The sequence below is a fragment of the Nicotiana tomentosiformis genome, chromosome 7 (genome assembly GCF_000390325.3).
Source record: "Nicotiana tomentosiformis chromosome 7, ASM39032v3, whole genome shotgun sequence".
Classification (NCBI taxonomy): Eukaryota; Viridiplantae; Streptophyta; class Magnoliopsida; order Solanales; family Solanaceae; genus Nicotiana; species Nicotiana tomentosiformis.
In genome coordinates, this window is record NC_090818.1 from 45,692,263 (window position 1) to 45,836,441 (window position 144,179).

The 144,179-nt window shown below is 39.0% G+C and overlaps 4 protein-coding genes and 2 pseudogenes across 6 annotated transcripts; 1 reads left to right on the forward strand and 5 right to left on the reverse strand.

Annotated features, from left to right (window-relative positions):
* Nucleotides 1-29,470: 29,470 nt before the first annotated feature.
* LOC104103868 (G-type lectin S-receptor-like serine/threonine-protein kinase At4g27290) lies at nucleotides 29,471-33,073 on the reverse strand. 3 transcript variants are annotated; one of them, XM_070181494.1, is made up of 7 exons: nucleotides 31,638-33,073; nucleotides 31,357-31,476; nucleotides 31,043-31,164; nucleotides 30,744-30,954; nucleotides 30,346-30,583; nucleotides 30,116-30,266; nucleotides 29,471-30,015 (listed from the first exon to the last, which is right to left on the reverse strand). In XM_070181494.1, exons 1-7 carry the CDS (start codon nucleotides 32,914-32,916, stop codon nucleotides 29,710-29,712), a joined length of 2,427 nt encoding a protein of 808 aa, XP_070037595.1. In that variant the 5' UTR covers nucleotides 32,917-33,073; the 3' UTR covers nucleotides 29,471-29,709. The 3 variants fall into 3 exon arrangements, with proteins under 3 accessions (XP_070037595.1, XP_009610105.1, XP_070037596.1); XM_009611810.4 differs by having other exon boundaries at nucleotides 31,043-31,167; nucleotides 31,638-33,071; XM_070181495.1 differs by lacking the exons at nucleotides 31,043-31,164; nucleotides 31,357-31,476; nucleotides 31,638-33,073 and having other exon boundaries at nucleotides 30,346-30,654; nucleotides 30,744-30,874.
* Nucleotides 33,074-57,827: 24,754 nt separating this feature from the next.
* On the reverse strand, nucleotides 57,828-58,220 carry LOC108946435 (secreted RxLR effector protein 161-like). The gene has a single exon (XM_018773322.1). The coding sequence runs from the start codon at nucleotides 58,218-58,220 to the stop codon at nucleotides 57,828-57,830; it is 393 nt and encodes a 130-aa protein (XP_018628838.1).
* Nucleotides 58,221-60,565: 2,345 nt separating this feature from the next.
* LOC138895553 (uncharacterized) lies at nucleotides 60,566-62,611 on the reverse strand. The gene is made up of 4 exons (XM_070180256.1): nucleotides 62,176-62,611; nucleotides 61,582-61,820; nucleotides 61,180-61,336; nucleotides 60,566-60,747 (listed from the first exon to the last, which is right to left on the reverse strand). The coding sequence occupies exons 1-4, from the start codon at nucleotides 62,609-62,611 to the stop codon at nucleotides 60,566-60,568; spliced, it is 1,014 nt and encodes a 337-aa protein (XP_070036357.1).
* Nucleotides 62,612-64,274: 1,663 nt separating this feature from the next.
* LOC104103869 (G-type lectin S-receptor-like serine/threonine-protein kinase At4g27290) lies at nucleotides 64,275-66,617 on the reverse strand. Its single transcript, XM_033658110.2, has 5 exons — nucleotides 66,458-66,617; nucleotides 66,158-66,365; nucleotides 65,631-65,868; nucleotides 65,364-65,514; nucleotides 64,275-64,552 (listed from the first exon to the last, which is right to left on the reverse strand). Exons 1-5 carry the CDS (start codon nucleotides 66,590-66,592, stop codon nucleotides 64,343-64,345), a joined length of 942 nt encoding a protein of 313 aa, XP_033514001.1. The 5' UTR covers nucleotides 66,593-66,617; the 3' UTR covers nucleotides 64,275-64,342.
* Nucleotides 66,618-69,465: 2,848 nt separating this feature from the next.
* LOC138895554 (uncharacterized) lies at nucleotides 69,466-89,185 on the forward strand (annotated as a pseudogene).
* On the reverse strand, nucleotides 89,168-90,774 carry LOC104109449 (G-type lectin S-receptor-like serine/threonine-protein kinase At4g27290; annotated as a pseudogene).
* Nucleotides 90,775-144,179: the final 53,405 nt, after the last annotated feature.

The following is a 144,179-nucleotide window of genomic DNA, read 5'->3' on the forward strand; positions in this document are numbered from 1 at the left end:
CTAAATGACGCAGGGGGTTCAATTGTATCTCTTTTGTTGATCGAAGAATTATATTGCACAAATAGGGTAAAAATAAGTTATTTTGTACGTATACAAATTTGAATCCTCTTAGCATAAGCAAAGTTTTCTTGCGTTGTGATAAAGATGGTTCAGAAATAGCTCCAGGTCACATATATAAGGCAAAATACATACTTTACTCATTGACCTTGTTCCCAAATTTCTCTTACACACATGTTAAATACGGGAATAATATTACACACCAAAACTTTTAAAATTGTGTCTATTAGATACTACTTCAGTGTTTGACCACATTTGCTTAAAGATTGCAATTACACGCCCCAATCAGCATGTAGACACGTGTCATAATTCGAGAAAAAAATAAAAGAAAAACTGGAAAAAAAAACCTTTGTTCCTCCCCCTTCCTCCCCAACCCCTTCTCCTCATCTTCCCAAAGAAAAAAATATACATACAATAAAAAATCCTGCCTCCTCTTCATTTTCCCGACCACATCATCTTCTCCACCACCATACTACCACCAACCCTTCCATTATAAGCACTTTCTTCCCTAACTATAGATTCAACTCTTTGTTGATTTTTAACAAGTTTCAACAACATCCATCACAAATCCTTATAACAAATTTCAGATTCAAGCTCAACCCCAGAGCTTCAAACTTATTAATGGTATTTTTTGAATTTTATCAAAATTATTCGTTAAATTTTCAGCATGTTTTAAGTAAATTGTAACTCAACAATATTCACGAATTCAAACTAATTTTCTTGGTCATGGAACACCAAAATCAACAAGATCCGATTAAATTTTAAAGCTTTTCCAAAAGGTTAGTAATGGTATTTTTACAAGGCCCAATAACTCATGTGTTCTTCTTTTTATTCTTTTTCCTCTTAGTCATGGGGTTGGGGAAGAAGATGAAATGGGGGAGGGGGAGAACGTTGGGGTTTGGGGTACATTGAAGAAGAATACATGAGTAATATTTTTTTCTTTAGTTTGAAAAGGAAATAGTTAAAAAGGGGGGGGGGGAGGGGGAGGGGGGACTTAATTTCAGATGAATTTTTAGATTTACGCGCCTCTTTTAAGTGGAATACACGTGTGACACATAGCATAAGAGGTGTGTAATAAACACACTTTTAAAAGTTTTGACGTGTAATAATATTTCGGTGTTTAACCGGTGTAAGAGGAATTTGGGGACAAGATCGATGGGTAAAGTATGTATTTTGCGCCCATAAATAAAGTGCCTAGTGCAACAACAACAACGACCCAGTGAAATCCCACTAATAGGGTCTGGGGAGGGTAATGTATACGCAGACCTTACCTCTACCCCGAGTGAGTAGAGAGGCTGTTTCCGAAAGACACTCGGCTCAAAAAGATAAAAAGAGACAATTTCAGTATCACCAATAGAAACCATAGGAAAAATAACATCATGTAAATGAGAAAGTAGATGCAAAGCAAAAGTGATAGAGAGTACATAGACGCGACACTATGGAAAACAAAAAAGTAGTAAGATACAACATTGCCACTAGCTGACATCGGCAAAACCCCTACCATACTGGCCTCACAAAGGTAGGGAGTAAGGTAGACTTAACTACCTCCTAACCTACAACCCTAATACTCGACCTCCACACCTTCCTATCAAGAGTCATGTCCTCTAATATCTGAAGCCTCACCATGTCATTCCTGATCACCTCTCCCCAATACTTCTTAGGTCGTCCTCTACCTCTTCTCGTACCCTCCAAAGACAACCGCTCACACCTCCTTACAGGAGCATCTGGGCTTCTCCTTTGTACGTGTCCGAACCATCTGAGCCTCACTTCCCGCATCTTGTCATCAATGGGAGCCACGCCCACCTTCTCTCGAATATCTTCATTCCTGATCTTATCCATCCTAGTGTGTCCGCACATTCACCTCAACATCCTCATTTCTGCTACTTTCATCTTCTGGATATGTGAGTTCTTAACATGCCAATACTCAACCCCATACATCATAGCCGGTCTAACCACCGCTTTGTAAAACTTACCTTAGTATCGGTGCCACTCTCTTATCACACAAGACTCCAGATGCTAACCTCCACTTCATCCACCCTACCCTAATACGGTGTGTGGCATCCTCGTCGATCTCCCCTCCCCTCTGAATAACCGACCCAAGGTACTTGAAATTGCCACTGCTTGGTATGACCTGTGATTCAAGTGCCTAGCGCATCTGTTTAAATAAATGAGAGTGATGTGCTAGAAGTATCTAGTATTGTTATTCTTATTACAACGTTCAATGTATCTACTTGATTTTTTGCACTCACAATTCAAAAGAGAAGAAAAGAACAAGTAATTATATAAAAGGTTAGTTGTGGAAAACAGTCATTCAAATGTTCAACATAAAACAATATGATGAGGACCCCGAAACCAAAAGATATATCTCAGAAATATTTCATCTCATTTGGTTTGATTCTTCAGAGTTTCAGAAACCCAAGGATCACCTGTTTGAAACCAACAGAGCAACCGATTTCCATTAATTATAGTTTCATTGCTCTTCAATGGCCAGACTTTTCATCATGATCCTTCTCATTCATAATCTCCCTTAGCTTGACTCAGCAATCAAACAGAAACTCATATCTTTTTCTCCTGAATTGCAGTTGAAGTCTTTCCTCAAATTTGTGGCAGCTTACTGAACTATACTCCAACTTTTGGCGAGCTGTGCAATTCATTATAAACATAAATAAATTTAAGGATTTCAGAAGCGGCTTGCACTACATCCTAGGGAATTTCGACGCCGTAAAACAAGTATAATTCTAAGCTCTTCCAACTGTCTTCGTACGGGTCAAGGCCAATATAATGGCATCGATCCGCAGCAGCTGGCAGGGCATGCATGCTAGGCTATTCCATTATCACAATAATACAATTCCAAGATTATATTGCATCAAAGAAAGACCATTCAACGATCTTTGCACTGTCATTGTTCAAGGTCTGTGTTAATGGCAGCTTTGTTTGTACTTTGTAGTGCTTAACAAATTCAAATTCAAACTCCAACCAGGGAATTAACTCTCACCCCTGTACGTTGACATAAATAAAAAATCAGGAAAAGAGCCTAAACTACTCCTATTGTTTGGTAAATGGTTTACATTTATTTACTCTTTGTCCATCTATCGGTCCAAAAACACACACCACGTTATTTTTATTAATAAAACTACCCTTACGTGAAATATTGATACTGGGAGATTGGGGATCGGCTGAAACACTCGAAGATGCACATTTGGGGATTCGACGATAAAGATCGGACAACGATCTCACTTTCCTCCTCATATTCGGTTTGACTTATGTTCATTCGCTCTGCGAGCGGAGCAGTATACCGAAAAAAAGAAGCGACTACCTTACTTAAGCAATTCTTCTTATTCTTATTCTTTCTTAGTTGAAGTTCCCCTTCTCCGGATTTACCCGGTGAGCACAACTCTTGCTCGGGTAGGTGGTGCCGTTTTCCGGCAACTTGCTAAATTCCACCATGCAGCGGCCATCGCCTACCCTAATGCTCCTGCTCCGGACCTTACTGCTGGCTTTGAGCTTTCAGTTTCACTTTATACATATGGGTATAATATATCCACCCTATTTACTTGACTCGCCCCATAATTATATTTTCTACCCAGCCATAGACCTCATCTCTATCCATAAAGCTTTAGCCATCTGACCCCTAATTTATTGTTTCAGTATATTCTTATAAATAATTCTCATATACAAAGGAATTTTCTAATACCTCGTGTCCCTCAATTATTGCAATAAACTCTCCTTTACTTACCAAAATGTAATATTTTCCATCAGCCTGGCCGTTATTCAAGATTCTTGGTGCTGAGCGAAATTAAGGATAAGGGTCGAAAATAGAAAAAGGGTTTTTGAGATTTCGATAGACGAAAAAATTAAGTTTGGTTAGAATTAGCTAAAGAGGTGAAAAGAGCCTATGAAATTGGATCGAGTTTGAGAGGGAAAAAGATTGTGGGCGTGACCCGTCATAAAAAATCGGTGAACCGTTGAATTGGGTATATGGTTTATTGAAATTTGAAGATCAGTAGCTTAGCTACTAATATAAAGTGAGCTGGAAAGAGAGTGCCGCGGAGGTGTTTAAGAGGGATTGCAGCGGCGGCGATGGTGGTTGTGGGGCAGTGGTTTGTGAAGTGAAAAATGAAAGAAGTGAACTGAAAATAATGAAAAAAAGAGAGTGGATTGAAGGAAGCTGCAATTGTTGTTTGATTTTCAAGGCCGGGAGAAGAAGAAAGAGGGGGGTGTTAGGTGAGAGAAAGAAAAAAAAGGAAAATTATAAGGCGAGTCAAATAAATAGGGTTGGATTCGGTTAATGAGACGGATATTAGACCCATGTTTGGTTTATGGACGAAAGAGCCACGCGGCCTAGTGAAAATATGCCAACACATTAATTTGAAGGCCCATATTTGTTGTCGTTAAACATAGGGGTATTTTTATTAATAAAAATAATGTGGTATGTATTTTTGAACCAATAGATGGGCGTGCTGTATGTTTTTGGACAGATAGGTGGACGGAGAGTAAATATAAATTATTTACCAAACAATAGGGATAGTTATGACCATTTTCTGTAAAAAAAAATCCAAATCCAATAATTTGACGTCAATCCCTAAAAGTACACCGGATTAAAACTAATGAAACTCTTACAAACCCAGATAAAATGGCATACCCTACATGATCTACCTAAATCCATATCCCCAATTTGTAGTATTTCATTATTTTTTGAAGTGAAAAAGTAGATAAATTAGATAATTCTTTCGTTCATAATTATGTGCCGCTGAAGGACAAGCCACTGAAACAAAGGCTTTAGCTAAACTACAAGATCTCTATAAATAATTGAAAGAGAACTATTTAGTCATGTGATTGATTGGTTATATTGGAAGATTATTTAAAAAAATATTACATCTTTAAAAAAGCTGGAAAAAGTGACTTTAAAATAAGAATATATATATATAAGTCTCTTTTTTTTAAGGGAAAAGCCACCAATAAAATTTAATTTTATGCCACTAAATCGCCACCCCTGTCAATGTGAGATTAACTAAGTCAAGTCAAGATTCAAGAGCAGTGGAGACCACTATGTCAAGTTGTGAGAGAGAGATTTCATTATCAGAACATTGATTAAATGGTCATATAAGAAGTTACTGATGGCCCAAGTGAAGTTTTGTTTTGATGATTGACAAAAGAACTTGTGTATGAACCATGTCCATACACAGTGTACACAGATACGGGCAGATTCGAGCATAAGGAATGCACGTGAAAGAGATAAGTTTAAGTTGTTATATCTGATATCTCCTGATCGAAAAGATTGCATAAATGATAAGGAGAAATTCCTTACTCTAAAAGAACTTTATCCAAGATAAGGGAGAAGTTAGAAGTTGAAGATAACTAGAACTATTCCACCAAGGAAGAGTAGCATTAGAACTTCAGTTATTTCTTATTCTACTAACTCTATATATTGCAGGATGTTCTTATTCTACAGGCACGCACAAACGCTGAAGTTAAACGTGAGTTGAGAGTAAAATAGCAAGGCATTTTGCAAACAATTCTTGTGTGAATCAAGTGTGCGAACCTGAAGCTACATGAACCAGATAGAAGAACCAGTTCCAAGCGTCTGTCTTTAATTCTAGTTCAATTGTAGTAGGTGGTTTCAATTTGTACTTTTCCGCTTTATCTAGAAGCAATTGTATTGGGTACTTTGAGTGTTCAAATTAGAGTTAACTTGAAGTTGTCACAACAGTTAGAGGCTACTACCACAACGGGATTAGAGTTAATCCTTAGGTTTACAAAGAGTTTTGTAAATGTTGTTTTAGCTGAGTGATTTAGTGAAGTGTTGGGAAAAATCTTACTGAGTAGTAGGTCGTAATATTTTTACCTTTTGTGCCGGGTGTTTTTCACGTAAAAATACTTGTGTTCTTTACTTTTCGCATTTACTATTTCTGCAACAGTAGTATAAGGAACACTTAGAAGAACCAGGTTCTTCTATAATTAGTACATGCGAAAATTGGACACCACATAAATCACCCCCCTCTTGTGTGGCATTGAAGTGTAAAACATCAATTGGTATCAGAGCAGGTTATCCTTGAAGAGGCTAACACCTTAGGAAAAGATCAAGATGAGTGCACTACCTAAAAACTGTAAAGAGCAATCCACCACTAGGCCACCACTATTCAATGATCGCTACTATTCTTGGTAAGAAACTCAAATGAAACCACAACCCAGACTGAAGCTGCACCAGAGGAAGGAACATGTGATGGAACATGTCCTTCCACCCAGGGCAACTTGACAGGGGGAATTAAACAAAGAGGAACGGATCCTCAAACCTTGAGGGAACCTGTCCATGAACCTGTTCCTCAACAACAAAACATTGAAGGAACATCTAAGGAAAATCAGCTGGATACAGACTGGGTGAATGCAATGCAAGATGAACTCAAGTCAAGTTTGGCATCTGGTACCCAGACCCAAGGACAGATGAGTAATTGGGACAAAATGGGTCTTCAGAAACAAACTTGACGAAGATGGAACGGTTACAAGGAACAAGGCAAGATTGGTGGTTCAATGATATAATCAAGAGGATGGCATAGACTATGATGAAACCTTTGCTCCAGTTGCGAGATTGGAGGCAATTAGACTCCTCATAGCCTTTGCTGCTTATATGGAATTCACTCTTCATAAGATGGATGTCAAGAGTGCCTTCCTCAATGGCTATCCAAAGGAAGAAGTGTTTGTCAAGCAGCCTCCGGGCTTTGAAAGCAAGGAATGTCCTAATCATGTGTACAAGCTTGACAAGGCACTTTATGAAAGCATGGTATGAAAGATTAACAAAATTTTTGCTTGAGCATGGCTACAAAAGAGGTAAAATTGACAATACTTTATTCCTGAAAGAAAAAGGTAAAGATCTCTTGGTAGCTCAGATATATGTTGATGCTATAATCTTTGGAGCAACTACTGATAAGTTAAGTAAAGAATTTGCTAAACTAATTGGGAGTAAATTTGAAATGAGTATGATGGGCGAGCTTAATTTCTTTTTAGGCTTACAAATTAAATAAAATTCAAATAGAACTATGATCCATCAACATAAGTATATAAAAGAGTTGCTTAAAAGGTTCAAAATGGAAGATTCCAAAGAAATTGACATTCCTATTGCAACGGCCACAAAATTGGATGTAGATGAACCTGGTTCATATGTTGATCAGAAGTTGTATAGGGGAATGATTGGCTCTTTGTTGTATCTCACTGCTAGCAGACCTGACATTATATTTAGTGTAGGTCTTTGTGCTAGATTTCAGGCAAATCCAAAGGAGTCTTACTTGACTACTGTCAAGAGGATCTTAGGATACCTAAAAGGCACCACTGACCTTTGTCTATAGTATTCAAAAGGTAGTAATTTCAATCTAGTGGGATATGCTGATACTGATTATGCAGGTTTTCTTGTGGATAGAAAGAGCACCTCAGGTATGGCACACTTTCTTGGCTCATGTCTTGTGTTTTGGGCCACCAAAAAGCAAAATTATGTGGCATTATCTACTGCTAAAGATGAGTATGTTGTTGCTACCTCATGTTGTGCTCAATTATTGTGGATCAAACAGAAATTACTGGACTTTGAAATTGATGTAGGTTGTATCCCCATCTTTTTTGATAACACCAATGCAATTAGTTTGACTAAGAACCCGGTTCATCACAAAAGAACGAAGCACATAGATATTAGGAATCACTTTTTATGGGACAACTATAAAAAAAGTTTGATCACTGTGGAATTTTGTGATATTGACAAGCAAATAACTGACATCTTCACAAAAGCTCTAAGTAGAGATCACTTTGAAAGGAACAGGTTAGAATTAGGGATGATTAAGATCACCTAAAAAGAACCAGCTCTAAGTCAAAAATTGGTTAGAAAAATTGTGAACTTCTGTAAATAATTAGATTAGATCTTGCTCAGTCTCATACTTTCATCAGTATACTATTGTGCCATGTGCTAAAATGACTCATTAATCTCTAATGATATTATTTCTATTTTCTTGGAAAATTCAGACTTACACAAGAGATTTCTCAGTGAAGAACCTGGTTCATCAAGATTACTTGGTACGTACACTCCACTTTGCATATTTTGAAATAATTATAATTAGATTATGATCAAGAGGAGAGTCCTATTCAATCCTAAACTCCTCGATCTTATCAGTTACGAAATGAACTGGTTTCATTCAAACAAAGTCCAAACCACATTAAGTGCCTAGATTCTAGGGACACTCTTCAACGTCTTTTCAAACTGAATTCCAGTTTGATTGGACTCCTGAAAAGGCTATTGTTACCCAATTAAACATTTCCACTTTAAATTGATTAGGCCTTAGTTGCTTCTTCACTTCTCAATTTTCAAGCCATCAAAAATTTCTCTCTTCTCTCATTTTCCAAACACACACAAACTCATTTTCTCAAATTCCCAAACACAGAAATGGTAAACCCTTCCGAGAATCCCTCATCACTACCCAAGGAAATCACACCCACACCATCTATCAAACCTTCAACCACGCTAGCTCGCAAGGTTGTTGCGGGAAGAGAACAAATCAAGAAAATTAATGAAAAATTGAAAGCAAGTCGAGAGGAAGAACCCCCAAAATCTGATGAATCATTCAAATCTGCTACTGAGGGGGAAGAAACTATTTCTTCTTAAAAAGAACAGGTAAAATCTGACCCAAATACTACTATTGAAATCATCTCTGAGGTTACTGCTAATTTGGAGAATAGATTCATTTTGGTGGGAACTGTGGCTGGGGTTGAGACTACTGAGTCTGGGAGAATAGGTGGTAAAGATAAAAAGATAAAAGAAAAAGAGAGTGAAGGTGTTCAAGATGTTGTGAGGGGTATGTGAAAAGGAGTGGATGAAGGTTCACCCACCCTTACTAGTCTGATTGAAGAAACATGAGCAATGATAGTGTGGAGTGAGGAATCCGGTGGAGAAAGTGTAAAAGAAAATGGGGGAAGTGGGTCTGGAGAAACTTCTCAAGGGTTGGTTCGATTAGGAAAGGATGTTCAAGAACTTGTTCCATCTGACCGGGAAACCCTTGCAGACCTACTGAAAAAGGTGACTGGTAATTACAATCCCAAAAGGAAAAGGAGTACAGGAGTCAAAGTTCTTGGCACTGTGTCACGACCCAAAATCCGCATGTCGTGATGGTGCCTATCTCAATACTAGGCAAGCAGACAATCTCAATAAACCACAATTTCTTTTAAGTTTTAAAACATAATATTTGAATTCAATAATAAAACTCACAATTACATATACATAACACTCCCAAAACCCGGTGTCACTCAGTACATGAGCATCTAAGTGATAACAAAGTCTGACCGGTAAAAATACTGTCTGAAAATATAGAACAGTACAATAACTAAAAGGAAGAGAGTCAAGGTCAGCGGACACCAGACAACTACCTTGATAGTCTCCAACTGATAACACTTTGAGATCTAATAGCCGACGTGTCCGGAAGCACCTCGATCTGCACACAAGGTGCAGAGTGTAGTATGAGTACAACCAACTCAATAAGTAACAAGACTAACCTTTAGGCTGAAAGTAGTGACAAGCTCAGCTGGTACAGTCCAGTATAAAAATAACTGTACAGAAAGGTAGGCATGCTTTCAAGTTCAACAGTTAACCTCAGTACAAGAAAAATAGATCAATACTGATTGATATGAGGAATATGACATCTAAGTGGGAAAAACCTCGTGTACTCACAATCATAAATTACTCGGTCACTCAGTACTGCATATGGCCAATCCAGCCCAGGGAAGTTCCATCCCGCATATATATATATATATATATATATATATATATATATATATACACACACACACACACACACACACACACATACATTACCTACCACTCAGTGACTCAGTACCGTATAAGGCCAAATCCAGCCCAGGGGTAAATTTATTCACAAATTATAATGATTCGGACAAGTTCCATGATTAGAGAAATTCATCACAAATATAAATAAGTAAGGCAAGTCCATGACCTGGGAAGTCCATCCCGAATATAAATCATCTACGCTCACTGTGGGGGGTGCAGACTCCGGAGGGGCTCCTTCAGCCCAAGCGTGATATAAAGCCGATATGGCCTGCTGCAGGCGGGTAACCCCAATCCATATAATCATAAAGCCTATAAGGCCTGCTGCAGGCAGGCAACCCCGATCCATAGAATAATAATATATATAAAGCCGATATGACCTACTGCAGGCGGGCAGCCCCGATCCCATAAATATCCTCGCAATGGACGAACATGGCTAAGTATGAAATGTATAAACAATTATATTCAATAGCAACACGACCTTATGGGTCCCAAAATATTGGCACATAGCTTAAACATCATTAATATGAGTCTCAGCTCAATTTCCCTAACACGTGGAGAATATTCGGATAATAACATGATTCTTTAATTTTTACAACTCCACAAAATTTATTTAAATTACAATTTCTATGGTGCACGCCCACACGCTCGTCACCTAGCATGTGCGTCACCTCCAACAATTGATATAACACAAAATTCAAAGATTCATACCCTTAGAACTAAGTTTAGAAATGTTACTTACCTCAAACCGTGTAATTCTTTACTCCTCTATACCCTTGCCTCGCGAATCAGTCTATGAACGCCTCGAATCTAGTCACAATTAATTTGATTTAGTCAATACAAATTATTGGAATTAATTCCATATGAAAATACTAATTTTCTAACAAAATCCAAAATTTAACTCAAATATCGCCTGTGGCTCCCACATCTCGGAACCCGACAAAAGTTATAAAATATGAACGCCCATTCAACCACGAGTCCAACCATACCAAATTTACCAAATTCTGACATCAACTCGACCTTCAAATCCTCAAATCTTATTTTAAAATCCCTAGGCTCAAATCCTCTAATTTCACCTAAAAACATATAATCTAGTCGAAATACTCAATGATAATCCAATATTATTGACTAACAATGATCATAAGTGACTTACCTCAAGATTTCCCGTGAATTCATTATGAAAAATCGCCCAAAATTGTGTTGAAAATGTCCAAAAAGACAAAAATATCGGAACCCTCTGTTTTTGTTCACTGTCCAGAGGTTCCGGTTCTGCAGAATTTTTAACCGCTTCTGTGGTTCTTTCCTCCCACTTCTATACCATTATTGCTTCTGCGGTCCAGTGCACTCCTCGCCCAGGCCGCATCTGCGACCATGTGGTCATTTCTGCGACATTTCGTCCGCTTCTGCGGACCACATGCTTCTGCTATTCTAGGCTCGCACCTGCAAGCCAATTTCCGCAGGTGCGATTGCATCAGTAGGCAGCAACAAGTTTCAATTGTTCTAAGTCCAAATTTGATCTGTTAACCATCCGACCCCGATATCAAATATTTAACTCCCCGGTCAAACTTCCAAACTTAAATTTCTAATTTCGCCATTTCAAGCCTAATTTAGCTACAGGCTTCCAAATAATTTTTCGGACACGCTCCTAACTCCAAAATAACCATACAGATCTATTGAAATTATCAAAACTATATTCCGGGGTCGTTTATACATAGGTCGACATCCAGCCAACCTTTTCAACTTAAGTTTTAAACTTTGGAACTAAGTGTTCCAATTCATTCCAAGACCTCACCAGACCCGGACCAATTACCCCGACAAGTCATATAATAACCGTAAAGAACAAATTGAGCAGTAAATAGGGGAACAGGGCTGTAATACTCAAAATGACCGGCCGTGTCGTTACATTCTCCCATTCTTAAACAAACGTTCATCCTCGAACGAATTTAGAATTATACCTGAAATCTTAAACATGTGTGGATATTTGCTCTACATCTCCCACTTAGTATCCCAAATAGCTTCTCCGACTGGCTGGCCTCACCATTGTACTTTCACTGAAGTTATGTTCTTTGATCTCAACTTTCGAACCTGCCGGTCTAAAATGGCCACCGGCTCTACATCATAAGTCAAATTACCATCCAACTGCACTGTACTGAAATCCAAAACATAAGACGGGTCTCCGACATACTTCTGGAGCATAGATACATGAAACACTGGTGAATATCCAATAGACTAGGTGGCAAGGCAAGTTCATAAGCCACCTTTCCAATCTTCTTAAGTATCTCAAAAGGCCAAATATACCTAGGACTCAACTTGCCCTTCTTCCCAAGCCTCATAACACCCTTCATAGGCGAAACTCGGAGTAGTACCTTCTCTCATACTATGTAAGCAACATCGCAAATCTTCTGGTCGGCTTAACTCTTCTGTCTAGAATGCACCGTGTGAAGTCGTTCTTGAATCAATTTAACCTTTTTCCAAAGTATCCTGAACTAAATCAATACCTAATAGCCTAGCCTCACCCGGCTCAAACCAACCCACCGGAGACCTGCACCGTCTGTCATATAAAACCTCATACGGAGCCATCTGAATGCTCGATTGGTAGATGTTATTGTAAGCAAACTCTGCAAGTGGCAGAAACTGATTCCAAGAACCTCTAAAATCTATAACACAAGCGCGTACCATATCTTCCAATATCTGAATATTGCACTCGGACTGGCCGTCTATTTGAGGGTGAAATGTTGTACTCAGCTGAACTTGTGTACCTAATTCTCGTTGTGCTGCTATCCAAAACTGTGATGTAAACTGCATGCCCCGATCTGAAATGATGGACACTGGCACACTGTGTATGCGAATAATCTCAGGGATATAAATCTCAGCCAACCGCTCCGAAGAATAAGTAGTACCGACTGGAATAAAATGCGCAGACTTCGTCAACCGATATACAATCACCCAAACAACATCAAACTTCCTCAAAGTCCGTGGGAGCCCAACTATGAAATCCATGGTAATATGCTCCTACTTCCATTCCAGAATTTTAAGTCTCTGATGCTCGTACTTCACCTGCTAATAATTTAAACACCAAGCTACAAACCCCACTATATCTTTCTTCATTTTTCTCCACCAGTAGTATTGTCTCAAGTCCCGATACATCTTTTCGGTACCCGGATAAATGGAATACAGCGAATTGTGGGCTTCCTCAAGAACTAATTCACGCAGCCCATCTACATTTGGCACACAAATCTGACCCTGCATACTCAATACCCTATCATCCATAATAGTAACATCTCTGGCATCACAGTGTTGAACGGTGTCCTTAAGGACAAGCAAATGGGGATCATCATACTGGCGCTCTCTGACACCAACTTGTCACGACCCAAAATCCATATGTCGTGATGGTGCCTATCTCAATATTAGGAAAGCCGACAATCTCAACAAACCACAATTTTTTTTAAGTTTGTTAATATAATATTTGAATTCAATAGAAAACCTCACAATTACATATACATAAGACTCCCAAAACTCAGTGTCACTGAGTACTTGAGCATCCAAATGATAACAAAGATTGACTGATAAAAACATTGTCTGAAAATATAGAACAGTATAATAACTGAAATGAAAAGAGTCAAGGTCAGCGGACGCGAGGCAGCTACCTTGATAGTCTCCAACTGATAACACTCTAAGATCTAACAGTCACCGAATCCGGAAGCACCTGGATCTACACACGAGGTGCAGAGTGTAGTATGAGTACAACAAACTCAATAAGTAACAAGACTAACCTTTGGGCTGATAGTAGTGACGAGCTCAGCAAGTACAGTCCGGTATAGAAATAACAGTACAGAAAGATAGGCATGCTTTCAAGTTTAACAGTTAACCTCAGTACAAGAAAAATAGATCAATACTACATGATATGAGGAATATGACATATCAGTGGGAAAAATCTTGTGTACTCATGATCACAAATTACATTACTGTATATGGCCAATCCAGCCCAGGAAAGTTCCATCCCGTATATATATATACACATCAACTAACAATCAGTGACTCAGTACTGTATAAGTCCAAATGCAGCCTAGGGGTAAATTTATCCCCATATTATAATGATTCGGACAAGATCCATATCCAGGGAAATTCATCACAAATATAAATAAGTAAGGCAAGTACATGCCCTGGGAAGTCCATCCCGAATATAAATCATCTAAGCTCAATGTGAGGGGTACAGACTCCAGAGAGGCTCCTTTAGCCCAAGCGTGATATAAAGCCGATATGGCCTGCTGCAAACGGGCAACCCCGATTCATATAATAATAAAGCATATAAGGCCTGCTGCAGGCGGGCAGTCCCGATCCATAGAATAATATATATATATATATATATATATATATATATATATATATATATATATATATATATATATATATATAATAATAATAATAATAAAGCATATAAGGCCTGCTGCAGGCGGGCAGTCCCGATCCATAGAATAATATATATATATATATATATATATATATATATATATATATATATATAAAGCCGATATGGCAAGCTGCAGGCGGACAGCTCCGATCCCATAAATATCCTCACAATGGATGAACATGGCTGAGCATGAAATGTATGTTTTTAAACAATTAAATCCAACAGCAACGCGACCTTATGGGTCCCAAAATATTGGCATGTAGCCTAAATATGATCTTTAATACGAGTCTCAACTCAGTTTCCCTAACACGAGGAGAATATTCAGATAATAACATGATTCTTTAGTTTTTACAACTCCACAGAATTTATTTAAGTCACAATTTCTATGGTGCACGCCCACACGCTCGTCACCTAGAATGTGCGTCACCTCCAATAATTGATATAACACAAAATTCAAATACTTATACGCTCATAACCAAGTTTAGAAATATTACTTACCTTAAACCATATAATTCTTTACTCCGCTATACCCTTGTCTCGTGAATCGGTCTCTGAATGCCTCGAATCTAGTCACAATCAATTCGGTTTAGTCAATACAAATTATTGGAATTAATTCCATATGAAAATACTAATTTTTCAACAAAATATAAAATTTAACTCAAAAATCGCCTGTGGGGCCCACATCTTGGAACCCTATAAACGTTACAAAATATGAATGCCTATTCAACCACGAGTCCAACCATACCAAATTCAGACATCAACTCGACCTTCAAATTCTCAAATTTTGTTTTAAAATCCCTAGGCCCAAATCCTCTAATTTCACCTAAAAACACGTAATCTAGTCGAAATACTCAATGATAATCCAATATTATTGACTAATAATGTACACAAGTGACTTACCTCAAGATTTCCCATGAATTCTCTCTGAAAAGTTGTCATGACCCAAAATCCTAATCTGTCGTGATGGCGCCTATAATTTCAATAAACCATAATTTCTTTTTAGTCTGAAAATATAATATTTAAAAATAATATATAATCTCACAAATACAGATATGAACACTCCCCAAAACCTGGTGTCACTGAGTACATGAGCATCTAATATGGATACAAGTCTGGAACATAAGGTCTATAATAGTCTAAGACCAAAATACAGTAAACATGGAGATAGGGAAAGAGAGACAAGGTTTGGGAAACACGACAGCTACCTCTGAATCTCCGGAAAACCAACTGTGTGAGAGAATTAGCACCCGCTATGTCGAGAAGCACCTGGATCTACAAAGGAAGTGCAGGGTGTAGTATGAGTATAACCAACTCAGCAAGTAACAATAATAAATAAGGAACTGAAAATAGTGACGAGCTATTCAATTATAATTCATTTTCAGTAATTCCAGCAGAGAATAGACATGTTTTCAAATCCAGCAGTTTAATTCAAATAAATTTTATACAATTCAACTTCATGTAATCCGGGTATAGAATCCTTCAGAAATTACACCACAACAATAGATAGCAACTAAGTGCATCAACCAATGAAAAACAAGTACAATCTCTCACGACAACAATCACTCACTAGGCTCCCAGCCCTCATCAGTCACACTCAATGGGTACCCGTGCTCACTAGGGGTGTACAGACTCCTGGGGGGCTCCTATAGCCCAAGCGCTATAATCTGCACGGACAACTCACGTGCCATAATATAAATATTTGAATCTGCACGGTCAACTCACGTACTATAGTATAATATAAGGATCCGCACGGACGGCTCACGTGCTGCACAGACAATTCACGTGCTATGGTATAATATCTCACAATCAGGCCTTCGGCCTCACTCAGTCATAAAGCTCTCCAGTCTCTCGGGCTCTCAACAATCATAAAATCAGCCCAAACAACAATGATATGATACATCAATAATGAACAATAGAGACTGAGATAAAATAATCAAGTAAGTTGTGACTAAGTACAAAATAGCAGTTTAAGCAGATAATTCAACATGTACACGACCTCTGTGGGTCCCAACAATAACAACATATAGCCTAAACATGGTTTCTAGCATGACTTATAGTCAAGTTTCCACAACACATAGAGAGGACATAACTATCAACAAGTTATTCAGTTTTATAGTTTCCACGGGATGGACCAAGACACAATCCCCTCAGTGCATGCCCACACGCCCGTCACCTAGCATCTGCGTCACCTCCAAAATAATCACATGACACAAAATCCGGGGTTTCATACTCTCAAGACCAGATTTAAAACTGTTACTTACCTCAGAGCGTGAAATTCTTTACTCTACTATGCCTTTGCCTCGCAAATCGGCCTCCGAATGCCTCGAATCTAGTCATAAATAATTCGTTTAAGTCAAAAATATTCATTGGAATTAATTCCATATGAAAATACAATTTTTCCATAAAAATCCAAATTTTTAACTCCAAAAATTGTCAGTGGGGACCACGTCTCGAAACCTGACAAAAGTTACAAAATCCAAAATTCCATTCAACCACGAGTCTACCCATACCAATTTTACCAAAATCCGACCTCAACTCGACCCTCAAATCTACAAATCTTATTTCCAAATTTCTAAGTTCAAATCTCCGATTTCCACTTCAAAATCATGTAATCTAGTCGGATTATTCCGTGATAAATCAATATTATGGAGTAGAAATGATCACAAGGGACTTACCTCAAGTTTTCCTTGAAAATATATCAAAACATCGCCTCTCCTCAAGCTCCAATTTGTCAAAAATGGCGAAGGGGACAAAGTCCCTGCTTTATAATTCTGCCTAGACAACCCTCGATCCTGAGCCTTCAATCGTGTTCCTCGATCACGGGCCTCGATCCTAGCCCTCGATCATGGCTCTCGATCATGGCCCTCAACCCTGGCCTTCGATCTTGGGCCCTCGATCCTTGCCCTCGATCATGGCCCTCGACCCTCGATCGTGGCTTAGATCCTGGGATCGATCATGGCCCTATTCTGGGCATGATTCAGGGCTCGATTCTAGGCTTGATTTTTGGGATCGATTCTGGGTGAAGGAATTTGCAGCAGAAGAAAATTCCATCAGCTATTTTAGTCCACTTTTTGATCCGTTAACCATTCGAAACTCACCCGAGGCCCTCAAGACCTCAACCAAATATACCAACAAGTCCTAAAACATCATACGAGCTTAGTCTAACCCTCAAATCACATCAAACAACGCTAACACCATGAATTACACCCCAATTCAAGCCTAATGAACTTTGAAATTTCAAGTTTCTACAAACAACTCCGGAACCTATCAAATCACGTCCGATTGACCTCAAATTTTGCACACAAGTCATAAATGACATAACAGAGGTATTCAAATTTTTAGAATCAGATTTCGACCCTGATATCAAAAAGTCAACCCCTCGGTCAAACTTCCCAAAATTTCAACTTTCGGCATTTCAAGCCTAATTCCACCACAGACCTCCAAATAATTTTTCGAATACGCTCCTAAGTCCAAAATCACCATACAGAGCTATTGGAATCATCCAAATTCAAATCCAAGGTCGTTTACACATAGGTCCATATCCGGTCGACTTTTCTAACTTAAATTTTCAATTATGAGATTAAATGTCTCATTTCACTCCAAATTCCTTCCGTACCCGAACCAACTAACCCGATAAGTCATAAATCAATTGTAAGGCATAAATTGAGCAGTAAATGGGGGAACAGGGCTACAATATTCAAAATGACCGGTCGGGTCATTACATTCTCCCCCACTTAAACATACGTTCGTCATCGAACGTGCCAAGAGTTGTTTCCAGGCCACCAAATCACTATTCCATGTTACCAAGCACGTACCCGGGGTAATCTCACGTTACCTTATTCTATATAGGCCTAACCACACAACATAACTGAAAATCATTAATTTAGCCTTAGCCCAAAAACCTTGGAGCCAAATTTCTAACATCCAGAATTCTTCTCAAAACCCGAATCTCATATCTACACACTGTATAAGCCTGAACAAGCTGTATCCAGCCATAACCATAATCCCAGATATAATCGCATAACATACTACACAACTCACATACTCGTAACACCATTTCTGATCACAATAACTACTCAAAACCTACCAAGTACTAGTATAAAACCTCATATCAAGCCAAACTTCGTTCCAAAAACCTTCGTACACTGTTGATAATAAAAGAAAGATTCAGAAATCTCATGACTCCTTATCAGAGAAACAAGTCATGGAGCTCTCTCGTCCCAACTAGAACCATAATCACTTTCTAAGCCGACTTTCAATATTATCCTCCCGAATATTCCGTAATCAAACTTGATAGTACCCATTCTAGGTCCAATGATCTTATACTATTAAGCACAACTATCCCACAGACACGCCATATCAATATAACTCTAGCTACAACTGCGCAATCCGTGTACCCAATTATGGGAGATGTCTCAAGGAAGAGAACCATATTGCAAGCTCAACAAGCACCACCACAACCACAATGTTACAACCAACTCCTCAAATTTTGTGAAAAGGATAACCGTAAGTGCATGTGCATATTTGTAGAAGAAGGAAATTAATAGATTAGATAAATCATTATAGAAATAGAATTCCCACACATGGCATGGATAACTCACGTGCCAATAATATGAATCGCCTGGCATGGTCACATGCCTCCAGTCCCAGCAAATCATACAGGAGCAACTAAACAAGTACACTTGTATATGATAATGAAATAATATTCTCATGCTCCTGGACTGGTATAAATAGCACGCCATAGTGTAAGCATATGCAAAGTCTGCTATCACACTTCAAATCGTCAATTTTACCCAGAATTAGTAACTACCCCATTTATTTAGGGAAACATCTTCTTTGTAACCTCAAGTATAGCCCGGATAGTTCTCAACAAAGGTACGAATATGGGAAACGTTATAACTTTACACTTAACAGTCAACTCTAGGCATATTATAGCCTAAGCGTTCTTTCGAGTATGAATACTTGCTCTAATGCCCGTATATGGGCTTAATTCTCACATATATGCGCACTGATAGCACATAGCTATTACGAATAATTAACGCAATTGGTGCCTCCACCGAGTTTTAAATAAAATAGTCACCTCAAATAGGTCGCAACCCCGAAATAATATACTTCTAAGAACTCCCAGTTTCCAAATTCATCAAACACATGAATCACCGTAACTGATCCCAACTCCAGCACTAGAATGACTAACACATCTTCCATTCAAGATCTTCCCATGAGGAATACTTTCATAATTCTTCCATGCCACATGGAAATAATTTGAATATCAGCAGTCTATCAACCAAGTGAGTACTGCAATACCAGTGAACATCCGTAAGTCAAAACATAATGCGCCTTTTGAAATGCGCACACTTCTTAGGGATTATCGAGCAATTATAACATTCATCTAAATATCTAAAACTGACCATTCTGTCCAAAATTCGTGATCTTCCTTTCAAGAATGAACTGCCACCTTGTATATGTAAATCTAAATCCGGTACAACACATCACATCTATCATGTGAAAGGCACGGGAATCTTATTATAAACACTGAGTCACCAGCAAATTACATACCTTATTAGTTAAAAACCTCTCTCTTGCTTCTTTCCAGGAGAAAATCATAATACACAACATATTTCATACACCAGTAGAAAATATCTGGTTCAAACCATGGTAGAAACCATCATGAACACTTTGAAATCCATTTGCACATAACCAAGCTATCAGAACTAAATTCCTCTAACTCCACCAAGCCACACAAGTTGCCAAATACGAGAGTATTGCCACAAAACACCCGTAAAGCCCCACATCATCATAAGAACCAAAACAACCGAGATACCATTACTATACTGATCCAGCATGTTACCTATTTGTCCTATTTACTCCAAGTTTCTTCTGAATCACCCTCAAGTCGACATTTCTCCTTGTCAAAACACTACTATCCTTACCCAAAGCTCACTACAAGACATCCTAACATAAAACCACATCGCCCTAAGGCCCATAAGCTATTGTATTCTTCTTAAGCATATTCATAAATACCCTAACCGTAACACTCACTCTGAAAATACCTTATGAGAACTTAAAATTGTTCCTCTTTCCTTATACTGAAATGTAGAATCCATAGTCAAACAGAATTACCGCACATCACGATACCATCCAATATAAGTAACTGATTCTAGTGATATACGAATTAAAAAACAAATTCAATTTTCACATATACATTTTAAATCCATTAAAACCCTCTCGATAGTCATCCACTCTGCTCAAATCTAATTTACTATGCCCCAAACGGGTCGAAAGACATGTACTCATTTATCACAATCAACACACAAATAAGTAACCCTGCCTTAACATGACCAATCAAATTCATACTTCATGTGCACTACATCCTTCAAAATAATAACTTGATCATACAATAATTTTCATATTTTTATAAAATGCCATATAACCCGTATTTAGGAATTTCCTTACTCGAGTCATACTCGATCTCCATCTCTGCAAGTCATAACTGATCCCCGAGTATAACTCCGACCAAAAACTAAAATTTGATACATAACCATGAAATCAAACTATCAATAGCAGGCTCCCCCAGTTAGCTTTAAGCTGCAATTATATAAAATTAGAACCCGCAAGGATTTCTCCTTCTCAATTACCAAGATCTCGTACCGTTAACCCACCAGGCTTCTCGAAGTCTTTTGTTAAGCTTCTCATGGACATTCTGAATCACCAGCCATAGTCACACACTCGACCTCTTACCGGGTAGCAAGTAATATTCCTCGCAGAAGATACATCAACATCACGCCACCGCTAACTGCCCACCGGAGATAATCCACCTGTGGAATTCCTTACCGATATCTTCCAACGATGTTGCACTGGGTGCAACGACCATGTAATTAGTAAATTATCCTTAGCTCATGCTCGCCTACCATTTGTATAAGTTTGCACATTCCCTATTGACATTAACTGAAAGTTCAACAATGCCTTCCGAACTCAAGTCATATCCAATCTTTCTTAGTACAGTAACCGTCACTCCAAATAAAGTCAGTAGGCCAAATCACATTCTATCATGATTCCAAACCGTTCTACACTTTCATAAGGAACGAGACTACCCTACCACAGAATCCATATGCTAATCTGCCACTCTTACTTTAGTTAAACCATCTCCTTTAAGCAACTTCTCAACCTCTACCTCTCCTACTTGACCTGCTAGTACTTCAACCATCGCGAAACACTTCCCGTCATGTCTTCCCTCACACTTTGTTGCCCAATTGTTGAATCAAATCAAAATGCATCTCTGTCGCACCTAAACCAATAAAATGTTACCGACTCTAAGCCTCTTCGAAGATCATCTTTCTAGAGCCATCAATATTAGAAATATCCATTCGCAACCACAATTACTACACAATCACTTACTCTTCTTGAGTCCAAACTTATTGACAAGACATGAGAATTTAATTTGTCCCACAATTTAACAACGTAAAAGATCCTTCAATACACTCACAACTCGAGACCATACGTCAAATCAAGACATATATCAAGTACCCAATAGCAAACTCTTGAGTCACAAGTAAACTTTATTTGTCTCATTCAACCCATCTGAACATATCCCGTATTCACATCATACTTATCATATAGTCATGCAACCGCTCATCGAGCCTCAAATTCCACTCATAGGGACATTACCGGACATACGAGTCCAAATGTACTAGTTCACATAACTGAAGCTATCGAGCCTAAGCTGCAGTCTAACCCTGGCCTCAAGTCCTCCAGATTGGTCCATTACCGAAACACAGAATACACATCTTGAACCTCATTCATAGAATCCCAAGCCGGCGATGCACAGCAGATACCGAGCGCTCATATGCGCATACGGAATGCGTGGAAGGAATTCAAAGAGTTATGTTTCAAGCTAAATCGATTCCGCACGATAGAATACAAGAAGGGAAATTTTCCTAAGGGTTCTGCAGCCTCTCGAAGATAAATACAGACGTCTCCGTACCGATCCACAAGACTTTACTAAACCTGCTCATGACTTGTGAGACCTATGTAACCTAGAGCTCTGATACCAACTTGTGACGATCCAAAATCCTAACCTATCGTGATGGCGCCTATCTCGATACTAGGCAAGCCGATAATCTCAATAAACCACAATTTCTTTTAAGTCTGAAAATATAATATTTAAATACAATACATAATCTCACAAATACAGATACTAACACTCCCCAAAACCTGGTGGCACTGAGTACATGAGCATCTAATATGCATACAAGTCTGGAACATAAGGTCTATAATAGTCTAAGACCAAAATACAGTAAACAAGGAGATAAGGAAAGAGAGACAAGATCTGCGAAACATGGCAGCTATCTCTGAATCTCCGAAAAACCAACTGTGTGAGAGAATTAGCACCCACTATGTCGAGAAGCACCTGGATCTGCAAAGGAAGTGCAGGGTGTAGTGTGAGTACAATCAACTCAGCAAGTAACAATAATAAATAAGGAACTGAAAATAGTGACGAGCTGAACATTTATAATTCATTTTCAGTAATTCCAGCAGAGAATATACATTCTTTCAAATCCAGCAGTTTAAGTCAAATAAATTTTATACAATTCAAGTTCATGTAATCCGGATATAGAATCCTTCAGAAATTACACCACAACAACAGATAGCAACTAAGTGCATCAACTAATGAAAAACAAGTACAATCTCTCAAGACAACAATCACTCACTAGGCTCCCAGCCCTCAGCACTCACACTTAATGGGTACCCGCGCTCACTGGGGGCGTACAGACACCGGAGGGGTCCTACAGCCCAAGCGCTATAATCTGCACGGACAACTCACGTGTTGCACGGATAACTCACGCGCTGCACGGACAACTCATGTGCCATAATATAAATATCGGGATCCGTATGGCCAGCTCACGTGCTGCACGGCCAACTCACGTGCTGCACGGCCAACTCACGTGCTATAGTATAATATAAGGATCCGCACAGACAACTCACGTGCTATGGTATAATATCTCACAATCAGGCCCTCGGCCTCACTCAGTCATAAAGCTCTCCAGTCTCTCGGGCTCTCAACAATCATAAAATTAGCCGAAACAACAATGATATGATACATCAATAATGAACAATAGAGACTGAGATAAAATAATCAAGTAAGTTGTGACTGAGTACAAAACAACAGTTTAAGTAGATAATTCAACATGTACACGACCTCTGTGGGTCCCAACAATACCAACATATAGCCTAAACATAGTTTCTAGCATGACTTATAGTCAAGTTTCCACAACATATAGAGAGCACATAACTATCAACAATTTATTCAGTTTTACAGTTTCCACAGAACGGACCAAGTCATAATCCCCTCGGTACACGCCCACACGCCCGTCACCTAGCATGTGCGTCACCTCCAAAATAATCACATGACACAAAATCCGGGGTTTCATACCCTCAGGACCAGATTTAAAACTGTTACTTACCTCGGAGCGTGAAATTCTTTACTATGGTATGCCTTTACCTCTCAAATCGTCCTCCGAATGCCTCGAATCTAGTCATAAATAATTTGTTTCAGTCAAAAAAATTTATTGGAATTAATTCCATATGAAAATAAAATTTTTCCATAAAAATTCGAGTTTTTAACTTCAAATATCGCCTGTGGGGCCCACGACTCGGACCCTGATAAAAGTTATAAAATTCGAAAGCCCATTTAACCACGAGTCTACCCATACCAATTTTATCAAAATCTGGCCTCAACGCGACTCTCAAATCTACAAATCTTATTTCCAAAATTTTAAGTTTAAATCTCCGATTTACACCTCAAAATCATGTAATCTAGTCGGATTATTCGGTGATAATTCAATATTATGGAGTAGAAATGATCACAAGGGACTTACCTCAAGTTTTCCTTGAAAATCTATCAAACAATCGCCTCTCCTCAAGCTCCAATTTGTCAAAAATGGTGAAGGGGACGAAGTCCCTGCTTTATAATTCTGCCCAGACAGCCCTCGATCCTGGGCCTTTAATCGTGTTCCTCGATCCTGGTCCACGATCATGGGCCTCGATTCTGACCCTCGATCCTAGCCGTCGACCCTGACTTTCGATCTTGCCTTCAATCGTGGCTTCGATCCTGGGCCCTCGACCTTCGATCGTGGCTTCGATTCTGGGCTCGATCATGGCCCTATTCTAGGCACGATTCAGAGTTTAATTCTGGGCTCGATTTTTGGGCTCGATTCTAGGCGAAGGAATTTGCAGCAGAAGAAAATTGCAGGAACTATTTTAGTCCACTTTTTGATCCGTTAACCATCCGAAACTCACCTGAGGCCCTCCAGACCTCAACCAAATATTCCAACAAGTCCTAAAACATCATACGAACTTAGTCGAGCCCTCAAATCACCTCAAACAACGTTAACACCATGAATTACACCCCAATTCAAGCTTAATGAATTTTGAAATTTCAAGTTTCTTCAAACGACTCCGGAACCTATCAAATCACGTCCGATTGACTTCAAATTTTTCACACAAGTCATAAATGACATAACATAGGTATTCCAATTTTCAGAATCGGATTCCGACCCAGATATCAAAAAGTCAATCCCCCGGTCAAACTTTCCAAAATTAACTTTCGGCATTTCAAGCCTAATTCCACCACGGACCTCCAAATAATTTTTTGGACACGCTCCTAAGTCTAAAATTACCATACGGAGCTATTGGAATTATCAAAATTTAAATCCGAGGTCGTTTACACTTAGGTACATATCCGGTCAATCTTTCTAACTTAAATTTTCAATTATGAGACTAAGTGTCTCATTTCACTCTGAATTCCTTTCGAACCCGAACCAACTAACCCGATAAGTTATAAATTAATTGTAAGGCATAAATTGAGCAGTAAATGGGGGAATGGGGTGTAATACTCAAAATGACTGGCCGGGTCGTTACAAAAATCGCCAAAAACCGTGTTGAAAATGTCCAAAATGACAAAAATGTTAGAACCCTCTGTTTTTGTACATTGTGCAGAGGTTCCGCTTCTGCGGAATTTTTAACCTCTTTTGCGGATTTTTCCTCCCGTTTCTGCGCCATTCTCACTTCTGCGATTCCAGGTTTGCTTCTGCGAGCTCGCACCTGCGAGCCAATTTCCTCAGGTGCGATTGCATCAGTAGGCAGCAGCAAGTTTCAATTGTTCTAAGTCCAAATTTGATTTGTTAACCATTTGAAACTCACCCGAGGCCCCCGGGACCTCAACCAAATACACCAAAAAGTCCTAAAACATTATAAAAACTTGGTCGAAGCCTCAAATCATATCAAACAATGCTAAAAATATGAATCATATCTGATTCAAGCCTAATGAAATTAAGAAATTCCAACTTCTACATTCGATGTCGAAACCTATCAAATCAAGTCCGATTGACCTCAAACTTTTCACACAAGTCATAAATGACATAACAGACCTATAAAAAATTTCAAAACTGGATTCCGACCCCGATATAAAAAAGTCAACTCCCCGGTCAAACTTCCAAACTTAAATATTTAAATTTGCCATTTCAAGCCTAATTTAGCTACGGGCTTCCAAATAATTTTTCGGACACACTCCTAAGTCCAAAATCACCATACAGATCTATTGGAATCATCAAAACTTTATTTCGGAGTAATTTATATATAGGTCGACATCCAGCGAACCTTTTCAACTTAAATTTTAAACTTTGGAACTAATTATTCCAATTCATTCTAAGACCTTACCGGACCCGAACCAATTACCCTGGCAAGTCATATAACAATTATAAAGCACAAATTGAGTAGTAAATGGGGGAACGGGATTGTAATATTTAAAATAACTGGGCGGGTCGTTACACACTGCTAGGGCAAACAAGAAGAGAAAGACTACCTCTTCTCTCCCTGTAGAGATTCCTCCTATAAGAGGAAGAGATACAAGGAGTCAGAAGTAGAAGAAAGTAAGATAAAAGGTGCTGCTAAAGGAAAAAAGAAGGTGGTTGAGCCTGTTGAGGCTATTGAAATTGACGAGATGGACCTGGTCCTTCAGGATGAAGAGGAGATAGAAGAAACAGTGGTTGTGACTCCAAAGGCAAAGAAAGCCAAGACTTCCACAAAGAAGTCTGTTACAAAAACAAAGTCTGCGGAGCCATCTACTTTGACTAAAAGAACCAGGTCTGTATTGAAATCAAGTATAGTGACAATAGTTCAGGAATAAGAGTGAAGTGGAGGAGAAGAAGAAGAATTTGATGCTGAGAAGGACAAGGTGGTTAAGTTTGGGAAGAGAACAATCTTGAAAGGTAGACTCTTCAGGGACTTGGAGGAGGAAGGTATGTTAATGCTGCTGGAGAAGTTACAATTACAAGGATGGAAGGACATGGTCCTTCAGATGGATGGAAAGCTGGCCAGAACTGAGATTGTGGAGTTCATGAAAAATTGTGAGATCAAAGATGGTAGGGTCACCAGTGTGGTTAAGGGGGTGATAGTGAGTTTTGATGACAAAGAATTGGGAGAGATTTTAGGTGTACCTGCTGAAGGTTACAATGACTACAAGAAGCTCAAATGGCTAAGTCTAGAGAATCTCCCTACTGCCCTTGCCATTACAAGAAAGTTTGTTGACAATGATGAATAGCTTGAGCCCAAGGTTATTTATAAAAGTAATATGAAGCCACCCCACAAAGTGCTATTCAAATTTGTTAACAAAGTTGTCCCACCTAGGTAGGAAAGAAGGCACATTGCCACATTTATGGACCTGGTCCTTATGGAATATTTGGACAGTAGGAGGAAAATCAATTGACCTGGATTTATTATTCAGCTTCTTAATAGAGTTCTAACTGACACCAAAACTCATGTCATACCTTATGATTTTATTCTCACGGCTGTACTTGCACACTTCAAGGTACCCATCAAGAAATGGGAGGTTGGTACAAGTAAGGATCACTTAGGGGCAAATACTTTGGCTGCTTGTGACTATGAAGTCTACACCACTCCCAAAGAACCTGGTTCATCCAAAAGGGTACCTGTGAACAGCAAAGTGCGAGCCTTGGTGCAAGAGAGTGGGGCTAAGAATGCTGAAATTGAAAGGTTGAAGAAGAGGTTGGCAGAAGTGGAAACTGAGAGAGATGCTCTCAGAGCTGAGCTAGCAAAGCAGAAGGAGAAGAATGATGGTGTTCTTCATGATATGCTGAAACTGCTTCAAGCCAAGAACTAATAATCTGGTTCTTCCCAGCCTTAAGACCTTCCTAGCCTAGTTAGATCAACCACTGACCCGGATGAGATTTTTTTTATTTCTTTTGCTCATGATTCAGTGTTTTTATTTCTCTTTATGCTTGTGGATGACTAATTATCAATGATAATCGACTGTTTTTGTGCTCTAACTATTTGTTGATGCTTCTTAGATGGCTAATATCATTAGATTGATAAATTATATTTGATTCCATAATTACATTTAAAGTAGCCCTAGTGGTCATGAGTAATTTCTATTAAAATCTTGTTATCTAACATAATTATGCAACTTTTCGATGATTCCAAAATGGGGAAGATGGGTTGTATTTTTTACTTTGGACTGTGATGTTTATAACCTAATGAACCTGGTCCTTGATGATTAGTATCTTTAAAATAAAAGTTATAACATTGTGTTGATGTTGAGCTCAGTTGACAAAGGGCTTATGCTTATGAAAAGCGTAGAGTTAATTGTGTGACTTGCATTTGAGAGTTAAGGAAGGAAAAGAAGAGATTTCCATAAATAAATGTTGTAAAGGATTGAGTTGGGAAACATAGCAATCACTCTTGAAACAAAGTAGCCTTAAATATTACTGTCAATATCCAGTAGCATTAACACAACAATCAGTACTGTTGAAACAAAGCAGCCTTAAGAAGACAAGTGAATTTCGTTACCACAAGATATTTATGATAGTTGCAGAGTTACGACTGGAGATATTTAGAGAGCTTTCCTTCAACAATGAGAGCGCAAGAATCACAGTCAACCAATGGACAACTCACGAACAGAGAAGAACGAAAGAAGGGAATACCACGTAACAGAGGAATCAACCCCTCTACTATTGCAGAGGCACGACTAAAGAAGGCAACGACTGTTTATAGGTTTTGAAGAGTAAAATTATACGAAGAGTTTTGTTTTAAAAAGAAATATTTTAGGGATAGAATAGTAAGTATTTTGGTCAAACCTAAAGTGCTTATAAGCTGAAATTTGATAAGTTGGGGGAGACCAACTTATGGCTTTTGGCTTATTTTTGGCTTATAAGCACTTAACTTATAATTACTTTTAATTTTACCAAACGCGTAGATAAGCCAAAAAGTACTTATAAGCTAGTTTGATCAGCTTATAAGTTTAGCCAAACACCCTCTTAATATAGTAATCTGGGACTGCTCAAAAAAGATATATATGGGTGTATGCGACAGTTTTTCATTAGTCAAAATGAGATCTCTCACTATGAACAACTGTTTTTTTTTTTTTGCCGGAACGTCCTGCTTCCCATATTTTGCTTGACTTTGTTGAACATTTTCCTAAATGTATTCCTTGGACATACGGTTACAGAGAGAATACAGATGAAAAATGGTAAAAGAAGGGTTTTTCTCGGATGGGTTAATGTAATTTTATGACCCAGGTAAGAAAATATAGGGTCAGATCATGTAAGTGGGTCAAACTAAATATCCATTTTTTGTTTCTGCCCGAGCTTGCCACATGGCCCAGTAAAAAACCACCACGTCATTAAATTAAAGGCCCACAAGTTTTGCCGTTAGACGTGAGGGTAATTTTATCAATAAAATTAAATAGATGGATGCAGGGTATTTGTAAACTATTTAGCAAACCATAGGGGTAGTTTAGGCATTTTTTCCGAAGGTTCTTTCCTGTTTTCATTCTTGGATTAAAAGCTCCATACATTACACAAGAATAGTTATTACTGGACCTATGTTTTAAGTTTTCATTTAGCCATTCCAGATCTATTATTAGCCATTATATTGTGTAGCATCTGATATGACCATTCCATCATGTTCTCACAATGAAGTCTCTTTTGCACAACTTGATACAATAGTCCCCACTGCTCTTGAGACTTGGCTTCACTTAATCAATCTAATTTTGATGAAAGAAATATGCAATTGTTTAGCACAGGCTTAGGCATCTTGATGTCATTCTCTAAAAGCTACGCATGCTAATAAATGCAAGTCTAATATTGAATATCTAATATTCCAAGTTTCCAACTAACTGAAAGTAATGGCTCAAAAGCATGCATTAGTTTTTGATTTTTCTTAATGACTCTGAAAGAAAGTTAGTTTACAGTTTTTGTCATCGCAAAATGATAGTGTACCTTGCCTCTATTTTCAGGTGTGAAACTTCATAGTCTGAAGGGGTTCAATTGGATTCCTTTCATAGAAAAGTTATACTATGCATATAGGTATCCCAGATGTAGGCATTCTAGCATTTTTTAATCCATTTGCGCCATTGCTATCTTGGTTCAAGAATTGTAAATGTCAAAACATTGTCAGTGAGGCATCTTTTCTCAGTTGAATCATCTGTTTCAGCTGCATTCCTCTCTATGAAAAAACCTGGCTCCTTTGGTTGAGGTAATGCCACTTCTTCATGGCTCAACATGAAAACAACTGATGCCGTTGTTGGTCTGTCTACTGTTAGTTTTTGAACACATAATAGCCCCACATGAATGCATCTTAACACTTGAGATTTCACGAACGATTCTGTGAGACATGTATCCATTAGTTCCAAGGCCTTGCCTTCATTCCATAATAACCAAGCCTACAAATTAAAGCAAAATCAGTATGGTTTACATGATATGCACAAAATACGAGTGCAGCAGGAAACAATGAAGCAAATGTTGGATTCGTATCTTGCTTACATGTCCTAGAAGACTGTGATGGTGGTCGGAATGCTGAAATGTCCTGTTCTTTTTTCCGCTCACTATTTCTAGTAAAAGAACACCAAGACTGAAGACATCTGATTTCACTGAAAATTTCCCATCAACTGCATACTCTGGAGACATATAGCCACTGCATGAAAACATAATGTTAAATACTATATATCAATGATTTGGTGAAGGTAAAGATGAAAGAGTCAATGAGAACTTACTATGTCCCTATTACTCGCTTTGTTTCTTCTTCAATTTGGTCCCCACCAAAAATCCTAGCCAGTCCAAAGTCTGAAATTTTTGGATTCAATTCGCTGTCCAATAAAATGTTGCTGGTCTTTAGATCTCTATGTATAATCCTTAATCTGGAGTCCTGATGAAGATAAAGAAGCCCCCTTGATATTCCCATAGCAATTTGAAAGCGATTTTCCCAGGGAAGTTGTTTCTTCCGGCTCTCATCTGAAGAATATCATTGTAATTCAGTTTGGATCTCTTTATCATGGTTTATCTTTTACGGAGCTTTTATTCATCTTAGAATGAGAAAAGAACATTGTGTTAGCATAATAATGCTGATATGATAAGATGGATCTTTAAATGAAATGAGTTAAGAGAAATGAACCAAAGATGAAGAAGTCCAAGCTGTTGTTCGGCATATATTCATAAACTAGCATCCTTTCTTCGCCTTCAAGACAACAGCCTAGAAGCTTAACTAGGTTTCTGTGTTGAAGTTTGGAAATCAGAACAACTTCATTCTTCAACTCTTCAAGACCTTGTCCAGAATGTTGGGAGAGTTTTTTCACTGCTATTTCTGGTCCAGCTGATAGTTTTCCCTGCCACACATCCACGCAAAGTGTAAACCACAAGAGCATCATTCGTGTGTTTTGACTAAGATACATAAGAGTAAATGATTCTAGTTACCCGATAAACAGGTCCAAAACCACCCTCTCCAATGATATTATCTGATGAGAAATTCTCTGTTGCAATAGTAATACTCATCAAATCAAACAAGGGTAGTTCCATCTCTTCCTTTCCTTCTGGACCTGCTGTAAAATGGAAAACTTTTGTAAAGATGATATTGAGGTTAATGAAGCAACTATACTTTCCAAAATTCTTCAGAGCAGATCGAAAGAAGCCAATTAACCAGAGGTATTCTCCGGCTAGCCAGGTAGTGTAGTAGATTTTCCTATCTGCACTTTAAGATATTATTCAACATGATGGACAAATTTGCTAACCTCTTTTCCTCTTCTTTCTTCGCATTACAGACCAAGACAGAAAACCAAGAAGGATTATCGCTGAAACCGTTGATACAATTGCAATGACTGCTTTTGTTGTCTTTCCTATATGGTTTGAACCTGTCAAAAGTTTACTACGAAAATGTGAAAAATTCCGGTATGATAGTAGTATATATAAAGATGATACATAGCCAACAGCTTAGCATGTCTTTAAGATGCTATTACTGTAAAGTTCCCACCGATTAAGCATAAGGCGGTGATGAATTGATTAATAGACTTACCTATTTCTGATGCAGCCATCCTCACATAGAGATCTTCATCAAGTTGAGCATATTCCCTTATATCAATGAGTTGGTTAAACCAGAGTAAGCATCCACTCCCGCCGTTTCTGACATCAAGATTAGAATATGCAACACAGGAACAGTTCCTCAGGCACAACCTTTGGCATTCCTCAAGGCCAATGGTTTTGTCAAACCAGGAATGGCGTGTATCTGGCAATTTCACACCAGAGTATTTCAGAAACCGATCACTTGTCCCACATTCCAATGGAGTTCTTCGTACGCACCCATTAGACCAATCTGCTGCATCCCATTCTTGTTGATATTTAGGCTTAAAACCTCTCAAACAATCACATGGAGGGGAGTCATTGATGTTGCACTTCCCAAATTGACCACACAAGGCATAACGATCGCAGTTATCCATCTGTCCTGTTGAGTAAAGAAACCAGCTTTCGGTTCGTTCTATCCATAAAAGCCGTTGAATCAGGCCTGCCGGATTCAATACCACCCAGGTGGGAAGAGAAGAATTGAGAAGCTCATACGTAAAGTAGATCTCCTTGTCATTCATCACGAACTCAAATGTATAATAAGGATTTGGTTTCAAATTTGGTCCCCCAGTAAAAGAACGTCCATTCCATGGTCCCGTGTTATACTTTATTACAGGACCTTCCAACAAAAAATATTGAGGGTAACCATTTGTATCAACACGGTGCATATATTCTCCTGGAGAAGGGTCATCACTGCTCCTCCACGATGTTAGTGTCCAATTCATGCCAGTGACCAAATTACGACCAACCTTCATGCCCGGTAATAATGTACTGCCTGGATAATCAAAACTCTGCCAAGCATAGTTTTCCGGATTAAGATCACTGCCATCCTTTAGGACAAGATTTCCAGTGTCCAAAAGCTGAGCTACTGGATCCCTCAAGGATGTCGATGAATTCGATGACCAAATCACATCTTGGGTGCCATTCATGAGCAGTAGAATCCCTTTGTCACTGACTGTTAATATTCCAGATGTGTCATTCAGTGGGTTGGATCTATTGGCAACCCAGACCACTTTCTGAGCCTTCGAAATTTTCTTGTACCATATTCCAACGTACCGATTCATGGAATTTCCAGGGCTGAAAAATCCAAGCTCAAAGTAGCCATCAGCTGAAACTATGGTATGGCCATCTTTGATTGGGCTATCCTTCGATATAGTGTCTAAAGCAGTGGAAATTATGAAGAGCAACGACACTATATTGCAGGAAAGGAAATAGAAATCTGCAAAGCGTTTCATGGAAATTGTTTGGTCCCTTGGTTTCAAACAGGTGATCTTTGTGCTATTGGAATTCTTAAGAATCAAACCAAATGGAGATGGAACATTTCCAAGACAAGATTAGACTCCTTGTCATATTATTTGTTTCGTGCATTAATGAATAACTGTTTTCTAAAACCACTAGATCTGACTGGTCCTTTTCATCTCTTTTGAATAGTCAACCCCAGCAATCAAGCAGATACTCCGATTATTGTAGTAATAAGAACAGATTTTGAATACTTCGGTCTCTTTCATTTGACCACATGGCCTGCCTGTTTACCCTAAAAAACAGATAACAATTAAATTTGTTTGTGGTTTTAAGGATACGTGGATTAATTCGATACAAACGATAAATTGCGTAAGATTAAACGGATAAAGGAGGTGATAAATTATCAAACCACTTGAGGGGGGTGATTTCGGACTTAACAACAGCCTTAATGAAATATCCGCCCTCGATCCCGGACTCACAATGACCAAGCACTGATGAACAAGAACTGGAACTTGGAATAACAGAGAAAATAATAGTATATTACATTGATAAGCGTGTTACACTATCCCAAATGAATAATGAGACCCCATTTATATAGTAGAGAAGTTTTATCCTAAGTACAATTTTATGAAAGGTAAAGAATCTTTTGTTTAACCAATCACTCGTTTTGTGCTGATAAGTGCCGAGATCCACGCCGTGATATCCGGCTGGTTACAGATATCACAGCCTTTTGTTGGTCGTGCTCGGTTACCTAGTAGTGTTCTCTGAGGCCTTTGGGATTCGAACCAAACTCAGGGTCATGGCTCCGATACTCTCGAGGCCGGGCGCTTTTCCCGGACCCCGGCTCGAGGGGCTCCTGGTCTCGATTCCGGATCCCTGCCGTTGCGCCTATTGCTCCGTTTGCTTCATCGGAAAATGAGTCATCTCATGGGCTCGATTTTACCGTATACCTCATTTTTCAGAGAGTAAGTTTACGGAAACGACATGAGCACCTCGTTTCCTTCCCAAAACGTCGCAGCAGAAACGACAAAAGATTCGAAACGTCCCGTCAGATGTGTCATAATGACTTCAAATGCGTGTTAGCTATCGACATGATGTCCTTGGATACGAAACATCGCGAAGTCCCTATAAATACCCCCATCTTTCATTCATTATTTAATTTTTGACCAAGTTTCTACCCTCGTACCTTCAGGATATCAGTGCTTCTCTTCCCACCCTAATATTTTTACCTCCGTTCTTCAAGAGTTTTCAGCAAATTACAAGTTTCCGTTTATCTTTTTACCCGAACCAGCACGTTTGATCTTCTCAGCAAACTTTTGTCCTTCATCTCCTAATCTTCCTTTTCACTTATTCTAACTTAGATAACAATGGTGAAGACTTCTAAGACTGTTCCCCAAAAAGTTGTTAAAGGCCGACCGCCGAAGTTGAGGAGAACGCTCCTGATGTGGTTGACCTTGAGAGGTTCGCTTCGGGCGCGGCTACCAATGAACCGGAAGCCGAACCTCCCTTGAAAATGTTCGTACCCAGAGGGTGTTCGATCACTGACGACTTTAAGGTCGAAAAACCTTCATCGGTGCAAGGTCGATGCGAGGCGGTATCTTGGTACATTTGCTCCATCACCGAGGTCGTTCTCCCTACGGTTCGCAAGGACTGTGGCTGGACAGATAAGGACAGAGTAATCCCCAGGCCCGATGACGACATTACTACCCATGTAGAGGGGTATCTGAGAGTTTACACTTACCCCTTGACACTAGGCCCGGTGGACCCGGGTGTTCTGGATTTCTGTAGGAGGTATGAAGTGTGCTTCGATCAGATCCACCAATCTCTTTGGAGGATCGTAATCCTCCTCCGATTCTTCGTGAATAAAATTAGCTCCTCCCTGTTCACTATCGATCATCTACTCCGCATATACAGTCCCCGAATCTTCCGGAGGGGGACTGACAAAGCTCCTACGACGGGCCAGCAAAGCCCCATTTTCATGCATTGACGAAAATCGAGATCGGGGTTAGTAGGGAAATTTTGTCTGAGTGAGGACCGCCGACCTGATACCTGCCAAATTTAGGTCATTCTCTGAGAAGTTTAATGTACACATAAATGTCCTTTTCTTTTATATGTCGATTTCACGTTTTACCTCCCTTTTCCTTATCGGTATTTGCAGTGGCTCTCGAGGCTCTCGAATACGTGAAATAGCAGTCCCGAATAGAGGCTCTCGAGGTGGTCCATGCCCGGGTTTTTGACCTCTTGGTCGAGATCGAAGATGCTAAAAGGCTCAAGGCCGAGGTCAAGAAGCTGGATGACCCCGAGGACGAGGAAGGCTCTGAGGACTCCAGCGAACCCGAGGGCGGAGAAGACCCCGATGGCCCCGGTGATGAGGCTGGCTTCGGTGGAGATCAGGCTTAGGTTCCTTAGAGATTTTTCTTTTGTTTTTGTGTTTTTGTTCATTTTGTTGAGGCCGTTTGGCCTTTGTAAATATCTTTATTGGAATATATATATTAGGCTTTCCTTTGGCAATTTTCGAGTTAGTTTCTTTGGTTTCTTCTTTATGATTGCAAAGATTTCCAATGCCTTAACACGAAATAAAACGTAGTAATAGGGTCTCGTTTGGAGGTTCTTACAAGGATCGTTCTAGATGTAATTTAGTTTGAAACTCGTGGGGGCTTGGTATGACTGGAAGCTTTCCCCAAAGTGCGTACTTAAACATTTTTAGATTATAGTTTTGCCGAGGGTAGTCTTTGAATTGGTTTGGAATTTTTGAAGGCCTTAAGTTTTGACTACGGGCCTTGGACGTCTCCAAGTCATTTTTAGGATGGCCATAGCCTTTTAAGTTTGGGTATTGGCTAATATGCTTTGTACCCCCGAGGCTCGATACCTAAGCCGTCCGAGCTTGCCTATGATGACAGTCCCCGAGTGGGGGTGATCTCTTGGATCCGGATAGAGGCGACCCTTGGGCTCAATATCTATCCTTAAGGAACAAAATGTAATAGTCTTAAGGGACAAAATATGTATCTGCAAGGTAGAAACTTTTTTTTATTTCTGTGTGCAACATACAAGATTGCAAATGTGTACAAGCTTCGTGTTATGGCTTAAGTGGTCTATGTGGGAACGGTTCATTTGACCGTTTGTCCCCTATAATAAATCCTATCCATCGAGCCCAGACTCTTGAAGCACAAAGTTTTCTTCCTTGCTAAAATCATTATCCGAGGGTGATGGCCCCCATTATTCGAGGTCTATCATTGAAAGGGCTTGGATACTGTTGATGCGACCCTCGACTCCGGTTCATAACCGGCCTTCAATTCTAAGTTAGCACGATCTACTGTTGCCTCATTAAAAACCTTGCCTGAAAACCCATTTGGGACAAAATCGGTTCAAGGAAGAAAGAGTACAATTCGTGCTTTCGTGCCTAATAGCTGCATCATTCTTTGGTTGTTGCCTGCAAGTGATAGTCCAATTCGTAATATATGTAAAGAAAAGAATGGATGGGGTCATATCTTAGTAGTAGTATCTTTTTAATTGGGTTACGTTCCAGTTGTTCGATAGCCGCTCACCATTCCCTACTTCGATTTTTTATGATCCTTTGTCGGTAATCTCGATAATCCCACATGGACCTTCCCAATTTGGTCCCAATATTGAAGTATCGTAGGTTGGCTCTCCGCTTGTAATACCTTTCGATCCGTTATTTTTGGCCGGCCAATAGGACAAGGGCAGCATCGCGCCTCTCGTCCAATAATTCCAGGCTCGTGCTCATGGCCTCATCGTGTGATTCTTCATTCATATATCGGAACCTAAAACTCGGGTCTCCTACTTTGGCTGATATTACTGCTTTGACACCGTAGATCAGTGAGAACAGGGTGGCCCTGGTACTAGATTTTGAGGCCGTACGATATGTCAACAGGACTTCAGGCAAAATTTCCTTTCATTTTCCTTTGGTGTCGGTCAATCTCTTCTTAAGGTTTTGGATTATGGTCTTGTTCGTAGAATCCACCTGACTGTTCCCACTAGGGTAATACGGTATTGATAGGATCATTTTGATCTTATGGTCCTCGAAATATTTGCTCACATTACTGCCGGCGAACTGCTTCCCGTTGTCGTATACGATCTCGGCCGGTATTTCAAACCAGCATATTATGTGGTCCCAACTAAAATCAATAACTTCTTTCTCCATGACTTTCTCAAATGCCTGGGCTTCGACCCATTTAGAAAATAGTCAGTCATAAATAATATAAATTGAGCCTTACCGGGTGCCCATGGTAGGGGACCAACGATGTACATCCCCCATTTCATGAATGCCAAGGTGACAGGACCGAATGTAGTAGCTCCCCGAGCTGATGGATCATCGGTGTGTGCCTTTGACATCCGTCACACTTTCATATGAACTCCTTCGCATCTTTTTCCATGTCGATCCAGTAGTAGCCAGCTCTGATTATCTTATGAACCGGCGATTCGGCACCCGAATGATTCCCGTAGGTGCCTTCGTGAACTTTCCTTAAGATATATTCGATATCACCCGGTCCCAGACATATGGCGAGTGGGCCATCGAACGTTCTCCTGAATAGGGTGTTATCTTTGGACAAATAGAACCTGGCCGCCTTTATGCGCAGGGCTCTTGATTCTTTAGGATCCGAGGGAAACTTCCGATCTTCAGGTAATCTATATACTTATTTCTCCAGTCCCACGTTAAGCTTGTCGAACTTATCTCAGCGTGGTCTTTTTCCACTACCGATTTCATAAGTTGTATGACCGTTCCCGAGCTGAATTCATTGCCATCAACCGACGATCCCAACTTAGCGAGAGCATCGACTTCGTTGTTTTGATCCCGAGGTATATGTTACAGGGTCCACTCCTTGAACCGATGTAGCGTTACCTGTAGTTTATCCAGATACCCTTGCATTCGTTTCTCTTTGACTTTGAACGTCCCATTGACTTAGATCACCGCAAGGAGGGAATCGCACTTAGCTTCGATCACATCGGCCCCCAGGATTTTAGCCAGTTCGAGACCTGCAATCATGGCCTCATACTCGGCCTCGTTGGTAGTAAATTTTACAGTTCTAATAGATTGCCTAACTACATTACTCGCCGGTGGCTTCAACACGATGTCAAGTTCAGACCCCTTTGTGTTTGAGGCACCTTATGTAAAGAGGGTCTAGATCCCCGAGGAAGTCCCCGAGTTCAACAATAATTCCCTTTCGACCTCGGGTATTAGGGCCGACGTGAAGTTGGCCACGAAGTCCGCCAAAATTTGAGATTTGATGGCGGTTCGGGGTCGATATTCGATATCGTATCCACTGATTTCCATGTGATGGCATTGAAAATACGGTTTTAACTTCCTAGAGGTGCTTAGCAAAGCGAGCGCCAATTTTTCCAGATGAGGATATCTAGTTTCAGCCTCGTCTAGAGTCCTGCTAACATAATAGATAGGAAATTGTGTACCCCGGACCAGGACTCCACTTACCGCTATCTCAGATACCGCTAAGTACAAGTACATCTGCTCATCTTCTTTCAGAGTATGAATCAAAGACAGGCTTGGAATGTACCGCTTGAGTTCTTCAAAGGCTTGTTGGCACTCCGGGGTCCATGAGAAGTTATTCTTTTTCTTCAATAACGAGAAGAACCGATGGATCTTATCGGAGGACTTTGAAATAAATCGACCCAAGGCGGCAATGCGCCCGGTTAACCTTTGGACGACCTTGACATTGTCCACCACAGTAATGTCCTCTATGGAAATGATCTTATCGGGGTTGATCTCGATTCCTTTGTTGGACAGCATGAATCCGAGGAATTTCCCGGACCCGACTCCAAATGCACATTTCTTTAGGTTTAGCTTCAGATTGTATTTCTTCAATATGTTGAAGGTTTCATGTAAATGTTTCAAATGGTCCTCTGCTCGTAGGGACTTAACTAACATGTCGTCAATATAAACCTCCATTGATTTTCCTATTTGCTTTTCGAAGATCCGATTTACTAGGCGTTGGTAAGTGGCACCAGCATTTTTTAGTCTGAATGGCATTATGTTATAACAGTAGGTGTCGTACTTAGTGATGAAGGATGTTTTTTCCTGGTTGTCGGGGTCCATCCGAATTTGGTTGCACCCGGAATAGGCATCGAGAAAGCTGAGGATCTCGTGGCTGGCCGTCGCATCGATCATGCGATCAATGTTGGGCAAAGGAAAAGAATCCTTGGGGCATGTCTTGTTCAAGTCTTTATAGTCTACACACATTCTTAATTTATTCCCCTTTTTAGGGATTACTACTACGTTTGCTAACTAATCCGGGTATTTAACTTCCCGAATGGATCCTATTTTAAGGAGTTTAGATAATTTGTCTTTGATGAATGCATGTTTGACTTCGGACTGAGGCCTCATTTTTTGTGTGACCGGGTGGAACTTCGGATCCAGGCTCAGCTTGTGAGTAGTTATTTCTGGCGGGATCCCTGTTATGTGAAGGTAGGACCAGGAGAAACAATCTATGTTAACTATAAGGAATTCAATGAGTTTTTTGCTGAGCTCGGAACTTAACCCCGTGCCTAGGTATACATTCGATCGGGCAGGTGCTCGATCAATATGACTTGCTCCAGCTCCTCGATCGTTGATTTGGTGGCATCGGTATCGTTGGGGGCTATGAAAGACCTGGGAACTCTATAGTCGTCATCATCACTCATTCCCTGCTTTTCCGGCTCGGTCGGGGCCGGTATCGGTGATTTCTATTTGGTTCCTTCCTTGGTGATCGAACTCAAATTCTTTGATGTCCAGAGTGCAGATATCGAGACCACCTCATCGACTACAAACATCTCCTTTGCGGCCGGTTATTCTCCTTAAATTATTTTAATCCCTCCTGGTGTTGGGAATTTCAAAACCTGGCATAGTGTCGAGGGCACCGCCCTCATGTTGCGATTCCATGGTCTCCCAAATAGAGCATTGTATCTCATATCTCCTTCAATAATGTAAAACTTTGTTTCCTGAACGGTTCCGACGGTGTTCACCGGTAGGGTTATCTCCCCTTTAGTGGTCTCACATGTCGTGTTGAATCCGTTTAGAACTCAGACTGCAGGCACAATTTGGCCTCGTAGACCCAGCTGTTCTACGACCCATGATCTGATGATATTGGCTGAGTTACATGAATCAATTAACACACGCTTAACTCGATATTTATTTATGAGTACAAATATTATAGTGCATCATTGTGCGGTTACACGCCGCCTTCAGCGTCCTCGTCGTTGAAAGATACAGTTCCTTTTGGCACGTAATCTCGAGTCCGTTTCTCCCTTGTGATGGACACGTTGGTGCGCTTTAACACCGGACCCTGGGGGACGTCGACCCCATCAATGATCATGTTAATGACATGCCGAGGTTCCTCCTGCTCGATCTTCTTTTTAGAGTCCCTATTCCTAAAATGATTTTTGGCTCGATCGCTCAGGAATTCTCGAAGGTGTCCGTTGTTGAATAACCGTTTACTTCCTCTCTTAGTTATCGACAGTCTTCAGTTATGTGGCCGTGAGTGCCATGATATTTACACATTAGGTTGGGGTCTCTTTGGGCAAGATCAAACTGTAAAGGTTGAGGCCATTTGGTGTCTTTGATGCGTTCGATGATAGATACGGTAGCAACAGCATCGGCATTGAAGTTGTATTCTTATAACCTTAGCGCTTCCTTAGGCTCGATGGGCTTTTCAAAACCGCTTTTGCTCATGAGCCCCCTGTTATTTTGTACTCGATCGCCTCTTATTTCACTTCTCACAAGGTTTCATCCTGGCCCATTACCTCTTCGATCTCCGTTATATGGTTGATACCGGTTTCTGTTTAATCTTGATTCACGATCAATGTCTCTTTTTTATCTGTCACTAGCTCTGACGGGATAAACGGACCCGGAAGGGGCCCCAAGCTGGTCATCTTCGATCCTGATTTTTGATTGGTACCGGTTATGGATGTCGGCCCAAGTTACCGCTAGATATTCTATCAGATTTTGCTTCAAATTTTGTGAAGAGCTTCGAGCATTGAGTCCTTGGGTGAAGGCTTGAACGGCCCAATCGTCCGCGACCGGAGGCAGGTCCATTCGTTCCATTTGAAACCGGGACACGAATTCCCTGAGCATCTCATTATCTCTTTGCTTAACTTTGAAAAGGTCTGACTTTCTGGTCTCGACCTTGATGGCCCCGGCGTGTGCTTTCACAAAGGAGTCTGCAAGCATAGCAGACGAGTCAATAGAATTAGGGGGTAAGTTGTGATACAATATCATAGCTCCTTTTGACAAGGTCTCTCTGAACTGTTTCAGCAAGACGAACTCGATCTCATCATCTTCCAAGTCGTTCCCCTTGATGGCACACGTATAGGAGGTCACATGTTCATTTGGGACAGTTGTCCCGTTGTACTTAAGAATTTAGGGCATGAGGAACTTCTTTGGGATCGGCTTCGGAGCTGCGCTCGGAGGGAAAGATTTTTGAAATCCAGACCCTTAAATATCGGTGCTGCTCCTGGGATTTGGTCGACCCTAGAATTGTAGGTTTCTACTCTTTTGTTATTAGCTTTGATCTTCTTTTCTCCCGATTCCACCTATTTTGTCAGTTCCTCAAGCATCTTTATAATCTTGGGGTTAGTCCCGGGTTCAATTTCACTCAGCCTTTCTATGATTGGTTCATTTATGCGAGCATTTTCCCAAGAAGGTTTGGGCTCAACCCTGCTGGGGGCGCGACTCTAGTTTTGCAACTAGGCTATCACTACTTATTGAGCCTGCAACATTTCGATGATTACTCGTAAGTTGATCCCATCACCTTCACCATCGTTTATGTTTTGGGCTACCGATCGGACTCCCCCACTGATGATGTTCTCAGAATCGGTAGGCGAGTTTGCATTGATGGCCACATGCGAGTTAGTGTCGATCGGGTCGGTGGCCGGAACTCCGTTGAGGTCGACAGGGGTACCTCGTTACTGGGTTCCACATCGTTGTTCTCGCCATAGTGTCCAGACTTAGCATCCACGTTCAAAAGGGAAGATTGGGAGTTCGACATTTTAAGCCTTGACCTGAAATTAAAGACTTTAAAGAACAAGTGAAAAATAGGGTGTGTTATAGAAATTCGTATCAAATTGCCACTATTATCCTTAGCCCCACGGTAGGCGCCAAACTATTTATCCTAAAAAATAGATAACAATTAAATTTATTTGTGGTTTTAAGGATACGTGGATTAATTCTATACAAACGATAAATTGCATAAGATTAAACGGATAAAGGAGATGATAAATTATCAAACCACTTGAGGAGTGTGATTCCGGACTTAACAATAGCCTTAATGAAATATCCGCCCTCGATCCCGGACTCACAATGACCAAGCACTGATTAACAAGAACTGAAACTTTGAATAACATAGAATATAATAGTATATTGCTTTGATAAGCATGTTACACTGTCCCCAATGAATAATGAGACCCCCTTTATATAGTAGGGAAGTTTTTTCATAATTACAATTCTATGAAAGGTAAAAAATCTTCTGTTTAACCAATCACTGGTTTTGTGCCGATACGTGCCAAGATCCACGCCGTGATATCCGGTTGCTCACGGATACCACGGCCTTTTGTTGGTCATGCTCGGTTACCTAGTAGTGTCCTTTGAGACCTTTGGGATTCGAACCGAACTCGGGGTCATGGCTCCGATACTCTCGAGGTCGGGCGCTTTGCCCAGACCTTGGCTCGAGGGGCTCCTTGTCTCAATTCTGATTTCCTGCTGTTGGGTCTCTTGCTATGTTTGCTTCATCGGAAGATGAGGCATCTCATGGGATCGGTTTTACCCGTATACACTACCTACTTTTTATATTCTACAGGACAGCGGCTGCTTAATTTTTTCCTTCAAGAGAAGTTTTCGTAAATTTCATTTTTAGTATGGGCGATTGAAGATAATTCTTCTATTACTCCAAAGCTTCATCCTTGTTTCTTGTCAATACCGTCCTATGCCTTTGGTTAGATGAACTTGTGGGTTTGCCCTGAATTTCTAATTTAAGTATTAGGATTCTATTTCTTGAGGAATGGGAAAAAGACTCCTAAAATGAATAAATCTCATTTATATGTCTTATTCTTTTCTTGGAGGAAAAGTATTTGACATCTATAAATTGAGGATCTCTCCTTCATATACAACAACAATAACCTCCACAATGTAGTCTTTTAGAGAGTTTTGTTTAGGGGAGACCGTTCTCTCAAAAAAAATTGTTTTCTCCTTTGATATTAGTGATGAATCATATGTAGATCGATTGATCAAACCATAATAAATTATTATGCCTAGTTTAATATATTTTTCTTTTATACTCTGATTTATCGTCCATCAAACTTTGCATTGTTAGCTTCCGCATGCACCGTGTTATTTCGATCCTAACAGAACAGACTTTTTTAATGGTTTATAATATGCCAAAAGAAAAGAAAGGGTAGCCCCTTTAATTTAAGAAAATGTTGCATAACATGAATCACACTTGACGAGTGAGAACATAAAGGCAGTCTTTGCAACTAGGATTTTATTTGTATTGCTAGAGAGTTAGTTTTGAAAGGAGCTTTGGTGCAACAGTAAAAGTTGTCGCCATATGACAAAGAAGGTTACTTATTGAAGCCGGAGAAATTGCCTCTTGTAAAAATGTAAAGTAAAACCGAATACATAAGAGTTAAGACCTAAAGTAATCCGACCCTTTCTAACACGTAGCGAAAGCTAAGTACACCAAGATACCTTTTTAGAGAGTTAAGCGGTCAATCCTAAAAAAAAAAAAAGAAGAAGAAATCAACGTTGAGCAGTATTTTAGACTTGTATAAAGAAGCAATTTGTCCCATCTGCATCAATCATTATCCGTGGAAAATTGACTTGGTCTTGGTAATTGAGCAATCAATGACGAATTATTGTAACAAATAAAGACTGGCATGCATCAATAGTCAGAGTTGCCTTTTACTACATCTGGTAATTTTATATACTTTATCCATTTTAATTTATGTGAACATATTTAGTTTAAGAAAAAAGATAAGACTTTTGAACTTGTGATTTAAGATGAGGCACATTTATTTTGTATGGTTATAAATCATTACATAAAAGTAAATTGTTTCCAAATATAGAATGTGGTCATTATTTTTTATACGGACTAAAGAAAAAATAGGTTCACATAAATTGAAACTTTGAAAGTAGTAGTATATTCAATTTCAATACACGTATTTTTTCTGTACATAGCCCTTAAATAAAGGAATCCCCTCTTGTTTTTCTTGTTGAATGTTCTTCTTGAAGGTGGGCGTTTATTGAGAAATTCATAGTTATGTCACTTTCAACCCTTTATGTTTGATGTTGAAATTTATCCTTATAATTGCAGTCTCAATAAACTATGGACTATTCTTATTTCTTAGTCGACAAGGGCATAATAACCACATAAATCAGACAAGGAAAAAAAAGATAATTTTATTTTTGTTCTGTTCAATAAAAAAAAGAGTATACTTTCTTATTTGTAAATAATTTAACTTTAAATTTCCTACTTTATTCTTAATGAGATGATTGTCAGTCACACAAATATTTATGTCTTGTTTTGAACTACAAATTTCAAAAATTTCTCGTTCTTTCTTAAACTCCGTGAATCAAATACCGCCACATATATTAGAACCGGGGAACTAATATTTTTTATTCTTAAATCAATTTTACAACTGACTAAATACTCTGGAATTAGCATAGCTATTTTAAAATTAAAAGAAAGCGACTTACTGTAACTTGATTTGAAATCAAGGCGCGGCCTCACAAACAAACAAGTGGCAAAAGCTTTTAAGTGTTACGGCTTGTTTGGCGTGTTGTTTTATAATGTATCGTATTATATCGTATCGTATTATATTGTATTGTATTGTAATGAAGAATACAATGGTTGGATATATTGTATCTTTTGCCGTCATTTCATAATGTCATGTACTAACAATATGAAGCATAAACTTATAAAATTATTAAGAAAAAATAGGATACAAAGTAAAATTATTATTTTAAAAAAGTAGAATAAAGGATAAAATATGATTATTTAATTCTAATTAGGAGAGGCAAGATGAGAGAAAAAAGTAAGGAATGCCGCTACCACACCAAATCTGTCGTTTCATAAAGTGACACTTTTCGTTATTATATAACGATGAATTTAACGATACGATGCAATAAAATTTAAGTAACAATCAAAACAAATATTATATTTAAAGTAACAATACGGTAAAAAATAATAGGTAACAACCATCCAAACAACCTGTTAGTTACCTTTCGTGTAATTTATGACAAGATGCATGGTCCATCGTTATAAATTGATTCTATACATTGTATCTAATGTCGGACAAATAGAAAATATAGCAAGCCAACAAATTTTTGACATGTATTAAATTAATTGAATTTGGTGTAACATCAAATGTGAATTAAATTTTTAACAAAAACAAAATTCTCCTTCTGGTTACTGCTCCTTCAAATTGCATTGCTAAAAATCTCTCATTTCTCCTAAGTTCACAAATTATTACCTTACTGCCGGCGTCGCTGCGTCATCAGCCAATATTCGAAGTTCAATTAAATCTCAGACCAGCAAAGGTGACGGAAACTTAGGATCCACCAAACTATATAAGTATCACGATTCAAAATTCTAACCTGTTTTGATGGTGCCTATCTCAATATTAGGCAAGCCGACAACCTCAATAAACCATATTTTCTCTTAAGTTTAAAATCATAATATTTGAATTTTCATAGAAAAATCTCACAAATTACTGACATAAGATACATTCCCAAAATTCGATGTCATTAAGTACATGAGCATCTAAATAATAACAAAATTTGACTGCTTAAAACACTGTCTGAAAATATAGAGCAGTCTAAAAAGTGAAAGGAAAGAGAGTCAAGGTCTGCAGACGCTAAGCAGCTACCTCGATAATCTCCAACAGATAAAATTTCGAGAACTAGCAACTGTCGTGTCCAGAAGTACCTGGATCTGCACACGAGGTGCAGGGTGTAGTATGAGTACAACCAACTCAGCAAGTAACAATACTAAATAAAGAACTGAAAGTAGTGACGAGCTTCACAATTAAGTCCAATTACAGTAATTTCCAACATAAGAAAGCAAGCATACTTGTAAGTTTAACAATTAAGGCCCAAACAGTAATTTCATATCAAGTTCAACTGAAACAGGAGATAATATCTCTCAGAAATTTACAACATAGTGATATATGACAACTGTAGTGCAATAAGAATGAAATCAAATGCATCCTCTTAGGACCACAGTCACTCGGCCATTCCATTCACTCAGCACTCGCACTCAGCAGGTATCTGCGCTCACTGGGGGTGTGTATAGACTCCGGAGGGGCTCTTTCAGCCCAAGCGCTATAATCCGCACGGACAATTCACGTGCTGTACGGACAAATCACGTGCTATAGTATCAATATCTAGATCCGCATGGACAACTCACGTGCTATAGTATAATATCTGGATCCGCACGGATAACTCACGTATTGCACGGACAACTCACGTGCTATAGTATAATATATGGATCCGCACAGACAACTCACGTGTTACACGGACAACTCACGTGCTTTAGTATAATATCTCACAATCAGGCCCTCGGTCTCACTCAGTCATAAATCTCTCTAGTCTCTCAGGCTCTCAATAATCATGAAAATCAGCCCAAACAACAATGATATGATGCATCAATAATGAACAATAAAGATTGAGATAAAATAAATAAGTAAACTGTGACTGAGTACAAAATAATAATTTAGCAGATAATTCGACATGTACACGACCTATGTGGGTCCCTACAGTGCCAACACATAATCTAAACATGATTTGTGGTTCAATTTCTCTACTACATGGAGAATGTACAAATAACAATAAATTATTCAAATAAACATTTCCATGGAATTTGACCAAGTCACAATCCTTACGGTGCACTCCCACATGCCCGTCACCTAGCATGTTCGTCACCCCAAAACCAATCACATATCACAACAATCTGGGATTTCACACCCTGAGGACCAAATTTAGAACTGTTACTTATCTCAAACCGTGTAGTTCTTTATTCTTCAATGCCTTTTCTTCGCGAATCGGCCTCCAAACGCCTCGAAGCTAGCCACAAATAATTCGATCCAGTCAAAACAAATTATAGGAATTAATTCCATATGAAAATACTAATTTTCCAACAAAATCCAAAATTTTACCCAAAACTCGCCCGTGGGGCCCACGTCTCGAAATCCGACAAACGTTACAAAATTCGAAAGCCCAATTGACTATGAGTCTAACTATACCAATTTTGACCTAATTCCGATATTAACTGGACCCTCAAATCTTCAAATTAAACCAAGAGGGTTTTCTGAATTTTCCAACTTAATTCACCCATTAAATGTTAATGGAGTACTCATCCGACCACCTAAACGGATGAGTACTCTCTTCACACTCATCCGACCACCTGAACGGAGTATCTTTCTGGGTCAATTTAGTCATAGGCATTGCAATTGACGAGAAACCCTCCACGAAGCGACGATAATAACCGGCCAAGCCGAGAAAACTCCTAATCTCAGTAACTGAAGATGGTCTGGGCCAACTCTGAACTGCCTATATTTTCTTCGGATCCACCTTAATTCCTTCACTGGACACTATGTGTCCCAAGAATGCCACCGAACTAAGCCAGAACACACACTTAGAGAATTTGGCATAAAGTCTCTCCTCTCTCAGCCTCTGTAATACAATACCTAAGTGTTGTGCATTCTTCTCCTGGCTACGTGAGTACACCAGAATATAATTAATAAATACTACGATAAATAAATCAAGATATGGCTGGAATACACTATTCATCAAGAGCATAAATGCTGCTGGGGCATTGGTCAGCCCAAAAGACATCACGAGAAATTCATAGTGACCATAACGAGTCCTGAATGCTATCTTTAGAATATCTGAATCCTGAATTTTCAACCGGTGATACCCAGATCTCAAATCAATTTTGGAGAATACCCTCGCTCCCTGAAACTGGTCAAATAAATCATCAATACGCGACAAAGGATATTTATTCTTGATTGTAACTTTGTTCAACTGCTTGTAATCGATGCACAACCGCATAGTATCATCTTCCTTTTTTCACAAATAGAACCGGTGCACCCCAAGGTGACACACTAGGCCTAATAAACCCTTTATCAAGAAGTTTCTGAAGTTGCTCTTTCAATTCTTTCAACTCGGCTGGTGCCATAAGATATGGAGGAATATAAATGGGCTGAGTGCCCGACACCAAATCAATACCGAAATAAATATCCCTTTCGGGTGGCATAACCAGCAGGTCTGCATGAAATACATCCGGGAAGTCTCGTACTACCAGTACTAATCAATAATAGGAGTACCTGCATCAACATCTCTCACAAAGGACAAATATGACAAACACCCATTCCTAACCATACGTTGGGCCTTCAAATAAGGAATTACCCTGCTAGGAACATAATCTAGAGAACCTCTTCATTCGACCTTCGACAAACACAACATCACCAACGTTACGGTTTTTGCGTGACAGTCCAGAATTGCATGACATGGAGACAACCAATCCATACCCAAGATTACATCGAAATAAACCATACTAAGAAATAAGAGATCAACTCTAGTCTCCAATCCCCCAATAGTTACCACACATGACCGATACACACGGTCCACAACACGAACAGGTAAAACTAATGACTCGTGGGGCATATCCAGATAATGAGTAAAATACGATGATATATACGAATAAGTTGAACCAGGGTCAAATAATATAGAAGTTTCCCTGTGGCACACTGAGACAATACCTGTGATCACTGCATCTAAGGCAACAACATCTAGCCTAGCAGGATAAGCATAAAACCAGGCCTGACTGCCACCTGACCGGCCTCCCCCTCTTGGGAGACCCCAGATTGGCTGAGCCCCACCCAGAGTTGGCTGGGGAGGTGGTGTAACTGCTGGTGCCGTCGGCCGAGAACTCTGCTGTGGAGCCCCTCTCAGGAGCCTAGGACAATCTCTCTTGAAATGACCAAATTCTCCGCACTCGTAATAATCCCTCCTCTGAGGGAACTGCTTCTCCTGATAACCCGAGGAATTACCTGTAGAAGCCTGAGCGGATGAGGCATGGTGAGAACTCTACACTGGTAGTGCACTGAATGAAGACTGGCTTGAGTGAGCATTGTAAAAACCGTGGCTAGCTAATGCACCACGATGAGCTGGACAAGTCATCTGAGCGGGCCTATAAGGACGACCCCTGCTGTGGTAGGACTGTCCCCTAGAAGGTATCCCACCAAAACCGCCCGAACCTCAAGGCCTCTTGGTCTCCCTGTCACCATGCTCTTGGCTACGGACCACCTCTATTTGTCGAGCAATGTCAACTACCTCATCAAATGTAGCCCAGACACCCTTTCCCGAGTCATAAGTTACCGAAGCTGATATGTAAGGCTATCAATGAATATCCTAATCCTCTCCCTATCGGTGGGAACCAACCAAACTACGTGATGAGCCAACTCAGAAAACCTCATCTTTTACTAGGTCACAGACATGCTATCCTGCCGAAGCTACTCAAATTGTCTGCGCAGCTCCTCCCTACGAGACTGCGGCACGAACTTCTCCAAAAAAGAATAGAGAACTCCTTCCATGTAAGTGGTACTGCAGCGACCATCCCGCGCCTCTCATAAGCCTCCCACCATCTGAAGACAGCCCCAGAAAACTGAAAAGTAGTAAACGAGACCCCACTGGTCTCCAAAATACCCACTGTCCGAAGTATCCGTTGGAACATATCCAGAAAACCCTGAGAATCCTCTGACCCAGCACCGCTAAATGATGGAGGTCGAAGCCTCCCAAATCTCTCAAGTCTCCTCTGCTCATCATCTGCCATAACGGGGACTACCGGGGCATGAACAGCTGCAGCCAGCTAGGCTGGTAGTTCCCCCGGTATCTGAAGTCCCTACACTACCTGCTCTGGAGTACGGGCAATAGGGGTATGAGTACCTCCCCCGGCTTGAGAAGTGGCAGGTGCGGCCTGAACCAAAAACACCTGAGCAAGGCCAGTGCAAACTGTCAATATCTGGGCCAAAGCCTCCTAATGGCCTTGAATCACAATGGGCACAGCTGGTCCTGTCGGCTCAGCTATGTCTGGAATCTGCTCCTAAGTTGGAGCAACTGGTGGTGCTACTCCAACTGCTGTACGAGCTACACCTTGACCTCTACCTTTGCCCCGGCCTCTACTACGGCACCAGCCTTTCGCGGCCCTAATTGGTGGTTGACCGTCCGATCCGGTAGTTCCTCACCATCTGTGAGAGAATAGAATAACATAAATATATTTCCCAGAATTAACAAATTCGCATGACAGAGTACAAGAAAGTCAAATTTTCCTAAGGGTTCGGCAGCCTCTCGAAGATAAGTACGGACGTCTCCATACCGATCCACAAGACTCTACTAAACCTGCTCATTACTCGTGAGACCTATATAACCTAGGCTCTGATACCAACTTATCACGACCCAAAAATCCTAACCTGTCGTGATGGTGCCTATCTCAATACTAGGCAAGCCGACAACCTCAATAGACCACATTATCTCTTAAATTTGAAATCATAATATTAGAATTTCCATAGAAAAATCTCACAAATTACTGACATAAGATACATTCCCAAAACCCTGTGTCACTGAGTACATGAGCATCTAAATGATAACAAAGTCTGACTGCTTAAAACACTGTCTGATCATATAGAACAATACAAAAATTAAAAGGAAAGAGAGTCAAGTCTGCGGACGCCAAACAGCTACCTCGATAATCTCCAACAGATAAAACTCCGAGAACTAGCAACTGCCGTGTCCAGAAGTACCTGGATCTGCACACGAGGTGCAGGGTGTAGTATGAGTATAACTAACTCAGCAAGTAATAATACTAAATAATGAACTGAAGGTAGTCACGAGCTTCACAACTAAGTCCAATTACAGTAATTTCAACAATAAGAAAGCAGGCATGCTTGTAAGTTTAACAATTAAGGCCCAAACAGTAATTTCATATTAAGTTCAATTGAAACATGAGATAATATCTCTCAGAAATTTACAACATAGTGATATATGACAATAGTAGTACAATAAGAATAATATCAAATGTATCCTCTTAGGACCATAGTCATTCAGCCATTCCATTCACTCAGCACTCAGCACTCGCACTCAGTAGGTACCTGCGCTCATTGGGGGTGTGTACAGACTCCGGAGGGGATCCTTCAGCCCAAGCGCTATAATATGCACGTACAACTCATGTGTTGCACGGACAACTCACGTGCTATAGTATCAATATCTAGATTCACACGGGCAACTCCCGTATTGCACGGACAACTCACGTGCTACACGGACAACTCACGTGCTATAGTATAATATCTGGATCCGCACGGATAACTCACGTGCTGCACAGACAACTCACGTGCCATAGTATAATATATGGATCCGCACGGACAACTCACGTGCTGCACGGACAACTCACGTGCTATAGTATAATATCTCACAATCAGGCCCTCGGCCTCACTCAGTCATAAATCTCTCCAGTCTCTCGGACTCTCAATAATCATGAAAACTAGCCCAAACAACAATGATATGATGCATCAATAATGAATAATAGAGCTTGAGATAAAATAAATAAGTAAACTGTGACTGAGTACAAAACAATAATTTAGCAGATAATTCGACATGTACACAACCTATGTGGGTCCCTACAGTGACAACACATAATCTAAACATGATTTGCGGTTCAATTTGTCTACTACATGGAGAATGTACAGATAACAACAGATTATTCAACTACACAGTTCCATGGAATTTGATCAAGTCACAATTCCTACGGTGCACGCCCACACGCCCGTCACCTAGGATGTGCGTCACCTCAAAACCACTCACATATCACAACAATTCGGGGTTTCATACCCTCAAGACCAAATTTAGAACTGTTACTTACCTCAAACCGTGTAATTCTTTATTCTTCAATGCCTTTTCCTCGCGAATCGGCCTCCAAACGCCTCGAATCTAGTCACAAATAATTCGATTCAGTCAAAACAAATTATAGGAATTAATTCTATATGAAAAATACTAATTTTTCAACAAAATCCGAAATTTCACCCAAAAATTGCCCGTGGGGCCCACGTCTCGGAACCTGACAAACGTTACAAAATCCGAAAGCCCAATCGACTATGAGTCTAACCATACCAATTTACCTAATTCCGACATCAACTCGACGCTCAAATCTTCAAATTAAACCAAGAGAGTTTTCTAAATTTTTCAACTTAATTCACCCATTAAATGTTAAAAATAACCATGGATTCGGTAATTTGACCAATATTAAGTTAAGAACACTTACCCCGTTGTTTTTCTTGAAAATCTCCCAAATATTGCCTCTTCCCGAGCTCCAATTCATCAAAAATGGGAAATGGGACGAGGTCCCATTTTCAGATCTTAAACATTCTGTCCAGGTTCGCATTTGCGGACAAAAACTTTGCATTTACAAATGAACAGTAACCTCCCATGAATAGTGTTCGCAATTGCGATAAATTGTTCGTAATTGCGAACTACACTAAAATCCAAAAATCATCGCAATTACAATAAATTGTTCGCAATTGCGAGTGCACAGTAACCTCCAATGAACAGTGTTCGCAATTGCAAAAAATTGTTCGCAATTGCAAATGAACAATACCTCACCAGAAACCAGCAAACTCAAACTTCTCTGAAATGATCTGAAACCATTCCGAAACTCATCTGGAACCTCCTTGACACAAACCATATATGCATTTCACTCATAAAACACGTTATGGACCTGCTCGCGCACTCAAAACACTGAAAAAAGTTCGTCTTGACCCGATATTTAACATGGTCAAACTATCAAATTTCTTAACTTTACTAATCTCTTAGTCAATGATCCAAAAATACACCCAAGCCCGTCGCAACCCCGTCAAATCATACCAACAAGTCCTAAAACATCATACAAACTTAGTCGAAACTTCAAATCACCTCATACAATGCTAGAACCACGAATCATATCCCAATTCAAGCTTAATGAAACTAAGAAATTCCAACTTCTACATTCAATGTCGAAACTTTTCAAATCACGTCTGATTGACCTCAAATTTTGCACACAAGTTATAAATGACATAACAGACCTATTTCAATTTCCAAAATCAAAAAGTCAACTCCTCGATCAAACTTTCCAAAAATTCAACTTTTGTCATTTCAAGTTTAACTCCACTACAGACCTCCAAATCACAATCCAGACACGCTTCTAAGTCCAAAATCACCCAATGGAGCTAACAAAACCATCAAAATTCAAATCCGTGGTCGTTTATAAAACATTCAACATCCGGGCAACTTTTTTAACATAAGTTTTCAATTGTGAGACTGAGTGTCTCAATTTACTTCAAAATCTTTCCGGACCCGAACCAACTAACCCGGTAAGTCATAAACTAACTGTAAAGCATAAATTGAGCAGTAAATAGATAAACGGGGCTATAATACTCAAAATGACCGGCCGAGTCATTACAGTAGAGAACCTGGTTCTCTATCATTTCCCACGAAATATACACAATAATAGATAAATAAATGACACAACAGAGTTTTATGCGGAAAACTCCTAGCTCACGGGATTAAAAACCACGACCTACACTCATAGAATTTTAACTTCACTACTGAGAAAACTTTAGATTACAAACTATTGTAACCTAGGAATTAAACTCTTAATCCCTCACTCTCTTGTAATAAATCTATTACAAAGCTCACAACTTGACTAACTCTAGCCAAGACACAAACATAAGGTTTATGGTTTTACTAATGGTTTCCTACACAATGCTTCTAGCTAAGCTAAGTAGGAATTACAAGTAGATCACTCTAACAAAGTTACAACACAACTAAGGACATATGGTAACTCAGTGATGGAAATTGGTCCTTTGTTCTGTTGTTCTTTATTCTTGAAGCCTTGAAGTCACTTGCAAGATGGCAACACACTTGAGAGAAGACTTGTTGATTTTTTTAGGATGTGCAAGTGTGTGTGTTTTTCTTTGCTTCATGTTGATAATATGTAAGTGATGTCACTTAGATGATGCAAGCAATTATCTTGTACAAGGCATTTCCCCATAAACTGATTGCTGCACTGTTTGCATTGTTGCGTGTGTGCAAGGGAACAATTGCAACGACTTTACAGTTGTGGGGAGTTGACTGATACAGTCAGCAAGGGAACTGATGTCCATCTGTTCCTTCTATCATTTCTTTGACTCTAGTTGTTGGAACTTGTCCCCGACTTGAGACTTGTTGTTCTTAAGCACTTTGAGGATGTGTAACAGGTTCCCGATCTGGTTCTTATCATAAAGTTTGTTAGATTATCAAAATTTAAAAAGGCACATAACTTATCAATTTTCCCATTTTGATGATGACAAACTTATAATTGAAGTTCCCCCCTGGGAACCGGATCACCATATAATATTTTCTGTATTCCCTCAGGGAGAACCTGTTCCCCCTTCTCCTTCTCAATTTTCTTCCCCCTTTTGGCATCATAAAAAAATTATACACAAGTAATAAGCAAAAAGGAAGTCCAACATGGTTAACTCATGTCACATGTGTGCACACAAGCAAGACTAAAAACAGAGCATAAGAGTATAACATTCATAGAAAGAAAAGATGAGAGGCTCATTAATTTAAAGAAAAGGAGAACATAAATAGTAGTACCATTGTTACACTACCATTCACAAAAAAAATAACTTTAAAATACTAGCCACAAAAATAAAAAAAAGAGGACCAAGGTAGGACAAACAACATTTAACTGGACACTGGGAAGGGGACTGTTTTAAGGAGCACTAGAAGGAGGAGGCAGGGATGAGGAGGAAAGGGTTCTGAGGAGAATATCCATTCGAGCATTTGCAAACACTTGTTTGTTAAGAAGACGCTCTTTCAGGTCCTCGACCTGTTTCCCGAGGTCTGCATTTTCCTTGGTTAGGCGTGCAACCTCTGTGCCTTATGCACTGCTGGAACCAAGTGCTTCCTGGGTCTGACTGAGCTGCCCTACAAGAATGGCATTCCGTGCACTCAACCTACTTATCTCCTCATTTGCAGCATTCTGAGCATCAATCAATTGAGAGATAGTGGAATTGTTGTCAACCCCTCATTTCTTATCAATGCACTCACATTCCTCCAAGGTGGTCATTGAGAAGGTCTTCTTGCGAGTTCCCACTGTTGCTTTTCCCAAGGGGACTTTGAAGAAGTGAAATACCTTAGTGAGCAAGAACACATAGGGTAGACCATGATTTCCATCCTTGAAGTCTGCCACTTTCTTCATATGTTCTATCATGAGACCAGGTAGATTGATAGTGGTGTAGGCATCCAGTGCTTCCATGAGGAATAGGTCTGATTTTGAAGTAATGGAATGCCTTTTCATACGTGGAAGAAATACCTTATTCACCATCTCAAACAGAAGTTGATATACTAGAAGAAGGGCCTTCTTGTGCACCCGTTCCCTTTGCTGCACAACATCATCCTTCAGAATGGCACTTTTAAAATTAGGAGAACAAGTCCCCTCAATGGATGAGATTTCTTTAGTAGGCACTCCCAAAATGTTCCCAAACACAACCTCGTTCATCACAAAATCTACTATGTTGACCTTCAAGCAGATGTTATCATCTTCCACTATGAACATATCTGCGTAGAAGCTACACACCTCTTCCTCATACACCTTGGGGCTCTCATAGGTGAACAAGTATGTCCACTTTTGAAACTCACAAATATCAACCAGTTGACGCATCCCTGTCATGTCAAGAATATCAGGAGAAAATGTTCTGCCCCACAACACTTCCTGCTTTCTAAGATTTTCTCTACCTTCATGCTTAGACGCACTTACTTTGACCTTGTTGGAGGAACCAGGTTCCTCGTTGTCACAACCATTCCTTTTCACAGACTTTCTCACACTTTTCTCTTTCTTTGCAGACTTCTCAGACAATTTTCACCTGACTTCTCAGACAATGTTTCACCTAACTTTTCTCCCTCAACAGTTTCTACTTCCACAACTTGCACAGATGACTCTCTCCTGGGTTTTGGAACCACAGGTTTCTTAGAGGACTTACGAATTTAGGAAGCACGTTCCTCATTCACCTCTTTATCGTCAATATCAACAACAAGTGCTGGAGGCACTTCTTACTCATTCACCAGCTTTCCCCCTTTCACCAGCCTCCTCATTTTCTTCTCTTCTTTGTTTTTCTTCAGAACAGATTCAAGGGCTTCCTTATTTTGCAGCCTAGTAGTAAGTCCTTTAGGAGTGGGCTCTTTTGGAATTGCCCTTCTACTCCTAGCCGCAAATAGCTTGCTACAGACACATTGTCATAGTCTTCCTAACTATTTTCATTTTCTTCTTCAGATAGAGATCTTATCTCAGGAAAGACAATGGTTAACAGCTCAACATCAGAGTAAGGAGAAGGAGAAGGATCAATACTGACCTGGGGCTCTTTTGAGGAGCAAGGAGTTTCATCCCAAGTAGGAGTAGAGGGTTCTTCTTGGGCTGAGGGATCATGTCCCTTATTTGGTTCCCTAGTAGTACTGGCATGTGCCAAATTCTTAGGGGGCACCAGTTCCCCACCCTCATCCTTATGACTTTCACCTTCCCCCTGAGACCCAATGGTCTCATTTTCACGGTCATAAACACCAACCAAACCTCCCTCTATATCGATTAGTAACATGTTCTCAATGGCTTCTTGTTTATTCAGCCCCAAAGTAGAATCAGAGGATACAAGAGGAACATTACCTGTAGGATTGGCAATATTCAGATCAAAGCTTGGAATGGGCGTTGCTGAGCCTTCACTACTATGAACCACTCTTTGTTGGGCTTCAGAACTCTCTATAACTTTCTGACTAGAAACTTCCTGACCCTCATCTCCGTCTACTATTTTGCCTTCTGCCATTTTTTTCGGCGAGGCAGAAAGAGAGGTTGCAGGAGCGAATCTTTTGGGGTTCTGAGTCTTACGACTACTGTGAGAACCTGGACTTGATTGGGTTAGAGAGGAAATAGTAGGTAGTTGTTGGTCTGGTATGGGGTTTTGACTGGGTGACAAAGGGGACTCAGACTCTCGCTCCTGTACTTTGTGAGATGAAGAAACAGTGGGAACTACACTGGAAACATTTGAAACTTCTGGATTTTGAGACATAGAGAAGATTTGAAGTAAGGACACAAGAGGAAGAGTGTTTGCTTTAATAGAGAAAAGGGAATTTTTGTCTTTGATGTGGATAGTGAGGAAAGAGACATCGTTTGGGGTTATTTAGAGAAAGTGAGGGACCGGTTACAAAATGGGTATGAATCACTGGGTAGACGGGTCGTTTGGTAACGGGTGTGATGTTTGAGTTCTAAAGAGATGAGAGAGAAAGACTAAATTTTTTTAATGATGTGGCACTTTTATAGTCGTTAAAAATATGCATGAGAGTACACGGGAACTACTAACCTGAGTCAAGGGAACCAGGTTCCCTGACTTAGTTTTGTAAATGTGAGCCTCATCCTTTTACCAAGATGAAATATCATTAGCTGTTTGTTTGCTCTGTAGTTGCCATGCGTGTCTACCTGTAACGGTATATATATGAGTTAGAACTTGCAGAAAAGACTTTTGAGCTATTTTACATGTTCATTCTTTCATAGCCAATCATCGAGGGACATGGTGCTCCGTTTAATTTTATCAACCCCAATGCCAATCGATTCTTTTCAAAGTTCTCTTTGCTCAGTGCTTTGGTGAAGATATCTGATACTTGGTCTTATGTTTTGCAGAACTTCATGCAGATAAGACCCTTTTCAACATTGTCTCTGAGAAAATGATGTCGTGTATCAATGTGCTTTGTTCTCTTATGATGAACTGGGTTCTTTGCCATGTTTAGAGAACTAATATTATCACACAGTAATGGCATGCAATCAGAAAATACACCAAAGTCCTCTAGTTACTGCTTGATCCACAACAATTGAGCACAACAAGAGGCAGTTGTCACATACTCAGCTTCTGCAGCTGAAAGAGCCACATAGTTTTGTTTCTTTGTACCCCATAAAATCAAACACGATCCTAGAAAATGTGTCATGCCAGATGTACTCTTTCTATCCACCAGATAACCAGCATAATCAACATCAACATACCCGATTAAATCAAAATTGTCCCCTAAAGGATAATAGAGAACCGGGTCCTGCATTCCTTTAAGATACCTTAGAATCCTCTTGGCAGCTTTAAGATAAGATTCCTTTGGACTGGACTGAAATCTAGCACATAATCCCACACTGAATACGATATCAGGTCTACTAGCTGTGAGATACATGAGTGAACCAATGATGCTTGTGTACATGGTTTCGTTCACAGGAGAACCAAGTTAATCCAAGTACAGACGGGTGGCAGTGGCAATAGAAGCATCGATTGTTTTTGAACTTTCCATCTCAAATCTCTTCAGGAGCTCTTTAATGTACTTATGCTGGCTTATCATCATTCAATTAGGGGTTTGCTTAACTTGCAACCCTAAGAAAAAGTTCAATTCCCCCCATCATGCTCATTTCAAACTCACTTCCCATAAGCTTTGCAAACTCCTCACACAAGGATTCATTTGTTAGACCAAAAATGATATCGTTAAATAAACTTGCACAATGAGAAGTTTCTTTCCCCGTTTTTTCAGAAATAGAGTGTTGTCAATTTTTCCTCTTGTAAAGCCATTTTCAAGAAGAAACTTGGACAACCTTTCATACCATGCACGAGGGGCCTGCTTTAGTCCATATAATATCTTGTCAAGTTTGAATACAATATTCAGGATACTCATGACACTCAAACCCCGATGGTTGTTTGACGAAGACTTCTTCCTTTAAATATCCATTTAGAAATGCACTTTTGACATCTATTTGGAACAATTTGACTTCCATATGAGATGCAAAAGCAATGAGAATTCTGGCGGCTTCCATTCGAGCAACTAGAGAAAAAGTCTTATCATAGTCAATCCTTTCTTCTTGATTGTAGCCTTGAACTACTAACCCGGCCTTGTTCCTTGTCGTATTCCCAAATTCATCAAGCTCGTTTCTGAACACCCACCTGGTTCCTATGACCATTCTATCTGAGGGTCGATGGACCAGGTGCCATACACGGTTCCTCTCAAATTGATGAAGTTCATCTTGCATAGTAGTAATCCAGTCAGCATCTTTCAATGCCTCCTTGACATTTTTAGGCTCAATTTGAGAAAGGAAAGCTCAGAATGCAAACGAGTTTCTTGTCTTTGATCTGGTTTAAATTCCTGAATCAAGAGGAGTGATCATATTTTGGAGAGGATGTGACCTTTTGTGCTTCCAGTTAGACACATGAATCTCATTGTGGGAAGATCCAGATTCCTTAGAATGAGATCTATTGTTGGCATCTATTCATGGGTGAGTATCACTTCCCTGCTCAGCATTAGGAGTTCATTGCACGACATTAGCAACTCTATCCTCTGCTTCAGTTGTTGTGATGGAGGAACCAGGTTCTTCTACATCAGCTGAGGGTTCTGTTGTATTTTCTTCATTGAATTCCTTGACTTGGTTCAAGGAATCTTCGACTTCCCCCTGTCTTTATCAATCTTATCATGTGAACTTTTTCCACAAAGGTGGTGTGATTCATCAAAGATTACATGTATGCTTTCTTCAACATATTGAGTCTTTTTGTTGTAGACCTTGTATGGTTTTCTTTGTGAGGAATAATTAACCACGAAAGATTCTTTCATCACTTTTGGCGTCAAATTTTCCCAAAGCTTCCTTACCATTATTGAGAATGAATCATTTGCATCCAAACGTTCTTAGTGAGTTAGCTTAGACTTCCTTCCGTTCATCAATGCATATGGAGTTTTGTTCAGGAAAGACCTGATCATGCACATGTTCACCAAGTAGCAAGCAGTGTTGACTACCTCTACCCAAAAGACTTTTGCTACGCCACTGTCAATTAGCATATTTCTTGCCATGGCTTCAAGAGCCCTATTTTCCCTCTCCACAACACCATTTTGTTAGGGTGTTTTGGGAGCTGAAATATTATGACTTATGCCATTTTAAGCATAAAATTCGTCAAATTTTGCATTGTCGAACTTTGTACCACGATCAGACCTTATACTTATAACATTATGGCTCATCTTCACTTGAATCTGCTTCACAAATGCAACAAAGACTGGAAAGGTTTCATCCTTGGTTCTGAGAAACAAGGTCCATGTGAATCTGGAGTAGTCGTCAGCTATGACAAAGATGTACTTCTTTCCTCTTCTACTTGGCACCCTCCTAGGTCCACATAGGTCCATATGGAGAAGATAAAGAGGACCCGACTTGCTTTCCTCTTAAACAAGCATCACACACCTTGTGATCTTTGAACCTTGACTTGGGCAGCCTACGGACCAGGTCCTTCTTGACCAACTTGTTCAGCAATGAAAAACTTGCATGTCCCAATCTTTTGTGTCATAGCTTAGAATCATCATCAACAACAATCAGACATGTAAGATCCCCATTGTGCAAGGACTCAAAATTAGCAACATAGATATTTTTAAATCTTTTTGCCAACAGAACCACTTCACCAATCACGAGATTTGTGACTGTGCAGGTTTTTGATAAAAATATCCACTTTGTTTCCTTTGTCGCAGATTTGAGAAACACTTAGTAGGGTATATTTCAAGACATTCACATAGTACACATTCTCAATTTAATGAGTGAGCGTCTTTCCAATTCTTCCTACTCCCAGAATGTATCCCTTTTTGCCATTGCCAAAGGACACACTCCCTCCTTGCAGGGCTTTGAGAGAAAGGAAATCATCAATGTTTCCAGTCATACGCTCAGAGCAACCACTATCCATATACCATTTTGACTGCTTTCTTTCACTGCTCCCTGCACAAGAGAATCAAGGATTAGACTCCCTTGTAGTGAGAAAAAGGGCAAATTAAACTTCTTTTTGTCCAAGCAGGCAGTACACATTTTTAATGGAGGAACCAGGTTCCTTAGCAGTAGTTACCTTTTCAACAAAAACTTTATTTTTCTGTTGGGACTGAATTCTAGCCTTACAGTTTTGTTTAAAGTGTCTTGTATTACCACAGTGAGTGCAGAGCTAGTTATCAGGGACAGTAACATACTTGCTATGTGGATTGTAGGGAGTCATCTCCTTTTGGAACCCGACTCCCTGCATGTCCCCTCAATTGCTTGTATACATGGAAATGATTGTATCAGAGGACCATGTCCACTTTAGAGATTTTTCTAGGTCATTTTTAACTTTGCCTAGATCTTCTTAAAGTTGTCCATTTCTTTCAAGTTTAGTACACATACTAGATTTCACAAATTTTAGTTCATTTTCAAGCTTAATGTGTGCCCCCCTTGCAACTTCCTTTCCCTTTTGGATGTTCCCAAAACTATTTCCCCTTTTTAGTTCCTCAATTTTTTCTTTTTGAACCACAACTACTACCAACAGGTCATCTCTCTCATGCTATATGTTTTCAATTCTTTCAGTTAGAACATCCTTTTCCTTCTTTATAACCTCGATAGTTTCTTTTATGTCAACCACTACGACTACCAGATCATCTCTCTCATATTCTACCTCTCCTAGTTCCATAGTTAACACATTTTTGTCATTTATAAGATTATGATAAGCATCAATTAAAACTTTGGCCAAAGACATAGCTTCTTCTGAGAGTAAGACTTCAAATTTCTTTGAACGTCTAGAAAGTTTACCTCATCATCATTATCATCATCTTCATCATCGTCAGATTTTGCCATCAGGGCAAAAATGGAGTCATATTCTGCTGCTTCACTTTCAACTGCCATCATAGAGGTTTCACCTTGTTCATCATCTTCTCCAGATTTGCTGGAAGAATCTCCCCATGCAGTAAGAGCTTGTTTCACAACATTGTCAGCGACATCTTTTCTCTTGAATCTTTTATCACGAACCGGGTTCTTCTTGACTACTTTGTCTGTATTGTGCTTCTACTGGTCTTCTTGAGGAGAGGACAGCCTTGATAAAGTGCACTGGCTTCTCATATTTATGACGCAAGTCATAACCTCTTGTATTGATGGAGCTACCCCTTTTTGGAATGCCTCAATTTCTATGCACCATTTTCTGAAATCTTTTTGTTAGATAAGCCATGTGAGCATCCTCACTACCCGAGTCATTGTTTTTAGCCTAGAGGACCATGTTTTTCTCCTTCTTGGGTTCTCTTCTTTCATGGTCCTTCTTTTTCTTCATTTTATAAGTCTTCAGATTTCTGATGAGTTCATCAAGGGTCAACGTTTGCAGATCCTTTGCCTATGTGATAGCATTTACTTTACTTTCCCAGGAACCAGGTAATACACTAAGTATTTTCCTGACAAGTTTGTTCCTTGAAATAATTTCTCCTAGAGAGTGGAGCTTGTTGATGATGAAGGTGAATCGAGTGTGCATGTCCTGAATGGACTCATCATCCTTCATCCTAAAGAGTTCATACTCGGTGGTGAGCATGTCGATCTTTGAGTGCTTGAATTGAGTTGTTCCTTTATGTGTTGATCTCCTTGGCAGATTGACAGGCAGAGATTCTGTGTACTTGTCTGGTCCAATACCACAGACGAGAATCCTTTTTGATTGAAAGTTCTTCTCTATGGCTTTTCGGTCAACATCATTGTACCCCTTCCTTGTCTTTGGACCTGTCACTGCTGGCTCGCCAATAGTTTTCACGGGCACAAAGGGTCCATCGAAGATAACATTCCAAAGCTCTGAATCTCCAGCCATGATAAAATCATGCATCCTTGTCTTCCACCATCCGTAGCATTGTCCTTGAATCTTGGTGGTCTGTAGGTTGATTGACTTTCTTCAAATTTTTGTAGAGCAGCCATTTGGATCATTTCTAGGTGTTAGCCTGATAGAAAGAACCTGCTCCGATACCAATTGATGAAAACTTATTGTCCCCCAAACTGTATAGAGAACCTGGTTCTCTATCAGTTTTCACAGAACACACATAATAAGAGATAAGTAAATGACATAACAGAGTTTTACGTGAAAAACTCCCAGCTCACGGGATTAAAAACCATGGCCTACACTCATAGGATTTCAACTTCACTACTGAGCAAACTTCAGATTACAAACTATTGTAACCTAGGAATTAAACTCTTAATCCCTCACTCTCTTGTAATAACTCTATTACAAGCTTCTTTGTAATAACTCTATTACAAAGCTCACAACTCGACTAACTCTAGCCAAGACACAAACACAAGGTTTATGGTTTTACAAATGGTTTCCAACACAATGCTTCTAGCTAAGCTAAGTAGGAATTACAAGTAGATCACTCTAACAAAGGTACAACACAACTAAGGACATGGTAATTCAGTACTAGAAACTGGTCCTTTGTTATGTTGTTCTTTATTCTTGAAGCCTTGAAGTCACATGCAAGATGGCAACACACTTAAGAGAAGACTTGTTGATTTTTTTTTTGGATGTGCAAGTGTGTTTTTTCCCTTGCTTCATGTTGATAAAATGCAAGTGATGTCACTTGGATGATGAAAGTAATTATCCGGTACGCATTCCCCCATAAAGTGACCGCTGTACTGTTTGCACTGTTGCGTGTGTGCAGAGGAACAATTACAACGACTTTACAGCTGTGCGGAGTTGACTGGTACAATTAGCAAGGGAACTGATGTCCATCTGTTCCCTCTGTCGTTTCTTTGACTCTAGTTATTGGAACTTGTGCCCGACTTGAGACTTGTTGTTCTTGAGCACTTTGAGGATGTGTAACATGTTCCCGATCTGATTCTTATTATAAAGATTGTTAGTTCATCAAAATATAAAAAGGCACATAACTTATCAAAAGGCTACTAGTTACTATATGAACTTTTTCATTAATTAAAATGATCATGTGTGCGCAGTGGAATTCACAAATGCTAGTTCTGCTTTTTGAGAAAATAGATTAACTCTAATTTGTTGGTCTGTATATGAAGTACTAATATGGTATTTATGATGTGAATTTGATGTATATATTATATTAGTAATAGTAGAATGAAATATTAAAATGATTACTAAAATGTTATTTTGATTGGGAAAACATTATATAGTTCAGAATTTGAATAGTTTAAGGCGGAAAAATCGGCTTGGAGGGAGCACATTGCACTGCTACAAATAATGAAGAAAAGAGTGTTGCAACTACTAGCTGCTTGTAGCCGGGGAGAAGTCAGGAAATTCAATAAGGGTGTTCAAATTTTAAATATCCTTTGCCAGTGGACTATGCAATGTTATTCAAAATTTATTTTTTATCAATAACAAGTAATATTTTACAGTATAATTTTTTGGCGAAGGGTATTCAATTGACCACCCTTGGCCACACGTAGCTTCGCCCCTGCTTGTCGCAAATGAGTGAATTCGTGTCAACTATCTGGCATCTAATGTTGTGATGGGGGTCTCACTCACTGTAACATTTACATTTGCATATTGGCTAGAAGGGAATTCCTCATCTTTTGCATTTCTTTCTATTTAAAAACCTGGTTGCTTAGCCTGTGGCAATACACCTTCATTGTTTAACATCACAACCACAGAAGAAATACTTGGGCGATCTTCAGGACATTGTTGGACACATAATAGACCAATGAAGATTGATCGTACCACTTGAGTTGTCGAACAAGAATCACCTAGGCATTCATCAAGTAGTTCTATTGACCTACCTTCTTTATAGAGTTCCCATGCCTGTAAATGTTTCAAGCTTATTAGTAATCACCAGTGTTTTAAAAGGCGTGGGTGTAAGACGAGTCGTTTTATATATGCCTCAACGAGGCGTAAGCCCCGAGTCACGGGGCATAAGCCCCATAGGTATTTAATTTTTAATATTTTATGAAATAATATAATTACAGTAAATATTTATAAACAGGTAAAATTGCATAAAAATTAAAGAAGCTTCATTCTTACAAAAAACTAGTCAAAATAATTTATTATATGCTACTTAGAAGCACAACTAACTTGAGTCGAAAAGAATAAAATTTTCTATATGAAGGACAAAAAAGATGACTAACGTGTAATTTAAACTTTAAACTTGCTCTTATATAGGAGAATTGAGTTCTCTTTGTATTTGTAAAAAAAAAATTGAATATTCGTTGGAGATATTAGCAGATTAGCGGACAAGATAAAGAATTGGGAAAGATCATGAATTAGGGCTTCAATCAATAAAAAAGGTCTTGTCTTTTAAATTTAATACATTTTAGTTCCCTTTTTAAAATCTTTGAGTAATTACCACCTGACTTTTGAGAATTTGAGTAAATTAAAAAGGACTTATTCAACAAATTTTGTTTTAATTTGAAAAATTCTCAAGGGCTTACGCATCACTAAAAAAACGCGTCTCAAACGCCCCACACCATTGCCTCGGGGCGTTTTTGGTGCGCCCAGCCCCGGGGCTCGCCCCAAAAATGCCTTTTAAAACGGTGGTAATCACTAGCTTTGCCAGATATTTTACTATTAGATAACTCGAACAGGTAAATATAATAGAGCAAATTAAAAATCTTACATATCCAAGTAGATTGATGCTATGGTCTGGATGAAAGAATCTTCTGTTGTTTCTCCCACTCACGATTTCCAGTACTAATATACCAAAGCTAAATACATCTGAGTTTACTGAGTATTTCCCGTGCAATGCATATTCCGGTGAGAGGTACCCACTACATAAAAATGTACAGAAAAGATAGAATTACTTATAATGCTGGAAAATATACCTTAACTATATCAAGATTCTTCTTCTGTTCAAATTTTTAACTATCCAGTAGAAGGTTCTTACTATGTTCCAACAACTCGGTTTGTCATGGCTCCAGTGTCATCCTCTTCCCATATTTTTGCTAATCCAAAGTCTGATATCTTTGGATTCATATCCTTGTCTAACAAGATGTTGTTAGCTTTCAGGTCTCGGTGAATTATTCTCAATTGAGAATCTTGATGCAGATACATAAGTCCCCGAGCTATACTATTGATAATGTGAAAGCGCTTAGGCCAGTCTAATACCCTGCTTTGCGTGTCATCTGCCAAAAACATTGTTGGGTCACTAATGCGCTAGAAAGTAAGTACCAAAACATAAAACTAAAGTCCATTCTCTTTTTGAAAAAAAGAATATCATATGTTTGGGCTACCAAGTATGTCACTATTGCGCTCTAATGCAGCTGAGTTCCTAGTTCTTTTCTTACATGTTTTTGTCTTGCTTCATGGTGTTTTCATGATTGGAAGAAGATTATTGAAGTACTCCTAAAGACATCAGCTCACTGTTGTGCAATTATTAGTCAATATGCATAATAATGGATGGAGAAGTTGTACCAAATATAAAGGAATCAAGACTCCCGTTTGGCAAGTACTCATAGATCAACATTTTTTCTTCCCCTTCAATGCAGCAGTCAAGAATCTTCACCAGATTCCTATGTTGAAGTTTTGCAATATATAAAACTTCATTCTTGAACTCGGTTTCTCCTTGTGTGGAAGTTCTAGACAGCCGCTTGACAGCTATTTCCTGTCCTTCAAGTGTGCCCTAAACATAACAATCTCTGCATGTTAATATTTTCAATACCTAATTTGGTGTATTTCTTGTACAAAACTGCACCAGGCCTCAAGTTTTTATACCTTATAAACAGGTCCAAAACCGCCCTCTCCAATCTTTTTGTCTATTGAAAAGTTATTGATAGCCCTGGCTATCATAGATAAGTCAAACAGTGGTATCTCAAATTCTTCAGCACAATTACTCCTGTTGTAATCCATCTTGTAGCTGCCACTGCATCCCCATCTTCCTGCCAAAAGCAAATTATGTGAGTTTTCTTTAAGCTACAAACACCAGACCAAAAAGATAGGTAGTTGTTTTCACATTTATTTAAATTTCTATTCCTTTATTTTGCTCAGACGGGACAAAAAGGGACTTATCCAGCTTACCTTTTTTTTTTTGAGTTCTAAAGCGTTCTTCCTTCTTCTATGGCAAACCAGCAGGCTAAGGATTACTAGAATCACACCAACTGATAATGGAAGAATCCAGAAAAGTACATTTCCTTCCTTTCCATCCGATTGCTGCGCACTATCTGCAATTAATTCCAGCAAAATAAATAATAAAATTTCACTTTCTATCTCTCCGATCCTTAGAGGAGTTGATAAGTGATATATAGTTATAACGATCCTGCTAACCTTTGTAGTACTGAACGTGCATTCCATAACAGTTTAATTTTGAGTGATATTTTTACCTTGATTGATGCTAGTATGAACTGCTAGGTCTGTAGAAAACTATCACTACTAAAAAACTGGCTAATTCGTCCCGGAAAACCGACCGTAATCGGTCGGAATTTGAGAAAAAGTGATCGATTTCCGACCGCTTTTAATTAGTCAAAAAAATGATGGTCGCTAAGGTGTTGCAACCGAAATCGGTCGAAATTTTCAAAACGGTCGGCTATTTCAATGCGTTGATTGACAACCATTTTTCAAATACCGACTGAAATCGGTCGGTATTAATTAAATTTTTTAAATTTATTTTTCAAATACCGACCGAAATTGATCGGTATTAATTAATATTTTTTAATTTATTTTTCAAATACCGACCGAAATCGGTCGGTATTAATTAAATTTTTATTTTATTTATTTTTCAAATACCGACCGAAATCGGTCGGAATTTTAAATATATAATAATTTTAAAAATCTTCCAAATATATATTTTTTTGTACCGCATGTATACTCCCCAGCAAGAGATATCATAGCACCACAATATTATATCTTATTACTATATTACTAATTAGTACTAGTATATATCTTATTACTATATTACTAATTAGTACTATTATATATTATTATCATTATTATTTTATTGAATTCTAATTCTAATTATAGAATATTAAATCTTATTACTAAGCACTAACTACAACCCTTCCTATATTTGCTTATTTTTTGTTAGTCCACAACTGTTGGACTCTATGGCATCAAAGCTCAAGTTATAAGATGAAAAAGCTCACATCTTTCAGCCAATGTGGGACAAGAGCATAATTTGAAAATTTCCGATCGAAATCGGTCGGAATTTTTGAAAAATTCTAATATAAAATTATATTCCCATGGAAAAAGCTCACATTTTTTAGCCGATGTGGGACAAGAGCATAATTTCAAATTTTCCGACCGAAATTGGTCGGAATTTTTGAAATATTTTAATAAAAAATTATTTTCCCATGGAAAAAGCTCACATATTTTAGCCTGATGTGGGACAAGAGCAGATTTCAAATTTTCCGACCGAAATCAGTCGGAAATTTTGAAATATTTTAATAAACAATTATTTTTCCATGGAAAAACCCACTGCTCTTCCCATATATATATATATATATTTAGACCGTTTGACCTCAATATTTCTGATCGAATTCGTTCGGAATTTAATTAAATATTTTCTTTTTATATATATATATATATATATATATATATCGAATATAGCTTTTATATATATATATATATATATATATATATATATATATATATATATATGTATATTTTAATTAATTAATATATATATATATATATATATATATATATATATATATATATATATATATATATATTTTATAGCTTATAATAGCTTAATATATTATAAGCTATTATATTAATAGCTTAATATATATATTATATATATATATATATAAAATATTAATTATAGCTTATAATAGCTTAATATATTATAAGCTATTATATTAATAGCTTTATATATATATATATATTTTATAGCTTATAATAGCTTAATATATTATAAGCTATTATATTAATAGCTTAATATATTATATATATATATATATATATATATATTTTATAGCTTATAATAGCTTAATATATTATAAGCTATTATATTAATAGCTTAATATATATATTATATATATATATATATAAAAGCTTTATTCGATATTAAATATTGAATATTAAAATTTAGGATCTTAAATCAATAGCCGATAATATATATATATATATATATATATATATATATATATATATATATATATATATATAAATCGATATAAGTAATAAGCTATATATATATATATCTTATATACTATATATAAGATGTATATATAGTATAGTATATATATATTAAATGTGTAATAATATAAGTAATAACCTATATATACATCTTATATACTATATATAAGATGTATATATAGTATAGTATATATATTAAATGTATAATATATATATGTATTTTGTTCCTTGGTTTATAACCACATATTTACCACTTTTTATAAAAGTTTTGGAAAGATCTTATAAAGACGGGAGTGGCAATATTACTAAAGCCATCTACCCTCCTCAATCATCTTTTGTTTTACCTAATAATACAGGTATTACTTTTACTGCATTTTAAAAATTTATTGATGAGGATGTTGCTGCAGTCAGCATCGCAGAAATTAATAAATTAATTTCTCAAAATAATTATTTGAGTTTATATGTTAAAGTTTTGGGTGAAAACATTAGTTTTCTTAATAAAAAACTTGATGATTTAACAGTCTTGATTAAGGATATGAATACTAAAAAGACCTCCTAATATTCAGGATTTTAAATTTAAATCTTTTGGTGACTTAGAAGAACTTCTTGATAAAAAGTTATCCGGTTTGAATATCAAACCCATTAATTTATCAAATGATTTTACTGATAAATTAGATTCTACTTTTGACTATAAAAATGATGTTTTGTCAGAGTTTAATAAACTCAGAAGTTACCCCAAAAAGAATAGTAAGTTTGCAGATAGCAGATATGCCGATAGACCTAGAATGCAGACTTATTATTACAATCGTCCTACTCCTCAAGATGTTTTAATAGAGGAACGTGATTGGAATCAGACTAATACGTCTTACAGTGGTTTTGAAATTTACGAATGGAATCTTGATGGTTTGACTGATAGGCAGTTAACATATTATAGTACATAGAATGCTTATGTATGCAACTATCTGTAAAAGTGTGAAGAATACAGATAGGAATATTTGCAGAATGATTGTTGCAGGTTTTACTGGCCAACTTCGTGGCTGGTGGGACAATTATTTATCTATCGACGAAAGGGCAATGGTTATTAACGCTAAAGCCATTGACGAAGGACTTGATAACTTAGGCATGGCCCTAGTGGCAAATAGAGAAGATGCCGTTTATACCCTTATTCTTACTATATTAGAACATTTCAATGGTAGATTTACCAACCAGAATGAGACTGTTCGTACCCTCCTTAATAGCCTTAGATGTAAGACTTTAAGTGAGTTTAGGTGGTATAAAGACACCTTTATGAGTAGAGTGATGGAACTACCTGAAAATAAGCTTGAACATTGGAAAGCTAAGTTCATAGATGGCCTTCCCTCTTTATTTGCCGAAAGAGTGAGAAAGGTTTTAAGAGGTAGTTATGGTGAAATTCCATACATTGATTATACCTACGGTAAATTGATAGGAATTTGCACACAGGAAGGGTTAAACTTGTGCAATGAATTAAGATTGTCCAGACAGCTTAAGATGGATAAGCTTAAGGAAAGAAACAAGTTAGGGGACTTTTGCACCCAGTTCGGATTACCCGAGACTTCTACTCATAAGAAGAAGAAACATAAGTATCATAGATACCCCAATCAAGACAGTCCTTATAGGAGAAAGAGATCTAGATATAGATCCAAAGAAGAATAAGAAGCCAAGAAAGCACATCGCAAGTCTACTAGATTTAACAAAAATAGGTCTAAGCGAGATCTTGCTGACATTAAGTGTTATAAGTGTGGTAAATTTGGCCATATAGCTCCAAATTGTAAGCTTCAAAAGCTGAAAATCTTAGGACTAGACGATGAACTACGTGATAAGGTTTATAGTTTGTTATACACTTCTGGATCGGAATCTGATTACTATTCTGAATCAGAATCCGAAGCTGAAATTTATTTGCTTGATTTATCTGATAGTGATAAAAATATTGATAATACTTGTACAACTTGCAAAGGTGATACATGTGCTTGTGATGATGAATTTTATAAATTACAATCACAATTTGAAAATCTAAACATGAAAACTATTACATCTGATAATGTAATAGAACTTTTAAAAGAAGTTACTGATGAAAAATGTCGTTAAAAAATTATTAATTTAGCTGCTAGTTCAAGTTCTAATTCAAGTACTAGTTTTACAAAACCTTTTGAAATTTTTTTTGAATATTCTCCACCTTATTCTTTACTTGAAGTTAATAACCGTCTGTTAAACAAAAATGCAACTCCAGCAAGAGATTCTTCTTTTGATGATTTAAAAATTAAAGTTGAAAACTTGAAACGAGAGATCAAATCTCTTAAACAAAATCAAATGATTTGTGATCACAGGATTTCTCAGATTGAGAAAATCAATTCTCCAGCTGAGAAATCTAATGATAAAAACAAAGGTATTTTTGAAAATGATATTGAAGAAAAACCTATTAGTTTTAATCCTAAACATGATATGTTTTTAGGGATGATGCAAATTATTACTGCTCATAAATGGAATATCAAATGTACTATTCTCATTGATAATAGTTTTTCTATTACAAACATTGCTATGATTGATAGTGGAGCAGATGCTAGCTGCATTCAAGAGGTTTAGTACCTACGAAATATTTTCAAAAAACTACTCATATGGTTAGATCTGCATCCGGACATGCTTTATATATAAAGTATAAACTTCCTAATATGGGTATTTGTCAAAATAAAATCTGTATTCCTCACTTCTTTTTCTTGGTAAAAAACCAGTTATACCCTCCAATTATACTTGGGACACCGTTTATTAACGCCGTTTATCCTTTTACTAGCATAGACTCGAAAGGTTTTACTGCTACCTATAAGGATAAAGAGATAAGTTATACTTTTGTTACGGATCCAGTAACTAGAGATATTAATGCTTTAATTGATATGAAGCAAAAACATGTTGATTCTTTACAATTAGAATTGTTTAGTATGAATATATTTGATACTTTAAATTCTACTAAAGTAGAAGAAAAAATCAAATTGATTTCCGAACACATTGCTGTTGATATTTGTGCCGAGCATCCTAGTACTTTTTGGAATCGAAAAAAGCATATTGTCACTCTTCCTTATGAAGATAACTTCACTGAGGATGATATTCCTACTAAATCTGGACCTTGTCAGATGAATGCAGAATTGGTAGAATTTTGCAAAAAAGAGATTGATAGTTTGCTATCAAAGGGTTTGATAAAACCCTCAAAATCTCCTTGGTCTTGTACAACTTTTTATGTTAATAACGCAGCTGAAAAGGAACGTAGTGTTCCTAGATTAGTCATTAATTATAACCATGCATTTTCACATTTAATGTTAATGCATCTAGTATATTAACATCAGATAAAGATAATTGCAAATTGGGTTGAGTATTAAAATATACTGGGCCATAGGCGACAGTAGATTCAATAGAACCCATCAGAGACTGTCTAAAATTCAAATTTCTGGCATCTCTGAGAGCAGCCAAAAATGTCTCTGGTAACCCTTTAAGGGTTAAAGGCTTAAAAGCAATTTGAACCATACCAATATGCAAATAATTATACTGGTGTTTATAAACATCTACATCATGCTTGTTTAACAAACGAATAGTCTGTTCAGACGAATTTAAAGCTAAAGATTGCTCAGTTGTTTTAACAAGTTGTTTAGAAGAGAGTTTATCAAACCATCCATAATCATAGATTGTTCTAATAGGGACTTTAGGAATAGTCCATTTGTTTAACAAATCAAGGTTTTGAGGTATATCTACCTCTTCCAATCTAGTATTTTTCATACTAGTTTCTCCTAAATCCATATTTCAGAAACATATCTATGTCGAATATTTCATATCTATCTTATATATACCATAAAAGTACCTAGGCTCTGATACAATTTTAACAGGATCAAGTTTATGTATTATATTATGACAGACCCCTTGCTTGAGTAAAGGTTTTTAACCTTCCATACAGTCATTAAACTATATATAAAATTTAAGTATATTTCAATTCTTATATCCTTACCGATTATGCGGATTACCGCCAGTCTTTAAATATAAGGGTACTGAATTAGCTAGATTAAGAATTCTCAAATATGTTAAAGTAGAAATCTTTATCTGGTGGAAACCTTCCAGGCATATAAAAGTCAGATGTGAGGTGTGAAACAAGTCCAGTTCCCGGTCAAACGGTGATTTCTATTTTAATATAATTAAAAAGGCATGGCGGATTACCGCCCGCCACTTGATCCTGTTAAAATGGAAATCACCGTTTGACCGGGAACTGGACTTGTTTCACACCTCTGTCGTAATATAATACATACTTTTATTGAGCCCATGTGTCTAGCAGTTCTAACCGTGAAAGAAGATGCCCTTTTAACTCCTTTATCGGGCTGAGGTTCACGGCTGGCTAGACGAAGCCACTAAGGCAAAGCCAATAAGAGCAGTGTTATATCAGACTTTACCAACCATCTTGACACCAAGTCAAAACTCTATATATAAAACTCATTTATATTTTAATAGATGCCGTCGCTTTCATGGTGTATATAGGAGAGAAGTTAGATACTCAACATAGATATGAAGTCTCTTAGCCGGACATCGTCACGGCCAGAGAGGAGAGACTAGAAGAAAAGCTAACTAAGAAAGACAGAAATATGTACCTTGTTGCCAAGAAGCAAGGCCTTGAAGATGAAGAACTAAAAACTTTTATTTACTTGTTCTTCTGTTACAATGAGCAAACTACTAAACTAACTCTTTACTTACAACTTAGAGAGAGAGAGAGAATTCTAGAGAGAGAGAGTCTCGAGTTCTGCCTCTTTAAAAAATGAACGAATGAATTCTATAAATAGAAAAGAAAAGGAATCTATGAACAGTAAAAGTGGGTCCCCGTGGGTCCCTCTAACAGTGTTTCTACTGTTAAAACAGTGTATTTACTATTGATGAACAGTGTATCTACTGTTTGAGTGGGTCCGGCGGCTTCACTGTGCTGTGGGTCTGGCGGCTTCACTGTTTGAGTGGGGTCCAGCTGTTTCACTGTACTGGTTTCTTTTCCGCCTTTTTTATTTTGCGGATGAATTCTTCTGTATCATGTAAGTCTTCTTCAGATAATATTCTTTCTGCTTCAATGGGCTGAGAATCTTCAGCAATATCATCGTTGCTTGTTTCACTTTGCATTGACGTATCTGACTTTTCATATTGATTAATGGAAGACAGTAAATTTCTTTTAACTTCTTCCAAGTAAATGTTAATCATTTCTGTTTTATCTTCTTCTTGAAAGGAGATTCTTCTGGCAATATACCTTACCGAACTGTCATCAATTACCTCTTTATGAGGTTTGCTGGAATATTCTTGGATTTTTATCTCGATTGAATCCAAGAGCTCTTGACCATATAAGGTCTTTGTTTTGGGATCTTTCTTCATTAACTTGTCCCAAAAATTATTGTAAAAAGTCCTGTATAAGCAGGGGACTTGTTCTTCAGTGAATCCGACTTCTGGATTCCATTTGTGTATCCAAGGGATAGAAACATCAAGAAAGAAATATATTTGGTTAATTTTTTCTGGGTAGCAGATATGATCTGCGTGATATAAATCGTTAATAAAAGGAGAAATTTTTATCCATTCTTTGTATAACATGAGGAATGAATCTGGTAAAATCTTTATTGTTGGACCGTGGTATGACCACCAGTTTAGAAACCAATTAGGAACAGTTGCTGCAAATATCTTTGCACATACTTTTATAAACCAAGTATGTTTGTGTCTATCATTATTATAGTATAATACTTTATCAAAAGCTTGGATATAATCCCAATAGGTAAAATTCATTTTATTTTTGTTAAGGCTTATCTGCCTTTCTTTCATTGTGGATATACCCCAGTCTTCAACAGATATAATCTGTTTAATTATAATCTTTGAGAAGTTATAAACGTTCTCGTCTGTGCTATATCCAGAAAAGTGCTGAAAATCTACACTGCCAGTACTGGTTAGTATCGTTTCATAGTAGGAACGAGTTTTGTATGACTCACCCGGATAATATAACCCATTTATCAAATACCTTTGGAATATTTTTCATGGTTCTTCTTTTCTCTGAATGTCAGAATTTTCTAAGAGAAATATCATTTCTCTTTTTGGTACTTTTTCGTATGACTTGATATCATCATTGTCATCTTTAGAAATGGAAGCAAAAGTGTCACTTTGCTTAACAGAAGTATCTTTCTGTTTCTGAGCAGTCAAATATGTGGTTATAAACCAAGGAACAAAATACATAATTTGATTATGTAAAGCACAAGTTTCATAAAACTCTTGAGAAATATTATTTAAATCTTCTTTATTATAAGTATCAAAAAACCAAGTTTTAAACTGGTTCCATTTATCAGTGAAAAATTCTTTTTGAATATAACCTCTAGCTTGTGACCCTGGACTAAAATCAATTTGGTGTGGAATCATTAAGTATCATTGGGGTCAAAGTCCATCTCGGACGCAGAAGGAATATCCTTATCAGAAATATTATTATTATCCTGAATAATATTTGTCTTGGGGTTAATCTTAACCCTTTCAACTGGCTTATCACCTACTTTAGTAGAAATTGTGTGTAAAGATGCAGCACGATTTCTAGCTGGTCCATAGACTGGTTCAACAGGAGAAATGTGTTGAATATCAGGCAATAGTCTATGACTAGTAAAGGAATGTCTATTATAATTAGAACTAATAGTAGGCAACAGTCTATTGTTAGAAAATGACTGTCTACTATAAGCGGAACTATTATCGTCAAACTGAATGCAAATCCTACCATCCGGATTTTGAGTAATATGAGAATACTCAGTATTACTGACAGCATCAGTTATCTGACTGGGGGATATAACCGAATCCAAAGTCCATGTGGTTGGAAAATTAATTTCTTCCCACTTAATAGGTCTCCTCGTGGTGACCTTAGACTTTGCAAATTTCGTATCTACTAGAATAGTTTGATCAGATGTATCATATAATTTACATCTGGGGTTTAACGTAGATATAAATTTAAAATAAATTCTATACGATAAACATATCAGTTCAGAACCAGGCGCATAATTATAACCATGCGTTTCTTCTTTTGATGATTTAAAAATTGAAGATGAAAACTTGAAACGAGAGATCAAATCTCTTAAACAAAATCAAATGATTTGTGATCATAGGATTACTCAGATTGAGAAAATCAATTCTCTAGCTGAGAAATCTAATGATAAAAACAAAGGTATTTTTGAAAATGATATTGAAGAAAAACCTATTAGTTTTAATCCTAAACATGATATGTTTTTAGGGATGATGCAAATTATTACTGCTCATAAATGATATATCAAATGTACTATTCTCATTGATAATAGTTTTTCTATTACAAACATTGCTATGATTGATAGTGGAGCAGATGTTAGCTGAATTCAAGAAGGTTTAGTACCTACGAAATATTTTCAAAAAACTACTCATATGGTTAGATCTGCATTCGGACATGCTTTAGATATAAAGTATAAACTTCCTAATACGGGTATTTGTCAAAATAAAATCTGTATTCCTCACTTCTTTTTCTTGGTAAAAAATCAGTTATACCCTCAATTATACTTGGGACACCGTTTATTAACGCCATTTATCCTTTTACTAGCATAGACTCGAAAGGTTTTACTGCTACCTATAAGGATAAAGAGATAAGTTATACTTTTGTTACGGATACAGTAACTAGAGATATTAATGCTTTAATTGATATGAAGCAAAAACATGTTGATTCTTTATAATTAGAATTGTTTAGTATGAATATATTTGATACTTTAAATTCTACTAAAGTACAAGAAAAAATCAAATTGATTTCCAAACAGATTGCTGTTGATATTTGTGCCGAGCATCCTAGTGCTTTTTGGAATCGAAAAAAGCATTTTAACAGGATCAAGTGGCGGGCGGTAATCCGCCATGCCTTCTTAATTATATTAAAATAGAAATCACCGTTTGACCGAGAACTTGACTTGTTTCACACCTCACATCTGGCTTTTATATGCCTGGAAGGTTCCCACCAGTTAAAGTTTTCTACTTTAACATATTTGAGAATTCTTAATCTAGCTAATTCAGTACCCTTATATTTAAAGACTGGCGGTAATCCGCACAATCAGTAAGGATATAAGAATTGAAATATACTTGAATTTTATATATAGTTTAATGACTGTATGGAAGGTTAAAAACCTTTACTCAAGCAAGGGGTCTGTCATAATATAATACATACTTTTATTGAGCCCATGTGTCTAGTAGTTCTAACCGTGAAAGAAGATGCCCTTTTAACTCCTTTATCGGGCTGAGGTTCACGACTGGCTAGATGAAGCCACTAAGGCAAAGCCAATAAGAGCAGTGTTATATCAGACTGTACCAACCATCTTGACACCAAGTCAAAACTCTATATATAAAATTCATTTATATTTTAATAGATGCCGTCGCTTTCATGGTGTATATAGGAGATAAGTTAGATACTCAACATAGATATGAAGTCTCTTAGCCGGACATCATCACGGGCAGAGAGGAGAGACTAGAAGAAAAGCTAACTAAGAAAGACAGAAATATATACCTTGTTGCCAAGAAGCAAGGCCCTGAAGATGAAGAACTAAAAACTTTTATTTACTTGTTCTTCTGTTACAATGAGCAAACTATTAAACTAACTCTTTACTTACAACTTAGAGATAGAGAGAGAATTCTAGAGAGAGAGAGTCTCGAGTTCTGCCTCTTTAAAAAATGAACGAATGAATTCTATAAATAGAAAAGAAAAGGAATCTATGAACAGTAAAAGTGGGTCCCCGTGGGTCCCTCTAACAGTGTTTCTACTGTTGAAACAGTGTATTTACTATTGATGAACAGTGTATCTACTGTTTGAGTGGGTCCGGCGGCTTCACTGTAGGTCCGGCGGCTTCACTGTTTGAGTGGGGTCCAGCTGTTTCACTGTACTGGTTTCTTTTCCGCCTTTTTTATTTTGCGGATGAATTCAACTGTATCATGTAAGTCTTCTTCAGATAATATTCTTTCTGCTTCAATGGGCTGAGAATCTTCAGCAATATCATCGTTGCTTGTTTCACTTTGCATTGACGTATCTGACTTTTCATATTGATTAATGGAAGACAGTAAATTTCTTTTAACTTCTTCCAAGTAAATGTTAATCATTTCTGTTTTATCTCCTTCTTGAAAGGAGATTCTTCTGGCAATATGCCTTACCGAACTGTCATCAATTACCTCTTTCTGAGGTTTGCTGGAATATTCTTGGATTTTTATCTCGATTGAATCCAAGAGCTCTTGACCATATAAGGTCTTTGTTTTGGGATCTTTCTTCATTAACTTGTCCCAAAAATTGTTGTAAAAAGTCCTGTATAAGCAGGGGACTTGTTCTTCAGTGAATCCGACTTCTGGATTTCATTTGTGTATCCAAGGGATAGAAAATTCCAGAAAGAAATATATTTGGTTAATTTATTCTGGGTAGCAGATATGATCTGCGTGATATAAATCGTTAATAAAAGGGGAAAATTTTATCCATTCTTTGTATAACATGAGGAATGGATCTGGTAAAATCTTTATTGTTGGACCGTGGTATGACCACCAGTTTAGAAACCAATCAGGAACAGTTGCTGCAAATATCTTTGCACATACTTTTATAAACCAAGTATGTTTGTGTCTATCATTATTGTAGTATAGTACTTTATTAAAAGCTTGGATATAATCCCAATAGGTAAAATTCATTTTATTTTTGTTAAGGCTTATCTGCCTTTTTTTCATTGTGGATATACCCCAGTCTTCAACAGATATAATCTGTTTAATTATAATCTTCGAGAAGTTATAAACGTTCTCGTCTGTGCTATATCCAGAAAAGTGCTGAAAATCTGCACTGCCAGTACTGGTTAGTATCGTTTCATAGTAGGAACGAGTTTTGTATGACTCACCCGGATAATATAACCCATTTATCAAATACCTTTGGAATATTTTCCATGGTTCTTCTTTTCTCTGAATGTCAGAATTTTCTATGAGAAATATCATTTCTCTTTTTGGTACTTTTTCGTATGACTTGATATCATCATTGTCATCTTTAGAAATGGAAGCAAAAGTGTCACTTTGCTTAACAGAAGTATCTTTCTGTTTCTGAGCAGTCAAATATGCCTGCAAATGTGCGTATAACGGGCTATCTTCTGGAATATCTTCTAGGTGGACGGATGGTCCAATTGATGATTCTTCTCTGAGAGATATCCTCTCATTGACTAAACTCCTTCTTCCCATTTGTATAACTGGGGAGTTTGATGAGGATCCGTATGACGATCCTGAAGGTGATGACCTTCCTTTGGATTGTGGGGATGATCTTCCCTAACCTCTACCTCTTCCCCTAACCCGGGGGGTTCCATTCTGTAAATATTCACGAGATAAGAAATCTGGCAGAGAATTATCAATTCCCTTTTTATATTGTATTTCAAAATCAAAAGGGGCTAATTGAGCCTGCCATCTTGCAAATATCATTTTCGAGGCATCATGTTTAAAATCTTTGTTAAACATATATTTAACAGATTGTGCGTCAGTTTTTATCAAAAACTTTTGATTGTATAAGTCGTCTTGAAATTTTAAAACATATTTTACTATGGTTAACATTTCATGTGCCACAGTAGCGTATTTTCTCTGGGCTTCAGACCATTTACCAGAGTAGAATCTAATCAGATATTCATGTTTATCATTGGGATTTATTTGTTTCAAAATCCCTCCATAACCAATATTAGACGCATCAGTCTCTATAATCTTTTGCCATGCAGGATTAGCAAGGGTTAAGCAAGGTAAAGATTTAACACGTTGCTTAATATTTTTTACCAAAGTAGTGTGACTATCAGTCCAAGGATTTTTATAATTCTTTTTTAGCCTATCATATAAGGGGGCTAAATCACGTGACTGATCTTTATAAAAAGGCAAAATATAATTTAAACTTCCCAAAAATCTTTGTAGCTGAGTTCTATCAGTAATAACATCGGGAAATTTTGAGGCAAAATCAATTGATCTTTGAATAGGAGTAATCTTTCCTTGACAAATATAATGTCCTAAGAATCGAATGTTAGTTTGGAATAAACTCATTTTTTGTTTTGAGATTACCAAACCATTTTGTATAACAATTCTTTTGAAAATATCTAAATGCTTAATATGCATTTCAAGTGTTTTGGAAAATACCAAAATGTCATCGATATAGACAATGACGAAGTCTAGATAGGGGTTGAAAATATCATTCATAATTTTTTAGAATTCTGAAGGGGCATTTTTCAAACCAAAAGGCATAACATTCCATTCATATTGCCCAAATGGAACATTAAAAGCAGTTCTATAAGTATGCTCTTTAAATATTTGAATCTGCCAATAACCAGATTTTAAATCAAATTTTGAAAATATATTGGCGTCATATAATCTAGACAATAAATCTCTTTTATTAGGAATAGGATACCTAACCCATTTCAAATATTTATTCAAGGGCTTATAATTAATGACTAATCTAGGAACACCACGTTCCTTTTCAGCTGCGTTATTAACATAAAAAGCTGTACAAGACCAAGGAGATTTTGAGGGTTTTATCAAACCCTTTGATAGCAAACTATCAATCTCTTTTTTGCAAAATTCTACCAATTCTGCATTCATCTGAAAAGGTCGAGATTTAGTAGGAATATCATCCTCAGTGAAATTATCTTCATAAGGAAGAGTGACAATATGCTTTTTTCGATTCCAAAAAGCACTAGGATGCTCGACACAAATATCAACAGCAATCTGTTCGGAAATCAATTTGATTTTTTCTTGTACTTTAGTAGAATTTAAAGTATCAAATATATTCATACTAAACAATTCTAATTGTAAAGAATCAACATGTTTTTGCTTCATATCAATTAAAGCATTAATATCTCTAGTTACTGGATCCGTAACAAAAGTATAACTTATCTCTTTATCCTTATAGGTAGCAGTAAAACCTTTCGAGTCTATGCTAGTAAAAGGATAAACGGCATTAATAAACGGTGTCCCAAGTATAATTGGAGGGTATAACTAGTTTTTTACCAAGAAAAAGAAGTGAGGAATACAGATTTTATTTTGACAAATACCCGTATTAGGAAGTTTATACTTTATATCTAAAGCATGTCCGGATGCAGATCTAACCATATGAGTAGTTTTTTGAAAATATTTCGTGGGTACTAAACCTTCTTGAATGCAGCTAACATCTGCTCCACTATCAATCATAGCAATGTTTGTAATAGAAAAACTATTATCAATGAGAATAGTACATTTGATATACCATTTATGAGCAGTAATAATTTGCATCATCCCTAAAAACATATCATGTTTAGGATTAAAACTAATAGGTTTTTCTTCAATATCATTTTCAAAAATACCTTTGTTTTTATCATTAGATTTCTCAGCTGGAGAATTGATTTTCTCAATCTGAGTAATCCTGTGATCACAAATCATTTGATTTTGTTTAAGAGATTTGATCTCTCGTTTCAAGTTTTCAACTTCAATTTTTAAATCATCAAAAGAAGAATCTCTTGCTGGAGTTGCATTTTTGTTTAACAGACGGTTATTAACTTCAAGTAAAGAATAAGGTGGAGAATATTCAAATTCTTTTTCAAAAGGTTTTATAAAACTAGTACTTGAATTAGAACTTGAACTAGCAGCTAAATTAATAATTTTTTCACGAAGTTTTTCATCAGTAACTTCTTTTAAAAGTTCTATTACATTATCAGATGTAATAGTTTTTATGTTTAGATTTTCAAATTGTGATTGTAATTTATAAAATTCATCATCACAAGCACATGTATCACCTTTGCAAGTTGTACAAGTATTATCAATATTTTTATCACTATCAGATAAATCAAGCAAATCAATTTCAGCTTCGGATTCTGATTCAGAATAGTAATCAGATTCCGATCCAGAAGTGTATAACAAACTATAAACCTTATCATGTAGTTCATCGTCTAGTCCTAAGGTTTTCAGCTTTTGAAGCTTACAATTTGGAGCTATATGGCCAAATTTACCACACTTATAACACTTAATGTCAGCAAGATCTCGCTTAGACCTATTTTTGATAAATCAAGTAGACTTGCGATGTGCTTTCTTGGCTTCTCGTTCTTCTTTGGATCTATATCTAGATCTCTTTCTCTTATAAGGACTGTCTTGATTGGGGTATCTATGATACTTATGTTTCTTCTTCTTATGAGTAGAAGTCTCGGGTAATCCGAACTGGGTGCAAAAGTCCCCTAACTGGTTTCTTTCCTTAAGCTTATCCATCTTAAGCTGTCTGGACAATCTTAATTCATTGCACAAGTTTAACCCTTCCTGTGTGCAAATTCCTATCAATTTACCGTAGGTATAATCAATGTATGGAATTTCACCATAACTACCTCTTAAAACCTTTCTAACTCTTTCGGCAAATAAAGAGAGAAGGCCATCTATGAACTTAGCTTTCCAATGTTCAAGCTTATTTTCAGGTAGTTCCATCACTCTACTCATAAAGGTGTCTTTATACCACCTAAACTCACTTAAAGTCTTACATCTAAGGCTATTAAGGAGGGTACGAACAGTCTCATTCTGGTTGGTAAATCTACCATTGAAATGTTCTAATATAGTGAGAATAAGGGTATAAACGGCATCTTCTCTATTTGCCACTAGGGCCATGCCTAAGTTATCAAGTCCTTCGTCAATGGCTTTAGCGTTAATAACCATTGCCCTTTCGTCGATAGACAAATAATTGTCCCACCAGCCACGAAGTTGGCCAGTAAAACCTGCAACAATCATTCTGCAAATATTCCTATCTGTATTTTTTACACTTTTACAGATAGTTGCATACATAAGCATTCTATGTACTAGAATAGTTAACTGCCTATCAGTCAAACCATCAAGATTCCATTCGTAAATTTCGGAACCACTGTAAGACGTATTAGTCTGATTCCAATCACGTTCCTCTATTAAAACATCTTGAGGAGTAGGACGATTGTAATAATAAGTCTGCATTCTAGGTTTATCAGCATATCTGCTATCTGCAAACTTACTATTCTTTTTGGGGTAACTTCTGAGTTTATTAAACTCTGACAAAACATCCTTTTTATAGTCAAAAGTAGAATCTAATTTATCAGCAAAATCATTTGATAAATCAATGGGTTTGATATTCAAACCGGATAACTTTTTATCAAGAAGTTCTTCTAAGTCTCCAAAAGATTTAAATTTAAAATCCTGAATATCAGGAGGTCTTTGAATATGAGTAACAACAATCTGAGGTTCTGATTTGCTTCCTGAAGAAGAGGCAATATCAGTCAAAGTCTTTTTCGTATTCATCTCCTTAATCAAGACTGTTAAATCATCAAGTTTTTTATTAAGAAAACTAACGTTTTCACCCAAAACTTTAACATATAAACTCAAATAATTATTTTGAGAAATTAATTTATTAATTTCTGCGATGCTGACTGCAGCAACATCTTCATCAATAAATTTTTGAAATGCAGTAAAAGTAATACCTGTATTATTAGGTAAAACAAAAGATGATTGAGGAGGGTAAATGGCTTTAGTAATATTGCCACTCCCGTCTTTATAAGATCTTTCCAAAACTTTTATAAAAAGTGGTAAATATGTGGTTATAAACCAAGGAACAAAATACATAATTTGATTATGTAAAGCACAAGTTTCATAAAACTCTTGGGAAATATTATTTAAATCTTCTTTATTATAAGTATCAAAAAACCAAGTTTTAAACTGGTTCTATTTATCAGTGAAAAATTCTTTTTGAATATAACCTCTAGCTTGTGACCCTGGACTAAAATCAATTTGGAGTGGAATCATTAAGTATCATTGGGGTCAAAGTCCATCTCGGACGCAGAAGGAATATCCTTATCAGAAATATTATCATTATCCTGAACAATATTTGTCTTGGGGTTAATTTTAACCCTTTCAACTGGCTTATCACCTACTTTAGTAGAAATTGTGTGTAAAGATGCATCACAATTTCTTGCTGGTCCATAGACTGGTTCAACAGGAAAAATGTATTGAATATCAGGCAACAGTCTACGACTAGTAAAGTAATGTCTATTATAATTAGAACTAATAGTAGGCAACAGTCTATTGTTAGAAAATGACTGTCTACTATAAGCGGAACTATTATCGTCAAACTGAATGCAAATCCTACCATCCGGATTTTGAGTAATATGAGAATACTCAGTATTACCGACAGCATTAGTTATCTGACTGGGGGATATAACCGAATCCAAACTGGTGGTCATACCACGGTCCAACAATAAAGATTTTACCAGATCCATTCCTCATGTTATACAAAGAATGGATAAAAATTTCTCCTTTTATTAACGATTTATATCACGCAGATCATATCTGCTACCCAGAAAAAATTAACCAAATATATTTCTTTCTGGAATTTTCTATCCCTTGGATACACAAATGGAATCCAGAAGTCGGATTCACTGAAGAACAAGTCCCCTGCTTATATAGGACTTTTTACAACAATTTTTGGGACAAGTTAATGAAGAAGGATCCCAAAACAAAGACCTTATATGGTCAAGAGCTCTTGGATTCAATCGAGATGAAGATCCAAGAATATTCCAGCAAACCTCAGAAAGAAGTAATTGATGACAGTTCGGTAAGGCATATTGCCAGAAGAATATCCTTTCAAGAAGGAGATAAAACAGAAATGATTAACAGTTACTTGGAAGAAGTTAAAAGAAATTTACTGTCTTCCATTAATCAATATGAAAAGTCAGATACGTCAATGCAAAGTGAAACAAGCAACGATGATATTGCTGAAGATTCTCAGCCCATTGAAGCAGAAAGAATATTATCTGAAGAAGACTTACATGATACAGAAGAATTCATCCGCAAAATGAAAAAGGCGGAAAAGAAACCAGCACAGTGAAACAGCTGAACCCCACTCAAACAGTGAAGCCGCCGGACCCACAACACAGTGAAGCCGCCGGACCCACTCAAACAGTAGATACACTGTTCATCAACAGTAAATACACTGTTTCAACAGTAGAAACACTGTTACAGGGACCCACGGGGACCCACTTTTACTGTTCATAGATTCCTTTTCTTTTCTATTTATAGAATTCATTCGTTCATTTTTCAAAAAGGCAGAACTCGAGACTCTCTCTCTCTAGAATTCTCTCTCTCTCTATAAGTTGTAAGTAAAGACTTAGTTTAGTAGTTTGCTCATTGTAACAGAAGAACAAGTAAATAAAAGTTTTTAGTTCTTCATCTTCAGGGCCTTGCTTCTTGGCAACAAGGTACATATTTCTGTCTTTCTTAGTTAGCTTTTCTTCTAGTCTCTCCTCTCTGCCCGTGACGATGTCCGGCTAAGAGACTTCATATCTATGTTGAGTATCTAACTTCTCTCCTATATACACCATGAAAGCGACGTCATCTATTAAAATATAAATGAGTTTTATATATAGAGTTTTGACTTGGTGTCAAGATGGTTGGTACAGTCTGATATAACATTGCTCTTATTGGCTTTGCCTTAGTGGCTTCGTCTAGCCAGCCGTGAACCTCAGCCCGATAAAGGAGTTAAAAGGGCATCTTTTTTTACGGTTAGAACTGCTAGACACATGGGCTCAATAAAAGTATGTATTATATTATGACAGGCCCCTTGCTTGAGTAAAGGTTTTTAACCTTCCATACAGTCATTAAACTATATATAAAATTTAAGTATATTTTAATTCTTATATCCTTACTGATTGTGCAGATTACCGCCAGTCTTTAAATATAAGGGTACTGAATTAGCTAGATTAAGAATTCTCAAATATATTAAAGTAGAAATCTTTAACTGGTGGAAACCTTCCAGGCATATAAAAGCCAGATGTGAGGTGTGAAACAAGTCCAGTTCCCGGTCAAACGGTGATTTCTATTTTAATATAATTAAGAAGGCATGGCGGATTACCGCCCGCCACTTGATCCTGTTAAAATGGTATCAAAGCCTAGGTACTTTTATGGTATATATAAGATAGATATGAAATATTCGACATAGATATATTTCTGAAATATGGATTTAGGAGAAACTAGTATGAAAAATACTAGATTGGAAGAGGTAGATATACCTCAAAACCTTGATTTGTTAAACAAATGGACTATTCCTAAAGTCTCTGTTAGAATAATCTATGATTATGGATGGTTTGATAAACTCTCTTCTAAACAACTTGTTAAAACAACTGAGTAATCTTTAGCTTTAAATTCGTCTGAACAGACTATTCGTTTGTTAAACAAGCATGATGTAGATGTTTATAAACACCAATATAATTATTTGCATATTGGTATGGTTCAAATTGCTTTTAAGCCTTTAACCCTTAAAGGGTTATCAGAGACATTTTTGGCTGCTCTCAGAGATGCCAGAAATTTGAATTTTAGACAGTCTCTGATGGGTTCTATTGAATCTACTGTCGCCTTTGGCCCAGTATATTTTAATACTCAACCGAACTTGCAATTATCTTTATCTGATGTTAATATACTAGATGTATTAACATTAAATGTGAAAACGTATGGTTATAATTATGCGCATGGCTCTGAACTGATATGTTTATCGTATAGAATTTATTTTAAATTACTATCTACGTTAAACCCCAGATGTAAATTATATGATACATCTGATCAAACTATTCTAGTAGAAATGAATTTTGCAAAGTCTAAGGTCACCACGAGGAGACCTATTAAGTGGGAAGAAATTAATTTTCCAACCACATGGACTTTGGATTCGGTTATATCCCCCAGTCAGATAACTGATGCTGTCAGTAATACTGAGTATTCTCATATTACTCAAAATCCGGATGGTAGGATTTGCATTCAATTTGACGATAATAGTTCCGCTTATAGTAGACAGTCATTTTCTAACAATAGACTGTTGCCTACTATTAGTTCTAATTATAATAGACATTCCTTTACTAGTCGTAGACTGTTACCTGATATTCAACACATTTCTCCTGTTGAACCAGTCTATGGACCAGCTAGAAATCGTGCTGCATCTTTACACACAATTTCTACTAAAGTAGGTGATAAGCCAGTTGAAAGGGTTAAAATTAACCCCAAGACAAATATTGTTCAGGATAATGATAATATTTCTGATAAGGATATTCCTTCTGCGTCCGAGATGGACTTTGACCCCAATGATACTTAATGATTCCACACCAAATTGATTTTAGTCCAGGGTCACAAGCTAGAGGTTATATTCAAAAAGAATTTTTCACTGATAAATGGAACCAGTTTAAAACTTGATTTTTTGATACTTATAATAAAGAAGATTTAAATAATATTTTCCAAGAGTTTTATGAAACTTGTGCTTTACATAATCAAATTATGTATTTTGTTCCTTGGTTTATAACCACATATTTACTACTTTTTATAAAAGTTTTGGAAAGATCTTATAAAGATGGGAGTGGCAATATTACTAAAGCCATCTACCCTCCTCAATCATCTTTTGTTTTACCTAATAATACAGGTATTACTTTTATTGCATTTTAAAAATTTATTGATGAGGATGTTGCTGCAGTCAGCATCGCAGAAATTAATAAATTAATTTCTCAAAATAATTATTTGAGTTTATATGTTAAAGTTTTCGGTGAAAACATTAGTTTTCTTAATAAAAAAACTTGATGATTTAACAGTCTTGATTAAGGATATGAATACTAAAAAGATTTTGACTGATATTGCCTCTTCTTCAGGAAGCAAATCAGAACCTCAAATTGTTATTACTCATATTTAAAAACCTCCTGATATTCAGGATTTTAAATTTAAATCTTTTGGTGACTTAGAAGAACTTCTTGATAAAAAGTTATCCGGTTTGAATATCAAACCCATTGATTTATCAAATGATTTTGCTGATAAATTAGATTCTACTTTTGACTATAAAAAGGATGTTTTGTCAGAGTTTAATAAACTCAGAAGTTACCCCAAAAAGAATAGTAAGTTTGCAGATAGCAGATATGCTGATAAACCTAGAATGCAGACTTATTATTACAATCGTCCTACTCCTCAAGATGTTTTAATAGAGGAACGTGATTGGAATCAGACTAATACGTCTTACAGTGGTTCCGAAATTTACGAATGGAATCTTGATGGTTTGACTGATAGGCAGTTAACTATTCTAGTACATAGAATGCTTATGTATGCAACTATCTGTAAAAGTGTGAAGAATACAGATATGAATATTTGCAGAATGATTGTTGCAGGTTTATTGGCCAACTTCGTGGCTGGTGGGACAATTATTTGTCTATCGACGAAAGGGCAATGGTTATTAACGCTAAAGCCATTGACGAAGGACTTGATAACTTAGGCATGGCCCTAGTGGCAAATAGAGAAGATGCCGTTTATACCCTTATTCTTACTATATTAGAACATTTCAATGGTAGATTTACCAACCAGAATGAGACTGTTCGTACCCTCCTTAATAGCCTTAGATGTAAGACTTTAAGTGAGTTTAGGTGGTATAAAGACACCTTTATGAGTAGAGTGATGGAACTACCTGAAAATAAGCTTGAACATTGGAAAGCTAAGTTCATAGATGGCCTTCCCTCTTTATTTGCCGAAAGAGTTAGAAAGGTTTTAAGAGGTAGTTATGGTAAAATTCCATACATTGATTATACCTACGGTAAATTGATAGGAATTTGCACACAGGAAGGGTTAAACTTGTGCAATGAATTAAGATTGTCCAGACAGCTTAAGATGGATAAGCTTAAGGAAAGAAACCAGTTAGGGGACTTTTGCACCCAGTTCGGATTACCCGAGACTTCTACTCATAAGAAGAAGAAACATAAGTATCATAGATACCCCAATCAAGACAGTCTTTATAGGAGAAAGAGATCTAAATATAGATCCAAAGAAGAACGAGAAGCCAAGAAAGCACATCACAAGTCTACTAGATTTACCAAAAATAGGTCTAAGCGAGATCTTGCTGACATTAAGTGTTATAAGTGTGGTAAATTTGGCCATATAGCTCCAAATTGTAAGTTTCAAAAGCTGAAAACCTTAGGACTAGACGATGAACTACATGATAAGGTTTATAATTTGTTATACACTTCTGGATCGGAATCTGAATATTAAAATTTAGGATCTTAAATCAATTAAATATTATGTACATATATGTATATAAATATATATACACATACATAGATAGGATATAGTGTCCATATAAAAGTAATTTTAAAAAACACATACACACACAAATATATATAGTAGTAGTGTATGTGCCTATCAAGTACTTCTAGGAAAGTGACTGGGGTCTAACCAGTCATTATGCTTACAAATTCAGCTTATAATTCAGATCAATTTTACTCTAAAGCAGTGATTCTTATATTCTAATGATTTGTTAGTTCCTACCTATATACAGGGAAAGCAGGAGTTGGCAGTTAATATTATAGTAGATGTTTACAAGCATAGGAACAGTTCAAACTTAAAGTTAAGGTCTGCTTTGTTAAAAGTACCTGCAACCATTACTTCTTTTTTCATCTTCAGGTATAATAAATCAGAAATCACCAGCAACTCGGACTCAACAATAAACCTACCTGATTCAGAACCAGCCATTCTAATATATATATCTTGCTCTTCATTGGGTACCTGCTGAATGTCATGCAGATCCTCGAACCACAATAAGCATTCTCTTCCTCCATTACGTATGTCAAGATTTGAGTATGCCATACAAGAGCAATTGTTAGAGCAGATATTCTTGCATTCGTCTAGTGTCATAGTCACATTGGACCAGGAGTTCCGTGTGTCTCGCAATTTGATATGTGAATACTTCAAAAATACATCTCCTTGGAGGCTGTTTAGTGCAGTTCTCCGGACACAGCCACCTGACCAGTCTGTCTTCCACCAATCTTCAGTATCTTTTGGCACAAATTTGTCCACATACAGGAGAATCTTGACTGTTGCAGCTACCGTATGCACCACACAACTTGTAATCATCACAGTTATCTGAGGGCATTAAGACAAAAGGGACCCAGCCCTGTTGCCGGTCACCCCAAGTCCAAAACTGTATGACACCATTCTCACTTATTATCAATCTAGCGATAACTGAAGACAGGAGCTTATAAGTAAAATACACCTCTATCTTGCTGGAAAATACACCAAATGTATAGAAAGTACCTTCTCTAGTGTTTGGTGCCCCACTAAAACGGCGACCATTCCATGGTCCAGAGCGATATACAACATCTGTGCCGTTTTTCAGGATCACGTTCTGTGGATAACCAGAAGGATCACAGTGATAGGTAAAATCGCCTGGAGCTGGATCCTCCTCGTTCTTCCACGATGACAAGTACACCTCTCGACCTTTTGCAAAATTCCAACCAAGCTTCATGCCTGGTAATAGTGTATCAGTCGGATGATAAAAACTCTGCCATAGGAAATTATCATTGCCAGCTTCTTTGACTACAAGATTTCCAGAATCCAGCAACTGTGCAATGTGATTCTGCACAGATCTAGAGGTATTAGTTGACCACACAACACTGTCAGTGCCATTGAGAAGGACAAGAAGTCCTGGCTCAATGACCTTAAGGATACCTGATTCATTTGTCAAAGGAGCTTCTCTGTTGGCAACCCACACCACTGTCCTAACAGATATGTTCTTGTACCAAATACCAACATAACGAAGCTTAGAATTACTTGGACTGAAGAACCCCATTTCGAAGGTTCCACCGGCTGAAGTAACATTGGCATCACCATCTTTCAGAAAATGGGTTGTAGTTATGGTATCTGTAGCGCCAAAACTCTGGTGGCCGATGGAATACAATAAGTAGATGAGCAAGAATATGTAAAAACGTTCCCTTCTTAGTAATGCCTTCATGCTTCCAAATCCAATGAATGTTTCTCGTGCGTGTCACATCCAGGGCGTAGCAAAACATCCAGTAACGTCACAGTTCATTTTACTACGGAGTACTATATATAAGAGAGGAACAATCAGCTGTGCTCTTAGTCAACCTGGCTGCTTCTTGTTATTAAATTCATTTTGCGTGCGCTTTGATCATTCCGAGGTTGATGTTTTTGTAGTGGTGCCATCAAGAGAAGGCAAAATATACAAGTTAAGGGGAATTAATTATATATACATACAAAATATTATATATATATATATATATATATATATATATATACACACACACAAAACATAATATTTCGGTACAGAGCTATCAATTGACAGTTAAAATTGTATACGTTCGAAACCGATTCTCGGCCATAAAGACTGGTCGAGACGATGATGTCTCGACCAAAGGGTATCCACATGACAAGCTCGAACGAATTCCGGTACAGGGGCATCGAGCTTCATAAAAACCGATCAAACGGCAAAATTCGGTATCATTATCGAGCCCGTATCCGTATCGAACTACGAGGCAACACCGACCGACACAGGCCCCGAATATCGATGCCCCGAAGCAGAATCGAGCTCGAACCAAGACCAAGGGTCGATCCAACACCGAACTCGAGCCAGTGCCGAGCTCGCAGACAAAAGCCGTTACATCCGCACCAAGGGAGAGAATCTCGGCGGGAATCAAGAAAGAGACAAACCATCATGGGTCCTCCACTATGTATTATTTTATTATGTTATTATAGATAAAGTGGTGACCCTCTATTATAAAAAGGGACAAGACTTTGTAATAAGATCATTTTTTTTCAACAGACATTAGGATTTCATTTTATGCTTGTTTTTCTCTAACTCATTCAGTTTTCCTATTCATCACTCCCATTTTATAGGAGAATACTTGTATTGTCATTTTTGTATCAAAGGAATTTGCGTATCCTTAGAACCATACCTAAATTCAATATTATTCAATTTTTCAGGTAAACAAAAATGTAAATGAGTAAATACACGAATAACAAAAGAGGAATCAAACAGTCACGCCACTGATTTATCAGTTTTTGCATTGTTTGCGTGTTGCTATTACAATGCGATGCCTGTTCTATCATTTGTCCTGGGACCGGAAGGAAATTTCTTTGCAATTATATCTGAATTGAACAACTTATAATTGGCTGAAAAAGAAATTTACTACAGTACAGAGAAATCTACAGTACACTCCAGCTAAGGGTAAGCGTAACAGTGATTGTTTGATATAAATCTACAGTACACTCCAGCTTACGACTTCAAATCAGCAATGGCTCTACCTACCGACCTAGAAACCGGCCTTCAAGATGAAACCAACAACTGGGTGCCCAGGGTCGGAAGGCTACCTGATGACGGCAACGAGGCTCGAATCGAAGAACCCGAAATTTGAGCCAAAATACCCTTGGATATCAATTCACAAATAGCTCTAGAAACGAATCAGCGTTCTAAACCGGAAAAAAGCGTTGAGGGCGGTGTTCGACCCATAGCCCGAGACACCCACAGCACGGGAAAAATCGGGGTCAGCTTGCGTATGATTTTCGAAATGCTTCAAGCCCAACAAGCAACGATATCTCAGTTGCAGAGCCAAACTCATATGCAAAGCAGGCCAAACTCCAATCCGCTTCTTCGAGAAGTCACCCCTAGAACGGAGCTCGCCATAGTGAAATCAAACGAGCAGGAATCGGGGACCGCTCCTGAAATTGCTAAATTGCTCGAGGAACTCACAAAACGAGTCGAAGCCAATGACAAAAAAGTGGAAACGTATAACGCTAGGGTCGATCAAATCCCGAGGGCTCCGCCAATGATAAAATGGCTCGACTCGAAAAAATTCATACATAAGCCTTTTCCCTCGAGCGCGGCCCCAAAACCAATCCCCAAAAAATTCCGTATGCCTGAAATTCTAAAATATAACGGTACGACCGATCCTAACGAACACGTCACCTCCTACACGTGTGCCATCAAAGGCAACGATTTGGAGGATGATGAGATCGAATCTGTATTGTTGAAAAAGTTCGGAGAGACCCTCGCAAAGGGAGCAATGATCTGGTATCACAACTTACCACCAAATTCCATTGATTCTTTTGCCATGTTAGCAGATTCATTTGTAAAAGCACATACTGGTGCCATAAAGGTAGCAACAAGGAAATCAGACCTTTTCAAAGTAAAACAAAGGGGTAACGAAATGATGAGGGAATTCGTGTCCCGATTTCAAATGGAATATATGGATTTGCCACTGGTCACAGATGATTGGGCCGTACAAGCTTTCACCCAAGGGTTGAACGGACTAAGTTCGACAGCATCACGTCGGCTGAAACAAAATCTGATCAAGTATCCAGCAATAACTTGGGCAGATGTACATAACCGATATCAATCAAAAATCAGGGTCGAAGATGATCAATTGGAAAGTCTGTATGGACCCGTGCATCAGAACCACACAACCACTAAAAACCAGAGGGAAATCAACAGAGGACAAAGGTCGAACAGAGATGATACCAACCATACGTCACAGATCGGATGAAAAACGGTTCAGCACGTGATACGGTTCGGAACAGCCGCAGGACTGACCGGGGGCAAAATATTCGGGGACTTATGAGCAAGAGCGGCTTTGATAAATACGCCGATCCTATAAAAGTTCCTCGATTATCGGAATATAACTTCAACATTGATATATCCGCCATCGTATCGGCCATCGGACGCATCAAAGACACAAGGTGGCCTCGACCCATGTAGACCGATCCAGCCCAAAGGAATCCCAATCAAATGTGTGAATATCATGGTACGCATGGCCACAAAATGGAAGATTGCAGGCAATTAAGAGAGGAAGTCGCCCGCTTATTTCACAAAGGACACCTTCGGGATTTTTTGAGTGATAGGGCCAAGAACCATTTTAAGGACAATGACTTCGGCAAGCAAAACGAACTAGAAGAACCGCAACACGTCATTCACATGATCATCGGCGGCGTCGATGCCCCTCAGGGACCAATGCTTAAACGCACTAAAACATCGATTGTGAGGGAAAAGCGATCTCGAACTCAAGATTACGCACCCATAGGGACTTTGTCTTTCAATGATGAAGATACAGAGGGAATCATCCAACCCCATAACGATGCACTAGTAATATCCGTACTCATGAATAAAACTAAGATTAAGCGTGTGTTAATTGATCCAGGTAGCTCGGCCAATATCATCAGATCGAGGGTCATAGAACAGCTCGGCCTGCAAGATCAGGTCGTACCCGCAACTCTGGTTCTAAACGGATTCAATATGGCATGTGAAACCACCAAAGGTGAAATTACCCTACCGATAAACGTGGCTGGAACCATCCAGGAAACAAAATTTCACGTGATCGAAGGCGATATGAGATATAACGCCATTTTCGGAAGGTCGTGGATCCACAGCATGAGAGCCGTACCCTCGACCCTACACCAGGTCCTCAAGTTCCCAACATCGAGAGGTGTCAAAATAGTGTACGGAGAACAACCGGCCGCAAAGGAAATGTTCTCCGTCGAAGAAGCAAAATTAATATCCTCGCCTTCACCAATAAAAGGATCAGGTTCAGAAGGAAACATAATCGAAGAGCAGAACGCCAAATAGCAATCACAGACATCGGCTTCGACCCAACCAGGTAAGCAAAACATTGAAGAAGATGATGATCGATGGGTAACCCGATCCTTCGTAATCCCCGATGATTCCGATGCCACCAAATCAACAATCGAGGAACTGGAGCAAATCATACTGATCGAACACTGGCCTGAACGAAAGGTATACCTGGGTACGAGTTTGAGCCCCGAACTCAGGAAGAAACTCATTCAATTTCTTATCGATAACATCGACTGTTTTGCCTGGTCCCATCTAGATATAACAGGGATCCCACCGGACATAACGACGCACCAGCTAAGCTTGGACCCTAGGTTCAGACCGGTGAAGAAAAAAATAAGACCCCAGTCCGAGGAAAAGCAAGCATTCATAAAGGATGATGTAACCTAACTTCTCAAGATAGGGTCCATTCGGGAGGTAAAATACCCCGAATGGTTAGCCAATGTGGTTGTAGTACCTAAAAAAGGGAACAAACTTAGAATGTGTGTGGACTATAAAGATTTGAATAAAGCATGCCCTAAAGATTCCTTTCCACTACCCAACATCGATCGCATGATTGATGCCACGACCATCCATGAGATCCTAACTTTTCTCGATGCCTATTCCGGGTATAATCAAATTTAGATGAATCCAGACGACTGGGAAAAGACTTCATTTGTGACCCCATATGGAACATATTGTTATAATGTAATGCAGGGGCTACTTATCAACGCCTAGTGAATAAATTGTTCGAAGAACAAATAGGTAAATCGATGGAAGTCTATATTGATGACATGCTAGTTAAGTCCCTGCGCGCAGAGGACCATTTGACCCATTTGCAGGAAACGTTCGAGGTTCTGAGGAAATACAAGACGAAGCTCAACCCCGAAAAATGTTCTTTCGGGGTCAGTTCGGGCAAATTCCTCGGCTTCATGGTGTCAAATCGGGGAATCGAGATTAACCCCAACAAAATCAAGGTCGTCGAAGATATTACCATCATGGATAGCGTGAAAGCTATACAAAGGTTAACGGGAAGAATTGCAGCCTTAGGCCGGTTCATTTTGAGATCATCAGATCGAAGTCACAAATTTTTCTCTCTACTCAAAAAGAAGAACGACTTCGCCTGGACACCAGAATGCCAACAAGTGCTACAAGAATTGAAACGATATCTATCAAGCCCACCACTGCTTCACACACCAAAAATCGGCGAAAAACTATACTTGTACTTGGCGGTATCGGAAGTTGCCATAAGCAGTGTCCTAGTTCGAGAAGAGCAAGGTACGTAATTTCCCATTTATTACGTAAGTCGGACCTTAGGAGAAGCGGAAACTAGGTATCCACACTTAGAAAAATTGGCACTTGCGCTAGTAAGCGCCTCTCGAAAGTTAAGGCCGTACTTTCTATGTCACCCCATAAGCGTATTAACCACCTACCCACTCCGTAACATTTTACATAGGCCCGAACTGTCAGGCCGATTGGCCAAATGGGCCATCGAACTCAGTGGGTACGATATCGAATATCAACTCCGTACAGCCGTCAAGTCACAAATTTTAGCAGACTTCATGCCAACCCTCATACCCGAAGTCGAAAAAGAACTCCTTTCGAAATCAGGTATATCGTCAGGGGTATGGATCCTTTTTACGGACGGGGCTTCAAATGTAAAGGGATCCGAGCTAGGCATAGTTTTGAAACCCCCCACGGGTAACATTATTAGGCAAGCTATTAAAACTATCAGGTTAACTAACAACGAGGCCTAGTATGAAGCCATGATTGTAGGTCTCGAACTAGCTAGAAACTTGGGAGCAGAAGTCATTGAGGCGCATTGTGACTCCTTACTGGTGGTGAATCAAGTAAACAAAACCTTTGAAGTCCGAGAAGGTAGGATGCAAAGGTATTTGGATAAACTGCTCATCACTTTGCACCATTTAAAACAATGGACTCTACGGCATGTTCCACGAGAACAAAATAATGAGGCCGATGCTCTTGCAAATTTGGGATCGTCGGTCGAGGGAGATGATTTGAGCTCGGGGACTGTCGTTCAACTTTCAAGATCGGTAATCGAAGATGGGCATGCTGAGATAAATTCTACTAGCTTAACCTGGGATTGGAGAAACAAGTATATTGAATACTTAAAAAATGAAAAGCTCCCTTCAGACCCTAAAGATTCCAGGACCCTACGGACTAAAGCTGCTCGATTTACGTTGATTGCGGACAGAACACTATATCGAAGAACATTCGATGGACCGATGGCGGTATGCATGGGTTCGGGAGATACCAATTACATCCTCCGGGAAGTACACGAGGTCACTTGTGGCAATCACTCCGATGCCGACACATTAGTTTGAAAAGTGATCAGAGCGAGATATTATTGGATTGATATGGGCAAAGATGCGGAGGAATTTGTTCATAAATGTGATAAATGTCAAAGGTTTGCACCAATGATCCATCAACCCGGAGAGCAACTTCACTCGGTCTTATCCCCATGGCCATTCATGAAATGGGGAGTAGACATCGTCGGCCCTCTGCCATCGACCCCAGGTAAAGCCAAATTTATTTTATTTGTGGCTGACTATTTTTCTAAATGGGTTGAAGCGCAGGCATTCGAGAAAATAAGAGAGAAAGAAGTTATAGACTTTATTTGGGATCATATCATATGCCGATTTGGGATACCCGCCGAAATAGTATGCGATAATGGGAAGCAATTTGTTGGATGCAAAATCACAAAATTCTTCGAAGATCACAAAATAAGAAGGATATTATCAACGCCATACAACCCCAGTGGGAACGGACAGGCCGAATCAATGAACAAGACTATTCTTCAAAACCTGAAGAAGAGATTGAACGACGCTAAGGGAAAATGGAGAGAAATCCTGCCCGAAGTCCTTTGGGCATACCGAACAACGTCAAAATCCAGTACAGGGGTGACCTCATTCTCCTTAGTATATGGTTCTGAAGCATAGATACTAGTCGAAGTCGGTGAACCTAGTCCCAGATTTCGATTCGTGACGGAAGAATCAAATAACTAGGCTATGAACACCAGCCTTGAATTATCGGACGAAGGACGAGAAGCTGCCCTCATCCGATTGGCCGACCAAAAGCAACAAATCGAAAGGTATTATAATCGTAGAACTAAGTTTCGCCATTTCAAGCCCGGGGAATTAGTGTTAAGAAAAGTCACCACCAATACTCGGAATCCAAACGAAGAAAAATTAGGACCAAATTGGGAAGGACCATATCAGGTGCTCGAGAATGTCGGAAAGGGATCATACAGGCTCGACATCATAAATGGCAAATAACTATCAAGCAGCTGGAATGTGTCACACCTAAAATGATACTACTACTAAGGTACGACCTTTCCATATTCATTTAACCGACCCCTGCAAAGTCCGAGCAAAAGCTGAGGTGGATCTTTCGCTTAAAAGCACGTGTTGCACTCTTTTTCCCTTAGACCGGTTTTATCCCAAATGGGTTTTCGGCAAGGTTTTTAATAAGGCAACCATTGATCGTGCTGCACTTTTAACAGTATCCGAGGCCTCTTTCCTATCGACCTCGAATACCGGGGGAGCATCAATCCCTCTAATAGTACTCAAATATAACGAGTTCAGATGTAAGAAAGTCATTTCACAACTCAAATACATCGAGTTCAGATAAAAGAAAGTCATTTCACAACAATAGGGTTCCAACAGGAAAAATTGTAAGAGCCAAATGGTCAAAATGAACCATGCTCATATAGATTGGCCCAAACATAAACACGTGCGCAGTGACTTGAGATTTATTGAGGAACCAGAATTAAGATTCACTCAACGTTTATATTGAGCTACGTTTACTCCGAGTTCGAGCAAACACTCACTCGACCATTGTGCCTACATGCCACATTATCTTGAGTTCGAAACATTCACTCGACTATTAAGCCTACGGGCTACCTTTATCTCGAGTTCAAAAAACTCACTCGACCATTGCGCCTTCGGGCCACATTATCTCGAGTTCGAAACATTCACTCGACCATAAAGCCTACGGGCTACGTTTATTCCGAGTTCGAGCAAACACTCACTCGACCATTACGCCTATGGGCTACTTTATCTCGAGTTCAAAACATTCACTCGACTATTAAGCCTACGGGCTACCTTTATCTCGAGTTCGAAACATTCACTCGACTATTAAGCCTACGGGCTACCTTTATCTCGAGTTCGAAAAACTCACCCGACCATTGTTCCTACGGGCCAAATTATCTCGAGTTCGAAACATTCACTCGATCATAAAGCCTACGGGCTACGTTTATTTTGAGTTCGAGAAAAAGCTCACTCGACCATTGCGCCTTCGGGCCACATTATCTCGTGTTTGAAACATTCACTCGACTATTAAGCCTACGGGCTACCTTTATCTCGAGTTCGAAAAACTCACTCGACCATTGTGCCTATGGGCCACATTATCTCGAGTTCAAAACATTCTCGATCATAAAGCCTACGGACTACGTTTATTCTGAGTTCGAGAAAAAGCACACTCGACCATTGCGCCTTCGAGCCACATTATCTCGAGTTTGAAACATTCACTCGACTATTAAGCCTACGGGCTACCTTTATCTCGAGTTCGAAAAACTCACTCGACCATTGCGCCTTCGGGCCACATTATCTCGAGTTCAAAACATTCACTCGACCATAAAGCCTACGGGCTACGTTTATTCCGAGTTCGAGAAAACACTCACTCGACCATTGTGCCTACGGGCTACATTATCTCGAGTTCGAAACATTCACTCGACTATTAAGCCTACGGGCTACCTTTATCTCGAGTTCGAAACATTCACTCGAATATTAAGCCTACGGGCTACCTTTATCTCAAGTTCGAAAAACTCACTCGACCATTGTGCCTATGGGCCACATTATCTCAAGTTCGAAACATTCACTCGATCATAAAGCCTACGGGCTACGTTTATTCCGAGTTCGAGCAAAAGCTCACTCGACCATTGCGTCTTCGGGCCACATTATCTCGAGTTCAAAACATTCACTCGACTATTAAGCCTACGGGCTACCTTTATCTCGAGTTCGTAAAACTCACTCGACCATTGTCCCTACGAGCCACATTATCTCGAGTTAGAAACGTTCACTCGACCATAAAGCCTATGAGCTACGTTTATTCCGAGTTCGAGAAAACACTCACTCGACCATTGCGCCTTCGGGCCACATTATCTCGAGTTCAAAACATTCACTCGACTATTAAGCCTACGGGCTACCTTTATTTCGAGTTCGAAATAATCACTCAAATATTAAGCTTACGAGCTATTGTTATTCTGAGCTACTGTCGACCATTACGCCTACGAGCTACGATATTTCAAGTTCGAAACACTCACTCAACGGCTAATAAGCTACCCTTTCACTGAGTTTACATTAACTCAATCATTACATTACATATACGGATTATGTTCCTTCAAAGTTTGAATCATCGATTCAACAAGCGAACCTAGGGGCGACAAATCTGATCGATCGGAGAGACTACGAGGTCAACATTTGATTAAAAGTCTTTACAAAACAAAAATAAGCGGACCTTGTTATATATATATATATATATATATATATATATATATATATATATATATACAGAGAGAGAGAGAGAGAATTGCCTAAGTGATTAATTTACAAACATGAAGAATTAGAAACTAAGCTTCCTGGTCGAGCTCTTCCCCGTCCTCAGATCCTCCTTTACTACCATCATCATCATCATCATCAGAAGCCAAGGCTTCAGCCTCCGCTTTGAGCTCTTTTGCCTTTTTTACCTCTTCGGTAAGGTCGAAACCTCGAGCATGTATCTCCTCGAGGGTCTCCCTCCGAGACCTACACTTAGCAAGTTCGGCAACCCAATGAGCTCATGCATCGGCGGTCTTCGCCGCTTCCCGGGCCTCCATCTGAGCATCCTCAGCATCAGCCCGATATACAGCAATGGACTTATCCGCCAAGACATTCGATGACTCAACCTCTGCCTTAGCCTCAACAAGTCGTGTTTCAAGATCATCGATCATTTTAGCTTGAACCGACCCCTTTTGCTTGACACTTCGAAGTTGAACGTCAGCCGATTATAATTTTGTTAAGATGGTTTCTTTTTCCGCTGCCAGGCGGTCGAGGGTCTCCTTCCACTGATTGCATTCAGCTCGGATTTGATTGACTTCTTCTCGAAGTAACCTGATCTTTTCGATCTTTTCGATCTTTTACTGCAACTGAGACAACGAAGGATTAACTTCCACAGTTGAGTCAGACCCATACTTTAACAGAACGAGGCTCACCTGCTTATCGAGCTCGACCCCTTCTTCACGGACCTTAGCCAAATCCGTTTGGAGATCCTTTATAGCCTCGTCCTTTTGGATGCAAAGAAACCGCAGGGCATCTCTCTCACCTGAGACCTTCCGGAGCTCGGCCTCACACTGGCTAAGATCAACTCGAAACCTACTAATGGCCTGCACAGTAAAGAAACACGAGTCAAGTATGGAAAAGAACAAAGAAACCGAGTATGGAAGAATCATTACTCGAGTAATGAAACGCTGAGCCTCCTCTAATAAAAGAGAAGCGTCACCGATATCGGAACCGTCGTCGACTCCAGTAAAACAATCCTTAAAAGGATCCCCTGCATCAGAGCCTGCGCCGATATCGGGAGTCTTCAACTCTCGAGCTTCCTTCAACGCCTCCTCAGAAAAAGATGGAACATAAGGCGAATGACACATTGTCATGGCCCGGAGAAAATCACTCGGAGTATTCCGATCGAAACTCTGGTCTTCGAAACCAACCCTGATAGGCACAACCGCCATTGGCTTGGGGGCTCTAACAACCTCGATGGCCTCCATAGACCGAACTACCAAAGCCGAGGAGCTATCTTCTTCTTCTTCTTCTTCTCTCAGTCGTTGGACCGAGTCAATCGTAAGGGCAATCACTTTTCTCCTCACCCTTCGAGTTTTGGGCTTAGGGTCCTCTGACCGAGGGGAAGCCTTTCGCTTCTTATCTTTCCCCTGTTTAGGGACCAGGGACTTGTTTCCTTCTTCACCGCTCGAAGGCCTCAAAGTGGCATCCCTGGTTACTCCTGCATAAAAGGAAATCGGTAACAAATCGAACGCAAAGAATACTTCGAAGGAAACAATAAGCAAACCTCACCATGGTTCTTGGCCTCCCATCTGCCTTTAGCCAAATCACGCCAAGCACACTCGGCATAAGAAGAGGTCGAGGCCAACTTCCAAGCCCAGTCCTCAAGGTCAGGCACCATTTGTGCCATCCAAGGGGCAGCTGAACATCAGGGAAGGACATAAAAAAAATCGGAAAAGGACATGAAAAGTGAACAAGAATCACTTACGGTCAAAATTCCATTCTTCGGGGAACGACATCTTCTCTTCCGTAATAAGATCACGGGTCCTCACTCGAATATAACAACCCATCCAATCCCGATCCTTGTCTTCATCGATGCTCAACATCAAAGCCTTCGATGCTCGACGATGAAGTCTAATTAGTCCTCGAAAAATCTGAGGCAGGTACAGTCGTATGAGGTGGTTCAGAGAAAAATCCAACCCCCCGGCCTTGATAGAGAATAAGCGCAACAAAATCACTATACGCCATAAAGAAGGATGAATTTGGCCGAGGGTGACCTGATATCTTTTACAGAAATTAATAATCACCGGTTCTACGGGTCCCAATGTGAAGGGATAAGTATAAACACTTAAAATACCCTCCACATAAGTAGTGACGCTCTCATCGGAGGATGGAATTTGCAACACAACCTCGGAACCCCAATTGCAGTCTTTTCTGACGACCTCGAGGTGATCTTCTGTTATAGAGCACGTATACATCGATATGTGCTTACATCAACCCGGAACAGACGAGGGTTTCTCCATCTTAAAATCGGCTTTCAAAGTGCACGGGCCAGGAACATAGTCATGAACGGACGGCTCCGCCGGCGCCTTATCGTCAAACGGCCGTGAGGAAGAAGCTTGCTCCTTCAGAGGTACGATTTTGGACGTTTTCGCCATTGATATGAGAAGAAAGAGTGCAAAGGAAAGTGGAAGAATAGACAGCACCAAAACTCTTGTAGGGGCAGCCCTATAGCAACGAAATAGAGAGGATAAATAGGAGAATTTGGAAGAAGAGGAGGCGCAAAAACGGTAAAAGTTGTATGGAAAGACTATTTATAGACTGAGGCATGACGATTCGGTATTAGCGGTGGCCGACCACCATCTGACACACATTAAATGCCTCGGTAAAACAGAGCCGATGGGACAATTATCACATACGTCATGATCAAGGTCGGTAGAAACGTCAGCATAGATTTGATCGAGTCATAGAGAAATCATATCGTTTCTCGCCACATTCTTTCCTAGAAACGAGGGGACTATCTGTATACGGTCGAAATCGATTCTCATCCATAAAGACTGGTCGAGACGATGATGTCTCGACCAAAGGGTATCCACATGAAAAGCTCGAACGAATTCCGGGACAGGGGCATCGAGCTTCATAAAGACCGATCAAACGGCAAAATTCGGTATCATTATCCAGCCCGTATCCGTATCGAACTACGAGGCAACACCGACCGACACAGACCCTGAATATCTATGTCCCGAAGCAGAATCGAGCTCGAACCAAGACCAGGGGTTCGATCCAACACCGAGCTCGAGCCAGTGCCGAGCTCGCAGACAAAAACCGTTACATCCGCACCAAGGGAGAGAATCTCTACGGGAATCAAGGAAGAGACAAACCATCATGGGTCCTCCACTATATGTATTATTTTATTATGTTGTTATAGATAAAGTGATGACCCTCTATTATAAAAAGGGACAAGACTTTGTTATAAGATCATTTTTTTTCAACAGACATTAGGATTTCATTTTATGCTTGTTTTTCTCTAACTCATTCAGTTTTCCTGTTCATCACTCCCATTTTATAGGAGAATACTTGTATTGTCATTTTTGTATCAAAGAAATTTGCGTATCCTTAGAACCATACCTAAATTCAACATTATCCGATTTTTCGGGTAAACAAAAATGTAAATGAGTAAATACACGAATAACAAAAGAGGAATCAAACAGTCACGCCGCTGATTTATCAGTTTTTGCATTGTTTGCGTGTTGCTATTACAATGCGATGCATGTTCTATCATTTGTCCTGGGACCGGAAGGAAATTTCTTTGCAATTATATCTGAATTGAACAACTTATAATTGGCTGAAAAAGAATTTTACTGTAATTCCCTTTATACCTTGAGTGCCTTAACCAATTTGCCTTTTAATAATATTGTGGTTCATCTCTCTGACATCGTGCCCACTTTACCCACTACTCTTTTATTTGTATTCTCGGGCCAGAGGTTTGGTCGAGACCGTAAAGAACTGTCTTGTGGTCAGTGTCTCCACTTCTTTATCCATACCACTCTTGAAAAGTTGCCTTGTGCATGGATCACGTTTTTACGCTTTCATAATTTAGAGTAATTTTACACTACTAAAAATCCGGCAAATACTGTCCAAAAAAATCGATCAAAGTTGGTCGGTAATGGCTAATAACCGTTCAAAACGCGACCATTTTCGTGTGGACGGTATTTTGAAGGTCGGAATGGCATACCGACGAAATTTGGTCGGAAATTTCCGACCAACGTTGGTCGGTATGCTCTACATGACCATCTGACAATGTATTTGGCTTACCGACCAAAGCTGGTCGGAATATTATTTTATTAATTTAATTTTACCGACCAAACTTGGTCGGTGTATTAAGTTTATTAATTTTTCCTACTGACCAACTTTGGTCGGTATTTGAAAATATATTTTTTGTATAAATTATTAAAATTTAAAAAAACCGACCAACTTTGGTCGGTAATATAAAATTTATTTTATTTTAAATAATTAAAATGTAACAACACCGACCAAAATTGGTCGGTAAACTGGACTGGGCAGGCAAAAAATCGACCAAAGATGGTCGGTAATGTTGAATTTTGGGAATTCATTGTACATTAACTGACCAACATTGGTCGGTAATGTACAATTTAATTTAATTTTTTTATTAGTAACCGACCAAGGTTGGTCGGTTTTCTGGTGTTAATTTTGGCAGAATATGCCTGTTTTGGTAGCTACACCACCTGCCAAATAGAAACAGCATACCAATACCCCCAATTCAAATGTAATAACCTGATTCACCACCAATTCACCACAAATCCAACCAATAACCAAACAACAACAACAATAACAACGTAACATCCAATTAATACTTTACAAACTAACAAATTAAAGTTCAATTGAACATCAGAATCCAAAACCAAGCAAATACTAAATACAACAAGTTCAAAATTGTTCAATCTAATCCAAAACTGGTTCTATTAGTCTAGTTCAAAGTATATCAAAGTAATTGTCAAGGGGTATTTTCTACAACATCATCATCACCATCTGATGAACTTTCATCTACAAGACGGTATAAAGAACGGTCTTTGTGGAGGAAGGGAATAACGATCACGGGGAGGACGGGAGGAATGATCACGAGCAGGACGGGAGGAACGATCACGTGGATGTCGAGCCTCTAGTGATGACTCATGAGACCGGGGCAACGACAAAGCTCTAGTAGATAGGAGAGTTCTGATTTGAGCTTGCATGCCATGGAATTGAGCATCTCTACGCCTTTCTCTTTCCTTGGCTGCTTCTAGCTCGGATGTAAGCTTTGTCACTGTCTCCCGCATAGCCGAGAGGCTCTCCCTATTAATTTTCTCGCCTTGCGAGGAAGTCCCTATTCCTTGCATTCCACACCTATAGCGATAGAAGGTTTTAGTAGGAAGCCCGTATACCTTCCCCATTTTGGACCGCCAACAACCTCCAACAACCTCCAACCATATTCCTTCAGCATCCTCGTCTGAAGATTGGGTTTGCTTGCCCGATTCACCAGTTAGCTAACTACGAATGAAGACCTCCACGTTACTTTGGTAGCAATCCTACATTATTTTAAATTAAATTGGTATTTAAAAATTCTTATAAAAGTAAATTATAACACTTAAAGAAATTTGAAAGCTTACATATGCAGTCGAGGCCCGGTCCTCGACCCACCTATCTCCATCCCCCTCTTTCTTCTTCTTTATAATATGCGTCTCCTTGAATAGCTCATCTTGGATCATTGGGCGCCTATACTTCTTTTCCTGAAAATAAATTAATTTAGTTAATAAATAGAATTGATATACTTAGAAAAGTAAAATAATTTAATTAAGCAATTACCAATCTTCTTTTTATTGTCCCCAGGTTGATAGCACCCCCAGTGTGCAAGGAGCCTCCCTTCTCGGATGAGCGAGCTTTATTTCCTTTTTCGCTCCTCTCTAAGAAAACCGCGGTAAGCCATTGCCTTGACAAATCATTCCATCAATGCTCAAGTAAGCAGCTAGGCCTCTTATTCTTCTTTCTAGCATCCGAAAAAAGATCCGCCAATCTCTTGCGAGCTTTATGATAAAAATTTACAGCCGCTTTCGTGCTATAGCGGTCTTTCCATATACACTTTCTCTGCATTTCAAAAGTTAAATATTATATAGAAATATCATAAATATAAATTATTAAACTTCTTAAAAGAATATTTATACCTTAAACTGATGGAAAATTTGCTTCTTCAGCGAGGATGGGAAATCAGTCCAAGTCGCATAAGGGCCATCATAAAGCTTTCTGATGGCATTGGTGATTATCTTCGTAGTCTGCTTACCCGGACTGAACCTGCAATTTAACAATAAAAATACATGAATATATTAGTAAAAACATTACAAAACAATAGACGTAAAAATAAAAAATAACTCTTACCTGTCACCCTCAGGGACTATGATGATCCTGCCATAGTGATCATAATACACTACCTCTGGATCATCATCCTCAGCATGTGTATCAGAGGCATGTGTAGACGGTGTAGGGGGATCAGAGCTACTATCTCACAGGCGAAGGCCTGAAATAGATGGAGTCGATGATGAAGATGGTTGCGATCCCTGTGACTGCGACATAACTGGATGCGACCCATGTGGCTGTGATACTGATGGCTGTGACCCGAGTGACTGTGACATGGATGGATGCGATCCATGTGGCTGTGATATGTAGGGATGCGATCCACGTGAATGTGATGGAGATGGCTGCGATCCACGTGGTTGTGAGGCAGATGGACTATATGTCGGACTTATAGTCCTATGGTCCTGTGATGGAAGACCTGGCGTCTGGATGAAGGTGTAGGCATTGTGATGCTGTGGCAGCTCAGTATAGCAATAGGCACTAAGGTCTCCATGAAAACATGACAGTCATAACTTTTCAAATGGCTCAACTTCCCTACCTCCATATCCATTTTTCCCCTAGATTCGACGCATAACCCTCAGGCATCTTCAATTTCGTAACCCAATCACAAATTTGTCGTCTTTCCTCCAAAGTGAATGTGTAACTTGCTTTGGGCTTGAACACCTTACCATTGTTTGATGTCTGTAAGTATAATTCAGGTCGCCTGTAATATTCTTGTAAGTCCATTCTAGCCTTCGGGTTATCTTTTGTCTTACCTTTAACATCCATCACTGTGTTGAACAAATTGTCAAAATAATTCTTCTCAATATGCATAACATCAAGGTTGTGTCGGAGAAGATTATCTTTCCAATAAGGCAACTCCCAAAGTATACTCTGTTTCGTCCAATTATGAGTAACACTATATCCGGGAAATCTATAAGGTGGAGCCTTAGTAACTTTACTGAAGTTCTGGACCCTCTCCCAAATTTCCTCACCTGAAAGTATCAGAGGTGGAGAATCATATTCCACTTTATTCTTTTTGAATGCATTTTTCATCCTTCTAAACTCATGATCATCACGCAAGAATTGACGGTGACAATCAAACCATGATTGCTTTCGGTCATGTTTCAAAGTGAATGCTTTACCATTTTCCATGAAGTAAGGACAAGCTAGCTTCCCAGCAGTCATCCACCCAGACAACATTCCATACGCAGGAAAATCGTTAATAGTCCACATTAAATTAGCACGCAAATTGAAAATTTGCTTGGTTGATATGTCATATTGTGATGACCCATAATGTCATCTTTAAATTTTAATAATTAATTATGTATTCTAAGACCTCAAAAAATACTATTTATCACTCCTCAACTTATGGGTGCAGTCCGTAAAATGTTCCTGAACATTTTTATGTGATAAATGGATTAAAATGCGAAATAGAGCCTTAAAACTCAATTGAGTTGACTTTGGTCAACATTTTGAGAAAACAGACCCGGATCAGTATTTTGACAGTTTCGGTAGGTCCGTATCGTGATTTGGGACTTGGGCGTATGCCCGAAATTTAATTTGGAGGTCCCTAGCTCAAGTTATGACCATTTAACAGAAACTAGTAATTTAAAGGCTAAAGATTTTTAAGTTTGACCACGAGGTTGACTTTTTGATATCAGAGCCGGAATCCGATTCTGGAAATTTGAATAGCTGCATTATATCATTTAGGACTTGTATACCAAATTTGAAGTCATTCCGGATTCATTTAATATGTTTTGGCACGAGATTTACAAATTGAAAAGTTTAAAACTCAAAGTTCGAATCAAGGTTTGAATTGTAATTTCAGCATTGTTTGACGTGATGTGAGACCCCGAGTAAGTCCGTATTATGTTATGGGCTTTGTTGGTATATTCGTACGGGGTCCCGAGTACCTCGAGAGTGATACGGATTGAAATTGGATCAAGAATTGGACTTAAAGAAAATCTGAAATTTGGCCTTTTGGAGTAATCGCACCTGCGGATTTTTGACCGTAGGTTCGAGCTCGCAGAAGCGAGCATTCCATCGCAGAAGCGGCCTGGGCAAGCTGGGAAAAATTTTGCAGGTGCGGAAACTTGCACGCACCCACGCATCCGCAGAAGCAGACTCTTCGACCGCAAGAGCGGAAAGTAGCGCAGGTGCTTATTTTTCCTCCGCAGATGCGAGGCCTCGCCTGGCAGCCCCACTTCGCAAATGCGAGATTTTTATCGCAAATTCGAGGACGCAGGTGCTAAAATATAGCCCGCGAATGCGAAAATACTGGGCAGAAAATATAAAATCGGGTCTTAGCTATTTTTACTCATTTTTGAGTTTTAAGTCTCGTATTTTGGCGATTCCAAAGGGGTTTTTCACGATTTTGAACTGGGTAAGTGTTGTATAACCAAAAGTATTTATATTTTATAAATCCATATCTATATTCATCACTTATTTCGGATTTACATGCAAGGAATTGGAATTTTTGTAAAAACTTTCCAAAAATGAAAACTTATGTTTTGAGGGTCCATTTGACATCGGATTTTGATAATTTTTGTATGGATGGACTCGTCTCGGAATGGATGTTCGGATTTCATAAGTTTTTCCTAGATTTGAGATGTGGGACCCACTATCAATTTTTAAAATGAATTTCGAATTTTTATCCGGAAAACTAGTAAATTCACATGGGATTAATTCCTATGATTCGTATAAGGTATATCAGATTGTTTGTGAATAGATTTGACACTTTGGAGACAAATTCAAAAGGAAAAGTTGCGATCGACTAATTGATTGAAATTGCAAAGCGAGGTAAGTGTCGCCGTTAACTTTGATTTGAGGGAATAGATCCCTTAAATTATTTTTTATGTGAAATGCATGTGAACGACGTATAGGCGAGGTGACGAGTGTCTATATGTCGTCAAATTAATTGTTTGCATAATTATTTGCAAATCATAAATTGTCCTAAGACACGAATTAATTATTTTAATAATTATTTCTTTCCTATTCTTTAACAAATATAAATTCTTGAATTCCTACAATAATTGTTACGTGCTATTTGATTTATGTGTATTAATTGCTACTTGACATTTAACATATTAAATATAAAACTGCCTATTTTCTCCCTGATTTCTGTAATAAATTGCTATATGTCATTGTTTGTTTCATAATTATTGTATGCTTGTTGTCTTATAATTTTATATTAATTGTTGTATTTATTGGGGCAATTTCTTTTATAAGAATTGGTAAATAAAAATAATGGGGGAGCGGGTTGCACGCCGCAACAGAATTGATTGAAATGAATATATATTGCGGGATCGGGTTTCACGCCGCAACAGACTTATTATAAGTCCATATTGGAGTATCGGGTTGCACGCCGCAATAGACTTATTAAAAGTCCATATTGGAGGATCGGGTTGCTCGCCGCAATGGACTTATTTAAAAAAGTCTATATTGGGGGATAGGATTGCACGCTGCAACAGACTTATCTAAAAGTATATATATATATATATATATATATATATATATATATATACACACACACACACACACTTGATTAAAATAAATATATTGGAGGATTGAAAATGAATATATTGTGGGAGCAGTTCACACGCTGCAACGGAAAGTGATTGAAATAATAATGGGTTATGACTGCTTAATTGGCTTCAATTATTATAAATGAGTTATCTAGAACTGATTTATTTCTATTATTTGTTGCTGTTACTAATATTGCGTACAGGTTAATGTAAGTGACCCGCTTTAGCCCCGTCACTACTTCATTGAGGTTAGGCTTAGCACTTACCAATACATGGGGTCGGTTGTACTGATACTACACTCTGCACTTCTTATGCAGATTTCGGAGTTCGTCCCAGCGGCATAACATAGGCTTGCTCGGATTTCAGCTACCAAAGGAGACTTGAGGTATAGCTGCATGGCGTCCGCAGTTCTGAAGTCCCTGTCTATTTTACTTTTGTTGTATGTTTATTTCCAGACAGCTTATTTATTTCATACCTTTATTTGTATTATTCTAGAAACTCGTGCACTTGTGACACCAATTCTGGGATGGTATTTAGACACCGTTATTTTTATGGATTATTCACTACATTTCAAACTTTACTTCCGCATTTGTTTCTTTGTTATTAATAAATTTAAAAATTATTTTAAAATGGATAATATTATTCTAACGTTAGCTTGCCTAGCAAGTGAAATGTTAGGCGCCAATACGGTCCGAAGGTAGGAATTTTGGGTCGTGATAGTTGGTATTAGAGCACTAGGTTACATAGGTCTCACGAGTCACGAGCAAGCTTAGTAGAGTCTAAATGTTCGGTATGGAGACGTCTGTACTTATCTCTCAGAGGCTATGAAGTTTAGGAACAATATCACTTCTTTCTTATTCTGTCGTGCGAATTTATTCTGTCATCGATGATTGAACAATTCTACTCTTATTCTCTCGCAGATGGTGAGAACATGTAATACCTCTATCGATGGACAGGGACCAGAGCCCCAGTGGCAACTATGTCCAGGGGTAGAGGTCGAGGACGAGGTCGTGCTAGAGGCAGAGCCGGAGGCAGAGGTAGAGCTCAGTCCAGAGCTCGAGCAACTGAACCTGTTGTAGAACCTTAGGCGGATCTTCAGGAGGAAGTTCCAGTTCAGAATGTACCAGTTGGACCAGTTCAGGTTCCGGAAGGATTCATAGCCACTCTAGTGCTTTAGGACGCTCTAGTCCGGTTGGTGAGTCTTATGGAGGGAGTGGCCCACAATGGTATATTTCCAGTGGCGCCAGCTGTCTCACAAGCTGGGGGAGGAGCACAGACTCCCACTACTCCCTCTTCGGAGCAGATGGCTCCCCAGAATCAGGCTCCAGCAGCCCCGCCAGTTGGGGTAGTTCATCTAGTTATTGCAGCACAAACCGATAATAGGCCCGCCATGTCTTTTGAGGCCTTATTGAGACTGGATAAGTTTACTAATCTCTTTCCAGTTTACTTCAGTGGTACACCTTCTGAGGACCCACAGGGTTATCTTGAAAGCTGCCATAAGGCATTGCGGAACATGGGTATAGTTGAGACCAATAGGGTTGATTTTGCAGTATTTCAGATGACGGGGTCCGCTAGGAGATGGTGAAGGGATTATACACTGACTAAACCAGTTGGATCGCATGCACTTACCTGGGAGCAGTTCTCTCAGCTATTTCTGGAGAAGTTCCTTCCTATCACACTGAAAGAGGATTACCGCAAGCAATTTGAGCGTCTACAGCAGGGCAGTATGACTGTTACTCAGTATGAGTCCCGTTTTGTGGATTTAGCCCGTCATGCTCTCCTTATACTACCTACTGAGGGAGAGAGAGTGAGGAGGCTTATTGAGGGACTCACTCACCCTATCAGGCTTCAGATGGCCAAGGAGACCGTAAGTGAGATTTCTTTTCAGGCGGCTGCTAATGTCGCAAGGAGGGTTGAGATGGTTCTTGCACAGGAGAGAGGGCAAAGGTCTAATAAGAGGCCTCATCAGTTTTGTGGTTTTAGTGGTGCCTCATCTGGAGGCAGGGGTAATTTTGGTAGGGGTCATCCTCCCAGACCGTTTCATTCAGCACTTCATGCATCTCCCGGTGCTTGAGGGAGTCACGGTCCTAGTATTTCTTACTATGGACGACCAACATTTAGTGCACATTCAGCTCCTATTAGTGCACCACCACTCCAGAGTTACTATATAGGTTATCCGGCCCATTTGGCTCAGCTTTATCTTCAGCAGCCACGACATCAGGATGGGTGTTGTGAGTGTGGGAACATTGGTCACATCGGGAGGTATTGCCCTAGATTGGCGAGTAACAGATCTTAGCAGGATTCTCGTGCCATCATACTGGCACCGGTTGCTTCACCGCATGCTCAACCATCTAGAGGTAGGGGTCAGGAAGCTAGAGGTGGAGGTCAGGCCATTAGAGGTGGAGGTTAGGCTGTTAGAGGTGGAGGCCAGCTAGTTAGAGGCCATCCCAGAGACGCAATTCAGAGTGGTAGGGCTCACCCCCGATTTTATGCTTTTCTAGCTAGGCCTGAGGCCGAGTCATCTGATGTTGTGATCACAAGTATTATTCCAGTTTTCCATAGAGATGCTTGAGTTCTATTTGATCCAGAATCTACTTATTCCTATGTGTCCTCCTATTTTGCTTCATATTTGGTTATGCCTTGTGATTCTCTGAGTGCTTCTGTGTGTATGTATACCGGTGGGAGACTTTATTGTAGTAGATCATGTCTATCATTCGTGTGTGGTTACTATTGGTTGTCTTGAGACTAGTATGGATCTTCTACTTCTTGATATGGTAAATTTTGATGTCATCTTGGGTATGGATTGGCTATCCTCTTATCATGCTATATTGGATTGTCATGCCAAGACAGTGACCCTAGCCATGTCGGGGTTACCTCGGTTAGAGTGGAAGGGAACTCCTGGTCATTCTGCCAGTAGGGTTATTTCTTATATGAAAGCTCGGCGTATGGTAGAGAAAGGGTGTCTAGCCTATTTGGCTTATATTCACGATCACAATGCAGATGTTCCTTCTATGGACTCAGTACCAGTTGTTCATGAATTTCCAGAAGTATTTCCCACAGATCTGCCGGGGATGCCACCCGACAGAGATATTGACTTCTGTATTGATTTGGTTCCGGGCACTCAACCCATTTGTATTCCATCATACTGTATGGCCCCGCCAGAGTTGAAAGAATTGAAGGAGCAGTTACAAGAATTGCTTGATCAGGGATTCATTAGACCCAGTGTCTCGCCCTGGGGTGCACCAGCATTATTTGTAAAGAAGAAAGATGGTTCTATGTGGATGTGTATAGATTATCGGCAGTTGAACAAGGTCACTATCAAAAACAAATATTTGCTGCCAAGAATTGATGACTTATTTGATCAGCTTCAGGGTGCCAAGGTGTTTTCAAAGATCGATTTGAGGTTTGGTTACCATCAGTTGAATATTAGGGCATCTGATGTCCTTAAGATAGCTTTTTGGACTCGGTATGGGCATTACGAATTCCTAGTGATGTCATTTGGGTTGACAAATGCCCCAACAACATTTATGGATTTGATGAATCGGGTATTCAAGCCCTATTTGGATTCTTTTGTTGTTGTATTCATTGATGTTATCTTGATTTACTCCAGCAGTCGAGAGGAGCATGAGCAGAATCTTTGGAGTGTGCTTCAGACTTTTAAAAATAATCAGTTATATGCTAAATTTTCAAAATGTGAATTTTGGTTAGACTCAGTTGCCTTTTTGGGGCATGTTGTATCGGTAGAAGGCATAAAGGTGGATCCTAAGAAGATTGAGGCGGTTCAGAATTGGCCTAGACCTACTTCAGTTACAAAGATCCGGAGTTTCTTGGGTTTGGCAGGTTATTATCGTCGGTTCGTGGAAGGATTTTCATCTATAGCATGCCCATTGACTAGACTGACCCAAAAGGGTGTCCCATTCAGATGGTCTGATGAGTGTGAGTTGAGCTTTCAGAAGCTCAAGACTTCTTTGACTACGACGTCAGTGTTGGTATTACCCACAGCTTCATGATCGTATACGGTTTATTGTGATGCATCTCACATCGGGCTTGGTCCAGTATTAATGCAAGATGGCAAGGTGAGTGCATATGTAACTCGGTGTCTGAATTGTGAGCAAGTTAAGTACGAGCATTAGAGACTTGGTTGTTTGCTTCAGAAGTTAGAAATTCCTGAGTGGAAATGGGAGCGTATCACTATGGGTTTTGTTGTTGGACTCCCACGGACCCAGAGAAAATTTGACTCAGTTTGGGTCATTGTGGACAGGTTGACTTAGTCATCACATTTCATCCTAGTGGCAGTTACCTATTCTACAGAGAGGTTAGTTGAAATTTACATTCGTGAGATTGTCCGCCTTCACGGTGTTCCCGTGTCAATTATTTCAGACCGAGGCACGCAATTTACCTCACACTTCTAGAGGGCTGTACATCGTGAGTTAGGAACGCGGGTTTAGTTGAGTACAACATTTCATCCACAGATAGACGGACAGTCAGAGCTCACCATTCATATATTAGAAGATATGCTTCATGCTTGTGTTATAGAATTTGAAGGTTCTTGGGATCAGTTCTTGCCACTTGCAGAGTTTGCTTATAATAATAACTTGGAGGTTCTTGGGATCAGTTCGAGCATTCAGATGGCTCCATATGAGGCATTATATGGAAGGTGATGTCATTCTCTAGTTAGCTGGTTTGAACCGGGAGAGGCTCGGTTGTTGGGTACCGATTTGGTACAGGATGTCTTGGATAAGGTCAAGATTATTCAGGATCTACTTCGCACAGCACAGTCTAGGAAACAGAGTTATGCCGGCCGTAAGGTTCATGATATTGCATTCATGGTTGGAGAAAGAATATTGCTACGAAAGAAGGGCATAACCTATGAAAGGTGTAATGAGGTTCAGAAAGAAGGGCAAGTTGAGCCTTAGGTATGTTGGACCCTTTGAAATTCTTGAAAGGGTGGGTGAAGTAGCCTACAAGCTTGCATTTCCACCTACTTTATCAGTGATTCATCCGGTGTTCCATGTGTCTATGCTCCAAAAATATCATGGTGATCCGTCCCATGTGTTAGATTTCAGCTCAGTCCAATTGGACAAAGATTTGACTTACGAGGAGGAGCCGGTGGCTATTCTATCCCGACAGTTGAGATCTAAGAGTTATCCTTCAGTTCAGGTGCAATGGAGAGGTCAACTGGTAGAGGCATCTACCTGGGAGTCGTCGGACATGATGAGTAAATATCCACACCTTTTCTCCAGCTCAGGTACTTTTTCTAACTCCGTTCGAGGACGAACGTTGTTTTTAGAGGTGGAGACTGTGATGACCCAAAATGTCATCTTTAAATTTTAATAATTAATTATGTGCTCTAAGACCTTGAAAAAGCACTATTTATCACTTCTCAACTTACGTGTGCAGTCCGTAAAATTTTCCGGAAAGTTTTTATGTGAAAATGGATTAAAATGCGAAATCGAGCCTTAAAACTCAACTGAGTTGACTTTGGTCAACATTTTAAGCAAACGGACATGGATCAATGTTTTGACAGTTCTGGTAGGTCCGTATCGTGATTTGGGACTTGGGCGTATTCCCGGAATTTAATTCGATAGGAGCTGGAAACCGATTATGGAAATTTGAATAGCTCCATTATGTCATTTAGGACTTGTGTGACAAATTTTAAGTCATTCTCGATTCATTTAATACGTTTTGGCACGAGATTTGCAAATTGAAAAGTTTAAAACTCAAAGATCGAATCGAGGTGTGAATTATAATTTCAGCGTTGTTTGACGTGATATGAGACCCCGAGTAAGTCTGTATTATGTCATGGGACTTATTGGTATATTTGTACGGGGTCCCGAGTACCCCGAGAGTAATACGGATTGAAATCGGATCAAGAATTGGACTTAAGGAAAATCTGAAATTTGGCCTTCTAGTGTAATCACACATGTAGATTTTTGACCGCAGGTGCGAGCTCGCAGAAGTGAGCATTCCACCACAGAAGCGGCCTGGGCAAGCTGGGCAAAATTCCGCAGGTGCGAAAACTTGCACGCACCCGCGCGTCCGCAGAAGCGGACTTTTCGACCGCAGGAGCGGAAGGCATTGCAGGTGCGCATTTTTTCTCCGCAGATGCGAGGCCTCGCCTGGCAGCCCCACTTTGCAAATGCAAAAATTTTCTCGCAAATGCGAGGCCGCAGGTGCGAAAATATAGCCCGCAGATGCAAAAATGCTAGGCAGAATACATAAAATCGGGTCTTAGCCATTTTAAATCATTTTTTAGTTTTAAGTCTCGAATTTTGGCGATTCCAAAGGGGTGTTTTTCACGATTTTGAATTGGGTAAGTGTTTTATAACCAAAAGTGTTTATATTTCATAAATCCATGTCTATATTCATCACTTATTTCGCATTTAGATGCACGAAATTGGAAGTTTTGTAAAAACTTTCCAAAAACAAAAAATTAAGATTTGAGGGTCCATTTGACATCGGAATTTGATAATTTTTGTATGGATGGACTTCGTCTCTGAATGGGTTCGTAAGTTTTTCCGAGATTTGTGATGTGGGCCCCACTATCGATTTTAAAAATGAATTTTGGATTTTTATCTGAAAATTAGTAAATTCATATGGGATTAATTCCTATGAGTCGTATTAAGTATATCGAATTGTTTGTGAATAGATTTGATGCTTTTGGAGACAAATTCAAAAGGAAAAGTTGTGATCGAGTAATTAATTGAAATTACAAAGGGAGGTAAGTGTCATGGTTAACCTTGGCATGAGGGAATAGATCCCTAAAATTATTTGTTATATGAAATGCATGTGAACGACGTATAGGCGAGGTGGCGAGTGTCTATACGTCGTCAAATTAATTGTTTGCATAATTATTTGAAAATTATAAATTGTTCTAAGACACAAATTAATTATTTTAATAATTATTTCTTTCCTATTCTTTGATAAATATAAATTTTTGAATTCCTGCAATAATTGTTACGTGCTATTTGATTTTTGTGTATTAATTACTACTTAACATTTAGCATATTAAATATTAAACTGCCTATTTTCTCCCTGATTTCTATAATAAATTGCTATTTGTCATTGTTTGTTTCATAATTAAATCATAATTATTGTGTGCTTGTTGTCTTATAATTTTATATTAATTATATGTATTTATTGGGGCAATTTCTTCTATAAGAATTGGTAAATAAACATATTGGAGGAGTGGGTTGCACACCGCAACAGAATTGATTGAAATGAATATATATTGGGGGATTGGGTTGCACGCCGCAACAGACTTATTAAAAGTCCATATTGGAGGATCGGGTTGCACGCCACAATAGACTTATTAAAAGTCCATATTGGGGGATCGGGTAGCACGTCACAACGGACTTATTTTAAAAAAATTCTATATTGGGGGATAGGTTTGCACTCCGTAACGGACTTATCTAAAAGTCTATATATGTACTTGATTAAAATAAATATATTATAGGATTGAAAATGAATATATTATGGGAGCGGTTCGCACGATGCAACGGAAATTGGTTGAAATAATAATGGGTTATGACTGTTGAATTGCCTTCAATTATTATAAATGAGTTATCTGATTTATTTCTATTATTTGTTGTTGTTACTAATATTGCATACAAGTTAATATAAGTGACCCGCCTTAGCCTCGTCACTACTTCGTCGAGGTTTGGCTCAGCACTTACCAGTACATGTTGTCGGTTGTACTGATACTACACTCTAAACTTCTAGTGCAGATTTCGGAGTTGGTCCCAACGGCGTACCATAGACTTGCTCGGATTTCAGCTACCAGAGGAGACTTGAGGTATAGCTACATGGCGTCTGCAGTTCTGAAGTCCCCGTCTATTTTACTTTTGCTTTGTGTTTATTTTCAGACAACTTATTTATATCAGACCTTTATTTGTATTATTCTAGAAGCTCGTGCACTTGTGACACCAATTGTGGGATGGTATTTACACACCATTATTTTTATGGATTATTCACTACATTTCAGACTTTACTTCCGCATTTGTTTCTTTGTTATTAATAAATTTAAAAATTGTTTTAAAATGGATAATATTATTCTAACGTTGGCTTGCCTAGCAAGTGAAATGTTAGGCGCCATCATAGTCCAAATGTGGGAATTTCGAGTCGTGACACATATGTTTCAACACAATCATACTACAACTGTTTTAGCTCATCAATCAAAGGTTGCAAATATACATCAATTAAACTTTTTGGATTACGTGAACTGAGGATAATACAATTTAAAAATATATATGGACTAGTCATACACAACTCAGGTGGTAGATTATAAGGTGTAAGAAAGACATGCCAGCATGGATATGGTGTCGTAGATATAGAAAAAGGCGTAAAGCCATCCGCACACAAACCTAACCAAATGTTCCTTAGTTCACTAGGAAAATCTAGATATGTCCTATCAAAGTGCTTCCAAGCTTCTCCATCTCAAGGATGACACATAACCCCAGGTGGTCTTCTATTTTCAAAGTGCCATCTCATATGAGAAGCAGAACGCATCGACACATATAACCTCTTTAACCTAGGTATAAGAGGTAAATAATGCATCGCCTTTACAATGACCATATTCCCGCTGGAAAGCCTCTTGAAACGAGGCTTTTCGCAAAATTTACAACTTTCTAAATTTGCATCATCTTTATAATATAACATGAAACCATCTTCACAATAATCAATTCTCATTGACGAAAGTCCTAACTTAGAAACCAATCTCCTTGCCTTATAGAAATCACCAGGTAAGTTGATATTTGGGTCAACTAGTTCACTCATAAGGTCAATGAAAGAGTCCATGTCTGCTTGAGAAATATACCAATCAGATTTGATACTTAGTAATCTAACTGCAACAGACAGCTCAGAGTGCGGACTTCTTTCACGTAGTGGACGACTAGCTTCCTCTAACTGTTCATAAAAATGATTTGCATCATCATTAGGAGTTTGTTCAACATTTTCATTGGGCTCACCCCCGAAGTGCACCCCAAAAGCATCCTGATGTTTTAACTTCAATACCACACAAGAGGGGGGTGATTTGTGTGGTGTCCAATTTTTCGGTTAAATTGAATATAGAAGGACCTGGTTCTTCTAAGTGTTCCTTAACCTACTATTACTGAAATGGTAAATGCGAAAAGTAAAGAACACAAGTATTTTACTGTCACGACCCAATTTCCCCTCCGTGTGACGTCGTGACCGCACCTAGTCTCTACAACTAGGTAAGCCTAACACTTTGCAGAATAATGAAATGAAAATATAAATTTAACCAACTATTCAAAAATACACAACAATCCCCAAAACCCAGAACATCATGAATCACAAACTACATAAGGAAAGGTCTAGTGTCTCTATACTTCAGAATCTAACAAGGAAGATACAAAAAATAATCGACATGAGAAAGAGTAGAAGGGGACTCCGAGGTCTGCGGACGCGGAAGATATACCTTGAAGTCTCCAAAGCTGTCCCGACTCACTGATAGTGCAGCTAATAAGGTACACCTCGATCTGCACACGAAAAACATGTGCAGAGAGTAGCATGAGTACACCACAATAGTACCCAGTAAGTGACAAGCCTATCCTCGGTCAAGTAGTGATAAGGTCAGGTCAACCACACAAGCTAATACCCGGCTAGGATCTGAAATATCGAATCTCATGAACTGGCTGGCTAAGGCCTGAACATCTAAGGCTAAGGTCCTCTCGGCTGTCGGAAGATATGCCAACTCCCCAAACTCTCTGCCCGCCATCTCAAGGCGTCGGCCACTACATTGGCCTTCCCCAGGTGGTACAATATAGTGATATCATAGTCTTTAAGTAGCTCCAACCACCTTCGTTGATGCAAATTAAGGTCTTTCTGCCTGAACAAGTGCTGCAAACTCCGGTGATCAGTGTAAATCTCACAAGGAACTCCGTACAAATAATGCCTCCAAATCTTTAAGGCATAAACAATAGCTGCTAGCTCAGGGTCGTGGACACGATAGTTTTTTTCATGCACCTTCAGCTGTCTGGACACGTAGGCAATCACCCTACGGTCCTGCATCAACACCGCGTCGAGGCCAACTCGCGACGCATAACAATAAACTATATAAGACCCTGAACCTGAAGGCAATACCAATACTGGGGCTATAGTCAAAGCTGTCTTGAGCTTTTGAAAGCTCTCCTCACACTCTTCTGTCCACCTGAACGGAGTACCCTTCTGGATCAACCTGGTCATAGGTGCTGCAATAGATGAGAAACCCTCTACAAATCGGTGATAATACCCCGCCAAACTAAGAAAACTTCGGATCTCTATAGCTGAGGATGGTCGGGGCCAACTCTGCACTGCTTCAATCTTTTTCGGATCCAGCTGGATCCCCTCACTCGATACTATATGACCCAAGTCTGAAGTGCAGTCATCAGGTGCTGCTCATGATCTTCCCTACTTCGAAAGTATACCAGAATGTCATCAATAAACATGATGATGAATGAGTCAAGATAAGGACGGAACACACTGTGCATTAAGTGCATAAAATTTGTTGGGACGTTGGTCAGCCCAAAAGACATAACAAGAAACTCATAGTGACCATATCTAGTCCTGAAAGTAGTCTTCGGGATATCTAGATCTCGAATCTTCAACTGATGTAAACCTGAACGTAAGTAAATCTTGGAAAATACTCTGGCACCCTATAATTGATCAAATAAGTCATCAATACGAGGCAATGGATACCTGTTCTTCACTGTGACTTTGTTCAATTGGCGGTAATCAATACACATCCGCATAGAACCATCCTTCTTCTTCACAAATAGGACAAGAGCACCCCAAGGTGACACACTGGGCCGAATGAAGTCCTTATTAAGCAATTACTGTAACTGCTTCTTCTACTGCTTTAACTCAGGAGGAGCCATACGATATGGAGGAATAGATTTGGGCTGAGTGACCGGCAACAAATCGATGCCAAAATCAATATCTCTGTCGGGCGGCATTGTCCGGAAGATCAGCTGGAAACACATCTGGAAAGTCCCTCACTACTGGAACTGACTCAACTGCAGGGGTATCAATACTGACATCTCTCACATAAGCTAGATACGCATCATACCCCATCTCAACCATTAGTTGAGCTTTAAGAAAAGAAATATCTCTGTTGGGAGTATACTCTAAGGTACTTCTCCACTCTAATCGCGGTAAACCTGGCATGATTGATACATGAACCCAAAAATAAAGATCCTTCATATCTTGGTTCTTCGATTTATGTATTTCTAGGAATCCAATTGCTTAATTTTTCTTCTTAAGATTGTTCTATCTTCATCCTCTTTCCTTTTTCATCCTTGGGTTCTGGGCTTCTTTTGTGTTATTAGCAAATTCTCAATACCTTCATTAATTCTTTTCTAGTTGAATGTTTTTTTCTAAGATTTTAGAGCTATCACAGTTTTTGCTTGTACGTGTAGATTTTCACAGCTAGGGTTTTCCAGTCATTTGCAACTTTTTTTTGTCACGGTCTTAGTATGACAATCAAGAATAGCATAATGGGGCGACAACCAATCAATGCCCAAAATAATAACAAAGTCTACCATGCTGAGAAATAATAAATTGGCTCTGGTCTCAAAACCACTAAGAGCAATCAAACACGACCGATACACGCGGTCCACAACAACAGAATCTCCAACAGGAGAAGACACATAAATAGGGGAACTCAAAGAATATGTAGAGCCTGGGTCAAATAATGCCGACGCATCTCTATGACATACTGGAACAATACTTGTAATGACAGAATCAGAAGCAAATGCCTCTGTACGAGTAGGAAGTGCATAATATCTGGCCTGGCCTCCCCCTTTAGGGAGACCTCTACCTCCCCAACCTCCACCTCGAGCTGACTGAGCAGGTGGGGTGGCAGCTAGTTCTGTAATCATAGCCTGAGGACCTGGTGGAGCACGCTGTGGGTGAGAAGTCTGTGGAGGTGCACCGCTCCTAATCCTAGGGCAATCCCTCACCACATGGCGATGTCACCACACTCAAAACAAGTTCTGGGAGGGCGTGGCTGTTGTGACTGGCTCGGGCCAGGTCTGCTGGACTGGCCACTAGGAACACCCTGTGCAGGAGGCACACTAGATACTTGTAGTGCATAATAAGGCTCCTGGGGCCTAGAAGGAGCTGGAACACCGCTGGCGGCTGGAAGAGCTGAATGAACAGGGCGACTCATATAACCCATACCATGGTGAGCTGCTGGGACACGAGCTCCAGAATAATAACCAGTCTCTCGAGACCTCTTGGCCTCTCTCTCCTCTCTATCCTGGGCAAGCATGCCCTCCAATCTCCTGGCAATACTCACAACTTGCTGATAAGAAATATCCATCTCCAACTCCCTGGCCATACTAATCCGAATGCTGGGATGGAGTCCCTTAATAAACCTTCAAACTCTCTCTCGAATTGTGGCAACCAAGGCCGGTGCATGTCAGGCCAAATCATTGAAACGGACTGCATAGTTTGACACAGTCATAGATCCCTAGCGCAACTGCTCAAACTCCACGCGTCATGAGTCCTTGAGGCTCTAAGGGACATTCTCTCTCGAAAACATGTCCGAGAACTGAGTCGATGCAAGTGAAACTGCCTCAGCCGGACTACTCAACTCATAAGCACGCCACCACTGATAGGCTTCTACTCTAAGCTGGAATGTTGTAAAAGAAACCCCACTCGTCTCCGCTATGCCCATAGTACGGAGAATACGATGACACTCCTCCAAAAAACCCTGAGCATCATCTGTAGCCAATCTGCTGAAAGTAGGTGGGTGGTACTTCTTGAACCTCTCAAGTTTGAGCTGCTCCGCCTCAAAAGCTGCTGGCCTAACCTCGGGCTGAGCTAGAACTACTGGCTGCATTGGGACAATCTCTGGAACTAGATCGACCTGAACCAGCTACAAAAACTAGGCTAGAGCTAAGATGCAGGACATGCTCAGAAACTGGGCTAGAGTCTCCCGAAGGGCTGGTGCAGAAGTAGGTACCTCTGGTGTTTGACCTCCAGCTGGAGCTACTTACGGTTCCTCTGCAGAAACTCGTGCGGGTGCTCTGGCTACACCACGTGAACATCCTCGGCCCCGACCCCGTCCTTTCGCGGCTCTAGCAGGGGGTGCGGGTGCCTGTTCGTCTGATCCGCATGTACGTGTCCTCACTTTCTGTGAGAGAATAGAATACATAAGTTTAGATTTTTTTTTTGAAGTCAACAATTTTTGCACGACAAGGAATCAAGTAGTGAAATTTTCCTAATAGTTCCATAGCCTCCCGAAGATAAGTACAAACGTATCTGTACCGATCCGCGAGCCTCTACTAAACCAGTTTGTGACTCACGACACCTATGAACCTAGAGCTCTGATACCAATTTGTCACGACCCAATTTCCCCTCCGTGTGACGTCGTGACGACACCTAGTCTCTACAACTAGGTAAGCCTAACGCTTTGCGGAATAATGAAATAAAAATAAAAATTTAACCAACTATTCAAAAATACACACCAATCCAAAAAACCCGGAACATCGTTAATCACAAACTATAGAAGGAAAAGTCTAGTGTCTCTATACTTCAAAATCTAACAAGGAAGATACATAAAATAATGGACATAAGAAAGAGTAGAAGGGGACTCCGAGGTCTGCGGACGTGGCAGATATACCTTGAAGTCTCCAAAGCTATCTCGGCTCACTGATAGTGCGGCTGATAAGGGCACCTCGATCTGCACACGAAAAACATGTGCAGAGAGTAGCATGAGTACACCACAATAGTACCCAGTAAGTGCCAAGCCTAACCCCGGTCAAGTAGTGACGAGGTCAGGTCAAGGCTCTTATCACAACCCAATTTCACCTATAAGTCCTGATGGCGCCCAACACTACAGCTAGGCAATCCAACTAATAAAATAAGCATACATTGATAAAATTTAAACTAGAAAAATATAATAAAATCCAAACTCTACCAATGTGTATGCCAAGACCTGGTGTCACAAGTGTATAAGCATCTAGTAGATTATATAACACCTCAAATACTGCCTGAAATAAAAAAAAAGTAGACAGAATGAAAAATACAAAGAGAGACACTAGTAGCTGCAGAACGGATTAGAGAAACAGCTAACCACCATGCCCCTGGATAACGTGGGTGCAATACGATAGGTCCCCCACTAGTACTTGCCGCAGTTCCTACACAAAAAAGTGCTGCAAGTGTAGTATGAGTATGTAAACAACGTATACCCAGTAAGTATCAAGCCTAATCTTGAAGTGGTAGAGAAAAGATGGCCGATTTTGACACTCACTATGAGTCAATAATAATAATTGAAATACAACTAGGATATTTAAATCAGCATGATATACAGAGTTTAAAATCATTTTTATTTAATCAACGAAAATAATCAAATTCCTTCACATGCAACAATTCTCAATATATTAATTAAATTCCTTTAATTCAAATAATTTTCAATTTATCAATTAAATATCATTTACAAGAATAACAATTAAATCTTTAACAAGCAAGAATAATAATTCATTAAATTCCAAGGATTTTACAATTTATCAATTAGTTTCGCCAGCTGAAATAAATTATTAAAGTATCGTGTATTTCTTATTATTAAGCATGATTTCTGCCGAGGATGTACAACCCGATCCAGAGTATCGTGTACACTACCGAGGGACGTGCGGCGCGATCCATAGATGCATCTATCCTGCCGAGGCATTCGGCCCGCTCCACAAGAAAGGCGGACATTTTCTTATGTACCTCCGGAAGGAGAGTATATTTATTATGAGATAATTTCGGGAGGAGAAGAATTTTTTTTAACAATTAATTGTTTTAAACAGAAAATCAAGCATATAAATTTTTCCATTCTTTAATATTTTGATCTAACAATTCACAATATATATATATATATATATATATATATATATATATATATATATATATATATAAATATAAATATATAATATATCGAATAATATTAATTAAACAAGGAATACAATTTACACAAGTAATTCATGCTTTGAGTCCTAAACTACCCGGACTTTAGCATTAATAGTAGCTACGCACGGACTCTCGTCACCTCGTGCGTACGTAGCCCCACAATTATCAATAATTATTCAATTTATCCCTGTGGGATAATTTCCCCCTCACAAGATTAGACAAAAGACTTACCTCGTCTCAAAGTCCACTTTCCGATTATCGCGTCGCGTAAAATTCTCGATTCAATGCCGAAAAATCCGAAACGATTCAAAAGTTATATAAACTAATTAATATATGTTCAAAAATTCAAAATTCATCTATTAATAAATTACCCTATCCAAAATGGTAAAATTCTTAAAATTTTCCCCGGGCCCACGTGCCCGGATTCTAAAAATATTTGGATGGAAATGTTACCCATAATCTCAAGAACTCAATTATTTAATTTCTACCCAATTCCATAACTATTTTCGTGGTTAAAATCTCATTTTTATAAAAATCTAAGTTTTTCACCTAAACCTTTCATTTCTAAGATTTACTAGTTATAATCTACTTATAATCTAAGTATTTAACTCAAAGAGTGTAGAATTAACTTACCTTCAAGTTGTTAGTTGAACTCCCTTCTCAAAAGCTCTAAAATCGCCCGAAAATGGAGGAATAATGGGCTCAAAATGTCTGGGCCCCGATTTTTAACCATTATGCCAAGCAGTGATTTCGCACCTGTGGAAGGGGTACCGCACCTGCGGTTTTCTCACCTTCGGAAATTTCTCGCAGGTGCGAGTTTCACTCGCCTAGGCCACGGTCACATCTGCGCAAAAATACTTGCACTTGCACGTTCGCAGGTGCGCAAAATGGTCTGCATCTGCGGTGGATTGCCCCTTCCCTTTTTCTGCTTTTGCGCTCAAAATCTCGCATATGCGAGTGCCGCACCTGCGAGCTTCTTTCGCATCTGCGAATGTCGCACCTGCGACTGGCAAAGCACAGGTGTGATTCTGACAGTAGTTGGGAGCTTCAGTTTTGACTCCTAACTTCCAACTTGGTCCGAGCCTCGTCCGATTGACGCTCGGGGTTCCCGGGACCCCGCCCGAACATACCAACAGGTTTGAAATCATAAAACGGACTTGCTCGAACTCACGGAATGCGTAAAACAACATCAAATCTAAGAATCACACCTCAAACCAAATTGATTCAAACTTAAGAATTTCAAGTTCTTCAATTTACTTCTAATGCGCCGAAATATACTTAAACTTCTCGGAATGACACGAAATTTTGCGTGCAAGTCTTAAATCATTATACGGAACTATTCCCAAACTCAAAATTCCAAACGGACTTCAATTTCTCAAAAACCTACTCTAAACCATATTTAAAGAACTTTAAACCTTCAAATAGTTGATATTTACTAGTAAGCGCCAAAACGCTCCCGGGTTATCCAAAACCCGATACGAACATACGCCCAAGTCCGAAATCATTATACGAACCTATTCGAACCGTCAAATCCCGATTTCGGGGTTGTTTTCTCAAAATGTTGACTGAAGTCAAACTTGGCCTTTTAAGGCTAACTTAAGGAACCAAGTGTTCCGATTTCAACCCACACACTTCCAAATCCCGAACCAACCATCCCCGCAAGTCATAAATTAATAAAAGCATGTTCGGGGAGTTTTATTTTAGGTAACGGGGTTCTAAAAGTTAAAATGACTGGTTGGGTCATTACATTCTCCACCTCTTAAACAAACGTTCGTCCTCGAACGGGTTTAGTATAATACCTGGAGTGCTAAATAAGTATGGATATTTACTCCGCATGTCTTCCTCGGCCTCCCAAGTAGCTTCCTCGACTTTTTGGCCCCTCCACTAGACCTTTACTGCAGAAATATTCTTGGACCTCAACTGGCGAATTTGTTTATCAACAATGGCAAATGGCTCTTCTTCATAACCCAAACTCTTATCTAGCTGGACTGTGCTGAAATCCAACACATGTGATAGGTCAGCATGATACTTCCGGAGCATAGATACATGGAAAACCGGATGAACTCCCGATAGACTGGGAGGGATAGCAAGCTCATAAGCAACCTCCCCAGCTCGTCTCAACACCTCAAATGGGCCTATAAACCTTGGGCTCAACTTTCCCTTCTTCCCGAGTCTCATAATCCCCTTCATCGGCGAAACCTTTAAGAGAACTTTTTCACCTACCATAAAAGAAAAATCACGCGCTTTATGATCCGCGTAACTCTTCTATCTGGACTGCGCTGTACGAAGTCGCTCCCGAATCAACTTTACCTTTTCCAAGGCATCATTTACCAAATCACTATCTTATAACTTAGCCTCACCGGCCTCAAACCATCCGATAGATAAACAACATCGACGACCATATAAAGCCTAAAATAGAGCCATCTCGATGCTGGATTGGTAACTGTTACTATAAGAAAACTCGGTCAAAGGCAGGAAACGATCCCACTGACCTCCAAAGTCAATCACACATGCCCTGAGCATATCTTCCAAAATCTGAACTGTCCGCTCTGACTGCCCGTCAGTGTGCGGATGAAAGGTTGTGCTGAGTTCTACACGGGTCCCTAATTCATTCTGTACTTCTCTCCAAAAATGTAAAGTAAACTGAGGGCCTCTATTTGATATGATGGAAATTGGCACACCGTGCAACCGAACTATCTCCTAAATATAAATCTGGGCCAACCTCTCTGAAGTATACGTAGTCACAACATGAATAAAATGTGCTGACTTGGTCAACCTGTCAACAATCACCCAAGCTGCATCAAACATCCTTAAGGTCCGCGGCAACCCATCGACAAAGTCCATAGTAATTCGTTCCCATTTCCACTCTGGTATGGTCATCTGCTGAAGTAGGACACCTGGCCTCTGGTCCTCATATTTAACTTGCTGGAAATTTAGACACCTAGCTACATACTCAACTATGTCCTTTTTCATTCGTCGCCACCAATAATGCTGCCTCAAATCACGATTCATCTTCGTAGCACCTGGATGAATAGAATACCGAGAACTGTGTGCCTCCTCTAGGGTCTTTTTCCTCAGTCCATCCAGATTAGGAACACATAGACGATCCTGGAGTCGCAGAACACCATCTGCACCAATAGTAACTTCTTTGGCACCACCTCGTAGTACCGTTTCTCGAAGAACCATTAAGTGTGGATCATCATACTAGCGAGCCTTGATCTTCTCAAATAGTGATGACTGAGTTACGACACATGCAAGGACTCGGCTGGGCTCTAAAATATCTAACCACATAAGTCTGTTGGCCAAGGACTGGATATCCAAAGCTAATGGCCTTTCTTCTACTGAAATGAAAGCCAAACTACCCATGCTCTCCGCATTTCTACTCAGGGCATCTGCAACTACATTTTCTTTGCTCGGATGATACAGGATCGTAATATCATAATCTTTTAGTAATTCCAGCCATCTGCGCTACCTCAAATTTATGTCCCTCTGCTTGAACAAATGCTGCAAACTGTGATGGTCCGTATAAACTTCACAAGACACACCCATAAAGATAATGCCTCCAAATCTTAAGAGCGTGAACAATCACATCTAACTCCAAATCAAGTACCGGATAATTATTTTCGTGAGGTTTCAATTGACGTGAAGCATATGCAATAACTCGCCCTTCCTGCATCAATACACAACCCAAACCAACGCGTGAAGCATCACAGTACACTGTATACATCCCCGAACCGGAATGCAACACTAACACCGGTGTTGTAGTCATTGTTGTCTTGAGCTTCTGAAAGCTTGCCTCACAATCATCAGACCATCGGAACGGAACACCCTTCTAGGTTAATTTGTCAAAGGTGCTGCAATACATGAAAAACCTCCATGAAGTGACGATAATAACCTGCTAAATCCAGAAAACTCCTAATCTCAGTCGCCGGAGTGGGACGATGCCAATTCTGAACTGCCTCAATCTTTGGGATCAACTGTAATACCTTCACCCGATACAATATGTCCCAAAAATGCTATAGACTCTAGCCAAGACTCACATTTAGAGAACTTAGCATATAGCTTTTGTTCCCGCAATGTCTGAAGCACTACTCTCATATGCTACTCATGTTCCTCCTTGCTGCGCGAGTAGATCAAAATGTCATCAATGAAGACAATGACAAACGAATCAATATATGGCCTAAATAACCTGTTCATCAGATCCATAAATGTTGTTGGGGCATTAGTTAAATCGAAAGACATCACCAGAAACTCATAATGACCATATCTAGTACGAAAAGCAGTTTTCGGAACATCCGAATCTCGAATCTTCAACTGATGATACACCGACCCAAGTCGATCGTAGAGAACACCCTAGCACCCTGCAACTGGTCAAATAGGTCATCAATACGCGACAACGAGTACTTGTTCTTAATAGTGACATTGTTCAATTGGTGATAATCAATACACATCCGCATTGTTCCATCCTTATTTTTCACAAATAATACCAGTGCACCCCAAGGCGATACACTCGGTCTAACGAATCCTTTGTCTAGTAACTCCTCAGGCTGCTCTTTCAATTCTTTTAATTCTTTCGGAGCCATGCGATACGGTGGGATAGATATAGGCTGAGTATCTGGAGCCAAGTCAATACAAAAATCAATATCACGATTAGGTGGCATACTTGGAAGATCTGAAGGAAATACATCGGAGAACTCCCGAACTACTGGCACTGAATCAATAGCCGGAATCTCTGCAGTAGTATCCCAAACATAGGCTAGAAAAGCCAAACAACCCTTCTTAACCATGTGTTGAGCCTTTATAAAAGAAATAACCCGATTAAATGAACTAACGGACGAACCCTTCCACTCCAGCCTAGGCAAAGATGGAATAGCCAAGGTAACAGTTTTTGCATGACAATCTAGAATAGCATGATATGAAGATAACTAGTCCATACCCAGGATAATTTCAAAATTGATCATCTAGAGCAATAAGAGATCTGTTCTAGTTTCATAACCACATAATGTAATGATACAGGACCGGTAGATCTAGTTCACAATAACAGAATCACCTACAGGAGTGGACACATAAACATGAGTACTCAAGGACTCACAAGAAGCACCAAGGAATGGAGCAAATAGAGATGACACATATGAACACATGGATCCTGGATCAAATAATACTGAGTCATCTTTGCGGCAAACATAAATAATACCTGTAATCACAACATCTGAGGCCTCTGTATCTGGTCTAGCCGGAAAAGCGTAGAACCGAGCTAGAGCGCCAACTGGCTGGCCTCCGCCTGGCTGACCTCCACCTCTAGGACGACCCCTACCCACATGTCATCCACCTCTTGGTGTTCGGACTACTGGTGGAGAAAATGGTCCGGTAAGCATAGGCTGCTGACCCTGCTGTACTGGTCTACCCTGAAGCCTGGGGCAAAACTTCCGCATGTGACTGGGATCCCCGCACTCATAACAACTCTTCGGTACGATGGGCTTCTGACTAAGTGTCTAGCCCTAGGAAACTGAATACCCACTGGGAGGACCCTGAATAGCTGGGGGCGGTAAGAATTCTATGGTATAGCACTGAGATAAGGTCGCACTGGAACACCTCGAGGAGGTGGTGGTGCTGGATGTGGGGGTCTGTTGGACTGCCCCCTCACGAACTGACCTATGCCCCTAGACGGAGCACCTCTGAACTCTCTAGAGTACCTGAACCGCTTATCTCTCATAATCTTCTCTCGGCTCCGCTGACGCACACCCTCAATCCTCCGGTCTATCTCAACAACTCGCTCATAAGAAGTACCCATCTCAACCTCTCGAGCCATAGTGGCCTGAATACCAGTATGTAAACTGGCTACAAACCTCCGCACTCTCTCCGCCTCAGTAGGGAGTATCATAAGTGCATGGCGAGATAATTCAGAAAACCTAGCCTCATAATCAATCACTGACATCTGACCCTGCTGGAGCTGCTCAAACTGAAACCGCAACTCTTCCCTTTGGGAGGGTGGAATATACATGTCAAAGAAGATACAGGTGAACCTGTCCCAAGTCATGGGAGGAGAATCTCCTGGTCTGCCAAGAGCATAAGACTGCCACCATCTAAGGGCTCTACCCTCTAGCTGAAAAGTGGCAAAGTCAACCCAATGAGATTCCAATATCCTCATGTTGTGCAGTCTGTCCCTGCAACGATCAATGAAGTCCTTTGGATACCATGTTGTGAACTTAGTGCTCTGATACCATGTTGTCACGACCCAATTTCACCTATAAGTCATGATGGCGCCCAACACTATAGCCAGGCAAGCCAACTAATAAATTAAGCATACATTGATAAAATTTAAACCAGGAAAATATAATAAAACCCAACCTCTACCAATGCGTGTCCCAAGACCCGGTGTCATAAGTCTATGAGCATCTAGTAGATTATACAACACCTCAAATATTGTCTGAAATAAAAAATAGACATAATGAAAAATACAAAGAGAGACGCTAGTAGCTGCAGAACGGATCAGAGAAACATCTCACCACTATGCCCCTGGATAACGTGGGTGCAAGACGATAGGTCCCCCACTAGTACTTGCCTCAGTTCCATCACAAAAAAGTGCAGCAAGTGTAGTATGAGTACGTAAACAACGTGTACCCAGTAAGTATCAAGCCTAATATCGAAGTGGTAGAGACGAGATGGCCGACTTTGATACTCACTATGGGTCAATAATAATAATTGAAATACAACTAGGATATTTAAATCAGCATGATTTACAGAGTTTAAAATCATTTTTATTTAATCAGCGGAAATAATCAAATTCCTTCACATGCAACAATTCTCAATATATTAATTAAATTCCTTCAATTCAAATAATTTTCAATTTATCAATTAAATATCATTTACAGGAATAACAATTAATTCTTTAACAATCAAGAATAATGATTCATTAAATTCAAAGGATTTTTCAATTTATCAATAAATTATTAAAGTATCATGTATTTGTTATTATTAAGCACGATTTCTGCCGAGGACGTACGACCCAATCCAGAGTGTCGTATACACTGCCGAGGGACGTGCGGCGTGATCCATAGATGCATCTATCCTGCTGAGGCGTTCGGCCCGCTCCACAATAAAGGAGGACATTTTCTTTTGTACCTCCGGAAGGAGAGTATATTTATTATGAGATAATTTTGGGAGGAGAACAATTTCTTTTAACGATTAATTGTTTTAAACAGAAAATGAAGCATATAAAATTTTCCATTCTTTATATATATATATAAAAATTCACAATATATATATCAATATATCAAATAATATTAATTAAACAAGGAATATAATTTACACAAGTAATTCATGCTTTGAGTCCTAAACTACCTGGACTTTAGCATTAATAGTAGCTACGCATGGACTCTCGTCACCTCGTGCGTACGTAGCCCCCGCAATTATTAATAATTATTCAATTTAATCCCTATGGTGTAATTTCCCCCTCACAAGATTAGACAAAAGACTTACCTTGTCTCAAAGTCCACTTTCCGATTATCGCGACGCGTAAAATTCTCGATTCAATGCCGAAAAATCCGAAACTATCCAAAAGTTATATAAAATAATTAATATATGTTCAAAAATTCGAAATTCATCTATTAATAAATTACCCTATCCAAAATGGTAAAATTCCTAAAATTCTCCGCGGGCCCACATGCCCGGATTCTGGAAATATTCGGATGGAAATGTTACCCATAATCTCAGGAACTAAATTATATAATTTCTACCCAATGCCATAACTAATTTCATGGCTAAAATCTCATTTTTATAAAAAAAACTAGGTTTTCACCTAAACCTTTGATTTCTAATATTTACTAGTTATAATATACTTATAATCTATGTATTTAACTCAAGGAGTGTAGAATTAACTTACCTTAAAGTTGGTAGTTAAACTCCCTTCTCAAAAGCTCTGAAATCGCCCGAAAATACAGGCAAAATGGGCTCAAAATGTCTGAGCCCCGATTTTTAACCATTCTGCCAAGCAGTGATTTCGCACCTGCAGAAATTTCTCGTAGGTGCGAGTTTCACTCGCCTAGGCCACGGTCGCATCTGCGCAAAAATACTCGCACCTACGCGTTCGCAGGTGCGCAAAATGGTCCGCATCTATGGTGGATTTTCCCTTCCCTTTTTCCGCTTCTGCTCTCAAAATCTCGCATATGCAAGTGCCGCACCTGCGAGCCTCTTTCGCATATGCAAATTTCGCACTTGCGACTGGCCAAGCGCAGGTGCGATTCTGACAGTAGCTGGGAGCTTCAGGTTTGGCTCCCAACTTCCAACTTGGTCCGAGCCTCGTCCGAATGACGCTCGGGGTCCCCGGGACCCCGCCCGAATATACCAACAGGTTTAAAATCATAAAACCGACTTGCTCGAACTCACGGAACGAGTAAAACAACATCAAATCTAAGAATCACACCTCAAACCAAATTGATTCAAACTTAATAATTTCAAGTTCTTCAATTTATTTCTAATGCGCCGAAATATACTTAAACTACTGGGAATGACACAAAATTTTGCGTGCAAGTCTTAAATCATTATACGGAACTATTCCCAAACTCGGAATTCCAAACGGACTTCAATTTCCCAAAAACCTAGTCCAAACCAAATTTAAAGAACTTTAAACCTTCAAATAGTTGATCTTTACTAATAAGCGCCAAAACACTCCCGGGTTATCCAAAACCCGATTCGAACATACGCCCAAGTCTGAAATCATCATACAAATCTATTGGAACCGTCAAATCCAGATTCCATGGTCGTTATCTCAAAATGTTGACCGAAGTCAAACTTTGGCCTTTTAAGGCTAACTTAAGGAACCAAGTGTTCCGATTTCAACCCACACACTTCCAAATCCCGAACCAACCAGAGTCATAAATTAATAAAAGCATGTTCGGGGAGTTTTATTTTAGGGAACGGGGTTCTAAAAGTGAAAATGACCGATTGGGTCATTACAGCTATACCAGAGTAAATATAATAAATTAAACAGTAAAAGATATAAGTAAGTTTTACGGTAAACAGTTAAAGAAAATTTTCAAAAAAAATAATTTAACAGTCAAGGGAACCCTCGACTCAGAACAAGGTATACATAATGTGGAATCTCCCGGGATACCGCCATGTAGTCCCGAATGTATATGTAGTACAAGGGGATCTCCCGGAATACGTCTGTAGTCCCAAAGTAAATATGCAGTGCTGGGGAATCTCTCGGAATACGTCTGTAGTCCCAATTTAAATATGTAAGACAGCGAGATCTCCTGGAATACCGTTCCGTAGTCCCAAAGTAAATATGCAGTGCGAATGATAGAAATACAACTACATCACGAAATTCTTACAATTTAGGCTACGTACCAGTCAGGGAAGGAGCGGGAAATTCACTAAGCATGCTGCACAGAATTCACATAAACAATTAAAATATGTAGACATGTTGTATTAGACTAAACATGATAGCTACACATATTGGAATAACTCAATTAAGAATGCAAAATATATTTGTACCCATTAAAATGGTATAACTCAAAATAACAAGAAAACATGTTGCTTCTCAGTAAGAAAATTGGGTTTTACCACAACTAGCCCGTGCACGTACTCGTCGCCTCACGTACACGGCACTCGCATATCACAATAGTTTCAAATCTTAAGTAGATTTCCCCCACACAAAGTTAGGCAAGCCACTTACCTCGAGTCAAGCTTAATTAATCGGTCACAATGCCTTTTCCACGAATATCCGACTCCAAATGGACCAAGTCTAGCCAAAAGCAATTACATATCATAAATACAACCATAATAGACTCATCTAATTAATGAAATCAACATTTTAACAAAAATTCTGAAATTCGCCCAAAATGTCGACTCGAGCCCACGTATCAGAATTGGGTAAAAATTATAAATTACAAACACCCATTCACTCACGAGTTCAACCATACCAAAATTGTCAAAATCCGACTTCGAATCGACATTTAACTCTCAAAACCCATTTTATGAAGTTTCTACTATTTTCTCCAATTTTCCACCCCAAAGTACTAATCAAATGATGAAATCAGTGATATAATCATGTATTTTAGCCAAAACTGAATTAGGGTCACTTACCCCGTTGGTTTTCTTGAAAGTCCCTCGAAAACCCGTCAAAACCCGAGTTCTCTAGGTCAAAATATGAAAATAAAACCCCAAATTTTGTAATTATAGTGCTCCCTCGGATTCCAATTTCGCTGACCGCGAAATACTCACCACCCCCGCAAACCTTACCGCTGTCCGCAAAATTCCACCGCGGCCGTGAACCTCATTCCGCGGTCCTCGGAATTCCCACCGAGGTCGCGAAGGGCATTTCGCTGACCGTGAAAAACTTCCGCCCCCGCAGAATTTCACCGCTGTCCGCGGAATTTCCGCCGCAGTCCGCATTCCTAACTTCAGACACCCATACCTGAACTCACCCGTTCACTATTCAAAACAAACCCGAGCCCTCAAACCACATCAAACAACGCTAAAATCACAATTCATCCTCTAATTCAAACATAAAGAACTTGAAACTTCTAAATTCGACAACCGATGCCGAAACCAACCAAACCACGTCCGATTGACTCCAAATTGTGCACACAAATTATATTAAATATTATGGACCTACTCCAACTTCCAGAATCGGATTCTGACCCCGATATCAAAATTTTCACTACCGGTCCAAAACTCCAAAAATTTGACTTTCGCCAATTCAAGCCTAAATAAGCTATGGACCTCCAAAACACAATCCAGACACGCCCCTAAGTCTAAAATCACCTAACCGAGCTAACGGAACCGATGGAAATTCCATTCCGGGACCGTCTTCACACAGTTCCGACTACAGTCCAAATTCTAAGACTTAAGTTCTCATTTAGGGACTAAGTGTCCCAAAACACTACGAAACTCAAAACCAATCATCCCGGCAGGTCACCATAACATAAATAGATACGGGGAAAGCAGTTAATAGGGGTTCGGGGTTCTAACTCTCATAACGACCAGCCGGGTCGTTACATTTACGTGGAAAACACCTGGCTCAAAAGGTGAAAAAACCACGACCTACTTCCCAGTAGGATTTTTACAAAACTCTCCACTAAATCACTGAGCCAAAAACTGCATTTACAAAATACTTTTGTAAACCTAGGATTAACTCTAATCCCATTGTAGCAAACAGCCTCTGACTGTTGCGACAACTTCAAGTTAACTCTAACTTGAATACTCTAAGTACCTATTACAATTGCCTCTAGATAAAGATGAAAGGTACAATATGAAAACACCTACTACAATTGAACTAGAATAAAATACAGACACTTGGAGCTGGTTCTTCTATATGGTTCATGTAGCTTAAGGTTTGCACACTTGAATCGCACATGAATTGCTTGCAAAATGCCTTGCTATTTTGCTCTCAATTCATGTTTAACTTCTGCTTTTGGGCATAACTTGTAGAATGAGAACATCCTGCGATTTATAGAGTTAGTAGAGTAGAAAATTACTAGAGTTCTAATGCTACTCTTCCTTGGTGTAAGAGTTCTAGTTGATCTCAACTTCTAACTCTTCTCTTATCTTGGATAGTGTTCTCTTTGAGTAAGGAGTCCTTCCCCTTCTCAATTATGCAACCTTTTCGATCAGGAGATATCAATTTTACCAAGTTAAGTTTATCTCCTTCACATGCATCCCACATGCTCGAATCTGCCCGTGTCTATGCACACAAGGGATGGACCTGGTTCATGCCTGAGCTTTCTTTGTCAATCTTCAAAACTAACCTTTACTTGGACCAACACATCCGCAACCATATCCTGAATTCTAGAATCATGATTTGTATTCTCCATCGACCTACTACTTTCACCAACAACCATGTTATGAAATATTCCATGGCTACCATCGATCTCTCCATGATTAGTCCACACAAAGTAATTCTCTATAAACCCCTTCCTATAAAGATGAAGCTTAACTTCCTCTGGTTTCTTAAACTTCACACAATCGCACGTGATACAAGGGCACCTAATTACTCTTTCAATTTGGTATGGTGAAAGTGACATTGCATGTCTAATAAAGTCATCAACTCCTTCTACAAAATCCTCCCGCAATCCCCGCTGATTAGGATAATTCCTATTGTACATCCAAGTACGATGTTCCATCTATACAAATAAAACAAGATCAAATTAATTTATTCTACAATGATAAATTAATTAAATCTTTTTTAGTTAATTAAGATAATTAATTTTTCCTAATTATACCAAAATTAAATTATAGTAAATATAATTAATTATAAATTATAAGTTCAATTCATATCCTAAGAGTTTAAACATAAACTAAAAGTTTAATTTATATCCTAAAAGTTCAATTCATATCCAAAAAGTTCAATTTATATCCTAAAAGTTCATTTCATATCCAAAAAGTTCAATTTATATCCTAAAAGTTCAATTCATATCCAAAAAGTTCAATTCGTATCCTAAAAGTTCAACCCATACCCTAAAAGTTTGATTTACAAGAACAAATTCTAAAACTAAATTCAATTCTAAGTTAATAATTCAATTCTAACTAAACATTCAATTTACACCATATGTAATCAATTTAATTAAAACAAGACTTAAACCCTAGATTTCAATAAAATACAAAGTTAAACAATCAATTGAAACACTAATTAACTAATTCATAACTAATTAACAAAACATTAAATTTATACACAAAAGAAATAAGTTGTAATTCAAACCTAGAATTTTTAAGAGGCAGAGAAGAAGGGGCAGCTGGGCAGTTGTAACGACCCGGCCGGTCCTTTTGAGAGTTATAACCCCGTTTTCCCCATTTCTACTTCTTTTTGTGTTATTCAGCTATATTATATTATATCGGGTTAGTTGGTTCGGGTCCGGAAGGAACTCGGAGTGAAATAAGACACTTAGTCTCATAACTGAAAATTTTAAGTTAGAAAAGTGGATCGGATATGGACCTATGTGTAAACGACATCGGATTTGAATTTTGATGATTCCAATAGCTCCGTATAGTGATTTGGGCTTAGGAGCGTGTCCGGAATATTATTTGGAAGTCCGTAGAGTAATTAGGCTTGAAATGCCGAAAGTTTAATTTTTGAGAAGTTTGACCGGGGGGTTTACTTTTTGATATCAGGGTCGGAATCCGATTCTGAAAATTGGAATACCTCTGTTATGTCATTTATGACTTGTGTGCAAAATTTAAGGTCAATCGGACGTGATTTGATAGGTTCCGGAGTTGTTTGTAGAAAATAGAAATTTCAAAGTTCATTAGGCTTGAATTGGGGTGTAATTCATGGTTTTAGCATTGTTTGAGGTGATTTGAGGGTTCGACTAAGTCCGTATGATATTTTAGGACTTGTTGGTATATTTGGTTGAGGTCCCGAGGGGATCGGGGGAGTTTCAGATGCACCATTTGGTTTCCTTCATCGCGTTCGCGACTGGAGCCTCGCGTTCGCGAAGAGGAACTGGGAGGCTGGCAATATTTGCTCTTCGCGTTCGCGAAGAGAAGCACGCATTCGCAAAGGGTGGACTGGGTGTGCATCACGAAGTGTCGCGTTTGCGTAGTGAGGGGGAAAGAAGCATCGCGTTCGCGATGGGTCAAATGCGTTTGCGTAAAAGGCATTGAGGCAGAGGCATTTTTGTGCTTCGCGAACACGAGGGTGATGTCGTGTTCGCGAAGGAGGAATTTGGATAGGAGCTATTTTGTGCTTCGCGAACACGAGGCACTGACCGAGTTCGTGAAGAAGAAAAGTTTGGGCGGTGAGTTTAATCCCATTTTCTATTTTTGGCGATTTGGAGCTCCGATGTGAGGCGATTTTGGGTGATTTTCAGAGGAAACAATGGGGTAAGTGTTCTTAACTCAATATTGGTTAAATTACTCGAATCCATGGTTGTTTTTATCATTTAATTGGTAAATTGAGTTGGGAAATATTTGGAAACCTCTTGGCTTAAATTGAAGATTTGAGGGTCGAGTTGAGGTCGAATTTTGATAAAATTGGTATGATTAGACTCGTGGTTGAATGGGCTTCCGGATTGTGTAACATTTGTCGAGTTACGAGACGTGGGCCCCACGGGTGATTTTTGAGCTAATTTTCAGATTATTATGGAAAATCATTATGTTTTTGTGGAATTAATTCCAATGAATTTTATTAACTGGAACGAATTATTTATGACCAGATTCGAGGCGTTTGGAGACTAATTCGCGAGGAAAGGACATTGTAGAATAAGAATTTCGCTGTTTGAGGTAAGTAAATATTGTAAATCTAGTCCCGAGGGTATGAGCTCCCGGATTTTGTATCATTCTACTATTTTTAGTGACGCATATGCTAGGTGACGGGCCTGTGGGCATGATCTATTGAGGATTCGTGACTTGGTCCGTCCCGTAGCAACTGTAAAGTTACATACTTTGTTGAAACTATATGATAGATATGTTTTAGAAAGAATTTCTATAAATTGGGCTGAATGCCATATTTGGGCCTTGCGCCAATGCTGTTTGGACCCTTAGGGGTTGTTTCTTACCATCCTCTCACTGTTTTCAATTGAAAATCTATACTCAGTCATGTTTATACTTGTTTACCACATAACTCAGTTTTATGACTCAATTTTGTTGCATATAAATGTGTTGGGCCGAATGCCCCATTTTACTGAAATGCCCGAGTGGCTTGAGAAGTTTATGACTGAGTGAGGCTGAGGACCTGATTTGTGAGGATGAGTGTGGATCAGGGCTGCCCGCCTGTAGCAAATTTATGACTGAGTGAGGGCGAGTACCTGATTTGTGAGGATGAGTGTGGATCGGAGTTGCCCGCCTGCATCATACTTTATTATTAACACATGAGTTGTCCATGCAGATTATAGCACTTGCGCTGAAGGAGCCTCTCCGGAGTCTGTACACACCCCTAGTGAGCGCAGGTACCTACTGAGTGCGAGTGCTGAGTGACTGGGAGGCATGAGTGATTGTGAGGTATGCCCGAGTGGCAAGAGTGATTGTGAGGTATGCCCGAATGGCAAGAGTGACTGTGAGGTTTGCCCGAGGGGATGTATATGAGTGATGTTTTGCCCAACGGGCTGTTTATGATTTCATCATTTTGCTCACCTTTGCATTGAGCCTTTGTTTGAAAAAAACACTGTTGGAAAACAATCTTTAAATGATTTTTACTAGAATCGGGTTTAAACGAGATGATTTGATTCATACACTGATATTTAAAGCATGTCGTACTTTATTGAGATTTCATGATATGAACGTTATATGTTTTATTGCTCATCACTACTGCTCAGTCTTTGTTTATTGTTGTTACTTACTGAGTTGGCGTACTCACATTACTCCCTGCACCTTGTGTGCAGATTCAGGTGTAGCTGGACACGGTAGCGGTTATTGAGTGTTCTGGTCGTAGATTTTCTTAGAGATAGCAAGGTAGCTGTTTGGCGATCGCAGCCCCTGCTCTTCTCCCTCTTATCTTCCTCTAGTTGTATTTAGCTATTTCCATGCTGAGTTAGCCTTGATATTGTTAGACATATTGTAGTAGATGCTCATGACTAGTGACACCCCGATGTCGGGCTTTTCTTTTCTGCACTTTTGTTTTTCTTTGATTTGAACTCCTAAAATTAAGGTTTTATGTTAAATAATATCGAAATTATCTTGGAAATGAAAATATCGGTTTTGTTTGGAAATGAGTCAGCTTGCCTAGTTCCACGATAGGCGCCATCACGACAGGTTAAGTTTTTGAGTCATGACAGATTGGTATCAGAGCCTAGGTTACATAGGTCTCACGAGTCATGAGCGGGTTTAGTATAGTCTTGCGGATCGGTATGGAAATGTATGTACTTATCTTCGAGAGGCTGCAGAACTTTTAGGAAAAATTTCCATATTCTTGAATTCTTGTCATGCGAATCCATTGATTCTAGTAACTAAACATCTGTTGTTTCATTCTCTCACAGATGGTGAGGTCTAGTACTACCGGTCAGGAGGGCCATCCATCAGTACCACCAGCCAGGGCCGTGGTAGAGGTCGTGGTAAGGGCAGAGGAGCAACCCATACAACAGCTGGGGCAGTACCTGCAGATCCACCGGTTATCCCAGATCAGGACCAGGTTCCAGTTGTTGATGCACCAGCTCAGGCACAACCTGTGCCTATTATGATTCTAGGTCTTCAGGAGGCCCTAGCTCAGATTTTGACAGCGTGTACTGGCCTTGCTCAGGCGGTCTCTATTTTGATGGCCGCACCCACTTCTCAGGCCAGGGGAGGCACTCAGACTCTCGTCGCTTCCACACCCGAGTAGGTTATTTTGGGACTTCAGACACCAGAGGAACCACCTGCCCAGCCGGTTGCTGTTACTCAGGATTATGTGGTTCCTGCTATGCCTGAGGATGATCAGCGTAGGTTGGAGAGGTTTGGGAGATTTCAGCCACCACCTTTTAGTGGCATAGAAAGAGAGGATGTTCAGGACCTTTTGGACAGGTGTCAGAGGAAACTCCGTACTGCTGGTATTTTGGAGACTTGTGGGGTCTCATTTACTACCTTTCAGTTTTTTGGAGCTGCACTCAGATGGTGGGAGACTTACGAGAGGCGTAGGCCTGTTGGCGCAGCACCCCTTACTTGCCAGCAATTCTCCGTTGTCTTTTTGGAGAAGTTCATGCCTCGATCTCGCAGAGAGGAGCTGCACAGACAGTTTGAGTGGCTTCGCCAGGGTGACATATCTATGACACAGTATGAGATGTGGTTCTCTGAGTTGGCCCGTAATGCGATCTGGTTGGTTCCCACGGACAGGGAAAGGATCATGAGGTTTATTGATGGTCTCACTTATCAGCTACAGTTGCTTATGACCAGAGAGAGGGTTTCGGGTGCTACCTTTGATGAGGTTGTCGACATTGCTCGGCATATTGAGATGGTTCGCGGTCGAGAGAGGGTTGAGAGGGAGGCTAAGAGGCCTTGTGGTTAGGGTGGATTCAGCAGTGCTCCTTTTGGGTTGGTCAGTTCCAGCATGGTAGAGGTCGTCATTTCAGACAAGCTCAGTCAGCTCGGCCATTTCATCGGGGTGCATCATCTTGACATGGTTCTCACAGTTCTCATCAGGGATACTCATCACTTAGTGCCCTTTGAGTTCAGAGTTCGTCCCGTTCTCCACCTGTTCAGGGCTCTTCCATGCCAGGTTCTTCTGCCAGTAATCTCGTTGCTAGGGGTTCCCTTCAGTTTCCGCCACAAGCACCAGGGGGTTGTTTTGAGTGTGTGGAGCTTGGGCATATGTGGAGGCAGTGTCCTTGTCGTCATGGAGGTCTATCTCAGTAGAGGAGTCAGCCTCCGACTACAGCACCAGTTACCTCACCACCCACCCAGACAGCTCGGGGTGGAGGTTAGGCAGTTAGGGGTCGCCCTAGAGGGGGAAGCAGATCAGGGGGTGGTCAAGCTCGTTTCTATGCTCTCCCTACTAGACCAGATGCTATTTCTTCAGATGTTCTGATTAGAGGTATTGTCTTAGTTTGTCATAGAGATGCCTCGGTATTATTTGATCCTGGTTCCACATATTCATATGTTTTCTCGTATTTCTCCCATTTTGTGGATATGCCCCATGAGTCCTTAGTTTCATCTGTACATGTATCTAATCCTGTGGGCGATACTATTATTGTGGACCGCGTATATCGGTCATGTGTGGTGACTATTGGGGGTCTGGAGACCCGAGTGGATCTATTGTTGCTCAGTATGGTTGACTTTGATGTGATATTGGGTATGGATTGGTTATATCCATATCATGCTGTTCTAGATTGGTTATATCCATACCCGGAATCAAATTTCGAGGTCCCTAAACCGAGATATGGAATTTTGATGAAAAATTAAAATGTTTAAGTTCAAATAGTGACCAGATGTCTAATTATGTGGAAATGACCCCGGAATAGAATTTTGATGATTCCAACATCTCCGTATGGTGATTTTGGACTTAGGAGCGTGTTCGGAATTTTATTTGGAAGTCCGTAGTTAAATTAGGCTTGAAATGGCTAAAAACAGGAATTTAAGTTTGAAAGTTTGACCGAGGAGTTGACTTTTTGATACCGGAGTCGGAATCTAGTTATGAAAATTTTCATAGCTCCGTTATGTCATTTATGACTTGTGTATAAAATTTGAGGTCAATCGGACTTGATTCGATAGGTTTCAGCATCGAATGTAGAAGTTGGAAATTTCATAAGACTAAAGTTTCAAGTGAGTTCTCACAAGACCCAACTTTGAACGAGAATATCTACATATATATATATATATGGCGTTATGTGATGATATACCTATCAAATGAAATATCTTTGAGTCTAGTTTCTAACCCTTTTAACCATTCGTCATTCGGACATTCCTACAAGAAGTTATGATCAAATATCCAAAGGTTGTCCTGTAGCTCGCTATAGAGCTTGCAAGGCCAGGTGTAAGACCAGGCTTTAGCCTGGCGAGGCCAGGTGTAATACCAGGCTTTAGCCTGTCGAGGCCAGCCAAAAGTCAGGCTTAACCAGGCTTTAGCCTGGCGAGGCCAGGCCTGTCGCGCGCTAAGACCAGGCTTTAGCCTGGCGAGGCCAGGTCTGTAGCCTGGCAAGGCCAGGTCTGTAGCCTGGTGCGGAATATTTGGAGTATTCATTCTTCTATTGTTATAACCCGACCCAAATTCGATAAATAAGCCTTGAAGCTCATTTTGGAGCAAAAATCTGATATTTTTAGAGAGAAGGGAGAGTGTTCTAGAGAGAGGAAGAAGCTCAAGTACTTTGTTCATCAAGATCTTGTTCAAGATTTGAAATCCAACAAGGAAATATCACAAGATTTTCACCAAAGAGGTAATGTTCTAACCCTTAGTCTTCAATTTCGAGTTTGAGTAAAGATGGGTGATTAAGAGTATGATTCTCGGGTGTAATAGTATCATTTATACATATCAATAAAGCTTATGGAAAGATTGTTGAGTTCAAATGGGTATAGATTGGGTTGAAAATGGTAAAAATCTTCAAAGACTTTAATTGAAGATTTGATGCTCGAGTTGATGTCAGAATTTGTTGAAAGTTGTATGGTTGGCTCGTAATTGAATGGGTTGTCGGATTTCATAATTTTCACCGGATTTCGAGATGTGGACCCCACAGACGAATTTTTAATTAATTTCGGGATTTTTATTAAAAATGTAGTGTTTTTTTATAGAATTGATTCCTATAATTTTTAGTGATTGTATCAAATTATTTTGGCTAGATTCGAGACTGACAGAGTTGGATTATCGTGGAAAATGCCTTATAGTGGATTAAATTGGAGCAAGACGAGGTAAGTCTCTTGTCTAATCTTGTGAGGGGGAAATTACCTCATAGGGATTAAATTGAATAATTATTGATAATTGCGGGGGCTACGTACGCACGAGGTGACGAGAGTCCGTGCGTAGCTACTATTAATGCTAAAGTCCGGGTAGTTTAGGACTCAAAGCATGAATTACTTGTGTAAATTGTATTCTTTGTATAATTGATATTAATTGATATATATATATATATATATATATATATATATATATATATATATATATATATATATATATATATATATATATATATATATATATATATATATATATATATATATATATATGAATACATTGTGAATTTTCAGATAAAGATATTAAAGGATAGAAACCTTATATGCTTGATTTTCTGTTTAAATTAATTAATTGTTAAAAGAAATTATTCTTCCTCCCGAATTTATCTCTTAATAAATATACTCTCCTTCCGGAGGTACATAATAAAATGTGATCCTTTGTTGTGGAGAAGGCCGAACGTCTCGGCAGGATAAATGCATCTATGGAACACGCCGCACGTCCCTCGGCAGTGTACACGACACTCTGGATC

Coding starts and splice junctions, on each gene's coding strand:
- LOC104103869 (XM_033658110.2), bottom strand. CDS start 66,592: ATGGATTACAACAGGAGTAATTGTGCTGAAGAATTTGAGATACCACTG. Junction 65,869..66,157: donor TCTTGATTCCTTTATATTTG/GTACAACTTCTC, acceptor TGTTTTTGGCAG/ATGACACGCAAAGCAGGGTA. Junction 64,553..65,363: donor GCATCAATCTACTTGGATAT/GTAAGATTTTTA, acceptor AAACATTTACAG/GCATGGGAACTCTATAAAGA.
- LOC104103868 (XM_009611810.4), bottom strand. CDS start 32,916: ATGAAACGCTTTGCAGATTTCTATTTCCTTTCCTGCAATATAGTGTCG. Junction 30,955..31,042: donor GTTTTGGACCTGTTTATCGG/GTAACTAGAATC, acceptor GATGTGTGGCAG/GGAAAACTATCAGCTGGACC. Junction 30,267..30,345: donor AAGCGAGTAATAGGGACATA/GTAAGTTCTCAT, acceptor GTTTTCATGCAG/TGGCTATATGTCTCCAGAGT.
- LOC138895553 (XM_070180256.1), bottom strand. CDS start 62,611: ATGGCTGGAGATTCAGAGCTTTGGAATGTTATCTTCGATGGACCCTTT. Junction 61,337..61,581: donor ATGATGATAATGATGATGAG/GTAAACTTTCTA, acceptor GAAAACATATAG/CATGAGAGAGATGACCTGTT. Junction 60,748..61,179: donor ACTAAAATTTGTGAAATCTA/GTATGTGTACTA, acceptor TCTCTTGTGCAG/GGAGCAGTGAAAGAAAGCAG.
- LOC108946435 (XM_018773322.1), bottom strand. CDS start 58,220: ATGTACACAAGCATCATTGGTTCACTCATGTATCTCACAGCTAGTAGA.